We start from the raw sequence: 144,179 nt of genomic DNA, 5'->3' as shown, positions 1-144,179 counted from the left end.
TAAGCAATGCAGCGGAGATAGAAGCAGAGAGTCTGTGATGCACTCACCTCTCCCGCAGCCTCAATCAGCACTATGAATCCAGGACTTCTTCAGAGGGCGGTGATGCAAGAGGCTATAGTAACTGAAGTGTCGCCCCCTGATGCCGTCCTTTTCCAGGAGGGGAGACAGACACTGCAAGGAAATGAGTGCAGCCCCAGCCTTTTATGATGTCCTGTCTGATACTTCTCGCAATTGAAATGTAACGGGAAGGAAAGGAAATAAAAAACACATTTAGGCTATGTATCCACGTTGCAGAAATGCTCCAAAAACTTGCGCAACATTTCCGCACTCCCGCCGCGAGTAAAACACATGCGAATTTGCATGTGTTTTTCCTACGGAAAACAAGCGTTTTGCAAGCATTTTTCGCTTGTGGAATGCTTGCGCATTGCAAGCGATTAGCATTGCTTGGAAATGTGATATATAGGATGTTAAAATAATAATAATAAAAAAAAATTGTTATTCTCACCTTCCGACGGCCCCCGATCTGCTCTGTGGCTCTCCCGGCATCAAGATGCTGGGAGCGTGGTGAGAGGCGGTAAGTAGAGTTGAGCGAAACGGGTCGAAAAAATTCAAAAGTCGCCGACTTTTGGCAAAGTCGGGTTTCATGAAACGAAACCCGACCCTAGGATGAGGTCGGCCATGAGGTCGGCGACTTACGCGCCAAAGTCGCGTTTCAAAAGTTTGTTTTGCGCTCTTTTTCAGCCAATCAGGATCCACGGACACTGTGGGCAACGTGATGACATAGGCACGGGTCACCACCATCTTTCAGAAGGGCATGCAAGTGATTGGCTTGCTTTGGTGGGCGTCACAGGGGGTATAAAAGGGCGTGCACGCCGACCGCCATCTTACCTCTGCCGATCTTAGTATAGGGAGAGGTTGCTGCTGATTCTGTAGGGAGAGCGTTAGGCAGGGAAGAAGACAAAAAAACTGCTTCTGCTGCTAGCGATTTGGCCTGCACAACACACCAGTCACTGTGTGTGCAGTGCAAGGGGAGGCTATATAGTGGTGTATCAGTGGTGTTGGTTGTTGGGCTGCCTTTTAAGGCTTCCTGACAGGCTGGCATTGCTGTTTACCCACTGCTCCGCAAACTGCTTTTTTAAAAGCAATCCCAATTTTTTTTTTTTGTCCTGCTGAGAAGAAAAAAAAACTGCTTCTGCTGCTAGCAATTTGGCCTGCACAACACACCAGTCACTGTGTGTGCAGTGCAAGGGGAGGCTATATAGTGGTGTATCAGTGGTGTTGGTTGTTGGGCTGCCTTCTAAGGCTTCCTGACAGGCTGGCATTGCTGTTTACCCACTGCTCCGCAAACTGCTTTTTTAAAAGCAATCCAATCTCCCTTATCCTCTAGTCACTTTTGTCACAGCTGTGCCATCGAGCCTGTCACATAGCACTCAGATATTCATTGGGCCTCACACAATCCAAAAGTGTCCAGTGTCCAAAAGTGTGTGCAGAGATTCAAAATCTCCCTTATCCTCTAGTCACTTTTGTCACAGCTGTGCCATCGAGCCTGTCACATAGCGCTCAGATATCAGTGGGCCTCACACAATCCAAAAGTGTCCACTGTCCACAAGTGTGTGCAGAAATTCAAAATCTCCCTTATCCTCTAGTCACTTTTGTCACAGCAGTGCCATCGAGCCTGTCACATAGCGCTCAGATATCAGTGGGCCTCACACAATCCAAAAGTGTCCAGTGTCCAAAAGTGTGTGCAGATATTCAAAATCTCCCTTATCCTCTAGTCACTTTTGTCACAGCAGTGCCATCGAGCCTGTCACATAGCGCTCAGATATCAGTGGGCCTCACACAATCCAAAAGTGTCCAGTGTCCAAAAGTGTGTGCAGATATTCAAAATCTCCCTTATCCTCTAGTCACTTTTGTCACAGCAGTGCCATCGAGCCTGTCACATAGCGCTCAGATATCAGTGGGCCTCACACAATCCAAAAGTGTCCACTGTCCACATGTGTGTGCAGAAATTCAAAATCTCCCTTATCCTCTAGTCACTTTTGTCACAGCAGTGCCATCGAGCCTGTCACATAGCGCTCAGATATCAGTGGGCCTCACACAATCCAAAAGTGTCCAGTGTCCAAAAGTGTGTGCAGATATTCAAAATCTCCCTTATCCTCTAGTCACTTTTGTCACAGCAGTGCCATCGAGCCTGTCACATAGCGCTCAGATATCAGTGGGCCTCACACAATCCAAAAGTGTTCAGTGTCCAAAAGTGTGTGCAGATATTCAAAATCTCCCTTATCCTCTAGTCACTTTTGTCACAGCAGTGCCATCGAGCCTGTCACATAGCGCTCAGATATCAGTGGGCCTCACACAATCCAAAAGTGTCCAGTGTCCAAAAGTGTGTGCAGATATTCAAAATCTCCCTTATCCTCTAGTCACTTTTGTCACAGCAGTGCCATCGAGCCTGTCACATAGCGCTCAGATATCAGTGGGCCTCACACAATCCAAAAGTGTCCACTGTCCACAAGTGTGTGCAGAAATTCAAAATCTCCCTTATCCTCTAGTCACTTTTGTCACAGCAGTGCCATCGAGCCTGTCACATAGCGCTCAGATATCAGTGGGCCTCACACAATCCAAAAGTGTCCACTGTCCACAAGTGTGTGCAGAAATTCAAAATCTCCCTTATCCTCTAGTCACTTTTGTCACAGCAGTGCCATCGAGCCTGTCACATAGCGCTCAGATATCAGTGGGCCTCACACAATCCAAAAGTGTCCAGTGTCCACAAGTGTGTGCAGATATTCAAAATCTCCCTTATCCTCTAGTCACTTTTGTCACAGCAGTGCCATCGAGCCTGTCACATAGCGCTCAGATATCAGTGGGCCTCACACAATCCAAAAGTGTCCAGTGTCCAAAAGTGTGTGCAGATATTCAAAATCTCCCTTATCCTCTAGTCACTTTTGTCACAGCAGTGCCATCGAGCCTGTCACATAGCGCTCAGATATCAGTGGGCCTCACACAATCCAAAAGTGTCCAGTGTCCAAAAGTGTGTGCAGATATTCAAAATCTCCCTTATCCTCTAGTCACTTTTGTCACAGCAGTGCCATCGAGCCTGTCACATAGCGCTCAGATATCAGTGGGCCTCACACAATCCAAAAGTGTCCAGTGTCCAAAAGTGTGTGCAGATATTCAAAATCTCCCTTATCCTCTAGTCACTTTTGTCACAGCAGTGCCATCGAGCCTGTCACATAGCGCTCAGATATCAGTGGGCCTCACACAATCCAAAAGTGTCCAGTGTCCAAAAGTGTGTGCAGATATTCAAAATCTCCCTTATCCTCTAGTCACTTTTGTCACAGCAGTGCCATCGAGCCTGTCACATAGCGCTCAGATATCAGTGGGCCTCACACAATCCAAAAGTGTCCAGTGTCCAAAAGTGTGTGCAGATATTCAAAATCTCCCTTATCCTCTAGTCACTTTTGTCACAGCAGTGCCATCGAGCCTGTCACATAGCGCTCAGATATCAGTGGGCCTCACACAATCCAAAAGTGTCCACTGTCCACAAGTGTGTGCAGAAATTCAAAATCTCCCCTGTCCTATAGACACCTTGTACCTTGTTTTACATTACTATATAGTTTGTTGGATTTTATCTACATTTCTACCAAAAATGAGGAAGGCTGGTGGAAGAGGCCGTGGAATTGGGCGGGGGTTGGCAGCTGGTAATGATGGTGTTGGTGGTGGATCTGATGGTAGTGGCAAGAGCAAAATAGGACCGAATACAGGAGGTGCTGACCCTGCGTCATCGTCTGGCTACAAAAGGCCTCGAACGCTTAGTTTTCTAGGAGTTGGCAAACCGCTTTTAAAGCCAGAGCATCAGGAAAAAGTTTTGTCTTACATTGCTGACTCAGCCTCCAGCTCTATCGCCTCCTCTTCTTCAGTTGTAAAAAGTAAAAGCACTGAGTCGTCATTGGAGGCTCATCTTCATGAACCACACCTTTCCTTGTGTCCTTCACCCCAACCAAGATTGAAGGATGACGCAGGCCATACTACTGATTACTCCATGGAGCTGTTTTCACATACCATGCCTGGATTATCAAGTGAAATGGTGAATTACCCAGGCCAAGATGAATCTGACATGGAGTGCACTGATGCACAGCCGCTGATGGATGATTCTGCTGGTACATTCACTCAGAGCACTACATTGTCCTCGCAGTGTACAGAGCCAGATTCTGACCCTGATGAGACTCAGGTGCCCCTTCCCGCACACTATACCACCATACACGGTGACACAGAGGAAGGTGCACATGACATAGAAGAGGAGGTGATGGATGACCCAGTTGTTGACCCAGATTGGCATCCATTGGGGGAAGAGGGTGCTGCTTCCAATAGCTCAGATGAGGAGCATCCACAGCAGACATCGACATCGCAACAGCTGTTATCTGGCAGGCCCGGAGCACTCCAAAGACAGGTTCCAAACATCAAAAGAGTTGCTGGACAGCTTGTCCAGAGGGTCAAAAGATCACAGCGTGCTAGGCCGCAAAATGTCTGCCAAAGTAGGAAGAGTGCAGTGTGGCACTTTTTTGAACAAAATCCTCATGATCAGGCCAAGGTTATCTGTAAGAAGTGCGCAAAGACCTTTAGCCGAGGGAAAAATCTGAAAAATTTGAATACCAGTTGCATGCTTAGACATTTAACCAGCATACACTTGCAAGCGTGGACACAACACCAAACCTCAAGTGCCACATGTGCAACTGATGACAACGAAGGTAGTCAGCAACGCTACATTGTTTCCCCCACTGTAAGCCCACCGGTTAGCACAGCAGCAAATGTTGAGGTGTCGTTGCAAGACCACAGCAGTCAGGGAATCCCACTGTTTTATCAACGAAAGACTGATTCTAGGCCATCAGAAAGAACACCAACTCCATCACCATCATCAACCCTCTCTCTGTCCGCCCTGTCCACCGCTACTTCCACCATATGCAGCTCTCAAGTCCAGCTCACCCTCCCAGACACTATGAGTAGGTCAAGAAAGTACTCAGTCTCTCATCCGCGTACACTGGGTTTGAACGCCCACATTGCCAAACTAATCTCGTTTGAGATGATGCCCTTTCGGTTGGTGGAAAGCACAGCTTTCCGCGAACTCATGGCCTATGCAGTACCACGCTATGACCTACCCAGTCGCCACTTCTTCTCTCGCAAAGCCATCCCAGCCCTCCACCATCATGTGAAAGACCGCATTGTCCATGCACTCAAGCAGTCAGTGAGCGGAAAGGTGCACCTCACAACTGATGCATGGTCCAGTCGGCATGGCCAGGGCCGTTACGTGTCCATCACTGCGCACTGGGTTAATGTGGTGGATGCAGGGTCCACAGGGGACAGCGGTGGTGGGACAGTGCTGCCTAGCCCACGGTATAGGAAACAGTTGGCTGTAGGCGTTCGACCCTCCTCCTCCTCCACCTCCTCCAGAAGCGAAAGCTCGTCCACAGAGCGCAGTCGTACGAGCACTCCATCTGCAGCTGCCACTGTTGCACACGATGTGTCCCCCTATCGAGCAGCTAGTGGAAAGCGTCAGCAGGCTGTGTTGCAGATGATATGTTTGGGCGACAGACACACCGCCGAGGTGCTGGCCGAGTACTTGAAGCGACAAACTGAAAAAAAAAAAAAAAAAAAACCCTGGTGTGCTGACCCCAGCTGCCAAATTATCCTCAACCAGTTCCCACAATCCATCTCTTCAGACCCTGCAGTCTGGACTATAAATTTTGAACCATCCATAGGGGTGCACGCATGTGGGGGTGCACGCATCACAGAAGCAAAGCGTCACGAAGATAAGCGTCGGGATACAGCAGTTATTACATGGCAGTTAGTCAGGACAGGAGTCAGGTAACCCACACTCTGCTGTCCCATTTATCCATGTGCTTTATTCCTATCCTCCTATGTTCTCTTGCAATCCACTTTCACCGACCAATCCCCCCTCCATCACGACTCATATACATCAGCTCCTCTCTCTTTGCTTCTCCCATGTACAGCTCCCATGCACTTCTCACCTTCTTAAAAAGCCTCAGCCCATCTTGCCCAAACACACTGCACATAAAATCTTCATACAATTCCAAAAACTACTTGCTCTTTATCTTCCTTCTCCTACTGATTTCAGGGGACATCTCCCCCAACCCCGGTCCACCATCCCCCAACCTCAACCCCTACCCTACCTCACATCGAAACCTTAATAATCTTACTAATATCACTTGCACTCCTTCATCTCCTTCTTTCAATTGTGCCCTTTGGAATCCACGGTCTGTATGCAACAAGCTTCCTTTCCTACACAATTACTTTCTGAAAAACTCTCTGAATTTGTTGGCCCTCACGGAAACCTGGATTCAGGATTCTGACACTGTCTCTCCTGCTGCCATTTCCCATGGTGGCTTACAATTCTCCCATTCCCCGAGACCGACAAATAGACCTGGTGGTGGAGTCGGCATACTCCTGTCCCCACAATGCACTTTCCAGGTCATCCCCTCAGTTCCATCACTCTCATTCCCTTCTTTTGAAGTCCACACCATCAGGCTCTTTCGTCCCCTCTCCCTCAGAGTAGCGGTCATATACCGGCCCCCAGGCTCACCCACCCACTTCCTGGACCATTTCTCTGCCTGGCTGCCGCACTTCATGTCTTCAGAACTACCAACCCTTATCCTGGGAGACTTCAACATCCCCATTAACAGCCCCACTTCCACATCTGCATCCCAGCTTCTATCACTAACCACTTCTCTAGGCTTCTCTCAGCTCTCAACCTCTGAAACACACAAAGACGGTAACACCCTGGACCTGGTTTTCGCCCGGCTCTGCTCAATCTCCTACCTAGATAACTCACCGCTTCCCCTCTCTGACCACAACATTCTCTCCTTTACACTCACAAATCCTCGCTCACCCCAGCACCCTCCTACCTACCATTCAGTCAGAAATCTACAAGCCATTAACCCTCATACACTTTCAGACTCCCTACACTCATCATTGTCCCCAATCTCTTCTTTGTCCTGTCCTGATCTGGCTGTACATCACTTCAATGACACTCTTAGAAGCACCCTTGACCAAGTAGCTCCCCTCACCCTCAGAACCTCCAAACACAGAGTGAAACAGCCCTGGCTCACATCGCAAACCCGATTTCTCCAGCGATGCTCTAGGTGTGCTGAACGCTTATGGAGGAAAACACACACACCAGAAGACTTCATACACTTCAAATTTATGATAAGGACATATAACTCTGCCCTTCACCTCGCCAAACAGACCTACTTCACCACCCTGATCTCCTCACTATCCAACAACCCCAAGAAACTTTTTGACACCTTTCACTCCCTCCTCAGGCCAAAAGCACAAGCCCCTATCACAGACATTTGCGCTGATGACCTGGCCTCCCACTTTATAGAGAAAATAGACAATATCCGTCAGGAAATCCGCTCCCAATCACCAAGTTCAGTGACTCCCATCCCTCCCTGCATTTCCCCTGGCTCACTCTCCACATTTGCTCCCATCACAGAAGAAGAAGTCTCCAGGCTCCTCTCCTCTTCTCGTCCAACTACATGCACAACCGACCCCATTCCCTCACATCTCCTCCAGTCTCTCTCCCCAGTCGTCACAACTCACCTAACTACAATCTTTAATCTCTCCCTCTCCTCTGGCATTTTCCCCTCCTCCTTCAAACACTCTATCATTACTCCATTACTAAAGAAACCCACCCTTGACCCATCCTGCACAAACAACTACAGACCAGTCTCCAATCTCCCCTTCATCTCTAAACTCTTGGAGCGCCTGATATACTCACGCCTTACCCGTTACCTCTCCACTCACTCCCTCCTAGACCCTTCACAGTCCGGTTTCCGCCCCCTACATTCGACAGAAACTGCACTCATCAAAGTGACCAATGACCTTCTGACAGCAAAACGTAATGGTGACCATTCTCTGCTCATTCTTCTCGACCTTTCTGCAGCTTTCGACACTGTTGACCATCCTCTCCTACTCTCTAGGCTCCAGTCACTAGGCATTAAGGACACTGCTCTTTCCTGGTTCTCCTCCTATCTTTCCGACCGCTCCTTCAGTGTTCTGTTTTCTGGCTCCACTTCATCTCCTCTTCCTCTCACTGTTGGGGTACCTCAGGGCTCAGTCCTTGGCCCCCTTCTCTTCTCTCTCTATACAGCCCCAATTGGACAGACCATCAGCAGATTTGGCTTTCAGTACCATCTTTATGCTGATGACACACAACTGTACACATCATCCCCTGACCTTACCTCCGCTGTACTACAGAACGCCACTGACTGTCTGTCTGCAGTCTCCAACATCATGTCTGCTCTCTATCTGAAACTCAACCTCTCCAAAACTGAACTTCTTCTGCTCCCACCATCTACTAACCTCCCTAAATCTGACATTTCCCTCTCTGTGGGTGGCACCATAAAAACACCCCGACAGCAGGTGCGCTGTCTGGGTGTTATGTTCGACTCCGATCTCTCCTTCACCTCCCATATACAATCTCTTGCCCGCTCATGCCGCTTACACCTAAAGAACATCTCTAGAATCCGCCCTTTTCTCACCATGGAAACAACAAAAACTCTCACTGTCGCCCTGATCCACTCCCGCCTAGACTACTGTAATGCTCTATTAATTGGCCTCCCTCTCACTCGACTCTCCCCTCTCCAGTCTATCCTTAATGCAGCAGCCAGGGTTGTCCATCTGGCTAATCGTTTCTCAGACGCGTCCGCTCTTCGCCAGTCGTTACACTGGCTGCCAATTCATTACAGGGTACAATTCAAAGTACTTGTTCTCACCCACAAAGCTCTCCACAGTGCGGCACCCCCTTACATCTCCTCCCTCATTTCTGTCTATCGGCCTAACCGACCGCTGCGCTCTGCAAATGACTTTCGACTAACCTCTGCCCTAATCCGTACCTCCCACTCCCGACTCCAAGACTTCTCCCGTGCTGCGCCAATCCTCTGGAATGCTCTACCCCAAAATATTAGGACCATCCACAATTTGCATAGTTTTAGGCGCTCGCTCAAAACACATTTGTTCAGAGTGGCCTATCACATTCAGTAATCAAAGTTATGTTTGTGTGTGTGTAGCCCATTCACTATCTCCATCTAACCCCCACCCCCTGAAGATGGCTGGACCGTCATTGTAAATACATCATTGTAAATACAAACCTGTGCTTTGTATCCCCCCCACCTCATTGTAGATTGTAAGCTCCACGAGCAGGGTCGTCTTATTTCGCTTTAATTATTGTATTGTTAACGTTGTTACTTATGACTGTTGTGTTTGAAACTGTTCAACTGTAAAGCGCTGCGGAATATGTTGGCGCTATATAAATAAAGATTATTATTATTATTATTATTATGAGTCATGGCTGGGCAGTGTACATCTTGAGGCAGGCAAGGTAGTTAGTGATAACGGCCGTAACTTTGTGGCAGCCATAGCCCTTTCAAAACTCAGCCACATACCTTGCTTGGCTCACACCTTGAACCTGGTGGTGCAGTGCTTCCTCAAAAATTATCCGGAGTTAACAGCCCTGCTCCAGAAGGTGCGAAGACTGTGCGCGCACATCCACCGGTCGCCTGTACACTCCGTTCGTATGCAGAAGCTGCAGCGATTGCTCCACCTTCCCAACCACCGCCTCATTATCGACATTGCAACAAGGTGGAACTCACCCTGCACATGGTGGAGCGGCTGTGCGAGCAGAGGCAGGCCATAATGCATTTGTGGGAGGATACACGGCCAGGCACTTTGAGAGCAGACATGGAGTTGACAGATGTGCAGTGGTCGAAGCTGAAAGACCTTTGTAAAGTCCTTCAGTGTTTTGAGGAATGCACACGGCTGGTAAGCGCAGACGACGCCATCCTATGCATGCGCATCCCACTTATGCGTCTGCTCATGCAAACTTTGACGCACCTTAAGGAGCAGGCGTCTGCAGCCAATGTTGATGAGGAGGAAGAGGAGGAGGGAATCCTTGATGACATTCAGCCATTGTCTGCTCAGGGACCTCTCCTGGACGAGGTGGAGGAAGAAGAGGAGGAGGAGGAGGAGGATGATGGGGATGATTACTTAGGGGAGGAGGATGCATCTCGTGGGGCAAGTGAAAATGTTGGCGTGGCAAGGTCTGGTACAGGGTTTGTGCGTGACTGGAGGGATGTGGATTTGCCAGAAAGTGCTCCTCCACCCAGCACTCGCAGTGCATCATTGACACCGGGAACATTGGCCCACATGTCAGATTATGCCTTGCGGATCCTAAAAAGGGACCCCCGCATTGCCAAAATGATGAACGATGACGACTACTGGTTAGCCAGCATCCTGGATCCACGCTATAAAGGCAAATTACAAAACATCATGCCACAGGAGAACCTTGACCTAATATTGGCTAATAAACAAGCAACTCTGGTAAATCGGTTGCTTGAGGCATTCCCAGCACACAGCAGCAGTGATGGTTCTCACACGAGCCGTACGGGCCGGGGGCAGCTTGGCAGAGGTGTTCGTGGTGCACACAGCAGAAGTGGCGTTGGAGACAGGGGTTTCATGACAATGTTGTGGAATGATTTTTCAAATACAGCTCACACAACTGGTAATACTGCATCGATGGAAAGTGACAGGAGACAGCAGTTGTCAACTATGGTAACAAACTACTTTTCCTCCCATATCGATGTTCTCCCACACAGGTCATTCCCCTTTGACTATTGGGCCGCTAAACTGGACACCTGGCCTGAATTGGCCCAATATGCCTTACAGGAGCTCGCTTGCCCAGCTGCAAGTGTGCTATCGGAAAGAGTCTTCAGTGCAGCTGGATCAATCCTGACAGAAAAAAGGACCCGTCTGTCAACCCAAAATGTGGATGATCTAACCTTCATTAAAATGAACCACGCATGGGTTTCCAAGGATTTTGTCCCACCTTCCCCTGATGACACATAGGGTGACAGAAAAATGGCTTGCTTTGGTCCACCTCTTCCTGGTACTTCACCTATTTCGCCTTTTGCATCAGCTGAATGTCCAACATCAACATATGCCACTTTCTAAAACTCCCTAACTGTGCTGCCTCCCCCCCCATGGCCGGGGTCACCACCTACCGCACGACACCGTGCGAGTGCCGTTGCCCTGGACAGGTGGGTAGGCCGACTCTTGGGCGCGGGCACTGGCACAGGGTCCCTCATAGTGCAATCAAGTGTCTCTGACGGTGGTGGTGCACACCCGCCGTCAGACACACCGCTGTACTATGAGGGGCCCAGTGCCAGTACCGACGCCCACGAGTGGGCCCCCCTTGCTTGGGCAGGGCCACAGCATTTGCAATCTTTACCTCTCCCTGCTCCTCCGCTGTGTAATCTGGGCCGTCAAATCCATACTGTGCCTGACACCGTCTGAGCCTGCCTCCTGAGACATATATTTTGAATGTGTACGCTATCCATACATGTTATCCAGGGATACGGTACCCTTTCTAACCTTTGTGCAATCACGTGCAATCCATACTGGGCCTAACACCGTCTGAGCCTGCCTCATGCTGTATAGACATATATTTTGAATGTGTACGCTATCCATACATGTTATCCAGGGATACGGTACCCTTTCTAACCTTTGTGCAATCACGTGCAATCCATACTGGGCCTAACACCGTCTGAGCCTGCCTCATGCTGTATAGACATATATTTTGAATGTGTACGCTATCCATACATGTTATCCAGGGATACGGTACCCTTTCTAACCTTTGTGCAATCACGTGCAATCCATACTGGGCCTAACATCGTCTGAGCCTGCCTCATGCTGTATAGACATATATTTTGAATGTGTACGCTATCCATACATGTTATCCGGGGATACGGTACCCTTTCTAACCTTTGTGCAATCACGTGCAATCCATACTGGGCCTAACACCGTCTGAGCCTGCCTCATGCTGTATAGACATATATTTTGAATGTGTACGCTATCCATACATGTTATCCAGGGATACGGTACCCTTTCTAACCTTTGTGCAATCACGTGCAATCCATACTGGGCCTAACACCGTCTGAGCCTGCCTCATGCTGTATAGACATATATTTTGAATGTGTACGCTATCCATACATGTTATCTGGGGATGCGGTACCCCTTCTAACCTTTGTGCAATCACGTGCAATCCATACTGGGCCTAACACCGTCTGAGCCTGCCTCATGCTGTATAGACATATATTTTGAATGTGTACGCTATCCATACATGTTATCCAGGGATACGGTACCCTTTCTAACCTTTGTGCAATCACGTGCAATCCATACTGGGCCTAACACCGTCTGAGCCTGCCTCATGCTGTATAGACATATATTTTGAATGTGTACGCTATCCATACATGTTATCTGGGGATGCGGTACCCCTTCTAACCTTTGTGCAATCACGTGCAATCCATACTGGGCCTAACACCGTCTGAGCCTGCCTCATGCTGTATAGACATATATTTTGAATGTGTACGCTATCCATACATGTTATCCAGGGATACGGTACTCTTTCTAACCTTTGTGCAATCACGTGCAATCCATACTGGGCCTAACATCGTCTGAGCCTGCCTCATGCTGTATAGACATATATTTTGAATGTGTACGCTATCCATACATGTTATCCGGGGATACGGTACCCTTTCTAACCTTTGTGCAATCACGTGCAATCCATACTGGGCCTAACACCGTCTGAGCCTGCCTCATGCTGTATAGACATATATTTTGAATGTGTACGCTATCCATACATGTTATCCAGGGATACGGTACCCTTTCTCACCTTTGTGCAATCACGTGCAATCCATACTGGGCCTAACACCGTCTGAGCCTGCCTCATGCTGTATAGACATATATTTTGAATGTGTACGCTATCCATACATGTTATCTGGGGATACGGTACCCTTTCTCACCTTTGTGCAATCACGTGTAATCCATACTGGGCGTGAGAACGGCTGGCGAGCTGTTAAGCAAGCTACAGCACCTGTCCAGACTAGTACAGGGATTCCCTAGCGAGGAGACTTATTTGATTGTTTTCAATGTTGGGACAGCAATTTTTGGGGAGCACTATACTCTGGAGAATGATAGATGGGGCCCACCATACACTGGAACATTCCAAAGGTGGACATCAGACACTGGAGCAGCATTTACAGGGCCCATTATACACTAGAGCATTAGAAATGGGGCCCATTATGTTTGGAGCATTATTTGGGCCCATAAGACAGTGGAGCTTCATCCATGGGGACCAACATATACTGTAGCATTATGTGGAGCTCATCATATACTGTTTCAAACATTATATGGGACCAATGATTTTGTATGGAGAAATAGATGGGCCTCGTCATGAGATGTAAAAAGTGAGGTATTTTTCATTGTACTATACCGCTATTTCTCTGCCGTATCGGAGCATGATGAGTTGTGGTATGTGTTAAAGGGGCGCTCTTTCGCCCAGGGCACATGAAAACCTGGAGCCAGCCCTCCCCCCCCACAGTTTGTAGCCAAATAACCCCCATTTTTCAGTGCGTAACTTGTATTATGAAGTTAATTAAGGTTGACAAGCTTAAGAAAGAAGAATTGATGCTTTTGGCATTCAAATGGGCACTGTAGGTGTGTTTCCTGTCCTCCTCTCACTGCCGACTTTTATTCCCCATTGACTTACATTGGGTTTCGTGTTTCGGGACGACCCCGACTTTTCCCTATAATCGGACGATCTTGCTCGACCCGACTTTTGGAAAAGTCGCGTTTCACGAAACGAAACGTGACCCTAAAAAACCAAAAGTCGCTCAACTCTAGCGGTAAGGACTTCGAGGGCCTCCGGAGGGTGAGTATATCACTATTTTTTATTTTTATTCTATTTTTTACAGGATTATGGTACCCAGGGCCTGGAGGACAGTCTCCTCTCCTCCAGACCCTGGGCACCATCCGCACATGATCCACTTACTTTGCGCATGGTGTGCACAGCCACATGCGGAAAGTAAGCGAATCAATGTATTGCTATGGGTGCGGAATCGTTGCAATTCAACAAAAAGAATGGGCATGCTGCGGATTTTTCCGCTATGTGATTCCGCAGCGGAAAAATCCGCAGCATTATCACAGCATTGCGGAATCCCATAGGATTGGATGGGAAGCGTTTTCTTTGCGTTTTCACGGTGATTCTGCAGCGGAATAACGCTGCGAAAACACAAAAAAACGTAATGTGTGCACACAGCCTTAGCGATTAGCAGGATAGAGAGAAGTGTATGGCATTGTGTAATAAAGCAAATTAGAAAAGTGGTTGGTGTAAAAGGATAGATATTTAGAAAGGACATTGTAGATACTGGACCACCCGTTTAAGCGTCGGATATAGGAGTTGTATTTTCTACGAACTCTTTGCAATTTAACCGTCACCCATATTATCTTGTGTATCCACCTCACAGGGAACCTGTCAGCATGATGATTCCTCCCCCCACCAAACTATTCAAAAGGTAGCGCTGGGTGGGGAATAGAGCTGGAGTGACGGAGGCAGGTTTCAGATCTACCGTAGCTCTTCAGCATCATTTGCACATCAATTCAAACACTGATTTCTCAGGAATAGAGGATTGGACTGGCCATGTGAAGGCTTTGCTGGGCTTGTCTTTGAGTGAGCTGCATGCACAATCCTGCCGACAGATTCCTTTTAAGGTGCCATATATCTTGTCTTTTTGTCTTCATTTTTGTCTGGTAGATTACACGTTTCCCAATCTGATGATCCCCCGATGAATCATTCGCGCCCTCACTCCCACATAGGATAATTATCATTTGTAATGAACGATTGTTCGCAGCGAGTGCTGAATATACAGGGGACACGATCTGCCTCCTGCATTGAATGTAAAGATGCAGAATTCAGGATTTGGGAGGTTGTCGGCGTATATTTGTACTACTTTCTGCATAGAAAGCACTTATAGCTAAATCCATGGGTGTTAAATTTCCATTAAGGAACCACCCCTCCACCCCAAAGAATTCTCTGCTGCTGAAAATGTGGGGGTGGATTCGGTTTCTATACCAGCCGCTTAAATAATATCTGTCACTGAACGAAAGTGCCATCTAGTGGCTGAAAAGGATTTAACAGGCTAGACATTTAATAATGGTGTAAAATCTGCAGCAGTGATTCCAAACAATCCGCAAATCCCCCTTAGGCTATGTGCACACGCTGCGGATTGGTCTGCAGACTTTTCCATGTGGATTTAGCAAAATCTGCGGATTAGCCTGCGGTTTTGCCCTGCAGTTTGACACCTGTACAATAGAGCAGGAGTAAAACCGCTGCGGAATACGCAGAAAGAATTGACATGCTGCGGATTTGAAACCGCAGCAAATCCTCGCGGAAAAATCCGCAGCATGTGCACAGCGTTTTTTGTTTTGCATTGATTATAATGGTACTGTACACCGCAGGAGAATCTGCTGCGGATCCGCAGGGCCAAAACCGCTGCGGATCCGCAGCAGAATCCACAGCGTGTGCACACACCCTAAAAGGTGATGGTTACCCTGTAGAAAAAAATACCTGTTGATTTCCGAGACATTGATAATAATTAGATAAATGCGAAATACTAAGCAAAACAGCTTTAGAAGTGATGTTCATCTCTTCAACGACACGAGTTCTGTAAAGATTTTCAGCCTCTAGAAGACATATTGTATGTCCTTTATTTATTTTACTCACTTATATAATTCCACAGCGCTTTACAGACATTATCAGCGCTGTCCTACTCAGGGCTCACAATCTACATTCCCTATCAGCATGTCTTTGGAGTATGGGAAGAAATCAGAGAACACGGAGGAAATCCACACAAACATCATGAGAACATATAAACTCTTTGCAGATGTTGTCCTTGGTGGGATTTGAACCCAGGACCCCAGCACTGCAAAGCAATAATGTTAACCACTGAGCCACCATACAGTTCTAACCACTGAGCCACCATACAGTGCTAACCACTGAGCCTCCATACAGTGCTAACCACTGAGCCACCATACAGTGCTAACCACTGAGCCACCATGCAGTGCTAACCACTGAGCCACCATGCAGTGCTAACCACTGAGCCACCATGCAGTGCTAACCACTGAGCCACCATACAGTGCTAACCACTGAGTCACCATGCTGCCCTTTAGGCCTCATTCAGACACCAGTTTTTTACAGATACAACTCATTATAGCCTATGACGCAGATCACGTATCTGTTTTTTTTTCTTGTGGCCTGAATCTCTCGATAAATAATTTGTGTTGCGGATCAAATTGCCCATAGAGGGCAACAGGTCCATGAAAAAAATGGATAGCACACAGGTGTCATCCAAGTGCTAATCTCTATATATAAAAATGAATGTATGTGTGTGTGTATCACCAACCAATCACAAACCATCTCTCATTTCACCAGAGCTGTTCAAAAGAAGCTGAGCTGTGATTGGTTGCTATGATCAACAGTTTTCCTTGCAAGCAATCACTAAGCATCTCTCATTTCACCAGAGCTGGTTAAAACTAGCTGAGCTGTGATTAGTTGCTTTGACCAACAGTTTTCCCATTTGACAACACCTCAGCAGACACTGACACGGTGGGAGGAATCTAGCATCCCCGGGAACATAAGCTCCCAGCCATTGGCTGGCCCCCAGAAAGGAGCACAGAGCACATGACAAATGAATCCCCCCCCTCCCGTGGATTAATGGTATGCAAGTCAGAGCAAATCCACTCAGCGCTCTGGTTCTGACCCAAGGCCCCTCTTAAAGGGATCCCCGGTATGGAAGTGAGGGCAAATCCAATCTGCACTTTGGTACTGACCCCAGGCCTCTTTTAAAGGGATCTCCTGTACAGAAGTTAGGGTAAATCCCTCAGCGCTCTGATTCTGACCCCAAGGTTCTATTAAAGGGATCCCTGTTATGGAAGTCAGGGCAAATCCACTCAGTGCTCTGGTTCTGACCCCAGGCTGATGGGATGATGTGGGATATTATAGTGAATGTGGCTATGCGGAGTGGGCGGAGCTATAAACTCAGCTTTATATATATAGATAGATAGATAATCATTATATTTTGCTATAACTAACCGTAGTTAGTTACTATGCCCGGGCAGCGCCGGGCTCTTCAGCTGGTAATAACTGAAAATTATGCATTTTTTTAACACAAGAAAAATTGGTTAAACACTGATGGCAAAAATGGAGACACACAGGTCAATCACTGATATAAATGGGACCCAGCACACTGACAAACAGTGGTCCGGGTATTTTTACATATGAGAAAAATCATAAGTCTGAATAAAGCTTTAAAGGGGACCTGTCACCATTTTTTTCTGATATAACCTCTAGCCATCACCTTTCAGCCCCATGTGACTGCATTTTATAATGCTGAACACATGACTCCAATTCGCCCTGCAAGGCAAAAAAGACCTTTTATTACACTCACCTACAGGGAGGTCCGGTCCGATGGGCATCACCAGTCTTGATCCGGTGCCTCCTCTCTTCTTACTATGCTGTCCTCCTTCCCTGCTCCGTGTGGATGTGGGTCGCCCTCCCAGGGCTGTGGGGTACTCTGGGCCGGTCTCTCAGATGGGAATGTCACAGCAGCGGTGACCCGGTCCGTGGCCCTGGGCGTCCAAGTAAATGGGAGATTGAATGGTGAAAATGTAGTTGAAATGAATAGTTCGTGACGCCACCTGTGGTGTTCGGCAAGGGAGGTGTTAAGCCGACGCTGCATGCAGATGCTCTGGGACTGATGGTGTGGCGCAGCAAAGATGTTATAGCTCCCCACAGGTGGAGCTGTAGTCCCAGGGCAATGTAGATGTAGAGGCCAAGGGAAGGCGTAGGTGAGGCAATGTCGAGCACCATGATGTAGCGGTACCGGGTGTGTTGGCGCAGGAATGAGTGGAGGACACCAGAGCATGCAGTTCCAAAGCTTTACTCACAGTCTGTTGTACAAACAGGTGCCTGCGTTCGTGCCGTGTCCTCCGCGTCAGGGACTCAGTCAATCTCCAGGCCAGATGGAATACTCCTTTGCAACACTCTGCCAACATGTGCCTTTCTGAACGTCTCCTCTTATAGCACCTTTAAATGAAGTACCCCTAGTACTGAGTTACACTGGAGTTTCTCCTGTCAGATGTTCCTATGAACTCCACTTGTACGGCAGACAGCTGTAGCCTGCTTCGGGGACTCGTTGCTACTAAGTCCCGGCTCACTATCCAGTTGCTGTTGTGCCCCCAAGTCTTGTGTGGGAATAAAGTGGCCACTACTTCTATTCCTCCGGTGTCTGCTGCAGGACCATTAGTATCCATACAACCTCGGGGACCGGGCCCCGGCCTTGCTCTTGGAACTTCTAGGAAGCGTTCTCCTCTAACCCACGTCCTCTGTTCTCTTTCACTCCTCACGTTCCGTACTAATCCTTTCTTTCTATGGAGAATCAGGCTTTCAGTCTATGTCACTCTCTCTCTCTTCCTTTCCCGTGCCAGCAGACCCAGGTCACTGGGATCGGCTGCAGCACTTCCATCCATCTATCCCTCTCTCCGGGGGATCTTCTTCTCTCCAGCTCTCTAATCAACTGACTTCTCATCCTCAACTCTTCCCGCTCCTTGTAATGTAAACTAACTCCACCCACCTCCCAGCACCTTTCGTATTCCAAGCAGGGAGCCACCAAAGGTGCTTTGCTACACTACTTTGTGGTGTGGGGTGCAGGTGTTGGAGTGTGGTTGGGAGTCTCCACCTTACCTGGATGGTGGGATACCACACCTCAAGAGGAGGTGCAGTACCTCTGTGGCGACTGAGCCTCAGGGGCGCCACAGATGACGCGTTCTACGTCATCTATACAGGGTTCCCCTTCTCGCTTCTGCACAGTTGCGCTGTGGAGGGCAGAGCACAGAATTGCAGTGCGCATGCGCCGGAGATCTTTTGACCTTTCCTGGTGCATGCGCATTACAGCACTTTGCACTGCCCTCAGCAGGGTAGATAGAAGTGCGCCTGTGCAGAGGCGCGAGCACTATGCGGATGACATAGGATGCGTCATCCACATGAAAAACAGAAGGAGGTCGGCGAACGTAGGAGGAGAGTAGGCACCGGACGAAGACCAGCGGCGCCCATCGGACTGGACCGATCCGTAGGTGAGTATAATAAAAAGTCTTTTTTCTTGCCTTGGGGTGGATTAGAGTCATATGTGCAGCATTATAGAATAATGTCACATGGGTGGACGTAGATTATATCGGAAAAAACTGATGACAGGTTCCCTTTAAGTCTTCTTTGGCTTCTATTTTCCAGAAGCAGCATGCTCTAGGTGTAGAGTTGTTTTCAAGCATTTTTCTATACTCTTCTCTATAGGGTAGGGTCACACAAACGTATATAAAAATCGTTCAGAGTTTCATTCAGAAAAGTGGAATAATTATTTTTTTCTCACCTGTAATCCGAGTGCAGGCCGCTTTTGTATAGCAGGTATTAATCATTTACTGTTTCCTAAGATACAGAATTGCCATATATCCGAAAAAAACGGAATGTTTTACTGTGGCTCCGTACGGCATCTGATTTTTTTTCGGCACCCACTGACTCGAATGGCCGAGACTTATATTTACGGAAGAAACTAGTGCACGCCGTGATTTATTTCACACGCGGACTCGGTTAGTGAATAAAATTGGTTCCTCTGCATTGCCCCATTGGATAACATCTATCCGAGCGCTGTCCATTTTTTTCACTTACAGCACTTAGACCGAAAATATGGTCGTGTGAACACAGCCCACAGGAAAAGTGCAAATAAATGCAAATGCAAATGGTTTTTGTGGCAAAAAACATAGTAGCCATAGTATTCATATGTTGGGTGTAAGGTAGTAGGTACGATAAATATTGACCCCCCCCTTTAAAGGGTTATTTCCATCTCCATGATCTTATCACAATATGTAGGAGGTGTAATAATAATAATATTAGCAAGTATCTCCTATTAGAAATGTACTCGTAGTATAGTTCTTCTGATTCACTATGTTGCTTACCCCATTGCAGCAGTAGCGGTATCCATAGTTATGACCACTTATATAGTGACAGTCAGTTGTCAGTGGTCGTACCCCTAGATACCTAAGCTACTGCAATGACCTGCACATGGGGTAAGCGACATCGCGAACCAGAAGAACTACACTACATTTATAATTGGAGGTATTACTAATATTATTATTACACCTACTACATATTGGAATAGGATGATGGAGATGGAAATACAGTGGGGAAAAAAGTATTTAGTCAGCCACCAATTGTGCAAGTTCTCCCACTTAAAAAGATGAGAGAGGCCTGTAATTGACATCATAGGTAGACCACAACTATGAGAGACAAAATGAGAAAACAAATCCAGAAAATCACCTTGTCTGATTTGGCAAGATTTATTTTGCAAATTATGGTAGAAAATAAGTATTTGGTCACCTAAAAACATGTAAGATTTCTGACCTCACAGACCTGTAACTTAAGTGGGATAACCTGCACAATTGGTGGCTGACTAAATACTTTTTTTCCCCACTGTACCTCTTTAAGTACCAGGAATTTTTTTTATTTTACTCTCTTTTTTTTCTCTAGAGACATAACTTTTTATTTTTCCATCCACATAGCCATGTAAGGAAAAACCTAAAGAGATGAACTGGAATGCAATTTGGTGTGCATGCAGCGTATATTATTATTATTATTATTTATTGTTATAGCGCCATTTATTCCATGGCGCTTTACATGTAAGGAGGGGTTTACATAATAAAAACAAGTACAATAATGTTAAACAATACAAGTCATAACTGGTTCAGGAGGGGAGAGGACCCTGCCCATGAAGGCTCACAATCTACAAGGGATGGGTGAGAATACAGTAGGCGAGGGTAGAGCTGGTCGTGCAGCGGTTTGGTCGATCGGTGGTTACTGCAGGTTATAGGCTTGTCGGAAGAGGTGGGTCTTCAGGCTCTTTTTGAAGGTTTCGATGGTAGGTGAGAGTCTGATATGTTGTGGTAGAGAGTTCCAGAGTAGGGGTGATGCGCGAGAGAAATCTTGTATGCGATTGTGGGAAGAGGAGATAAGAGGGGAGTAGAGAAGGAGATCTTGTGAGGATCGGAGGTTGCGTGCAGGAAAGTACCGGGAGACGAGGTCACAGATGTATGGAGGAGACAGGTTGTGGATGGCTTTGTATGTCATGGTTAGGGTTTTGTACTGGAGTCTCTGGGCAATGTGGAGCCAGTGAAGAGATTGACAGAGGGGAGAAGCTGGGGAATAGCGGGGGGACAGGTGGATTAGTCGGGCAGCAGAGTTTAGAATAGATTAGAGGGGTGCGAGAGTGTTCGAGGGGAGGCCACAGAGCAGGAGGTTGCAGTAGTCAAGGCGAGAGATGATGAGGGCATGGACTAGGGTTTTTGCATATTTTTGGTTGAGGAATGAACGGATTTGTGAAATATTTTTGAGTTGAAGTCGGCAGGAAGTGGAAAGGGCTTGGATATGTGGTTTGAAGGAGAGATCAGCGTCAAGGATTACCCCGACGCAGCGAGCATGTGGGACTGGGGAGAGTGGGCAGCCATTTACTGTAATGGATAGGTTCGTTGGGGGGTCACGTGAGATGGGGGAAAGATGATGAATTCTGTTTTGTCCATGTTAAGTTTCAGAAATCTAGCAGAGTATAGAGTCTAATATAGGCGCATGTTCACACTGGCAACTAAAAAGACAAAAGCCAAGATAAAAATAAAATGAGCATATACCCTGCAGTAAATAAATAAATTGAAATAGTGCATGAAATTAACATAGGGTACTTAGCATAATTTTGATTAAAAAAACTTAAGCGCCATCCCACCGCGTCACGGTGACCCTATTCGGGACAATCCTAACCTCTAGTATTAAAATCTTACCATATGTCAAATGACATAAATGTAAATAAGGGCAGAGAAGGACACAGACCCGACTAGTGGGCACGTCCTCTAGACGTAGAGTTCTCATGTTTGTAAATTATACTTTTTTTCAGCTGCCTTTTGTGTGTAGGTGTAAGAGCCAGCATATAGCAGCAATCTGCTCTGGTTTCTGAGATTTTGTTGGTTTTTAATGTGTTTGCTCCTTTTTTTAATGTGCATTTTAGTGTAGAAGTTTCTGAACATTAAAACTCAATTGTGTTTTGCTTTTTTTTAATGCGTTTTTTAGAATCCCCATAGAAACCTAACAACGCACCAAAAACCACACAGTTCGACAACGTCTTTAAACCCACAGAGAGTAAGCGAGTTTTCATAAAAAGAAGGCTGCTTGGCTTGAACTGATAAACGCAAATAAAAAATAAATGCAGTGTTAACGCTACATGGGAACGTGGCCTAGCTGTAGGAGCCCGGGAGCTGTCTGTAGGCCTCCTGTTGCCATGGCAACCTTCGCCCCTCCACAATCACCCCCTGACGCAATGTTGGAGGGAGCCCTGAACCACTGAGTGGATGTAGCTGTGTGTCCCCTCCTCAGGGAAGATGGCGGCTGTGTTATACAGCCAGCACTCAGAGTTAGCGACAATCACTGCTTAAAGGGGTATTCCCATCTCCAAGCTCCTATCCCAATATGTAGTAAGTGTAATAATAATATTAGCAAATACCTCCAATTAGAAATGTAGTATAATTTTTTCCAATTCACTATGTCTCTTTCCTCATGTGCAGGCATTGCAGGACCTTAGGTATCCATGGTTACGACCATTAACAACTAGCTATCATTACTGTTATTATATCTGTGGTCGTAACCATGGATACCCAAGGTCCTGCAATGTCTGCACATGAGGAAAAAGATGTAGGCAATCAGAAAAACTATACTACTTTTCTAATTAGAGGCATGTGCTATTTTTATTATTACACCTACTACATATTGGGATAGGAGCTTGGAAATGGGAATACCCCTTTAAATGTCACCATCAATCTCTCGCAGCACTTAGTCTGAGTGATCCATCGGGGGCATTCAGTGAGGAGCTGATGAGTTGCCATGGCAGCCAGAGAGCTATTGAAGGCCTTGGTCACCACCATCTTGGTACTCCCATGTAGAACATCCACTACACTGTGTGCAGAATTATTAGGCAAATGAGTATTTTGATCACATCATCTTTTTTATACATGTTGTCCTACTCCAAGCTGTATAGGCTTGAAAGCCAACTGCCAATTATGTAAATCAGGTGATTTGCATCTCTGTAATGAGGAGGGGTGTGGTCTAATGACATCAATGTAGTGACCAGAAAAACCATTACTAATGTATCTTATTTGTCATATGGTAAGTGTGTTCTCTATCCCTTACATGATTGCAATTGTGACAACGGTTTCCTGTCTTGCCTTGGGAGGAGGTAAATTATTTAATATTATGCTGCCCTCTCCTGCCTTGTTTTGGTATTACAACTTGTAGTACTATGCTGCCCTCTTCTGCCTTAGTTTGGCATTGCAACTTGTTTTTCTGATTTTAAAATAAGTGGCAGTTGGAGGTGGTGAGGGAAATGGAAAAGGTCGTGTTACGTGCGGTTTTGGTGGTGCGAGGAGGTAGGAAATTGAGGCTCCTCGTCTAGGACAAGCGGGTAGTGCAAAGCACCTTTTTTGGAATGCCCCTCATTTACAGCAACAGAGTGCTGAGACAAGCGAAGGAGTCAAATGAAAAGTTACTGCCATCCTCCGAAGGCCGGGACCGAGAAAAGGCTTTGACTGACATAAAGTGTAAGGAAAAATGTATCTGCTATCCAAGACTGTTTTATTGAAAAACCTAAGAATTGTTACAAGTATTCAGTAAAGTTCATCTTTCCAGTCTCCACGGCACCCCCGGTGTATGCTTCTTTCGTCCGCGTCCTTATACCTTGCAGGCATGAACATAACTCTCAGACTCATATATCCGTCAACTCCCCCTTTATTAATTGCCACCTAACCTATGGATTGATAGAGCCATCGGAGTCACCGTGACTGAACCACCCTCCGAGGTACTAGGCCCTGCATCCCACAAGGTGGTGCAACATCAACACCCTATATAAGGTGTGCTTAATTATTAGGCAACTTCCTCTCCTTTGGCAAAATGGGTCAGAAGAAAGATTTGACGGACTCTGAAAAGTCAAAAATTGTGAGATGTCTTGCAGAGAGATGCAGCAGTCTTGAAATTGCCAAACTTTTGAAGCGTGATCACCGAACAATCAAGCGTTTCATGCCAAATATCCAACAGGGTCGCAAGAAGCGTGTTGATAAAAAAAAGGCGCAAAATAACTGCCCATGAATTGAGGAAAATGAAGCGTGAAGCTGCCAAGATGCCATTTGCCACCAGTTTTGCCATATTTCAGAGCTGCAACGTTACTGGAGTATCAAAAAGCACAAGGTGTGCCATACTCAGTGTTAGCGTGGGTGGTCAGGAGCGGGAGCTCCGAGAGTGGACCCTCTGGACCGTGGCACCGAGGGACCCCGGGCGAGCTGCCAGGTGGAACCGACCCCTATACAGGGACCGTTAGGAGCAGGCCCAGGGGTTCGAGTACCACGGTAGCCGGAACCGAGAGGGGCGGCTCAGGATGGACCGGAGTAAGACTGAGACTGGAGTAGGACGGCAGGAGCACTGAAGACAGGACTGGAGTAGGACGGCAGGAACACTGAAGGCAGGACTGGAGTAGGACGGCAGGAACACAAGGCAGGACTGGAGTAGGACGGCAGGAACACTGAAGGCAGGACTGGAAAGCTGCTGTGAGGAGCAGCCGAGACAGGAACTGCAGGAGCAGAGTGTGCACGATGGAGCGAGGCCAGAGTGTCAGGAAACACAACGATCAGGCGCCTCCCTCAGGGGGAAGCGGCCTGATATGGCTCCGTCTGGTCAGCCATTGGTCCAAATGTGCTTCCGGGTCAGGGCACAGCCGGAGCATAAGAAGCAGGAAGGAGGTGCGGCCGCGGCCTATGGCGCATGCGCATAGCATGCAGGGAAGGCATCGGTCGCGGGTCTGTCTCAGGTGACCGCCGCGGCCGTCGGGTGGAGAGAGGCTGCGGCGTGGGAGCGGAGGGCGACTGCGGCGTGGGAGCGGGGGCCGGGTGAGTATGGCGGAGCGGTGTAACAGTACCCCCTCCCCTAAGCCGCCCCCCCCGGAGATTAACAAGAAACCTCTTGAGGATACGGGGAGCATTAATATTCTCCCGAGGCTCCCAGGATCTCTCCTCAGGACCAAAGCCCTTCCAATCAACGAGAAAGAAAGTCCTACCTCTAACCCTTTTCACAGCGAGGATGTCCTGCACTTCAAAAACGTTGTCGGCACCCACCGGCTGAGGACCAAGATCAAGGGAGGAATGGAAACGATTCAGCACCACAGGCTTCAGGAGAGAGACGTGAAAGGTGTTCGGGATTCGGAGCGAAGCAGGCAGCCTCAATTTGCAGGCAACTTCGTTAATACGTCCCAGAATTTCAAACGGACCGATGTAGCGTGGACCCAACTTGTAGGAGGGCAGTTTTAGTCGGACGAATTTGGAGGAGAGCCAGACCTTGTCGCCAACACGATACGGAGGAGAATCCAACCTCTTTTTGTCTGCATAGTTCTTCATCTGATCAGCGGATCTCTTGAGTGATGTGTTGGTCTCAGCCCAAATCTTAGAAAATTCCGAGGACAAGGCATTGGCCGCGGGTACCTCAGAGGCAGGGGTTATCGGAAGAGGAACACCAGGATGTCTGCCAAAAACAATGAAAAACGGAGACTTGGCCGAAGACTCACCAGCATGGTTGTTATAAGCGAACTCTGCCCAGGGGAGTAAGTTGACCCAATCGTTCTGGTGGGCGTTAGAGAAGTGGCGTAAGTATCCCGTAAGCGTCTGGTTGGTACGCTCTACTTGTCCGTTGGACTGTGGATGGTAGGCCGAGGAGAAGTCGAGGGAAACGTTCATAAGCTTACAAAGCGAACGCCAGAACTTGGAGGTAAACTGAACCCCTCGGTCAGACACAATGCGTCGAGGTAGTCCATGAAGCCTGAAGACTTGATGAATGAAGATCTCGGCCAGCTCTGGCGCTGAGGGAAGACCGGGCAGAGGGATGAAGTGAGCCATCTTGGAAAAACGATCCACCACCACCAGAATGACTGAGCAGCCCGCAGAGCAGGGTAGGTCGGTGATGAAATCCATGGCGATGTTCTCCCAAGGAACCGTAGGGACAGGCAACGGAAGCAACAAGCCAGACGGAGATCTCCGTGGTACCTTGTTCTTTGCACAGGATGGACAAGAAGCCACAAAATCGAGTACATCTTGGCGAAGTGAGGGCCACCAGTAGTGACGTTTGATAAGATCAAGGGTCTTCTTAGTTCCGGCATGGCCGGCCAGTTTGGAGGAGTGCCCCCATAGAAGAACCTTTTGCTTGAGATTCTCTGGCACAAGCGTCTTGCCAGGCGGAGGAGTAAGCCAGTTCACTGGAGCCACGGTGATGATCCTAGTGGGATCAATGATATGTGACGGTTCCTCCGTGGATTCGTGTGGTTGGAAGACCCTGGACAGGGCGTCGGCTTTGGAATTCTTGTTGCCGGGACGGAATCGGAGCTCGAAATCAAATCGGGCAAAAAATAAAGACCATCTGGCCTGGCGAGGGTTTAGTCTCTGGGCAGACTGGAGATAGGCCAGATTCTTGTGGTCCGAGAAGATGACAAAAGGATGGACAGCTCCTTCCAGGAGGTGGCGCCATTCCTCCAAGGCCAACTTGATGGCCAAAAGTTCCCGGTCACCGATCGAGTAGTTACACTCGGATGGAGAAAAGGCCTTCGAGAAGAAGCCACAAGGGTGCAGGCGACCGGAGGCGGTTCTCTGGGACAGCACCGCCCCGGCACCAGTCGAGGAAGCGTCCACCTCGAGTACAAAAGGTCGATCGCTCTCAGGGCGATGCAGAACCGGAGCCGTGGAGAAAGCCCGTTTTAGGGACAGAAAGGCCTCCTCTGCCTCAGGAGACCAATCCTTGGAAGTAGACCCTTTACGGGTGAGCACAGAAATGGGTCTTGTGATCGCGGAGAAGTGGGAGACAAATTGCCGGTAATAGTTGGCGAACCCGAGGAATCGTTGTATCGCCTTTAATCCGACGGGGCGAGGCCATTTGAGGATGGCAGACAACTTCTCGGGATCCATCCTTAGACCAGCGTCGGAGATAATGTATCCCAGAAATGGCAGAGAGGTCTGTTCGAAGAGACATTTCTCGATCTTTGCATACAGACGGTTCTCCCGAAGACGCTGAAGCACCAGGCGGACACTCTTTCTGTGGGACGAGAGGTCCGGCGAGAAGACGAGGATGTCGTCTAAGTACACGACCACACAGGAGTACAAGAGATCCCGGAAGATCTCGTTGACGAACTCTTGAAAGACTGCAGGAGCATTGCAAAGACCGAAGGGCATGACCAGGTACTCGTAATGGCCATCTCGAGTGTTGAAAGCGGTCTTCCACTCGTCACCTGCACGGATACGGACCAGATTGTAGGCTCCTCTGAGGTCCAGCTTGGTAAAGACCCGAGCCCCTCTGAGACGGTCAAACAGTTCCGGAATGAGTGGAAGAGGGTACCTGTTCTTGATGGTAATCTCATTCAAGCCCCTATAGTCAATGCATGGCCGTAGAGTCCCGTCCTTCTTTTTGACAAAGAAGAACCCGGCTCCCGCGGGCGAAGAGGATTTCCGTGTAAAGCCTTTGGCGAGGTTCTCTCGGACGTACTCGGACATGGCGGTGGTCTCCGCGGGAGACAGAGGGTAGATTCTGCCCCTTGGGGGGGTTGAACCAGAAACAAGTTCAATTGGGCAGTCAAACGGCCGGTGTGGAGGGAGGACCTCCGCTTCCTTCTTATCAAAAACATCGGCGTAGGAGCTGTAAGCTGGAGGAAGACCCGGGAGGTCTGGAGGTGACCGTGGAGCGGCCGCCAGGCGGACAGGAGTCAGACAGCGAGCTTGGCACGGGTGCCCCCAGCGGAGTATCTCCCCAGAAGACCAGTCGAGAACAGGCTGATGAGTCCTTAACCATGGAAGACCGAGTAGAATGGCGTGAGAGAGCTTAGGTAAAACGTAAAAGGCTATCTTCTCTCAATGTAAGGCTCCGATTTGCAATTCCACCTCTTCAGTGACCAAGGTGACGGTCACCTGTAGCGGTTTGCCATCCACGGTGGCAATCTGAATTGGGTTAGATAGAGTGACTACAGGAATTTGGTATTTGTCTACCTCTTCCGGCCGAATGAAGTTACCCGCTGAGCCCGAATCCACGTAGGCCACCTCGGAACCACGCCTCCCTCCTGAAAGCAAAAGCACAGAAATCGTAAGGGGTTGAGAGGAATCATCATCATCACCTAGGAAGGCCTCTCTTACCTGACCTAGGTGGAGTCGTTTCCCTGTCTCTTAGGACAGGTGCGGATATAGTGTGACGAATGACCGCAATAGAGGCACAGACCTTGTGCCCGTCTCTCTCTCTGACGTAACTCGGCCAACCTGAGATGATCTATCTGCATGGGCTCACCCGAAGAGAGGGAAGAAGATCCGACTGAACGTGAGCTGGCCGACTGAGTGAAAGGAGAAACTGACCTGGAGGAGCGCCTGTCTCTCACTGACTCCCGAGCGCGCTCCAGGAAGCGCAGGTCAATGCGGGTAGCCAGCGAGATAAGGTCCTCTAAGGTGGACGGGGTATCTCGACCAGCGAGTTCATCCTTTATTTTACTAGAAAGACCGCGCCAGAATGCCCCCACCAAAGCTGCGTTATTCCAGCCAAGCTCAGAGGAAATAGTGCGAAAGCGAATAGCGTACTGTCCGACCGTGAGAGAGCCCTGGTGTAAGTTAAAGAGTGACTCAGTGAGAGAGGCTAACCGGCCCGGCTCATCGAAAACCTTACGAAACGTATCCAGGAAAACCGGGAGACTCGAAACGACCGGGTCGTCACGTTCCCAGAGCGGGTTTACCCAAGAAAGGGCCTCTCCCTCCAGATGGGACATGATGAAGGCCACTTTGGCCCGGTCCGAGGGATATTGCTGCGGCAGCCATTCAAAGTGGAGACTACACTGATTTAAGAACCCCCTACAGAGCTTGGGATCCCCGGTGAAACGAGGCGGCTTGGCGAGGCGGGGCGTCGGATGAGCAGCAGACGCAGGGGGAGGAGTCGGCACTGCAGCGGCAGCCTGGAGGGCCGACAAGCGACTATCAAAGGAGGCCATGTAGGACAAAATGTGGGTTTGAGTATCTTGCTGCTGACCCAGCTCCTGTTGGAGACTGGCCAGCTGAGTGGCATTTCCAGGATCGGCCACCTGTAAGGCCGACAAACAGGTGTCCATCGACTTCATGATTGACATAATGCGCCCCTGATTCTCCCGTAGGAATAGCAACTCTTTCTGGGTAGCAGCCGTAGTACCGGCGGAGTCCATGGCCTGATCGTACTGTTAGCGTGGGTGGTCAGGAGCGGGAGCTCCGAGAGTGGACCCTCTGGACCGTGGCACCGAGGGACCCCGGGCGAGCTGCCAGGTGGAACCGACCCCTATACAGGGACCGTTAGGAGCAGGCCCAGGGGTTCGAGTACCACGGTAGCCGGTACCGAGAGGGGCGGCTCAGGATGGACCGGAGTAAGACTGAGACTGGAGTAGGACGGCAGGAGCACTGAAGACAGGACTGGAGTAGGACGGCAGGAACACTGAAGGCAGGACTGGAGTAGGACGGCAGGAACACAAGGCAGGACTGGAGTAGGACGGCAGGAACACTGAAGGCAGGACTGGAAAGCTGCTGTGAGGAGCAGCCGAGACAGGAACTGCAGGAGCAGAGTGTGCACGATGGAGCGAGGCCAGAGTGTCAGGAAACACAACGATCAGGCGCCTCCCTCAGGGGGAAGCGGCCTGATATGGCTCCGTCTGGTCAGCCATTGGTCCAAATGTGCTTCCGGGTCAGGGCACAGCCGGAGCATAAGAAGCAGGAAGGAGGCACGGCCGCGGCCTATGGCGCATGCGCATAGCATGCAGGGAAGGCATCGGTCGCGGGTCTGTCTCAGGTGACTGCCGCGGCCGTCGGGTGGAGAGAGGCTGCGGCGTGGGAGCGGAGGGCGACTGCGGCGTGGGAGCGGGGGCCGGGTGAGTATGGCGGAGCGGTGTAACACTCAGGGACATGGCCAAGGTAAGGAAGGCTGGAAAACGACCACCTTTGAACAAGAAACATAAGATAAAACATCAAGATTGGGCCAAGAAATATCTTAAGACTGATTTTTCTGAGGTTTTATGGACTGATGAAATGAGACTGACTCTTGATGGGCCAGATGAATGGGGACAAGGCTGGATCAGTAAAAGGCAGAGAGCTCCACTCGGACTCAAACGCCAGCAAGCTGGAGGTGGGGTACTGGTATGGGCTGGTATCATCAAAGAAGAACTTGTGGGACCTTTTCGGGTTGAGGATGGAGTGAAGCTCAACTCCCAGACCTACTGCCAGTTTCTGGAAGACACCTTCTTCAAGCAGTGGTACAGGAAGAAGTTGGTATCGCTCAAGAAAAACATGATTTTCATGCAGGGCAATGCTTCATCACATGCATCCAAATACTCCTCAGCGTGGCTGGCCAGTAAAGGTCTAAAAGAAGAAAAAATAATGACATGGCCCCCTTGTTCACCTGATCTGATCCCCATAGAGAACCTGTGGTCCCTCCTAAAATGTGAGATGTACAGGGAGGGAAAACAGTACACCTCTCCGAACAGTGTCAGGGAGGCTGTGGTGACTACGGCACGCAATGTTGATCGCAAACAGATCAAGCAACTGACAGAATCTATGGATGGAAGGCTTTAGAGTGTCATCGTAAAGAATGGTGGCTATATTGGTCACTGATTTTTGTATTTTTGTTTTTGAATGTCAGAAATGTTTATTTCTAAATTTTGTGTTGTTATATTGGTTTACCTGGTGAAAATAAACAAGTGAGATGGGTATATATTTGGTTTTTATTAAGTTGCCTAATAATTCTGCACTGCAATTCTAAAAAAAAAACCCACGCCAACTTCCCAAAATATTAAGCTTTGATATTTATGAGTCTTTTGGGTTGATTGAGAACATAGTTGTTCAATAATAAAAAGAATCCTCTGAAATACAAGTTGCCTAATAATTCTGAACGCGGTGTAGCTGGGGGCTTCATAGGAGACCAATATACTGCGAGCCTGTGGTACGCGGGATCAGACCAAGTCCTCCAATGGAAAAGAAATCAGATGAGAGTAAATAGAGTAAAAATAAAAAATGGGATCAGCACCACTGTCGTTTTTCTGCTCACTGCACCTCCACAAAAAATGCAATAAAGAGCAATAAAAACGTCGTATCTATCCCAGAATTGTGTCAACAAGAAACGACAACTCACTGTGCGACAAATCAAGCCCCCACACAGCGCCCTCCGCTGGAAAACCAAAGAACTAAGGAACGGAGCCCGGAATATGAGGAGAAACTTTTTTTTTTTTTTTTTTTTTACAAAAGTTCAGAGATTTTTTTTTAAACCACTAAAATAATAATGAAAAAATACGTGTGCTCCGGCCGCAAGAGGAATTTCGTGTTCCTGGGTCACTTTTAGAGCTCAGGGAAAGTCGTGAAAAAAAATTGAAAAGCTTTCTAGAACAATGGTGGAATGTTTCTCACCAGATTTCACAGCACTTTAAGGTTATATATATATATATATATATATATTTTTTTTTTTTTTAAAAAGCCCCATTTGGAAAAAAGAAAGTGTAGAAATGAAAAATCCGTCGGCAGAAAGATGTGAAATGGTGAATAATTGCAGCGGAAAGTATCTAAGAAAGGTTTCTAGCTTTTCATGATTAAAGAAATGACATGAATTGCTAGTGTCAGATGTGAGGAGTATGAGGAGTCACAGTGCTCAGCAGCCATGACCGTGAGAACACTGCAGTCTGTCCGCAGCCGCCCACATCTCTCAGCTTAATCTGAATTCTCTGCCCACAATAAAAATGGCGGCAGCGACGAAGCCGATTGGACGAAAGTTTCTGGCGCCACAGTGGCATCTAGCGGTGGGAAAGTAAAACCGCAGTGGAATGCGGCCCGGATGGCGGCTGACGTCAGAGCGCGGCAGAGCAGGCGGGAGCCTCTCCCGTGAGCATCGTCTGGTCCCGGGTCAGTGGCGGCAAAGTGCCGGACTCCACGAAGACGGCCTGGGGTAAGGGAGGTTGTGTGTGTGCGTCCTCCGGGGGGCCAGCAGCGGTCGAGCCCCGCACTTTGTATCTGTAGTGTAACAGGTTTGGGGGCTCATCCTCTCAGCTTGGAAGTGGAAACCCCCGGATAATAGTGACCCCTGGTGGTCCTGTGGGGGCACGGGTATTAACCCCTTAATGACCGCCCGGTTTATTATAATATTTTTATTTTATGTTTTCCCTCCGTATTTATCAATTTTAGGTATATCCGCCAGCGAGGTTTTAGGCGAGAGACGTGTCATTAATTCTTGGTGATGTTTGGGGGTTCATGTAAGCTACTCTCACATTTATTTAATTTTTCTCTTTTGATGACCGTGTAATCCTTTTTTTTTTCCTGGTGTTTCACACTAAATTCCTGTCCCATTACTTCAGGTTCTTCTAGTGACACAGAGACCTGATGGGCGCAGCTTTTTGTTTTTAAGTAAGATTAATATAGAAGAAGAATAATGTATTCTAACTAAATATTCGTTTGTTTTTATTATTTGGTGGTATGTGAGTGTGTGTATATATATATATATATATATATGTGTGTGTATATAAAATATATAATTTTTTTTTTTTTTTTTCACTATTATATAACACCCCTAAAAGGTCTCTGGACAATTTTCCACTTTTTTATTGATGTTTTTCACTATCAGGCCACGGTCACACTATATCAGTATTTGGTCAGTATTTTACCTCAGTATTTATAAGCCAAAAGCAGGCGTGGAACAATCAGAGGAAAAGTCTAATAGAAACGCGTCACCACTTCTGGATTCATCACCCGCTCCTGGTTTTGGCTTACACATACTCGGGTAATAAACTCAACAAATACTCCCTGTGTGCATGTGGCCTAACTGGGGCATCCGTAGGAAAAGCATTTGCCTGTAAGGACACTGACAGCCGGAGACCTCACCTGATTGCAGCCCGGCCAAAAGACTTTGGGCAATAGGGAAAGAGTTGGCGTCAGTCAGTGTGGCTGGTTTTAGTAGTTAGTGCACTGCGTCATACCCCTTTGTAGCCCCCCAGTAACTCTCCTGTGGGTATGTCAGTGTATTGATTAGGCGCATCCCCGTCCTATCGGGGCTGAGCTGCTGATGGGATGAGGGTCCTTATTTAAAGGGGCTATATCAGAAGAGTTTAATAGATGCTAATGTTTCTTCATCGTGTATTACGTTACATCAGACATAAACCTCATTTATTAATACTGACGAGTGTTAAAAGAAAGTAAATTAACCCAGGATGGATGTAAATCAAAACTTGCTAATTCTTTTTCTGGGGGTGTTTCCTTTTTACCCCCTCTATGACGCGGCCCAATTATAAGAGTGCAACGATATACAGGGGAGAAAAAAAAAAAGTTCCTATTGAAGGTTGAACAGGTTTTTGCAGTGTGATCTACTAGTGAGACTTTGATTTGTCCCTTGGGCACACTGAGCACTACTCGCTCTCACCGAGGAGAGAGCCGAAGCCATGGAGATCATGGTGTAGTATCTGTAGTAGGTCCAGCTCCAATGATCTGCGCTCCCCGGAGGCAGCAGTGACTGGAAGCAGCGGGAGTGCGGAGATCTCAGCGTGGTCGAGCGACACATCCTGTTGCTCCAGATCACAGTGAAAATGATTATCTTTGACCATCTGGTGGTTCTCTGGTGGCTTTTTTTTTTTTTTCTACTACCCCCCCCCCCCAACCCAACCCTGACACTGCCCTATGATAGACCAGCATGATACGGGGAAAAAGTTATTGCCCTCAGAAGAGAACCTGTTTCTGCCTCCCCCTGGTTGAAGGTGAAATTTGCTTATTATGCACCATCAACTTCATGTCGGTAGTGACGGCCTGTCGACAGCAGAACAGAAAGAACTGCTCTATTACGTGAGGACAAATGAAGCCGGAGAATCGCTTCCTGAGCCGGAACACACTGTCCCCATGCAGAACGGGCAGGTAGTTAGCAACTACCTGACCTCAAGTTCTTGGGCCCCATAGCGAAAAAACAAACCCTTTTAATTGTCCTTATCCAGAGGCATTATCTTGTGAGCAACCACATACGGTATATGATCAGTGCAAGCCCCATGTGACTGGAGGTCTATGTATGGCCACCGCTCCCGTAGACAATGGAGCAGTGTGTGCACTATGGTTTCATTCTTGTGGTTGGGTTGGTGTACCTGCAGCGATGACACCCTCGCCCATCCTACATTCATCGCCTGAATGTGGGTTGACCCCTGACTGTTCTTACTTGTTATGCATTACTCTGTTGAACGGCAGCTGCCGGGAACTTGAGATTGCACAGCTGCACCTACAACAGTCCAGGGTGGGTGCCGCCATCACTCTGCAGTGGGTGCAGCTCTGCGCTTGTGACCTCGGCTGTGTCCTGTGCAGATCATGTCTTTCCTTTTTATGCTGTGACCGTGTACAGATTACACGGGAGGGCCCAAACCTCAGCTCATTCTTTCCGTTGTCAGATTATCATATCACTCCTCCTTTACTAAGAAGACCCAATATGTATCGGGACTCCCAACACATTACATTGTAGTCCTCCTCCACAGAAATTAATATGGAGTTGCTCCTCACTTTGCCGATATAACAGCACTCACTCTTCTGGGAAGGTTTTCTACAAGATTTGGGAGGCGTCTGTGGGAATTTTTACCCCCATTAATCCAGAAGAGCATTTATGAGGTCAGATACTGATGGAAGGGAGTCCAGGCTCAAAATCTTCTATATAGTTCATCCCAAAGTTGTTGGATGGAGTGGAGGTCAGATCTCCATGGTCATGTTCATACACCAAATTCCCCCCCCCCAACCATGGCCTAATGGACCTTGCTTTGTGCACTGGTCAAAGTCATGGGGAACAGAAAAAAGACCTTCCCCAAACTGTTCATACAAAGCTGGAAGCCACAATTGTCCAAATGTCTTCTATGCTGAAGTATTAAGATTTCCTGTCAGTGGGACTTCGAGACCCCTGAAAAATATCCCCATAGTATATCCCTCCTCCACCAAACTGCACAGAGGGCACAATGTAGTCAGGCGGGTAACGTTCTCCAAACCCAGATTTGTCCATCAGATGTCAGATGCCAGATAGGAAAGTGTGATTCGTCACTGCATGGAACATGTTTCCTCCAGAGTCCAGTGGTGGAGGCTTTTCCCCACTCCATCTGACGCTCAGCCTTGTGCTTGGTGATGTAAGGCTTGCCTGGAGCTACCATAAAAACGCGTCATAAAGCTCGCGGTGCACTTTTTTTTTTTTTCTAAGACCCATGGACAATGTGCATTTGCTGCCATCATCCCATTCCAATGGAGCATTTTAGAACTTCAATCTCAAAGTCGATGGGGTTGAATGAATGTGGGTAGGTATTAACTTGTTGGGATGAGACAACCCCTTTAGAAATCCAGTGATCAGAAAGTTCCCCTTCTTCCTGTTCTGCCAGCGAGTAATATCCCGGATTTATGAATGTGTCTACCTTAAATCAAAATGCTGGCTGTCTACAGACTTGGAGGAGAAGCGTCCGTCAGGCTGCAGATCTCTAAGAAACGTCTCGTTTGGCTTCTGCTTGGAAAAGTCTGTGTTTATCAGTGATGACGCATGAAAATCAATGAACCTGCACACAAACTAACCTTTCCAATAGGTTTGTGAGAAGTAGCCTGACAACAAACACTGAGGAGAAAGACATCGGGGCTCTTGGGTGACCTTTTTAAATCCCTGAGCCTGTTTCTGGCCTGCTGGAACCAAACACACAACGTTGGCTGACGTGAGATCATTGTATTTCACCGACAAGACCAGACATGGATCTATGCAAAAAAAAACCCCACTCCCCTCTTCTTCTGTCCTCCTCCGATTCAGCACTGACGCTCTGGCCACCCTCCCCGGCTTTGTTTCCAAGCAGCCAGCGTGTGACCGCAGAAATCCGAGCTGAATCCTCGGTGACCAGAGCTGTGGATTTCACATTTGTCACTTTAGGATGTGGATTTTCACTGCAGATTAAGACAATGAACACTGCCATCATTAATGTAACAAAAATCTGTGGTTTTATCCTCGGTGGATGATTCTCCAGGGGCCAAGTCCATGTGGTCATACCCTTAAGATGCTCAGACACTTGGGGTAGGTTGACATCACGTTTCAGCCACACGTTTGTGACTCTATCGGGGAGTTGCATTCCAAACCTTAAAAAACTGCATTATTTTTTTCTGACTTCATAGATGCATACCTCCTAAAAAAAAAAAAAAAAAAGCTCAACCGGCGACCAAAACTGCATATTGTAGACTCCGATTGAAGTCTACGACTCTGCTGAGGGTATGTTCGGACCCCCGGAAATCACAAATCTGAGTCCAAAACGTGATTTGAACTTTCGTCTAAACTCTGGTTTGGTTGACTATCTCTACTCACCACCCCGTATGAGAAGGCTCTGTCTGGCCGAGCAGTTTCAGAAGCTCCCAGACATCATTGGCGATAGTTTTGTACTCCTGGGGGACAAGTCATCAAGAGATGAAACGCTTTTCACCGTATGGGATAAATATTTTGATATTTTATTATTTTGGATAATTCTCCACATGGTGATACCAAATATGTTAAAGGGGTTTTATGCTAAAGCGGACCCCAAACGCTCTAAAACAATATGTGGAGCAGGTACTGACTCTGAGTCACGTCGACAATATGCATCACCGCTGCAGCTAATCACGGACAGCTAGATAATTTGAGGTCCACTTTTCCACAAGTGTAAAATCCATTTAATTTCCTTTTTAAATATTGCTATTTCTGTTTTAGGAAATGGGGGCAATTTTAAACTTTTTATCCTCTGGCTGTTCCAGTCCGACCCAAGGACCGAGACACCTAAAGAGCTAAAAAGTGTCCCACGGGCCACATCATGCCCTCTGACGCCCGTCTGCCGCTGGTTACATTGGTGGAGGACGAAGTGTCCAGCTTCTTCCACCAATCGGCGCATGAGCCAGCAGACACTATTACGTCACTTCATCACGCTGCTGCACAGAGGCAGAGCATTGGGGAGACTGGAACGAGGTGAGTGTGGGTTTTTTGTTTTTGTGTAAGGGATGTTTACATGTATATAGGGGGCTGTGTGGGGGCTCACCCTATGTGTATAGGGGGCTGTGTGGGGACTCACCCTATGTGTATAGGGGGCTGTGTGTGTATAGCGGGCTGTGTGGGGGCTCGGGCTGTGTGGGGGCTCGCGCTGTGTGTCCATAGGGGGCTGTGTGGGGGCTCGTGCTGTGTGTGTATAGCGGGCTGTGTGTCTATAGGGGGCTGTGTGGGGGCTCGCGCTGTGTGTGTCTATAGGGGGCTGTGTGGGGGCTCGCGCTGTGTGTGTCTATAGGGGGCTGTGTGGGGGCTCGCGCTGTGTGTGTCTATAGGGGGCTGTGTGGGGGCTCGCGCTGTGTGTGTCTATAGGGGGCTGTGTGGGGGCTCGCGCTGTGTGTGTCTATAGGGGGCTGTGTGGGGGCTCGCGCTGTGTGTGTCTATAGGGGGCTGTGGGGGCTCGCGCTGTGTGTGTCTATAGGGGACTGTGTGGGGGCTCGTGCTGTGTGTGTGTGTGTATAGCGGGCTGTGTAGGGGCTCACACTGTGTGTCTATAGGGGGCTGTGTGGGGGCTCGCGCTGTGTGTGTGTGTGTATAGGGAGCTGTGTGGGGGCTCGCGCTGTGTGTGTGGGGGCTCGCGCTGCGTGTGTATAGGGGGCTGTGACTGTGAGGGCTTGTGCTGCGTGTGTATAGGGGGCTGTGTGGGAGCTCGCGCTGCGTGTGTATAGGGGGCTCGCGCTGCGTGCGTATAGGGGACTTTGTGGGGGCTCGCGCTGCGTGTGTATAGAGAGCTCGCGCTGCGTGTATAGCAGGCTGTGGGGTGGCTCGCGCTGCGTGTATAGAAGGCTGTGGGGTGGCTCGCGCTGTGTGTATAGGGGGCTGTGTGGGGGCTCGCGCTGTGTGTATAGGGGGCTGTGTGGGGGCTCGCGCTGTGTATAGGGGGCTGTGGGGGCTCGCGCTGTGTGTATAGCGGGCTGTGTGGGGGCTCGGGCTGTGTGGGGGCTCGCGCTGTGTGTCCATAGGGGGCTGTGTGGGGGCTCGTGCTGTGTGTGTATAGCGGGCTGTGTGTCTATAGGGGGCTGTGTGGGGGCTCGCGCTGTGTGTCTATAGGGGGCTGTGTGGGGGCTCGCGCTGTGTGTGTCTATAGGGGGCTGTGTGTGTCTATAGGGGGCTGTGTGGGGGCTCGTGCTGTGTGTGTATAGGGGGCTGTGTGGGGGCTCGTGCTGTGTGTGTGTGTGTATAGGGGGCTGTGTGGGGGCTCGCGCTGTGTGTGTGTGTGTGTGTGTGGGGGCTCGCGCTGTGTGTGTGTGTGGGGGCTCGCGCTGTGTGTGTGTGTGGGGGCTCGCGCTGCGTGTGTATAGCGGGCTGTGTGGGGGCTCGCGCTGCGTGTGTATAGCGGGCTGTGTGGGGGCTCGCGCTGCGTGTGTATAGGGGGCTGTGTGAGGGCTCGTGCTGCGTGTGTATAGGGGGCTGTGTGGGAGCTCGCGCTGCGTGTGTATAGGGGGCTCGCGCTGCGTGTGTATAGGGGACTTTGTGGGGGCTCGCGCTGCGTGTGTATAGAGAGCTCGCGCTGCGTGTATAGCAGGCTGTGGGGTGGCTCGCGCTGCATGTATAGGAGGCTGTGGGGTGGCTCGCGCTGCGTGTATAGAAGGCTGTGGGGTGGCTCGCGCTGTGTGTATAGGGGGCTGTGTGGGGGCTCGCGCTGTGTGTATAGGGGGCTGTGTGGGGGCTCGCGCTGTGTATAGGGGGCTGTGTGGGGGCTCACGCTGTGTGGGGGCTCGCGCTGCGTGTATAGAAGGCTGTGGGGTGGCTCGTGCTGTGTGTGTATAGGGGGCTGTGTGGGGGCTCACGCTGTGTGGGGGCTCGCGCTGCGTGTATAGAAGGCTGTGGGGTGGCTCGTGCTGTGTGTGTATAGGGGGCTGTGTGGGGGCTCACGCTGTGTGGGGGCTCGCGCTGCGTGTATAGAAGGCTGTGGGGTGGCTCGTGCTGTGTGTGTATAGGGGGCTGTGTGGGGGCTCGCGCTGTGTGTATAGGGGGCTGTGTGGGGGCTCGCGCTGTGTGTATAGGGGGCTGTGTGGGGGCTCGCGCTGTGTGTATAGGGGGCTGTGTGGGGGCTCGCGCTGTGTGTATAGGGGACTTTGTGGGGGGCTCACGCTGTGTGTATAGGGGGCTGTGGGGGGGGCTCGTACTGCTTGTGTATAGAGGGCTCGGCTGTGTGTATAGGGGGCTGTGTGGGGGCTCGTGCTGTGTGTGTATAGCGGGCTGTGTGTCTATAGGGGGCTGTGTGGGGGCTCGCGCTGTGTGTCTATAGGGGGCTGTGTGGGTGCTCGCGCTGTGTCTATAGGGGGCTGTGTGGGGGCTCGTGCTGTGTGTGTATAGGGGGCTGTGTGGGGTTCGTGCTGTGTGTGTGTGTATAGCGGGCTGTGTGGGGGCTCACGCTGTGTGTCTATAGGGGGCTGTGTGGGGGCTCGCGCTGTGTCTATAGGGGGCTGTGTGGGGGCTCGCGCTGTGTCTATAGGGGGCTGTGTGGGGGCTCGCGCTGTGTGTGTGTGTGTATAGGGAGCTGTGTGGGGGCTTGCGCTGTGTGTGTGTGTGTGTGTGTGTATATATAAGCATCAGGGTAATTGTTAACATTGAATCTAGAGTCAATCTGCACCTGCAGGTCCCACATGACGGCGTAAGGTCTCTGCAGACCCGTCTGACTCGGGGTCAGAGAATTTCCATGTTGTGAAGCTAAATTATGTATGTGATAAAAACCACGAGAAGAATGCGGTGATGGAGAGACGGCGGCTTCATTCACTGATGGTCTCACGATGGCTCAGAGATTACGGAGGATCCCAAAGTGAACTTGCTCTTTGTTTAATAAAAAAAAAATAAAATCTGTTTCCAGGCAGGTGTTTTATTACGGACCCTTTGTGCCCCCGTATTACAGATGCAATGTAGGCGTAAGCCCCATAAATGGTTTATGAAGTGGTCTGGTTGGAGGCTTAGACTTAAATGATTCAGTAATACTTTCTTGGAATTGGTCTTATGTCATCCATCTTTTCCAGATAAGAAATGTGTTTCCATTACATCCCCCGGGGAGTTATAGTAACTCCGCTTTTCCATGCCTGACACATTCCCTGCCAGCCATTTTGGCAACTTTCAAGTAGTACAGCAGTCTCTCTGGACTATGTGAATGATGTGTGATGACCCGCGGTACTCCCAATGACGGATGCAGTCTTCATTTTGGGCACCCCTTTTTAGCATAGGATGAGGAAAGAGGTTTTACTCGTTTCTGCTGAAGGGCTATGACTGAGGCTGGCAACACACTTGGCTTTATTTTTCGATAGGCCGGAATGTAGCCGATCAGTCTTGTATCCGGATCATTCTTCTATCCATACATTTATGAAAGTAGTCTGACCACAGCAAGATGCCAGCTTTGACTCCTGGATCAAACACTTGCCTATATAAAAGGCCGTGAAGCGATAAAATGGAGCGACGCCGACTCCTAAAATATATAATAAATGGAGTACAGTACTACAATGCAGGATGTGATGTAAATGTTTTCATAATAATTTGGGAAAGTTATTAAATGTCCTGTTCATGATATAAGGATCTCTGGTTTTAGTTGAGATGAATCTGTGCTGCACTTTATGCACATGCTCAGTAATGACCAGTGCTGTGGGGTCGTAGATGAGATGAATCTGTGCTGCACTTTATGTCCATGCTCAGTAGTGACCAGTGCTGTGGGGTCATAGATGAGATGAATCTGTGCAGCACTTTATGCACATGCTCAGTAGTGACCAGTGCTGTGGGGTCATAGATGAGATGAATCCGTGCTGCACTTTATGCACATGCTCAGTAGTGACCAGTGCTGTGGGGTTGTAGATGAGATGAATCTGTGCTGCACTTTATGTCCATGCTCAGTAGTGACCAGTGCTGTGGGGTCATAGATGAGATGAATCTGTGCAGCACTTTATGCACATGCTCAGTAGTGACCAGTGCTGTGGGGTCATAGATGAGATGAATCCGTGCTGCACTTTATGCACATGCTCAGTAGTGACCGGTGCTGTGGGGTCATAGATGAGATGAATCTGTGCTGCACTTTATGCACATGCTCAGTAGTGACCAGTGCTGTGGGGTCATAGATGAGATGAATCTGTGCTGCACTTTATGTCCATGCTCAGTAGTGACCAGTGCTGTGGGGTCATAGATGAGCTGAATCTGTGCTGCACTTTATGTACATGCTCAGTAGTGATCAGTGCTGTGGGGTCATAGATGAGAGGAATCTGTGCTGCACTTTATGTCCATGCTCAGTAGTGACCGGTGCTGTGGGGTCATAGATGAGATGAATCTGTGCTGCACTTTATGTCCATGCTCAGTAGTGACCAGTGCTGTGGGGTCATAGATGTGATGAATCTGTGCTGCACTTTTTGTCCATGCTCAGTACTGACCAGTGCTGAGGAGATGAATCTGTGCTGCACTTTATGTCCATGCTCAGTACTGACCAGTGCTGAGATGTAGAGGAGATGAATCTGTGCTGCACTTTATGTACACGCTCAGTAGTGACCAGTGCTGTGGGGTCATAGATGAGATGAATCTGTGCCGCACTTTATGTCCATGCTCAGTAGTGACCAGTGCTGTGGGGTCATAGATGAGATGAATCTGTGCTGCACTTTATGTCCATGCTCAGTACTGACCAGTGCTGAGATTTAGAGGAGATGAATCTGTGCTGCACTTTATGTACACGCTCAGTAGTGACCAGTGCTGTGGGGTCATAGATGAGATGAATCTGTGCTGCACTTTGTTTCATGCTCAGTAGTGACCAGTGCTGTGGGGTCATAGATGAGATGAATCTGTGCTGCACTTTATGTACATGCTCAGTAGTGACCAGTGCTGTGGGGTCATAGATGAGAGGAATCTGTGCTGCACTTTATGTACATGCTCAGTAGTGACCAGTGCTGTGGGGTCATAGATGAGAGGAATCTGTGCTGCACTTTATGTACATGCTCAGTAGTGATCAGTGCTGTGGGGTCATAGATGAGAGGAATCTGTGCTGCACTTTATGTACATGCTCAGTAGTGATCAGTGCTGTGGGGTCATAGATGAGAGGAATCTGTGCTGCACTTTATGTACATGCTCAGTAGTGATCAGTGCTGTGGGGTCATAGATGAGAGGAATCTGTGCTGCACTTTTTGTCCATGCTCAGTACTGACCAGTGCTGAGGAGATGTAGAGGAGATGAATCTGTGCTGCACTTTATGTCCATGCTCAGTACTGACCAGTGCTGAGATGTAGAGGAGATGAATCTGTGCTGCACTTTATGTACACGCTCAGTAGTGACCAGTGCTGTGGGGTCATAGATGAGATGAATCTGTGCCGCACTTTATGTCCATGCTCAGTAGTGACCAGTGCTGTGGGGTCATAGATGAGATGAATCTGTGCTGCACTTTATGTCCATGCTCAGTACTGACCAGTGCTGAGATGTAGAGGAGATGAATCTGTGCTGCACTTTATGTCCATGCTCAGAAGTCACCAGTGCTGTGGGGTCATAGTGCAGCACAGATTCATCTCATCTATGTAGATGCTCAGTAGTGACAGGTGCTGTGGGGTCGGGAGTCAGAGAAATTGAGGAGTCGGAGGTTTGGCTTGCTGATGCCACAGCCCTGGTAGAAAGTGGAAATCGATCAGCCCTATTTGGTTGATCATGCCATACAAAATTCTTATGTTGACAAAGGGAGATGTTCATCACAGAGGAGTCTGTTTCCAGGCCACACTAAAAGCCTCTATCGCACCACCGATAACTAAATCCTGATAATGTACAATAGGCGCATTGTCAGGATTCCACTCTGTTGCTTACTTGAGCTACTGTCACGTGACCGCTCATATTCAATATTTAGGCTATGTGCACACGTTATGAATACATATGGGATAAATCGGATTGTTAAATACATATTCCAATTCAAAGGATACTCTCAATATACAATATGAAGCATGAAAAACCAGAGAGCTTTTTTGATCCTATTAGAAGAAATCAAGAAAAAAGCCCAAATGACTATATTCCAAGACAATTTAAAGGTATACATAAATTGTCTTTATTTCAAATTGACATACGTGTGAATACATACAAAATTAGTGCTAGTAATGACCGATATACAAAAGAGCAGGCGGGCAGTGTATAACCTAGAAGCATCAGAGGGTATCAAGCATGAGACAAAAGATATCATTTTAATCATTACATAGTAAAGTGCATAATGCAGATACTAGAAATCAATATATCATGTGCAAAAATTTGGGGAAAAGCAGGGGTAAAATGAAGGGTTAAGTACCCATGTTATATGGAATAAATAGCACTAAAAGGGCTATAAAATTTGGCAGCCAACACATCAAATAGATAATCATGTGAACAGCAAAAATAATAATGGCAGCAATCATGAGCCCCTGTACTCAAATGAAACCCCATAACCTACCCATATCCAGACCACTCCAGCGCACGAAAGCCCCGATGCGCGTTTCGCTGTTGCTTCCTCGGGGGGCAGATGTTGCGGATTTTATGCGTTTTTGCTGTGTTTTTTTGCTGTTTTTTCGCCGTTCCTAGCGATGCCTTGCGACGAAGATGTAGCGGTCTCGCTTGATGCCACGTCATCTGGGGTCATTGTCGCAAGGCATCGCTGGGAACGGAACTTGCCGGGAGCATCGTGAGGATCTGGAAGGCTGCGGTGGCCGCCGGAAGGTGAGAATATCACAATTTTTTATTTGATTTTTTTTTTTTTTTAAATTATTTTTAACAGTTTATTTTTTACTACTGATGCTGTATAGGCAGCCTTAATAGTAAAAAGTTGGTCCCACTCGTCAAACACTGTTTGCCGAGTGTGATCGACCTGTCAATCAGTTTTCCAGGCAATGCTACAGATCACTTGGAAAACGCTAGCATTCTGCAAGCTAATTACACTTGCAAAACGCTAGTTTTTCGCGGGAATTCCGCACGTGTGCACATAACCTACTGGTTGTGGTTTCATGCCAACTTGCTTTCCATCCACTTCCTCAATAGGACATTGAGAGAAACAGGAAAAGTTGCTGGTTGGCTTGTGACCACAATTATGCACATCGCTTATGAGCAGTCACGTGACAACAGCCTGACTAAGCAACGCAGTGCAATCCTGACAGTGCGCATATTGTACAGTGTCAAGATCCGGCTATCCGCAGTGCAATGGAGGCCATGAAGAGATTTAGTCTTGGCCTGGAAAAGCCCAGATGATCATTTGCATAAAATTTGCAGACAATGGTTGAGCAAGGTGGTCAAAATTAGCCATTTCTGCTGACTTATGTATGGGCACAGTATAGCTGGTAGGTTTAAGAGTTGGATGTTCAGTGTATTTGTACGTTTTTCACTTGTTGGAAAATATTGCTTATTTTTTTTAATACCATAATTTTTCATGTTGCACTTTAAGGGGTTGTCCTATAAACACAAATTGCCTTATTTCTAGAGGTCTGATCATTGGGACCCCCACCAAGTAAGGGAATAGTAGTACCAAAGTCTCTTGTGTGAGTGAAGTGGTTCTGGGCATGTGCGACCACGACTCCTACCGGTCTATAAGGACTGAAGTCGCTCCATTCACAGAGGGTGTGCTTGGGGTCATTGGTGAATCCATTTCTTACTACTAGTTAAGCCATTTCCCTCCTCCTGTGCAATGTGTATGCCCTCCCTTACGATGGATCATTACATAGGCTGCCGGCATGGTGGTGGCGAGTTTCACTGACTGCGTTACTCAGTTTTCTGGAGACTTGTATGTCACGGTGTCAACTCGTTTTCATTAAGTTCCAATGTAGTATTGCTCTACCAAAGTCACCATGCAGCCCCAGCCCAGGGTTGTGGCTACACACAGCAGATTTCCGATTTATCGCTTTTTTTTTTTTGGTTTGTAGACCCCCAAACAGATGAATGGGACAGTTGAAAAAAAATCTATATTCAGATAGTTGCATCAAAAGCTCTGCACATCCCCACTGAGCCCTCTGGCCGCTGTTCATGCCCAGGAGCATTTCTCGGCGCTCACCTCTAATGAAAAGCTTCAATGTATTCCACTTTAAAGATGTGGATCCATTACATTGCCCATAGGCGCCCACATTAAAAACCATACACTGCATAGTATTCTTCTTGTAGCTTTTCTTTGCAGAGATGTCCCACGATATTCACAATAGCCAGCCGGAAGAAGGCAAAAAATGATATTTTACCTTTCTCTCTTAGTATGGGCATCTGTGGATGTTTGATGGCCGCTCGTTAATCTTAGAATAGCGCACTCTCCTCTCTGCCTCCAGACTCGTTTTGTGCCCTACCAGCATCTTGTTCAGGGTTCTTGTCTTGCACCATAAACAAGTTGCCCATCAGTCATTTATTGTAATTGATATATAGCACAAACCTGTATCGCAAGCTCTTTGCAAAGACGGTTATCACTGTCCCCATTAGGGCTCACAACCTAAACTCCCTATCAGTATGTCTTTGGAGTGTGGGAGAAAACCCACGGGGAGAACATGTAAACTCTTTGCAGATGTTGTGATGGGATTTGAACCCAGGATTGCAGCGCTGCAAAGGAGCAGTGCTAACCACTGGGCCACCGCGTCCTGTAGTCTCAGGACAGGTATGCTCTCTGTAATGTATTTCTGCAATAGTAAAGAAACAAAACATGATTTGGTGCAGAAACCAAGTTTGCTTTTGCTACTTGGGCTATCTGGAATTGCTCCTTATATTTAAGGTGGAAATTGCAATACCAGTAACAGACTGTTGATGTGAGTGATTCTGTTTCTGTTAGCGCAAAGATGTCAAACTGAAATGCACAAAAGGTCAAAATTAAAAGCTTGGAAAAAGTCGCTGCCAACATTGATAAAAATCTTGAATAATACAGATAATAAAGTATGATGCAAACAAACTGCCGAAACGTGCGTCGGGTCTTAGGTGTGTGCTGTATCCTACACTACAGGGATTTCTTCATGTGTGATACATTTGTATACTGCTGCTGAAGTGGAACAGGGCCTTTTGTTTCACATTAGGTGCGAGTTTATCAGAGTGGTAAGTAGTGTTTGGCCACGTATGGTCCTTGGCTAACATCTAACTATAGGGACTGCCTCCTTTATTTGTATGCAGATCCCCACAACAGGTATCTGTTTATTTGCTCTATTTTCACTCGCAATTCAACAATCACTCTGTAAGCTTCATGTTTGGAGGTTTTTAGTATTTTTGCATCACCTTGTGGTTTCCCACTTTAATACACTTAGTTAATATATGTAAAATAAATTTTCAGTATTTAATAAAAAATTATATGTTTGTAATTGATTCTAGTATAGATTATTTCATTATGATATAGTGCTCCATACAGTATAATGGGCCCCACATAGCCCTCCATACACTATATACTGGGCCCCACATAGCCCTCCATACAGTATAATGGGCCCCACATAGCCCTCCATACAGTATAATGGGCCCCACATAGCCCTCCATGCAGTATGATGGGCCCCACATAGCCCTCCATGCAGTATGATGGGCCCCACATGGCCCTCCATGCAGTATGATGGGCCCCACATGGCCCTCCATGCAGTATGATGGGCCCCACATGGCCCTCCATGCAGTATGATGGGCCCCACATGGCCCTCCATGCAGTATGATGGGCCCCACATGGCCCTCCATACGCTGTGTATGATGGGCCCCACATGGCCCTCCATACGCTGTGTATGATGGGCCCCACATGGCCCTCCATACGCTGTGTATGATGGGCCCCACATGGCCCTCCATACGCTGTGTATGATGGGCCCCACATGGCCCTCCATACGCTGTGTATGATGGGCCCCACATGGCCCTCCATACGCTGTGTATGATGGGCCCCACATGGCCCTCCATACGCTGTGTATGATGGGCCCCACATGGCCCTCCATACGCTGTGTATGATGGGCCCCACATGGCCCTCCATACGCTGTGTATGATGGGCCCCACATGGCCCTCCATACACATTAAAAACAAAAAAATCCTCTACCGGTTCCCCTGCTGCTCCGGTCTCTTCATGGTGTCTTCAGATCCTCTGCAAGTCTTGTTACAGGAGGTGTCTTGTAATTCTGTCCTCAGGCCTGCTGCGCTGACACGTCAGACACCGAGGGGGAATGATGAGACAGGGAGCGTCAGCTGATGCTCTCTCCTCCATCAATGCCTTCAACTGTATAAGCATCCATGATGCCGATATAGTCGAAAGTGCGACGCCGGGTGTGAGATCTGCCCAGCATTGTGGGTCAAATATACCAAAAGGGAACCGTCTGGTGTCGCTGGCCACATTTGGCTCCCGTCACACAGTTCAATGAGTATTAGAGGGTATGACATTATTATGCAAATATGTCATCTAACAGAGAAAAAGACTCCTACAAGGTCTGTGGCTTCATGTACAAAACAAAGGCCTTTATGGTAATAACATGTTCTAAAAATAATGCAAAAATGTGTATAGGTTTGGTTCTAGTGGAAGATGAGATTATAGTTTTCCTGCGTTAAACGCCTCATACTGTAATAAAGGGATTAGCGTGGGGGGAAATGGACAGGAATGATTTCACAGCGACGCACTGTAATGTGATAGCATCCTGGGACGTCACAGGAGAGCGTGCGGCAGACGGCAGGAAAGTCCCGTGACTTATGAGGCGTCTGTTACTGTTACCATGGACGGTGGTCACTAGATACAGTGATGCTCCTTATAGTTTGCAGCTAGAAGTTTATAAAAGTATAGCAGTAACTGCCCTTACCTGCCTGCAAGCTTCACTTGGTAACTAACAAATTAAAGCTGCACTCTGTATGTATGTTATAGTATGCAAATATGGAATATGTGGCATTGCATTGCTGCTCTAAAGAAAATAAAAAGTTAAAATGAAGATGCTTTACACATAAATTAGCCAATTCTTGTGTGCCCAACAACCATCGACAAGGCGACCTTCTTTGCTGGGAACCTAACCCAATATGAAACCTCTCGTGGGCAGCCAGCCTAAAAATATATGGGGAGGTGGGATCAAGCTGTGATTAAAGCTGCCTAGGCTGATGGGTGCAGGGCTCAGAGAGAATATGTATACAAATGTCAAAGATTGACCGTCGCTTCCAAACAGAAAAACAGGTGTGAACAGGCGCAAGAGACGGAAGTGACAGTCAGTCTATATTTGCAAATATCATTAGGAACTTTGCTTGAATTGACTGCACCACAGAAGGACGTTGGCATTAACACCCTAATTGGGGACAAACACAGAGGTTAAATAACCTGTCACATCTCCAGTGCTCAGTGTGTCTCAAATTATCCAAGCATTCATGCTGGTCTGGTTATTTGAACACCAAGGAAAGCCCTAAGATGGCAAGAGGATGTTCATCGAAACAGAGTTACTGGGAGGATTAATTCTATTTTTTTTCAAAGGGAACCTGTCAGTAGGATTGTGCTCAGTAACCACCAGGCAGTTTCAGGTCGGCGCCGTTATACTGATTGCAATGATACCTTGGTTGGTGAAATCCGTCTTGTGGTTTAACTGAAAACTACACCTAAGGGTACCGTTACACCTAGCGACTCACCAGCGATCCCGACCAGCGATATGACGCAGGCAGATCTCACCAGCGACATCGCTGGGGACGGGGATCGCTACTTACCTGTCAGACGGGGCGATCCTGCGTCCTCCCGCCCGGCTCCACGCGTCGCTCATCGTCACAGCAGGAAGCGCCGCAGGAAGTGACCGACGAGGAATGGTCCAGCAGCTTCTCGCGCGATCAGCGATAACCAGCAGGGGAGCCGGTCGGAGGTAAGTATCGCACGCAGCGATATCGCTAGCAATATCGCTGCAACGTCACAAAATCGGTGACTTTACAGCGATATCGCAGTGTGTAACGGGGGCTTAAGGCTACGTTCACACGTAGCGGAACTCTCGCAGAAATTACCGCGAGAATTCCGAATTCCATTCCGCGGAAAAATCGCATTTTAAATTCCCACGATTTTCCTGCAGAAAAACTAGCATTTTGCAAGCGTTATTAGCTTGCATAATTGCTCACTTGGAGAACTGATTGACAGGTTGGTCACACTCGTCAAACTTAGTGTTTGACGAGTGTGACCAACTTTTTACTACTGAGGCCGCCTATGCAGCATCAATAGTAAAAGATAGAATGTTTAACATAATAAAATAAAAAAAAATTATTATTCTTACCTTCCGACGTCCCGCGCAGCCTTCCCGCCTCGCTCCACGCTCCTGGTCCCAGTAATCCTTTGCGAGAATTACCGCGATGACGTCCTTTCTCATGGGATCGCGACGTCTCGCGAATGACCGAGACTTCGCGATACCGCGAGAATGGACGTCATCACTCGTAAAGGCTTACTGGGACCGGGAGCGTGGAGAGAGGCGGGAAGGCTGCGCGGGACGTTGGAAGGTGAGAATAGCAATATTTTTTATTTTAAATTCTATTTTTTACAGGGATATGGTCCCCAGAGCCCGGAGCACAGTCTCCTCTCCTCCGGACCGTGGGTACCATCCGCAAATGTTCTGCTTGCTTTTCGCATGGTGTGCACAGCCACAAGCGGAAAGTAAGCAGAACAATGCATTGCTATGGGTGCGGGATCGCCGCGATTCCGCTAAATTAATGAGCATGCTGCATTTTTTACCGCAAAGCGATTCCGCCGTGGTAAAAACCGCAGCATTAGCACAGCATTGCGGAATCCCATAGGAATGCATGGGATGCTTATTTTTCGCGGAAACCGCAGTGAAAATGCGAAAAAACCGCCACGTGTGAACATAGCCTAAAGATTAATGCGATTCTCGTGCTTCAGGGCGGCCTGTGGGCACGGCTGTGGGTGGGTTTGAAAAAATAAAAATTACTTTCATCATGTCGGCGCTGTAGCATGATATGATCTATAATATCCATATTTTCGTTTCATTTTGTCATATAACTTTTTTTTTTTCCTCAAGAAATTTATCTTAAAATGGTGCCGGCAGCCACACCTGTGCAATAGCATAATTCGGAGCGCGATAGCTGCTACTGTGCCGGTGCCATTTTGTTGCGCCATGTTGGTGGAGGCAATTTTTTTTTTTTTCTCTAGCAAAATGGCGCCAGCGGCGCCTATCGTGTTAGGAATGTTACTGCTTGCAAGGTGTTTTATTTCCATTCTTTTCATCTGATCCTTTGTATAACCCCTCCTTGTCCAATAATAACAAAATTTGCACGAGCCGGACTCATCGCCAGCTCATGCAGGCGCCACGGTCAATCCAGCAGTGTCACTGCGTCTCTGCAGCCGGGTGTACCCTTCATATTAATTTTTTTTTTTTTTTTTTTTTTAAACAGATAAATTATGTCTCCTAAAAACAAATAAGTGAACAACTCCTTTAATAAATATTTGTGCCAATTGTTACTTAAGAATATTATACCACAAAACTAGAATTATACATTTATAGGAGAAAATCACTGAAGAAACACTGATGGTGAAAACTGACACACTGACCAAGCACTGATGAAAAACAATGACACAGCCCACCCCCTGACGCTGTTCATATTCACTTTCTGCGCAAAAAGTGGCAAACTCATTTATCAGCCATTATGCACCTTTTACATCAGGTGTTCCCCCTTCTTTATCCAAACAAAGCTGAAAAAGACTGACCTAAAGGGGTTGTCGAGGCTTATTATGAAAGAATCTGCCTGTAACGCGTACTGTGAGGATTTTCTGGCTGGCGGTGGTCATGAGACCACAAGGATGCGATATGCATATTCCTGGTCACACGCCAACTAGACGTGAGCGAGGCAGGACACGTCTAGTCTGAATGTGGCCGGAAGTATGCATATTTTATACTTTGTCACATGACCTCTTGTTTTACTGCCGACACGGGAGAACTTCACAGCGTGTGTTGCATGCAATGTGGGGAATGACAAGTCTACAGTCATAGTTAATGCAGAACGTTGTAATAAATAGTGATGAGCCAACGTGCTCGGATAAGGTGTAATCTGAGCATGCTCGTGTCCTGGATATCAGTGCCTAGCAATGCCCCTGCACCTGGTCATAAAAAATTCATGCATGAGGGGAAGATGCTCCTGTCTTAAGGTAGGAGTCCCATAACATAGTCCAGAAGCCCACTCTAAAAACAAAACCTGATCCAGACTATGGCCCTGACTCGTAAGACCGCCGATGTTTCATGCCCTTGATGAGGGGGTGTGATGGTGTCAGACTCTCCATGTTCACAAAGAGGTGCGCGCTTCTTACTGAATTAGGCGTGTGATAAGTTATGTGCACCTCATAACAGATCTTACTCCAGTCTTGGACTGGAGAGAGGGTTCTGGCATAAGGACCGCCACCGCTCGTCATTAAGTAGATGAGCTGTTTCTCTCAGCTCAGACAGACTGGGCAGAGCTGGGGTGGTGGAGGGGAAGTGGTGTGACAATGCCAAAAGCTGCAACGTTCTTCTGAAACCGTTCAAAGCTTTTTACGCCTGAATTCTGGCAAAATTGCTTTGATGAATCCGTGCCTTTATGTGGATCTAAAGGGGGTCGGGGCTGACTGACTGTGCCATGGGGGTCTCTACCCCTCAGTAATAGTGACGCAGGTAGAGTTCTTATTCTTCACATCAGTAATGTCTTGCCTCTTCTTTTCTTTGCAGATCCTTATCCCAGTCCTAAATTTCCCTTTTTTTAACCCTTTATGCATGTGGTAGAAGATGAAGAACGAAATTTCCGCGGTTGTGTTATTTCTTTCCAAGCTATTGAAAAATAATAATAAGTTAAGGAAGGAGGAGATTGAGATCTTTTCTGAAGAACTGAGCCGGATTCTCCACGACAAGTATGTCAATCACTGGTACCCCGAAACCCCAGCAAAGGGACAAGCGTACAGGTAATGTAGCTGAAGGGTACAAACTGACCCTCTCCACACAACCCCTTATCCCTGTCATACCCAGCATTGTAGTAAATGAAACAATGCAACTTGGAAACTGTCAGCAAGCTGCTGTCTGCTAGGTTATGTAGGTTGGGCTTTCTTATGTGGCCTGTGGGTTTCCTTGTCTTAGGCTGAGTTCACACGTGGCGTTTTTTTCGCGTTTCCGCGGCGGTTTTAACCGCGCGATTTTGCCGCGAAAACGCTAAAAATAAGCATCCCATGCATTCCTATGGGATTCCGCAATGCTGTGCTAATGCTGCGGTTTTTACAGCGGCGGAATAGCTTTGCGGTAAAAACCGCAGCATGCTCATTAATTTGCGGAATCGCGGCGATCTCGCACCCATAGGAATGCATTGTTCCGCTTACTTCCCGCATGTGGCTGTGCACACCATGCGGAAAGTAAGCAGAACAATTGCGGATGGTACCCACGGTCCGGAGGAGAGGAGACTATCCTCCGGGCTTTGGGTACCATATCCCTGTAAAAAATAGAATTTAAAATAAAAAATATTGTTATTCTTACCTTCCGGCGTCCCATGCAGCCTTCCCGCCTCTCTCTCCTCGCTCCCGATCCCAGTAAGCCTTTGCGAAAATGCCCGCGATGACGTCCGTTCTCGCGGGATCGTGAAGTCTCGCAGTAATTCGCGTGATGTCATCGAATTACTGCGAGACGTTGCGATCCTGCGAGAACGGACGTCATCGCGGGCATTTTCGCAAAGGATTACTGGGAACGGCTGCGCGGGACATCGGAAGGTAAGAATAAACTATTTTTTATTTTTTTTTACATTTTATCTTTTACTATTGATGCTGCATAGGCGGCCTCAGTAGTAAAAAGTTGGTCACACTCGTCAAACACTATGTTTGACGAGTGTGACCAACCTGTCAATCAGTTCTCCAAGCGATGCTACAGATCGCTTGGAAAACGCTAGTATTTTGCAAGCTAATTACGCTTGCAAAATGCTAGTTTTTCCGTGGGAAAATCGCGGGAATTTAAAATGCGATTTTCCCGCAGAATGGAATTCCAGAATTCTCGCAGTAATTTCCGCGAGAGTTCCGGTACGTGTGCACTTAGAGGTGGTCTGGAAAGTTAAATGACAAAATAAAAATGCTGTCCATTTCCCTCTTCTGGCCCACTGCTGACCCTAAGAGGTCACCTGCTGTGTTGAGTCTGAAGACTGTCTCCTTGGGTCATCCCAGGAGCAGAGACTGGCGGACAATGGCAGCAGTGCTGAGGAATGGTATGTGAGTAAACATGTTTAAGATGACCATGCACCAGTTTTACATTTCCAAAATACCATCTGGCAGGTGAAGTTAGCCTGCTTATTGACTGTTTCCAAGTGGCGTAATTTTTTTTTCCCCTAACGTGCAGTTGACAGGATCATTTCGTTGCATGGTGCCTGGTTTTAGGGACATCCCAGGGTAGTCGTGCAGATGGAACTTCACATCATGACCATCACATCTGGATACGGTGTCCAGACCTGGAGTAAAGTCCCAGGAGAACCCCGGGGAAGCAGTCAGCAGTACTCCGATTTACCAATAACGCCTCACTGTCTGATCTTGTTTCAGATGTATCCGTGTAAACAGATTTCAAGGTGTCGATCCCGACCTCCAGAAAGCTTGTTTCAACAGCGGGCTCGAGTATAAAGATTTGGGGCTGCCTTGGGAAATGACGCTGTGGGTAGACCCTTGTGAGGTGTGTTGTAGGTAAGTGATGGCAGGGAGTGATTGCCGCCTGCAGTACGCGCACATCAGTCAGCCCCTTTCCCCTCACACTGCAGACGGGTTTTCAACTTTCTATTACAAATGTGCAGGAAGCGGCCATTTAAGCCTTGTATTACCGGGAAAGTGCCACCCCCTCGTTGAGGGCATGCTAATTCACTGACCGTATGGTGCTCCTGGCCAGTGCATGGACGGTCTTGTCACATGCCCCTCCATCACGGCCATATTCCAGAACGGTGCACCAGTCACACGGTAAGCGGATCAGACTTTACTCCATGACAGGCGGCACTTTACAAGTGAGGATAGTTGTTCTGCACTGGTCATAAGATTCCGGTGGCCTGTGGATTCAGAGGCGCTGTCCTGCACATTTGTAATTAGAAAGTGTGCAACCTCTTTAAAGGGAACGTGTCATCAGAAAATTACCCATTGCTTAATCGGTGGGGCTTAATGTGGTGTTCTGCTTACATATGCATCTGTTGGCGCTATTTTTCTGTAGTTACAATTTTTTTCGAAGCCATAGGAGGCAGGTCACTGAAGGGCCAGAGACCTATCATAAGGCAGTACAGTAGATAACACAGGATCCACCCCTCGCAATAGGCGATGACACAGGATCCACCCCTCGCAATAGGCGATGACACAGGATCCACCCCTCGCAATAGGCGATGACACAGGATCCACCCCTCGCAATAGGCGATGACACAGGATCCACCCCTCGCAATAGGCGATGACACAGGATCCACCCCTCGCAATAGGCGATGACACAGGATCCACCCCTCGCAATAGGCGATGACACAGGATCCACCCCTCGCAATAGGCGATGACACAGGATCCACCCCTCGCAATAGGCGATGACACAGGATCCACCCCTCGCAATAGGCGATGACACAGGATCCACCCCTCGCAATAGGCGATGACACAGGATCCACCCCTCGCAATAGGCGATGACACAGGATCCACCCCTCGCAATAGGCGATGACACAGGATCCACCCCTCGCAATAGGCGATGACACAGGATCCACCCCTCGCAATAGGCGATGACACAGGATCCACCCCTCGCAATAGGCGATGACACAGGATCCACCCCTCGCAATAGGCGATGACACAGGATCCACCCCTCGCAATAGGCGATGACACAGGATCCACCCCTCGCAATAGGCGATGACACAGGATCCACCCCTCGCAATAGGCGATGACACAGGATCCACCCCTCGCAATAGGCGATGACACAGGATCCACCCCTCGCAATAGGCGATGACACAGGATCCACCCCTCGCAATAGGCGATGACACAGGATCCACCCCTCGCAATAGGCGATGACACAGGATCCACCCCTCGCAATAGGCGATGACACAGGATCCACCCCTCGCAATAGGCGATGACACAGGATCCACCCCTCGCAATAGGCGATGACACAGGATCCACCCCTCGCAATAGGCGATGACACAGGATCCACCCCTCGCAATAGGCGATGACACAGGATCCACCCCTCGCAATAGGCGATGACACAGGATCCACCCCTCGCAATAGGCGATGACACAGGATCCACCCCTCGCAATAGGCGATGACACAGGATCCACCCCTCGCAATAGGCGATGACACAGGATCCACCCCTCGCAATAGGCGATGACACAGGATCCACCCCTCGCAATAGGCGATGACACAGGATCCACCCCTCGCAATAGGCGATGACACAGGATCCACCCCTCGCAATAGGCGATGACACAGGATCCACCCCTCGCAATAGGCGATGACACAGGATCCACCCCTCGCAATAGGCGATGACACAGGATCCACCCCTCGCAATAGGCGATGACACAGGATCCACCCCTCGCAATAGGCGATGACACAGGATCCACCCCTCGCAATAGGCGATGACACATAAAACTCAGTGTACCCACAAGAGAAATTGTAATGTTGCGGACTTGAAACGCGTACACACAATGTAAAAAAACAAAAAAAAATAAAAAAAACAGTGGGCCTCGATTTTTGGAAGTCCCATCTACTTTGCCTGAACTGTAGGACGCCTCAATTATTTTTTTTTTGTGCAGTGTCAGTGTGCACTTAGCCTAACTTGTGGTGAGCCTTTTTACAACCATAGCAGGACACATTTCTCCCCTTTCACATTGAAATTTGCAGCAAAATCTGCTGGTAATTGTTTTTTTTATCCTCTGTGTGGACATACTTGTCTTTTGCCGCTGATTTCTGAGGCTCCTGTAAATACTGTGATGATCACCTAGAGGGGGCCGGCATGGCGCCTCCTCTCCAAGATCCCGTCTGCCAGGCCTTTGGTGTTCAGATGGGGCAGCTGCATCCGTAGACGCACCTGTGAGAGCGACGTTGGCGGCCGCGGCCTTTATTAATGCTCTGGCTGTTTGTCACCAGATCCGTGAGGACTGGGCTCTCCATCTGGAGGGTGGCATCGAGCAGCGGGCACTCGGTTGCCAGGTGCTGATGAATAGCCGAGAGCTATTTAAATACATTTACAACATAGACGCGGAGAACACCCTGCAATCCGGAGATAACGTGCAGAGCGGAGATCCCCAGCCGCCTCCCGCTCGGCACCGGAGACAAAACCTTTGGGAAAATGTCACCAGGACGAGACTCTCCTCTCCCGGTCCTGATAGCGGAGCAGACAGTGCGGACGTGCCATGTGTGCCCTTTCTGCATCAGATTACTATCCGGCCGTCTGTCTTTTCCCTTCTGTAGTGAAGGGTAATTATTTTCGTGCTGTCCGTAGCCCTGTCAGATATGGCGCAGGCTCCGCTCTGCAATCCCCCCGACTTCTCTACTTTTATGGAAAATTCTGTAATCTGCCAATGACAAAGTCTAATAATTGCAGGATTAGCGCCCAGCAAACAAGTAAGACCAGCACAGACAGGCCATAAAGTCATGTAAACCCGGGCACAGTCCTTTGGGATGACCACAGATGTTTAACTAGTTAATAACCTTGCATCCTAAAATGACCGCATGCTGCAAACCTGGGTCTTGCATTCAGAATGAAGTGTGAAGTGTCTCTGGGTGCACAAATCCCATGTGTCTGCACCCAAATACCTGTGTTGAATCCCACATACATATTTATACCAATATCTTACAAAAATAAACATTAACCAGCACCTCCTAATGGAATCGAGCATATCCAAAGTGGTGCAAGCTGCTGTGACTGCATTACACACATAACAAGGCGCGGAGTCAGACATTGCATCGGACATGTGAATTCTGAACTGATTACTGCCATATACTGTAGACTAAAATTACAAAATTGAGGTACCTCATGTACAAGTAGGCCAATTCATGTGTGCCCACCAGCCACAACAAGGCATAAGTTTTATTGATGGGAACTTACTGTCAGACTTGCCTCTTACTGGCCAAAAAAGGGCAAGTAGCATCCAGCTCTAATTTTATTACAGTAGGTTCCCATTGGAGGGAAGCACAGAATGACTGTGCAAACTAAGCCTCGGTGCTTAATGGCGGGGCGAGTCATTTATGTACATTTTCACACCTGCTTCTTTCTCCGTTTTCCACCCGCTCCCCTTATTTGATTGACAGCTCTGGCCTCATAGAGCCAGAAGGGGTCAGAGAAACCTGGAACCAAGCAGGTGGGAAGGAGTATTTACGTGGCCACAGCAAAGGTGCACCGAGTGCCTGTGCTTGGTTTGAACAGTCATACTATGCTCACAGTCCCTTTTAATAGTAGGTACACATTGACATGGCTGGTGGGAACAGATACATTTGCCAATTTGTGAGGGGAGCACCTCAATTTTAGAAGTATAGTCTGTACAGCACTCATGTAGATCAAAATGTGTGTGTATATATATATATATATATATATATATATATATATATATATATATATATATATATATATATATATTCAGTGTTTTTTCATGTGTGGTGGTGCTGATAACCCATGATGATCTTAGGCAGTTACTTATTTATATATTATTGCAGCTCCTTTCTGGTGCTCATCCTCTTCTTCCTGGTTCATTAATAAAATTAAAAATAATGAAGGAATGACTGACAGAGCAGTAGAGGTGAGGTGGAGTGCTACAGAGTGGAGGGGTCCCCAACCCATTACATTTTCAGCAGCGGTCAGAGAAAAAAAGCACGTTTTTAATTATAAGGCAAAAAGAAAAAATCATGAAAGTGAGAACATTTGCAGACCCTTCAATGTGAAATGAAACACCCCGATATTATACCATCCAAATTTAGTTTGGGGATTAGGATATGACTGCAATTACTGGGAGTCATGAGCCACTGGCTGGGGACATTCTTTTTTTTTTTTTTTTTTTTTTTTTTTTTTTTGGGGGGGGGGGGGGGGTGGGTTAAAAAAAATCACATTTTAAAAACTTGATTTCTTGAAGAAAGTGTAGCCAAGGACTGTGCATGGTATTGTATTGTCAGCCAGCAGAGATCATTGTAATTCTAGGTTGTGTAGTGCGGTCAGTTAATCAGCAGGTGGCGATGTTGGCTGTAAAATAAAGATTGGCATTGTGTGTTCTGCACAATGTACACAGGAAAATGGATGGTAACGGAGACGGCGCCGGGAGAAGAACGTGCTTTTTATTTTTTTATTTTTTTTTTTCATTGATTACTTTTAATTATAGATATGGAGAGAAGAACCCCTCATTTGTGGTGGCAAGCTTTGCAAGTAACAGCGAGAAGATGGAGATATCTCAGAAAGTGAAGAGCGCCATGGAGAAAGTGACTTCAGATTATCACTCCGGCTCCTCCTCGGATGATGAGGTCTATATAAATAAGAAGATCCCGCCGCCGCCTCCTCCTCACATGATGCTCACCCCACGGTCGTCATTCTATAGTAATATAGATATGACACATCTAGGTGATCAGGTATCTGCAGAATGAATACTGCCTGTCCTCTATAGATTTGCCTCATTTATGGGGTGTCGCACTTCTGGCTGCTGGGCCATCACTTACGGCAATTTTCAGGAACTAATGTTACATCATAGGACACTTTTACAGGTTCTTCTTTGTCTCCTGTTATCTCAGGTGCCTGAATTCAGACCTCAACCAACTCCATCCTGGAACAAGAATCCAAAGAAAAGGCAAAGTGCCCATTACCAGTACCAGCCTCGTTACGCTTCCAGTTACCAGCCGGGAAGAAACAAGACTTGTGGCCGCGTCCGATGGCTGCCGCCGGTCCTGCAAAGCGAACAGAACCACTGGCACAGTGTGCACATGATGGGCGCCGGGCACCAGTGCTTGGTCTAAGTCGTCAGGATCTCCGGAATCTTCTGTGTGCAAAACTAATGCTGGACCAAATCATAGGAGCAGCTTTTTTCAATTTAATTTTTTTTTTTTTTTTTTTTATGATTATTTAACTCCAACTTTGTTGCACTTTTGTACATTTACTAGTCGTTTCAGAAACACTTATTGTGGATAGGGTGAAGAGTTAAGTGCCTAAGTAACTTTTAATATTTATATACGACTTGCACAGAATCATGTTAATCTATTGCAATTCTGGACGTTTCAGTACCAAATGTATTTATTACAAATCTCAATTTGATATTTTATGTATTAGACTAATAAATGATCTTTTATTAATATGATAATAAACATAATGTATTATCGCAGGTTACTTGGTAATAATGCTACGAAATGTTACTAAATAATTATAATAATGCACATTCTGGTCCTGGTTATTTATATGGGATAGTGACTGCAGCGGCCGCACTTCTCAGAGGTCCACTATTATTTATATGGGATAGTGACTGCAGCGGCCGCACCTCTCAGTGGTCCACTATTATTTATATGGGATAATGACTGCAGCGGCCACACTTCTCAGAGGTCCACTATTATTTATATGGGATAGTGACTGCAGCGGCCGCACTTCTCAGAGGTCCACTATTATTTATATGGGATAGTGACTGCAGCGGCCGCACTTCTCAGAGGTCCACTATTATTTATATGGGATAGTGACTGCAGCGGCCGCACCTCTCAGTGGTCCACTATTATTTATATGGGATAATGACTGCAGCGGCCACACTTCTCAGAGGTCCACTATTATTTATATGGGATAGTGACTGCAGTGGCCGCACTTCTCAGAGGTCCACTATTATTTATATGGGATAATGACTGCAGCGGCCACACTTCTCAGAGGTCCACTATTATTTATATGGGATAGTGACTGCAGCGGCCGCACTTCTCAGAGGTCCACTATTATTTATATGGGATAGTGACTGCAGCGGCCGCACTTCTCAGAGGTCCACTATTATTTATATGGGATAGTGACTGCAGTGGCCGCACTTCTCAGAGGTCCACTATTATTTATATGGGATAGTGACTGCAGCGGCCGCACTTCTCAGAGGTCCACTATTATTTATATGGGATAGTGACTGCAGCGGCCGCACCTCTCAGAGGTCCACTATTATTTATATGGGATAGTGACTGCAGCGGCCGCACTTCTCAGAGGTCCACTATTATTTATATGGGATAGTGACTGCAGCGGCCGCACCTCTCAGTGGTCTACTATTATTTATATGGGATAGTGACTGCAGCGGCCGCACCTCTGAGGTTCACTATTATTTATATGGGATAGTGACTGCATCGGCCGCACCTCTCAGTGGTCCACAATTATTTGTATAGGATAGTGACTACAGCGGCCGCACTTCTCAGTGGTCCACTATTATTTATATGGGATAGTGACTGCAGCGGCCGCACTTCTCAGAGGTCCACAATTATTTGTATAGGATAGTGACTGCAGCGGCCGCACTTCTCAGAGGTTCACTATTGATTCCCCACATGGGAATTTTGTTTATTTTGAGCCTCCTTTATTATGTACTACATAATGAAAAGTATCTTCCTCACAGTAGTGGATTCTTGCATCTGTGATTCACAGTCAGAGGAGTCATGTGTGACGCTATCTATTTTGCTTCAAAAACTGACCGTCACATCCAAGCATAAACATTGTGTGAACAGGTGCTTAACCTAGAGTCACCAACTCATACACATTCAAACAAAAAAGGAAGCACACTGTAGCGCCATAACATGCAAATATGAAAAATGAATTGCATTACTGCATTAGAAATATGAAAAATTGAGAGTTTAGCGCATAAAATGGCCACGTTATGTGTACCTGGAAGCCACGTTAAGGCATTTCTCGTTTTCTAGGTTCCTGTCCCTGCTATCTATTTTGTGACGCTATCTATACGGACTGGTCACGGAGGTACAAGACTCTCCGTATGGTGTGTGACACAGTCTTGGGGCCAGAGTCGCACATCAACCATTCATGATCAGAGTCTGGACAGTGATGCACAGACTTGGTCATGGGTCTCCTGATCTGAAATCGCCAGCCTCAGGTGCATATGCCAGGCTGTCTCATTAAGGCCAGACTGGGATATCGTGGTTTGTATTCCGCTCGTAAAATTCTTGTCTAAATTCTGTTTTACAACTAAAGAGCCCAAAACTCCATTTGTAATTTTTGCTTTAAACACTCAGGCTATGTGCCCACGTTAGCGTTTTTAAACGCTCAGAAAACCGGACTCCTTCCCAGAAACCGCGTGTTTTATTTCCGCGTGATTTTTGCACAAAAATGCATTAAATTGAATGGGAAGCTTATTTTATGCGTTTCTGAAGCGTCTGATCCGGCAAAAATGCTTAAACGCAACGTGGACACACAGCCTAAAGGTAAGGTTAGTCAGACAATTTTTTTTTTGTCCCTCGCAGATGCCCACAAAAAAAACAAAAGGAATTCTTAAGTATTACTTTCTTTGTTTTTCTTAAGGAACGATCTGGGATTTTTCTCCTACTATGTGGCTAAGCATTTCTGCTGTGTGCTAATCTCTCCCGGCTCACAGCGATCACAAAACCACTCCTGGCAGCGATTTTCCTACTTCATGTGATGCCATGTTGATGGAGCAGGTCTTTTTCCTTTGCTCTGTTGACAGGATTTCACGGTTGGTCATGTTGATTGACAGACAGCTGCTCGCTACCTATTTGAGTGGAGGCGCTTTCCACAGCATGAGCTATGGCGTATGAGCAATGCAAAGAACTCTTGCAAGTGACATATTTCCAGCACCCACGCCGGACATCAGTGTCATTAGCAGACTAAGGCTTAGTGCAGACGGACTTTTTAGCCCTGCGGATTTTTCCTTGCAGAATGGAAGAAATCCGCAGGTCAAATGACCTACATTTTTCCTGTGGATTTCTTCCATTTTTCCTGCGGTTTCCTTGCAGTTTTTGTGCGGTTTCCCCCTGCGGATTTGGTGACAGGGGAGATGGAAAACCGCACAAAAGGAGTAACATGCTGCGGATTTTGTACCGCAGGAAAACCGCGCGGAAAAATACGCAGCGTCTGCACAGCGGTTTTTTTTCCATTGATTTTAAGGCTACTGTACATCACAATGCGGATATGCAACGTTTCTGCGCGGTAAAATCCGCTGCGGATCCGCTGCAAATCTGCATCGTGTGCACACAGCCTAAGCGCGCCACACTGTTCATTCAATGTAAATCACACTGAGGCCATGTGCACACGATGCAGATTTCCAGCGGATCCGCAGCGGATTTTACCGCACATAAACGCTGCATATCCGCATTGTGATGTACAGTAGCATGTTAGTCAATAGAAAAAAAAACCGCTGCGGATTTTTCTGCGCGGATTTCTTGTGGTTCAAAATATGCAGCATGTCACTACTTTTGTGCTGTTTTCCACCTGCTCCATTCTCCAAATCCGCACAAAAACCGGAAGAAATCCGCAGGAAAAATGCAGGTCATTTGACTTGCGGATTTCTTCAATTCTGCAGGGCAAAAAAGTACGTGTGCACTTAGCCTAACTCGGCCCGCCTGCGCCAAGTTAGGCAACAAGGAGCCGGTTGTCAATCAACCTGACGTCTGCAGTGACGCCCCGGCAGTAGAGCAGAAGCAAACAAACTGCTGTCAACTGGTGATGAGTGAGTGTGCTTGTATATCGAAGCATGCTCTGGTGCGAATGGAGTGTTTTCAGCGTGCTCGAAAAACGTTTGATTCCCCGCGCCTGTGGTCTGATAAACAGAGCCGCAATACATACAGGGATGGCCTAAGAAACCAGTAATTCCTACCTGAGTTGCGGCTGTAACAGCCACCAGACATACAGCCGCTGGGACTCCAACATATTTTTCGTGTGCCGAAGACACTGTGTTAGTATCTGAGCATGCTCGCTCATCACTACTGTCAACGTGACGTCACGGGAAGTAAAATTTCCACCGGGAGCCATTCTGTGACCGGCTGTTCACCGATTTCTCCTGGCGCAAAGTGAATCGGCAGGCAGGTAGCAGCTACTTGCTAAGCGCATAGCCCCAGAGGAAAAAAATCTCCGGTAACACCTCTGTAATAGAGCATTATGAGCTGCATAAACTGGTGGACCATATGCAGATATCTAGTTCTATTGTAGGGAGAAAAAAATTAATAGTTCTAATAATTTAGATGGGTCCAGGATACGATCATGTGACTATGCCCCAGGAGAAATACTTTGCATTGATGGCACACTCACATTTTACAGTTAATAAAGGGGGAACAGACAATATTCGCTATGTGATGTTAGGCTCATATACAGATCTCCAGGCGCGTCCATGTGTTACGTGCTCAGGAGTAAGCCCTGTTCATACTGACTTTTTATATAATTCTGTCTGACCATTAACCTTTCCCACACTGATAAGGTTTGGCACATTCATCCGACATCCGGAATCAGACACTCCTTCATGATGTTGTTCTACTGGGGCTGTGAAGTCTGAGTACCTGCAGGCTTTATTTTTTCTGCATGGGGGGGGAAGGGGTTATATATGGGTTTTAAGAAACCCCAAAGCACATGATGAACATCACAAAAAAATGGTCTTTAAACCACCCCACCCCCTCATTGTGGCGTTTGACTCTAAGGATTTTGACAGCTGTAGCGGCTTAGTTGTTTTTCCACGGCTGTATCTGTTAGTCTTTATGGTCAGGAGAATGTGAAAGTCTTCAGCTTGGTTATTACAGGACAGAGCAGGTATGGCTCTGAAATGTGAAGAATCAGGAGAAGGGATGGGCAACTGATGGAATTTCAGGTTCTGGTACCTGACCCAAACTTTTCAGAAAGTTTGGTTTGGGTTTTAGAGCAGCACCTGAACTTCCACTGAAAATAATGGATACCCGAAACTGCTAAGAGAAAAAAAATGTGCTCTCTAACCATGGACTTACCCCAAACACTGAACCAGACTTCAGCAGAAAGTCCGTGTTTGTCGTTCAGGCCTGAAAAGTGACTGTCCGATATGAACACTGAACATTTCCATTTTGGTTTGAAGGCTCTTATGGTAAGCCAGGGGCAATGCAGGAAGGGATGGGAGTCACAGCACTTGGTGGTTGGGAGCAGATTTCCTGATGGATATTATCTATTTTTTCTGTAAAGTGGGTGGCCAGGTCATCGGCACAAATGTCTGTGATAGGGGCTTGTGCTTTTGGCCCGAGGAGGGAGTGAAAAGTGTCAAAAAGTTTCTTGGGATTGTTGGCTAGTGAGGAGATCAGGGTGGTGAAGTAGGTCTGTTTGGCGAAGGGCAGTGTTATAGGTTCTTAACATAAATTTGAAGTGGATGAAGTCTTCTGGTGTGCGGGTTTTTCTCCATAGGCGTTCAACACTCCTAGAGCATCGCTGGAGAAGTCGACTTTGCAATGTGAGCCAGGGCTGTTTTACTCTGTGCTTGGAGATTCTGAGGGTGAGGGGAGCTACTTGGTCAAGGGTGCTTCAAAGAGTGTCATTGTAGTGATGAACAGCCAGATCAGGACAGGAAAAAGAGGAAATTGGGGACCGTGATGAGTGTAGGGAGTCTGAAAGTGTCTGAGGGTTAATGGCTTGTAGATTTCTGACTGTGTGGTAGGTAGGAGTGAGCTGGGGTGGGTGAGGATTTGTGAGCGTGGAGAGAATGTTGTGCTCAAAGTGGAAGCGGTGAGTTATTTAGGTGGGAGATTGAACAGAGCCGGACAAAGACCAGATCAATGGTGTTACCATCCTTGTGTGTCTCAGAGATTGAAAGCTGCAAGAGGCCTAGAGAGGTGGTTAGTGATAGAAGCTGTGATGTAGATGTGGAAGTCTCCCAGGATAAGAGTTGGTAGTTCTGAGGACATGAAGTGCGGCAGCCAGGCTGAAAAGCGGTGAAGGAAGTGGGTGGCTGAGCCTGGGGGCCGGTAAATGACTGCTACTCTGAGAGAGAGGGGACAGAAGAGCCTGATGGTGTGGACCTCAAAAGAAGGGAATGAGAGTGATGGAACTGGGGGGATGACGTGTATATTGGGGACAGGAGTATGCCGACTCCGCCACCATGTCTGTTTGTGGGTCTCAGGGAATGAGAGAATTGTAAGCCACCATAGGAAATGGCAGCAGGAGGACAGTGTCAGAATCCTGAATCCAGGTTTCAGTGAGGGCCAACAGGTTATGGTTCCTCTGAAGACATCGCTTGGGATGCTCCATCACATGTTTGTAGCAGTAGTACAGGGATCCATTCATTGTATAGAAAAGCGGCGGCCATGCATGTTAATGATCCCACTGAAGCTAATGGAACACTGGTCATATGAAACGTTAAGGCCCCTGTTCAAGGATCTTTATTGGGGGCTCAACCACTAGCATAAGCTTTTTGTGAGACAATCCCTTTATTAATTACATTGGACTTTTTTTTTCTCCTGATTCTGTGACCATCTTGCAGTATAAAATGAACCATCAAGCATGGCCTAGAACCTGCAGGTCCAGACAAACTTTACAATTAGTTTTGTTGTAGATTTAATCAGTAAGAGAAGTGTGGAAACTGAAATAAAACACCTTTATTCATATTTACATTGCGTACACAGGCCAACATGACAATCCCATACAAACATGGAAGAACACGTCCAATATAATGTTTGGGGGTCTCCTGCTGGTGTGACGTCAGACCTGAAAGACTGCGGCAGTGCATCACATTTGCTGAGAAGGCAGAAGCTGATCTGAACGTGTAATCTCAGCCATGAATTAAGACATTGAATACCGATCTTCTGTGATCACTGCGCTCACAATATACTTACAGGAACTTGTTCTGTAATGCCCTTTACAGTAATAAACTAGACCGCCCCATGCTCTTTATTTTCATCAGTATGGGGATTGCTATAAGAATGTGTGCCCAATGCAGCCTGGATAGACAGCAACACTCATAAATTGGGGAGCAGGTTCTCACCAACCACCATTGGTAAAGTATTGCATAGCAGGAGATTTCTCCTAATTGAGATGTTGCTTGTTGAGTCGACATTGGCTCTAGAGATGGAATAGGACTCCTCTACATGTATGGAAAAAGAAAAAAATATATATAATAGCTGCCCATCTGTGGAAGATGTGATAAAACCAGACTCATGAGCCCAATACAAAAAAAAAAAAAAAATCATGGACTGCAGTGTCTACCTTTCCTCAAAGTTTAAGGTGTTTTCTCAACATGACGCTTCAGCGTACAGCTCCGGACTGTCTACTCCGATGGTCCAAACATTGCAGAATTAAGGCAATCTCTTCTAGAAGCCGCAGAGAGCAATATGGGTGAAGTGAAGGGCCATGGAAGCTGGTCAGGTACCTGGAGCCAACAAGCTTCTGAGCAGGTTGTAAAGAATAAGAGCCTGCATGTGCCACGTGCTCCTTACTACGGGAACTGGCCCAGCTGCTCCTGGAAGGTATCCGGTAACCTAGACATCAAGTTGTAAACTAACAAATTAAAAATCCCTTCATTCCTGAGAACAAAGAGCATTTTTAGTAAAGGAATAAGTTGCATGTTTTCTTTACAAGCACTTTGCAATTTTGCCCATTTAACAACTTGAAATGACCCCTTTCAGGACGCCAATATCTAAAAATGTTAAACAATATCCCAAAATACTAGTAATATCCAACAAGCTGCACATTACAGGCACCAGAAGACTACCTGTAGGATAAGCAACTCCTGATAGAGTATCACAAAATCTAGGTCAAGTAACAAATGGAGGCGGAACACCAAGCAATATAGCACCAAAAACGGTGGTTTATTAAGCAAGAGCGGCAGTAACAACATTTTCAAAAGGTTCATATCTCAAAACCGAAATGTTGTCACTGTCACTATGGAGTAATAAACCACTGTGTTTTTGTTTTTTTTGCGATATTGCTTGGTGTGCTGCCTTCATTTATTTTTAATCTGGATTGTTTGGTCTTTGCTAGGGAGACTCTGCATCCACCTTACCCTGGGGCTGCCCCTGCTTTTCTAATAATATACAGCATATATATATATATATATATATTTTTTTTTAATTCTAAATTGGTTGCCTCCTGCCACTTATCACAGGAAATATTGAAGTGAGTGAAAAGATGAGACAGGACATAAATGTCAAGGAAAATTAGGTCACTATTAGGCCGGTGTCCTACTTGCGCAAGTCTCTTGCATCAATACCTGGCACTGGCGCCGGCACTCGGGACCGGAGTGTGCGGCTGCATGTATTTCTATGCAGCGGCAGTGCCGGGTATTGATGTGCGAGTTTCTCACAAGTCTGACCCGGCCATAGGAAGGATCTGCAGATGGACAATCATATGATGTTAGCACTATGCCGAGTGTTTTTAGAGGCAACGATGCATTTTAAACATTTTTTTTTTTACATCTTTTCTCCAATTTATTTTTTGTTGGTGGTGATAGGGGATTGCAATTCAGCAAATGACAATGATCTGGGTAACATACACACACGTTGATCATGTATGCATATACAACAGCTAAAGGATTATTATTGTTTGGTTTTTTTTTTTTTTACAGAGAGGCTTTGAGTCATTAGAGGTAAAAACTGAGATTACACAGCAAATACAAAGTTGTTCATAATGGCGGCTGCGGAAAGGTAATCAGAGTCCAATATTGTCCAGAGACGAAGGACCACATCCAAGTCCCTGCTCCAAGAAGCTTACAATCTAACTTCTCTTTGCTGTAGAGTTATAACTCCGTCCATGGAAGCAGCAGAAAGCGCCGGTCACGAGACCGTCCAGCACGCCGTCACGAGACCGTCCAGCACGCCGCCACAGCCAGTCACTTCTGTTCACTTTTCTCCACCAAAACGACACTGTTTTAGGAAGCAATTGTCTCTCAAGGCCCCATTCTTCAGCATAAACGTAGTGTAAATTTGTTCTCTAAAAAGGCACCATCCATAACAGGCAAAATCATAGACATAAAACCAACATTTTACATACAATTGTTCATATAATACACTAGAATTCCTTTAATCTGCCATCTAATAGTCCAGAGATAAACAACGAGCCTCCTTGGTGACCCGTAGCATCAGAAACGTAGACATTGTACTGTTCTGAATGGCGTGCGAGCAGCTGAATATACTATATATATATATATATTTTTTTTTTTTTTTTTCCTAGCTCTATCTGCTCATTCAGAATTACCCATTTGAAAATACAGAACTATAATCTTATTAATGCCATGCTTCTATTGAGAGACAATGGGGCAAATTTAGTGGCTAAAAAAAAAATTAAACTGCTCTAAAAATACTTTATTAAAAGAAAAAAAAAAAAAAACTTTTTTTTTTTTTTTTTTTATAAATGAGGCCACAGATTTAGATTAAAGGCTCATGACAAAACTCCTCACCCCAAGAAATATGTATTATAAATGTATTTTCCAGTTAGTAGGACAAACTATAAAAAGGGACTGAAATGGCCAATTCCCAGATATTACAGTCAGATAGACTACTGGTAGTAAATGAGCAAAAACAACCAAACACTGCAAAGCCAGACTAGGCCTCATTATTAACACTAGCTGTGGTGTTGCCCATAGCAACCAACCAGAGCTCAGCTGTCATTTCCTCAACTGCTTTGTTAAAATTAAAACTGTGCTGTGATTGGTTGTTGCAAGAAACATTGGTTTCCAGCCGTTTTCAGAAATCTCAAATCATACAAATGCTTTCTGTAAGGAAGTGTTCAGACGACCTGATGAAAATTCAAGCCACTTATGTCCACAAATCAAGGATGTGACTGGTTCCTGTGTGCTTGTCTGCCTGGAAGAAAAGTGCTGGAGCAGTCTGCCATTTACATGCACTAATCTGGTCCTTAAAGGGGTACTCCCATCTCCAAGGTCCTATCCCAACATGTAGTAGGTGTAATAATCATTAATACTAAACTTGGCAAATACCTCCTGTTAGAATTGTAGTATAGTTCTTCTGATTGTCTATGTCGCTTACCCCATGTGAAGGGCATTGCAGCAGCTTCGGCATCCATGGTTACGATCACGCACACAAAGTGACATCTGCCAGCAGTCGTAACTAATGGGGGGGGCTAAACGAATGTCTTTAACCCCTTAATGAGCAGAGCTTTTCCGGTTTTGCGTCTCCGTTTTTCACTCCTCTTCTTCCCAGAGCCATAACTTTTTTTATTTTTCTGTCAATATGGACAGGTGAGGGCTTATTTTTTTGCAGGACGAGTTGTGCTTTTGAACATAACATCATCATTTTTTAGCATGTTGTGTCCTGGAAGTGGGAAAAAAAATTCCAAGTGCGGTGAAATTGCAAAAAAAAAAAAAAAGTGCAATCCCACACTTGTTTTTTGCTAGGCTCACTAAAGGCTAAAACTGCCCTGCCATTATGATTCTCCAGGTCATTACAAGTTCATAGACACCAAACATGTCTAGGTTCTCTTTTATCTAAGTGGTGAAAAAAAATTCCAAAATTTGCTTAAAAAGATTGCGCCATTTTCCGATACTCGCAGCGTCTCCACTTTTCGTGATCTGGGCTTATTTTTTGCGCACTGACCTGACGATTTTAAGGATAGCATTTATGTGCAGATACGATCTTTTGATCACCCATTATTGCATTTTAATGCAATGTCGTGGCGACCAAAAAAAAAAAAACCCCATAATTCTGGCGTTTCGATTTTTTATCCAGCTACGATCTGGTTAATCCTTTTTATTAATACATCGGGCGATACCTAATGTGTATGTGTACGTGTGATTTTTTTTTTAATTTTTATTTTGAATGAGGCGAAAGGGGGGAAATTTAGCGTGTGTGCAGCATTTTTCCGCTGTGGAATCGCCGCAAAAATCGAATCCCATGCAATCCTATGGGATTCCGCACATGCTGTGCTAATGCTGCGGATTTTTCCGCTGCGGAATTGCAGCATGCCCATTCTTTCTGCGGAATTGTGGCGATTCCGCACCCATAGGAATGCATTGATCCGCTTACTTTTCGCATGTGGCTATGACCACCATGCGCAAAGTAAGTGGATCATGTGCGGATGGTACCCAGGGCCTGGAGCCACCACTAGGTGGCGCTCATAGCAATGCCTCATCAACAACCATAGAGATCTCTAGGAGACCTCAGGTTGTTATGACAACGCATCGCTGACCCCCTGATCAAGTGACGGGTCGGCGATGCATGTATTTCCGGTCCGGCGGCCGGAAGCGTTGGTTAAATCCCGCTGTCAGTGGCAATTAACCAATTAATCGGCGCAGGTGGATTGCGATTCCACCTGCACCTATTCTCACCGCCGGAGCCCTCATCAAAGCTGGGGTACTGCCATTGGACGTACTATTGCGTCCAATGGCAGTAAAGGGTTAACAAGCTTGAAAAATATGCTAAGTCCCCGCGGCTGCATGTCTCACGGCTGTTAGACACATGCAGGGATTGCCCAAGAAACAGACATGCAGCCCCGGGGACGCGAACATATTATTGGAGCATGCTGAAGACCCCCGGTTAGCACATCAGCATGCTCAGATAACATCTAATCCAAGCACGCTCGTTCAACACTAGTCGTAACCACTAATGGACACCTAAGTTTAACAATGCCCTGCACATGGGAAGAGTGACATAGCTAATCAGAAGAACTATACATTTCTAATTGAAGGTGTTTGCTAATATTATTATACCTACTACACAGTGGGGTAAGATCTTGGAGATGGGAATACGCCTTAAAAGTCAGCAGTGACTATGACTTCAGAATCCTCATAGAACTTGCAAAGCAGTGCATGCTGCAGATCTTTTTCACACACAATGGCTATAATGGATGCGTGTGCTCTCTGTGTGCAGGCAATGGTGCACACAGAGAGCACATACATGTCCGTATGTCACGCTCGTCTGAACAAGCCCTTAGCCGGAATTACACAATGCCCAGACTAGGCGCAGGTCTCCTGCCCCCAAGTTACAGATTCATAGGCAATTGTGTTGCTGTAAATTCGGGTCAGCAGACCCAACTGTCAGTCCAGGTATTGTCTGTGCCATCTGAACATGGCCTTAGGGTCAGCAGTGATCAAAACGGGTAAAGGTTGGAGCTTTGCGGCCAAAATGCAGACATTACGCTCATCTAAAAAAAGGCATTATTTTATGGAACCCAATATGTTCTTCACTTACCAATGTAAAATTAGAACCCCTTTATCGGCCTGTTCACACATTGCGTATTGGATGCGCTTTTTCAACATTTCCGCATGTAAAAATGCAGCGTTTTATAGCATTAAAAAAATGAATTTTTTTAAAATGTATTCCCCATATTACATACTTTATTCCCTGAGTTTTCAGCCTGCAGTGCATTTTTTTTTTCATGATACAGCATGTGATTTCTTTCGGTTTATTTGTTTTATTACCCATTGAAATTAAGGTTTGTTTTTTTTTAAAAAGAAAACGCAGTTGAAAGTTTACATGCTTTTTTTTTGTTACATTTTTAAGATCAGATATTTCATCTTCCAAATGCAGAAAGAGCGAGACACCGACACTTCAAAATACGCAACAAAAAACGCAGTAAAATTTGAGATTTAAAAAGGTCGGAATGTATACTATAATTATTTCATGCAGGGTAAAAAAAAACGCTGCAAAAACGCTAGATATGAATAATACCATGAGGACAATCAGCGATCAGCAGGTTTTCTCTACTTCATCACTACAGGGACAATTGCACACAGCTCTTATAAAGAGGGAAAAAGACGACACGGCCCACCGGCTCTCAGCATCCTAAACGAGTGTGCCGGGGCAGAACGGACAGCGGTTGGGTTCGGCTTCATGTATCAGATCTCTTTGAAATATCTATAGGACGATGATGGGGGAAGCGCCCCACAAACTGTAGGTTGGGATATGTCTCCGAGGTACAGTCATTCCTTCACTTATTTTTTAGGACTCCTCAGGGCGAGCAGGAGGCCACATAAACCAGACGAGAAGTCCGTGCGTGGCGCAAACCTTAATGTACATAAAAGTGCGTCATGTCCCAGTCGCTGCTCATACTGGAGGCGAGGTCCGCTTTACACCACGGTTAAGCCATGATACTTGAATGAAGGAAACAAAATGGATGACATTAGATGGCAGCATGCAAATCACATTTTTTCCCCCCCACATACAGTAAAAGAATGTGAGGAAATTATTAACAGGGATGGATTTACCATCAGGCGTAGTCTTGTGTCCACAGGCACTTAAAAAAAAATGAGAATGTCAGATAAAACCTGCAGTTAGTCTGTAGTGGCTCCATGAACCCGCCCGCCATGAACCCGACCTCCATGAACCCAACCCGCCCTCCATGAACCCGCATTGACATTTTTGCCATTTTGATGAAAGAATATGAGGATCCATTGACGTATACGACAAATCAGAAACTTTACTCCCATGTCAAGAGCTAAATATTAAACTTTAAGGCCACCTTACTGAGATTCCGATGACACTTCCTCTATATGGATTTCGGTCAGGTAATCTGTGATCATGGAGACCTTGTGTGCTATCACCGAACACCTCAATGTTCCCCGATATTTACACATACGGTAATCTATCTCGTTTAAGCCGAGTGCTAGGTATAGTTCTATATGGCAATTTCAATCTGCACGCGATTTCTGAGGACACAGAATCCGACAGAAAACAGGGTCTTCGGAATCTCTCAGTGGTGCAGCCTCAGGCTTCGGCCGGTAATTTCGAGTGATTATATTATTAAAGAGTTTCCTCTTAAAAGGAGTTTGCCTTCCAATAACATTCCTGACCCATCCAGAGGATACAACTAAATGTATGGGCAGAAGGAGCCTGACCACTAGGAACCCCACCAGTCAGGAGAATGGGGCCCAATGTGACTGGAGTGGTAGTGTTGCCACTCTGATCACCGCTTCCATAGTGAACAAACACGTGCACGCTCGCTACCATAACGTGAAAGTAGTCAGTGCTTGTGACTATTGCACCACTCAGAGATGGGATTTTGTGACCCGGATGGGTAGGGGGACATGCAGCCAGGGTTCCACCAATCGTACAACTTCACTTCGTATGCATGCAAAACATAGGAGAACGTTCACGTTGGGCATTAAACAGACAAAACCTAAGATACAAGCAAGACGACCAAATACCTGCTGGAAGTAAACGCAATAGTGTATAGACACAACACAGTGCCTAGTAAACGCCAGCGTCAAGGTGCACCCACATCGGGATGGCCCTGACCTCTAGCATTAAATCCTTACCATGTGTCGAAGCAATAATTTTATTTCTATAGCGCCAACATATTCTGCAGCACTTTACATTATACATACGATACATTATCGAAGTGACGTGAAGGCGGCACCATCTGGTCGGGGTACACCTTGACGCTGGTGGGATGGCTTTTACGGTTTTGATCCACAGCAGTGTTTCCCATTTACACGCACTATTGCTTTTACTTCTTTACAGCACGGTATATACTCATTTTGTTACTATCTTCGTACATTTTGTCTGTGGTTGCCAACATCTTCTCAAAAGATTATTAAAGGGGTTTTGCAAGAACACAACACACATAAAAGTGCCATGTCTGGGAATGTGACATATCCTTCCAAGAAAATTGCTGCCATTTCTGCCCACAAACACTTTCACGTTATCATCAGGTATCTTTTCTGAAAAACCACCCTCCAGGTAAGTAATCGGGCTCCACTCCTGCATTAGGAGGTGGTGAGCGGGACCGGTGTCATCACTTTTATAGACTTCTTCAGGCTAGCGCAGGCAGGTCAGGAGCCATCAGTAGACTTGATGTCACCGGCCCCGCTTACCTCCAGATGCAAGTGGTGCTGGGTTACCCCCTTTAATGTACCTGTTAATGCTGATGATCCAGTAGGATGCTGGCCACAAACATGTTCAACTACCAGAATTGTGCTACCATAGTAGTGTCGTCATATCAGGATAGGCCATCGCTTACTGGCAGTACCCCTTTATTTCCACTAGATGGCAGCAACGTTCTCATGTCACATAAAGGAATGTCCTAAGTTTGCAAATGATTCATGGTAAAGTCCTTGACCCAAAAAGCTGCATCATCCGGAGAACTCCAGTCCCAATAGGAGCAGTTTTCAAGGAAAGGACTTATGTGGACACCGGTCCCGCTCACCTCCTCCTAATGCAGGAGTGGAGTCCGATTACTTACCTGGAGGGTGGTTTTTATATTTTATCCATATCCTCTGCTTAGCAGATGTATAAAAACCTTCCTATTCAGCTACCATTACTTCTACAGTGTGTACAGTGCTGCTCTATGGCCGCCAGAATGACAGCGCAGGTCAGTCTTACCAGTCACTAACTAAACACAGAGCAAATATAACTAATCTATAATGATAACCCATCAGCTGCTTACCCCTATAATAACCTGAAACTAAGAGGTGTCTATAGATCTCATCTTGTGACCAGTTATCTATTCATACAAATCAAATTAATAAATCCTTCATATTCTTTCATTTACAGTATAGTTCATCAGTTCAGAATACACGTTCCCCTGACCAACGGCTCGGAGCCTGCGTCATATGACCTAGAGGAAGTGGACCCCCTGAGAAATTACAGATCGGCTGTGTCTGCGGTCCCAGAAAATGGACCCACTCCATTCAAGAGCTCAATCACATGGTGCTTCAGACACATTTTCAGGATCACTTGGGGTCCCACTGGTCAGACGCCCAGGGAATAGCAGGTTATCCCAATATATATCCTGCAGATGGAGGTTACCTACACTGGGAAATAGCTTCTAATAGGTAAGGTGCACATGAGCATATGAAGTACAACGCTCCACGCCCGCCCTCCCCGAGTGTGCAGGAGAATGTGCTGCCAATGGACTACGTTTATCTGATCTAACACAAGAGATGCCAGGGGTGCTGAGGCAAGAAGAGGCTGCTCACACTGCTATCCTCCCACCTGACTCTGTGATCCAATACTAGAGATACCAGGGGTGCTGAGGTATGAACTTGCTGTTCACACTGCTGTCTACCATCTGCTCTAACAGAGATACCAGGGGTGCTGAGGTAAGAAGAGGTTGCTCACACTGCTATCCTCCCTGACTCTCTGATCTAAAAGAGATACCAGGAGTGCTGAGGTAAGAAGAGGCTGCTTGCACCGCTATCCCTCCAATCTGAATTAATGGATATACCAAGAGTGCTGAAGTAAGAAGAAACTGCTCACACTGCTGTCCACACTGTCTCTCTGATCTAATAGAGATGCCAGGGGTGCTGAGGTAATAAGAGGCTGCTCACACTGCTATCCTCCCTGACTCTCTGATCTAATGCTGGAGATACTAGGAGTGCTGAGGTAAGAAACTGCTCACACTGCTATCCACCCAGTCTCTCTGATCTAATGGAAATACCAGGAGTGCTGACGGAAGAGGCTGCTCGCACTGCTATCCACCCTGTCTCTCTGATCTAATACTGGAGATGCCAGGGGTGCTCAGGATAAAAACAAGGGTTCTCACACTGCTGTTCACATTTACATCTGATCTAATACTGGACATACCAAGAGAGCCGAGGTAAGAAGAAGCTGCGCACACTGCTATCCACCCAGTCTCTCTGATCTAATACTGGATATGCCAGGGGTGCTCAGGCTCAAAACGAGGGTTCTCACACTGCTGTTCACTTTTCCATCTGATCTAATACTGGACATACAGACTGACATTTATTGAATCTCTGAAGATTCCCTTTAAAGTGTCCATGCACCTTAGATCACCAATAACAAACAGCTCTCTCCTGACTTCTCCCATATGCATGGCTACTGGGCTCTGACACTATCAGTCGCCTGTCAGTGACTTCGCTCCTGGAAGAACCAAAGAATAAGGGAACAAAATCTGAATTCTTGATCGCTTTTGCCCCCATATACATTAGATGGTTGACTGCTTAAACTGGAGCTACAAGATAGTCACATCTTTAAATGGCATTCCCAAAAAACAGATTGACTGTGGTGTATCACACAGATCCTGGTAAGGTACAATAAGGCGCTGTTCACGTCTGTCACAAAGAGAAACCACATCACAATGCCCGACTATCTGGCCCGGGGCTTTATTTGCATATACTATGTGGCTATTACACTGACATATGCGGAGTACCTGGTATTTGCATGCTACATAGCATTACATGGACGCAGAGAAACACAGTATAACAAACGTATAAAAAAACTCAGCGGCTTAGTATACATGTTATGCAAAAAAGAAAGGTATTAATCAAGTACCCTGTTTTGTTATCTTTTTACTAGCACTTGCTGTTTACTGTTTAAGTTTTTTACAGCAGAGTATTTTTATACATTTGTTATACTGTGTTACAGTCTTTTGGTGGTGTGAACACTGTCCTACCGACTTGTTCACTGTGCATGGCCCATGTGTTTGTATTCAATTGGTTTCTTGTTTTTGCAAGATTAGGGAGGTCTCCACCCCTCCCTTGTGGGCCATGTACATATAAGCCGTCTTCCACAGCGAGTCCACATCGGATATTACCTTTCTGAATCCTGCTCAAATAGGTACTATACACATGGTCAGATTTTAAATACATCGGTTAGGGACTGCTCTGATATGGGTATATCTTGACGTTTGGTAGAGCAGCTTAGTATACATTTTTTGCAAAAAACGTATCAACCAAATACCCTGTTTTGTTATCTTTTTACTAGCACTTGCGGTTTACTGTTACTTTTTTTACAGCAGAGTATTTTTATACATTTGTTATACTGTGTTTTTCTGTGTTTCAGTCTTTTGTGTTCACTGTGTGCATGGCCCATGTGTTTATATTCAATAGCATTACTTGGCACAAGGGCTCGGCCTTGTATGGCAGTTACTTGCTGTCTTTTTGACATTATTTCTACATTATCTCTTCCTGTCATTTACACTATACCATAGTAGGCTGTTCTTTTTAAAGTCCATACATTATTGACTGATTGGTTGAGTGCTGCATCATCCTTTAAGTATCATATTGCTGGGAAACAAGTGATTGTGCTAGTAATCCATTAATGAGGCCTGACTCTCGTGCAGAGGGGAGGGCATCCACAGCTGAGGCTTTATAGCAGCGAAGATGACACATCACAGGATGGGGCCCATTAAATATTCGTCAATGTCAGAAGAAGTTTACGATCCCCGTAAAGGATGATGAGGGAAGTGCCTGCACTCGTAAAGACAGAGCATTGACTTAAAATGGTGCTCAAGTAAGAAAGTTAAACCAATGGACTGGTTCAGTTAAAGGGATGCTCCATTTTTTTGAACAGTTCAGTTTAAAACAAAGTGTCAGATTGCTGTGGATTACAGGAGAGCAGCGCATTCTCGTTTTGGGGGATAATTCATAAGTTAAAGGGGCTTGAACAGTTTCCAGATATTGATTTATCCTTAGGACAGGTCATTGTTATAAGCTCCGGCAGAACAAATAGGCCAAAATTTAGTTCATCCACTGGTTTAAAAGGACAGCCTGGCTATTCAAGGTAATCCCTGTAATGCTTAAATCTTCCTCTAGAGGCACTGCAGGAGAACTGAACACATGCTGCCAAGGTCACAGATTGCAGCTAATTGTTGTGGGATCCAGTAGTGACCATGCGGGGAGAGGTAGGCAGTTAAAATGTTCAGAATAAGAAGTCACATGTACACGAACACCACTATTCCTGGTCATTATATAACTTTGCTTCTGCAGTTTTTGCCTCCTCAGGCTCCATCTCTAATTTTCAGTTGTCTCAGAGCTAGTGGGTGGAAACCAGCTTCTATGTTATCATCTCAGACACACGGCTCCCTCCTGACACCTGCTCTCCAGTCTTTTTTGTAGCAAACATTCAGAAGCTGCAGCATGGCAGACATTATACACAGGTATAGAGCAGTCTAGCTGTAATTCCAGCTCCATGAGATGAAACCCTTACTTGAAAGCTGTAGAACCAATTTGTCTTTGACTTGGCCTATGTATTTTCACTCGGCTGAGCACATTTTTCTCTCCACTTCAATAGATCACTTTGTGATCAGTGAGCAGACCCTGCATCTTGCTTTTAAGACGGATTTTAGCCATTTTCCTCCCAGAGTGAATGTGTTTAGGAAACAAGAGGCGGAGAAGTGGCTCATAGATGGGAGAAAGAAGAGGAATTCTCCGGTAAGAGAAAGTTTTTCTTTCATATTTATTGAATAGCTTGTTGATAGATTTAAAGAGGTTGTCCACTACTTTTTCATTGAAAACTTATCCTTAGGATAGGTCAACAATGTCTGATTATTCAGGTTCCGACACTCAACATCCCCGCCGATCAGCTATTATCGGTATCAGCGGTGGCAGCCAGAAAGAAGTCCTCACTTGGGGAGCTGGCAGTCTTCTGGTAGTGGTGGAGGCTCAGTACCGCACATCCGCCTCCTATTCAGTACCCAGGCCGCGGCCACTACGAGAAGACGGCCAGCTCCGCAAGTGAGTACTTCCGGCCAGCGCCACAGATAACAGCTGATAGGTGGGGTGCCAAGTGTCACACCCTCGCTCATCAGAAATTGATAGCTTATTCTAAGGATGGGTCATAAGCGAAGAAGTAGCGGACAGCCTCTAAAAATATATGAATATTTTAAAAATAATGCAACCCCTCCTTCAGTCAGAACTACTATACTAAAAATCAGAAATCAAATTCCCTTCTGAGTCACCTCCACCGCAGCCACAGTTCTACCAGAAACACAATAGGAACAAAGCCACATGAGTGGTGCGATGGCTTACACGCCTCACCTACCAATCATGCCGACCAATATGACCCACAGGAAGAACCATGATTTATAGAGAGGTAAAACATAAGGCAGAAATGAAGACCCTGGTTAGTGTTCTCAGCCCCCCAGAAAGTGTGAAATCAGACAATGCTGAAGAGACATCTGGATTATACCAATTTTTATTTTAAAAAGTACAATAAATTCACAAAAACTATGAAAAAAAAACTTTACACATTTGAAAGCCCTTAGTGTACAGAAAATAAAATAAAAAGCAACACAAAGGTGTTGCTCAAACTCATTAGGAAAGCTGTATAAAAAAAGGAGACGTAATCGTCAGGAGCTGGAAACGGGCCTTAAGGGGAACCTCCACCTTGAACCATCATCTCGTTTTTAGGTTTAAGCTACAAAACCCCCTGCACAGACTTAAAGGAGTCTTCTGGCCTCTACACATTTACACTCGGCATTGATGGTGTTAATATAGTAAATGCACACATCAGCTCTAACCCCTATGGACCCAGCACTAGCGGTGCCAGCGGTCTGTGCCAGGAAGCAATGATGTACCATTCTTCGGTCCCCTAAGGCTATGTGCACACGATGCAGATTTGCTGCGGATCCGCAGCTGATTTTTCCGCGCAGAAACGCTGCAGATCCGCACTGTGATTTACAGTACAATGTAAATCAATGGAAAAAAAAGCTGTGAGATGGTGCAGAAAAATCAGTGCGGAATTGCTGCGGATTTAAAAGAAGTCCATGTGCGGTTCTGCAGCATTTCTGGACCCCTCCATGATAGAAATCCGCAGTGACAAAAACTCCGGGGGCTGCGGATTCTGCCAGGAGATGCGGATTTTGTGCAGAAAATTCTGCACCACTTTTCCTACGTGTGCACATAGCCTAACTGTAATTGGCTGCAGCAGGCAGGTGCCGTTTCAGGCTTCTGACCACTGCAGCCAATCATAGGGCTCAATGGTCAGGTGACCAAAGACAGTTGTTGCTTCCTGTCACAGACCAATGGAGGGGCCTGGTTCCCTGGGGGTTAATGCTTGGATCCTTGGGGGTTAGTGCAGGTGATGATGCTCAATCACGAGACTGCCATCTTAAAATTTTGCAGAGAGCAACCCCTTTACGCAGGTTCTATCCACAGCAATCGTATAATTTACCAATATGAAATTATTTGGGATCGGACCAATCAACTGATTAAAGGGCTGCGGTATGCAAGAAGTGATAGTGCCGCGGACTGTCTAGTGGCCATGTACGGTACTGCAGCACTCACCCATTAAAATTAAACTAGAGAACCCGTACTGTCCGGGGCCACAACATACAGAGATGCCCAATCTCTGGCACACCCCATACAGTCTTTTCAAGCAGCTGAACGGTGAAGGTGCTGGGACCAAAGCCCCATCTAATTGGATATTGTTTACCCATCACAAGGCAAGTCGTGGAACACCCCTTTAATTGATAAAATTATGTTAACCTGGAGCGACTACTAGGGGTGATGGCGAAAGCTACTGCAATACACCCAACTATAATAATAACAATAATAACAATAATAATAATATGCAGCAAGTTACAAATCTACGTCTCGTCACATCTACAAGCAAAGTTATCATCAACTGTTTCTGTGCAGGGGATCTGGCACTATGTATCAGACAATGATTTCATTTTTAATGGTGGACATTCGCTTTAAGGTGAGGTCCACAAACAGCATTGTGGGTCACATTTCACACTTTGTTTTAAAGATAAAACTGGGATACAGAACCCTCTAAAGAGAGAAAGATGAGGTTTTCCCATTAGTTAAAAAAAAAGATATACGAATCTGTGACCCCGCTGCGATGTGTGGACCCGGCCGTCATGGCGGAAACAATAAGCCGATTATTAGAGCTGCCGCTCGCAATATGATCATTTCATATTTACACATTTACTTTGTGAATTTAGCGATCAGGTCTTGAAGATAAAAATCAGACAAGCTTCAATTTCACTTCATTTTTTTTTCGTTTAAATATCTGAACAAATATACAAGTAGAGAAATATTTGTAACAGAGAATTGTTAAAACGGAACAACAGCGGAATCAGAAAACATTTACCCCAATTACACTTCAGAAAAGTTTTGGCACAGCCCATCAGACGGGATTTACAGAATCAATTCATTGTACAGCGGATCTGACCGGTACTTATAGTGGCGCCATTATGTGGAATGTGTGATAGCCAATGACCTGACAATGTATGGCTTCAAAGGGGAGGGCAACCTAAAATCCTACTGCAATGGGGAATTGTTTGGTGGGGGACAGAGGCCACCTAGTCCCCACCATGTCAAGGGCGGGGGACAGAGGCCACCTAGTCCCCACCATGTCAAGGGCGGGGGACAGAGGCCACCTAGTCCCCGCCATGTCAAGGGCAGGGGACAGAGGCCACCTAATCCTCGCCATGTCAAGGGCAGGGGACAGAGGCCACCTAGTCCCCACCATGTCAAGGGCGGGGGACAGAGGCCACCTAGTCCCCGCCATGTCAAGGGCGGGGGACAGAGGCCACCTAGTCCCCACCATGTCAAGGGCAGGGGACAGAGGCCACCAATCCCCACCATGTCAAGGGCAGGGGACAGAGGCCACCAATCCCCACCATGTCAAGGGCGGGGGACAGAGGCCACCAATCCCCACCATGTCAAGGGCGGGGGACAGAGGCCACATAGTCCCCGCCATGTCAGGGGCGACGGACAGAGACCATGCCTGTAATTGTGGTCCACCTCCAAAAATTCCTTTCATGACCCATATAGCACTGAGTAATGTAAGAATACTTCCCCTTATTGATCCGTCACATTTCCCCTTGTATGCAGCTAGTCTCTGTGCTTCCTCATTCCTTAGCTGCAGCTAATCACTGGTCGCAGTAGTCATTTCTTTAGAGCCATAACAAGATGTAGAGACAAGGGTATCCTGTTCCAGGTACGGACATGTGACATGTTGGTGATCATGGTGGTCAGTGATCACTGGTCCATCCCAGCTGGAAGAGGAAGGACAGAGACCAGAGGGGTAAGGCTGTGTGCACACGCTGCGGATTAGGTGCGGATAAATCCGCAGGTGAAAACGCAGGTCAAAATACCTGCGGTTTTACCTGCGGATTGCTCTGCGGTTTTGCCCTGCGGTTTTTCATCTCATCAATGGAGGAGATGGCAAACCGCAGCAGAATCCGCAGAAAGAATTGACATGTCAATTCTTTCTGCGGATTGAAAACCGCAGATAATCCGCGCGGAAAATTCCGCACCGTCTGCATTGCGGTTTTTGATTCCCATAGGGAATCATGGTACTGTATACCGCAGCAAAATCCGCAGCGTGTGCACACAGCCTTACACTGGCAGCGTTTAAAAGAGGAGCAACGTGGCTTGGCAAAAAATAAGAATGTTGGTCTGCACTTTTTTTTTTTTTTTAACTTTTTTATTATTTTACCCCATGTTATTTCATTATTTCAGCTAAGGACCACTCCTTTATAGAAGTCTTTTCTTTACAAAAAACAATCCCACTCTTGTCCTTGGGTCATATGTTTAAGTTTACATTACCTCTCCTGTGTCAGAAATTGACAAAATTTAAGATGTCTTGCCACTCCTCGCAAAAAACAAAGACCCATTTTCTTATCGTAGAAGGTCATCACACCTAACAGTAAATGCTAGGATCTTAACATGGCCGTCACAAGCTGTGTAAGAAGATTTTATCATTTAAATGATGAACTGTGCCAAAAGGAGCAGGAAAATAAACTCAAGCCGTCGTCATACTCAAGATCACGCAATGGTTTGTAGCCAATTAAAGGTCCTATTATACAAACTGCCTGGTGCAGACATTAACATTAATTTCTTGGTATGACAACGGCTTTAAATAATAGAGACAAGTAAATCAGAGAGGTGGGCTCCGTCTTGAAGACCGTGCCTTCACTTCATATAAAGCACCTTTAGAAAAGTCAAAATGTAGGCACGAGTGTGGTCAAGAGTTACATTCCTGCATAAGGGTCATAATGATAAAGGCACCATCCTTAAGAAGCAAATCTGGAGCCGACGTATGACTGGGTATATATACACCTATCCCACCATTTATAGTGGAGCTTCCTAAAATATCTGTGGTGGTAGTGGGACAACCCCGACTGACGGCACTATTTACATATCCATGTACAAGTTTAGGTGTGCAATGGGATCTAACAGCCTTCACTACTTAGCAGAATGAATGTAAAATTTTGTAGTCACAAGGAAAATGGTCCATTCAGACCATGACTGGCACTAATGGAGGAAGAGACCACCATTGATAAACTGTATAAATCTGCCTGAACTTGGCCAACAACATATCAACAGTACAACATTATTGGTGGTCTCCAAGCCATCAGGGCTTCCCCTCACCCATCAACATATACAAAATTACCAGGCTACATTGCCTGGTACAATTTAGACGAACAGACCAGAAATTACCTAAATAGCCAAAAACATTATTTCCAACTAAGGTCAGCTTCACACCGTCATCATTCACAGTCTCACAACAGACCACGATGACAGTACTGGTAGCGAGTCTCCTGACCTGGGCTTATATAGACGGTCAAATTCAGGCCAGACCATGAGACACGTGTGTGATGCCGACCTAAGAAAGGCCCACAAAGAACGAGTTTCATGACATGACATCTTACGACACCAGAGAGGACCTTACTGACCACTTACTAAGTGTCAGCAACGAAGCTAAATAAATAAGAACGCAACACACATCGTCCCTGCACCCGACTCAGATACATTTCCATGCTACAGACAAAGGCTTTTCTAGAAAAAAAAAAATTGTGTTTTATACACTACAAAGGCAAAATTATACACATTATACAGAAAAATGCTAATACTCGACTGGTAACTCCCGTGAGAGAAATCAGAAATCTAGGACAAAACTGGCCGGCTTCTCAGCTCTACCCCCCGACCCTCATTAGACCTGAACTCGATTGAGTGAATTTCCTAACTGCAAAAAGAAAAAAAAAAAAAAAAAAAAACATTAACTCCATGTGATATAAAAGTGAATAATAAATGTGCAGAACCAGCCTTGTGACTGCAGAGGAAGAGCGGACATGTCTCTTCATAACAGTCCAGCAAGAGGCGTCCATCTGGAATGGAGGGGAAGAAACGCCACCGACAAAAAGTCTGAGGGACGCCCTGACAACCAATGATTCACGAGATCGAGAGACTTAAACTATCGAGCCATCCTTGCTTTGTGCTGGGATCATGACAGGGATGGCTCCCATTCTGCTAAGATTAGGACCAGCTACCTTGGGCGGTACGTAGTTTGGTGATTGGCTTGGTGGCTTCTCCATCTCTTCGCTGGGGACATGGTTGTATCGAGCCTTGGAGTAACCATCCATATTCGATGGGGACAAAGAACCTAGCGATGAGTGGTTGCTTCCTATGTTGCTTCCTATGTAGCTACGTGCTGTTGAAGTGCGACTCTTGGGTGGCGCCACGTCTTCTCTGTAAGGACAAGTTATTTCCAAATTACAATCAGCGGTGCAATTTATTTTTACATTAGCAGCTCGCTCATTCTTTTGGCTATGTGCACATGTTGCGGAATTTCCACGGAAATTCCGGAATTCCATTCCAAGGGAAATATGCGAGAAAACCGCATTTTAAATTCCTGCCTATTTCCCGCGGAAAAACTAGCGTTTTGCAAGTGTAATTAGCTTGCAGAATGCTAGCGTTTTCCAAGCGATCTGTAGCATCGCTTGGCAAACTGATTGACAGGTTGTCACACTCGTAAAACAGTGTTTGACAAGTGTGACCAACTTTTACTATGAGGCTGTCTATGCAGCAGTGGTAAAAAGATCTAATGTTAAAAATAATTTTTTTAAAAATTGTGTTTTTTTCCCACCTTCCGGCGTCCCACGCAGCCTTCCCGATCATCACTATGCTCCCGGCAGGTCCCGTTCCCAGTGATGCCTTGCGACAATTACCTTTGATGACGTCGCAAGACCGCTACGGTGTAGCGAGACCGCGACGTCAAAGGTCATTGTCGCAATGCATCACTGGGAACGGGACCTGCCGGGAGCATCGCTGAGGCCTGGGGATGCTGTGAGGGACATCGGAAGGTGAGAATATGACGATTTTTTTATTTTAATTCTATTTTTTACAGGGATATGGTACCCAGAGCCTGGAGGAGAATCTCCTCTCCAGACCGTGGGTACCATCCACAAATGTTCTGCTTACTTTTCGCATGGTGGGCACCGTCATATGCGAAAAGTAAGCAGAACAATGCATCCCTATGTGGGCGGATTTTCCCGTGATTCCGCACAAAGAATGAGCATGCTGCGTATTTTTCCACGATGCAATTCCGCCGCAGAAAAATCTGCAACATTAGCACAGCATGTGAAGAATGCCATAGGATTGCATGGGAAGCTTTTTTTTGCGTTTTCGCGGCAAAATCGCACATTTAAAATCGCCGCGGAAACTCAAAAAAAGCAACGAGTGAACACAGCCTTAAGAGCTTTCCCATATAATAGAATATAGGTTAAAGGGGTTTTCGGCTTGAGAAATCCTATGCAAATACCCCATTAAAAGTTCAGTACCCTCCTCTATTAGCCAGGATGGAGAAGTCCTCCCTCAAGAATAAGCAATGCATTATATGGGCGGTAGTGATGAGCTAACGTTCTCGGAGAAGGTGTTATCCGGCATGCTCGTGTGCCAACCAAGTGTCTTCAGGGTGCTCGAAAAATACGTTCGAGTCCCCACGGCTGGAAGTCTTGCGGCTGTTCGACACGTTCGCTCATCACTAACATACAGTGAAACAAATCTGCACCCATGTCTGAACAGAGACAAAAGAGGTAGACAAACTTGGGGTAAACTCCCCACAGGGACCTCATTCATTTCCTATGATTTCTAGTCAAAACAATTGATTTGTTGCCCCCATAGCCAACATCAGATTGTGGGATCTCCCAGGTTACGTCACGCAGTTACCTGATTTCATGCTGTATTTCTTTCTCATACTTTTTCTCCTTTTGTTTTCTGCAGCAGAAAAAGATCAAAATTCCCAACACAATCAGGAATAACAACGTCCCGATGATGGCTCCGGCGATGATCCCTGCTGTATTGGAAGCTGGGAAAAGCAGAGCAGACAGACCATGAAACGTTGGATTTATCACCTCGTGTCTCACACCCATGTAATCCTCCATTTACACGCTATAGGGGTAAACCTCTTTCCTGGAGGGGAGAGGAATAGATGCATTTCATGTCGACATATGGTGGTCCTCAGCCAAATCCGCTTAATATCGGAGACAAAGCTCCTAGGAGGCGACACATGAAGTGAAATAACGAATGAAGTCCCCATCCCAGCACCTAATTCTGGTGGATGGGTGAACAGCTACATTATAAAGGATATCTCAAAGCCAATAGAAAAGTTTAATACTCACGTGGCACAACTTTCAGGATTGCAAGGCATTCGTCGGAGCCAACCCTGTTCTTGGATATGCATCTGTATGTTCCGCTATACTCCTGGGAAGCATTTTTTATACGGAGAACACCTCCGGTAACATCTAAATGAAGCAAAAATGAAGAAAGTCAGGAACATCTTTCTATACAACGCTCCGTCCAATAGTTATTTCTGTATTAGGATCATAAAATCTGAAATAAAAATGGTGCAGTACAAGACCTCATTCTGAATTGGAACAAGAAGTGTAATAAAATATCTTAAATTTGCCTCCTTTGTCAGAAAATAAAACAAAATAAAACAGCAGCTAGATTTTTTTTTAAGCATTGCACATGTCCAGAACTCTAGAGGGACTTAAAAGACACGTCTAGGAAAACGGGATCAGTTACAAATTGAACAAAAAATATGAAAAACAAACTAAAGTGATAGTAAGCGATTAGTAAGAGCAAGGAAATTAGCCAAATGAAAACTTTGATCATAAAATAAAAGGTTCTTCTAAATGGCAGGACTTACCGAATGTCGCTGTTGCCGGCAGCTTCTCATCACCGCTGATTTTTTGCCAAATGTACGTGAGTGGTGAAGACCCTTCAACGGCATTACACTTTAGGTCAAGGTCCTTCCCGATCTCCTGCTTTCCATCAATTTGGCAGTGCGTCTTTGCAGGTTTGACTGTCAAAATACAGTAAGGATAATGACACCATTAAGTCCGCAACCTGACGATCCATCAACTCTTATGAAGTAAACATTCAGACACATAAAAATGTCCCCAATGCACCAAATCTGAAGGTTACACCCACAGACGTCTAGTTCAGTCCTGCAGACTAACGGGAAGGTCCTGCATGTTGCTACACACTGGAGATGGATCAGTTTTGATAAAACTTGCACTAACGTTCTTCCCCACATTCTGTGGTCCCATCAAGACTTTTTCTGGACCACCCCGGCAAAACCGGTTTTGTGCGTATGTGCCAACAGGACAGTCTACTACGTCTGGGTGTCCACCCGAAAACGATGCTCGACAGAGCGCACAGTGACCTCATCTGCATCATTACAGTCAATGGCCCCATCAGCGTATATGCTCGAAACCAGTTTTGTGGCTTTTGGACATAAGCCTGATGGCAACACACTGAACGTGGTGAAGAACGCAGTGTAAAAAAAAGGGGGCTTAAGAGAATCCGGTGGATCCTGTAGATTATAAACCCGGTGGGCAGGTCGCCGCTCCCCTTCGCCACATGATGTTGAATTGCTCTGTACGGCATTACGTATTGCTAAATTATATGCGCTGGAAACCACATTTTTTTTTCTTTATTAATAATGATCTCAATTAAAAGAGTTTTCTTGCGGTTAATTGTACATTGCGGTAATGCCACAACTTTTTTCTTTTTTACAACTTTATGTGGATTTGCAACAGACTAAAATGTCACGGCCAGGTACTTACCTGAAGAGATCAGTCCAGTCGGCTCAGTGCATGCGTAATGGGTAATCAGGCTCCACTCCAGCATCAAGAGGGGGACGGGGCAGGTGACATCACATCTACAGACACCTGCTGTGTGCGTGAGCAGCAGTTAATCGTGCACATGTCCCATCATGTACATATCTGTAGTGACCTCACCGGCCCCGCGCATCTTCTGCTGCAGGAGTGAGCAAAATCCTTCCTATTTAATAGTGATGAGCGCGTGTGCTGGGATACCACCATGGTTACTTACCGGTGGCCGGTTTTTCCGGAACCCATGACAGCACACCTGAGAGAGGGATCTGCCCCGCCAGGACAGGAACCTACTGAGACATAAGGGGCGGCACCTCTCCCCCGCTTTAGTTGGGTTACAGAGCATTGAGAGGACTTCCCGGTTAGTTACATGTTTAATCCAACACCACATCACTTAAAAGCACCCTACTAATTGTGCACACCCATACAGTGAAAAGGGGGGGGGGGGGGGGAAATATACGGATGCTGTCATGGGTTCCGGAAAAACCGGCTACCGGTAAGTAACCATAGTGATTTTCCCTTCACACATGACAGCACACCTGAGAGATTTTTGGAGACTTCGAAACACCTTAGGGAGGGACCACTGCTTGCAGCACCCTTCTACCAAAGGTTAAGTCAGCAGAGGAGGATAGATTTAGTCTATAGTGCTTAAAGAAGGTTGAAGGTGAGGCCCAGGTAGCGGCCTTAGAAATCTGTTCAAGAAAAATGAAGCAAAACTTCTTTCCTGCATGCTGACCAACACAAGAAGCCTGGCCAATAAGATTGAAGATCTGGAGTTGGTAATGTATGAGGAAAAATACGACATAGTAGGAATAACTGAGACATGGTTAGACGACAGCTATGACTGGGCGGCTAACTTGCAAGGATATGATTTGTTTAGGAGGGATCGTAAAAAAAAGGAAAGGGGGTGGAGTCTGTCTATATATAAAGCCCACACTAAGAGAAGATATACAAGAGGGAAATGAAGAGGTGGAGTCTCTATGGGTGGAGATACAAGGAGAGAAAAGTAATAAAATCCGCATAGGGGTTTGTTATAAGCCAACAAATATAACAGAAACCACTGAAAATGTATTATTGAAACAAATAGACAAAGCAGCAAATCCCAATGAGGTGATTATTATGGGGGACTTCAACTACCCCGACAGACTGGGAAACTGAAATCTGCGGATCTCAGAAAGGAAACCAATTTCTGTCAGTGACCAAGGATAATTATCTGTCACAACTTGTGCGGGGCCCAACTAGAGGGACAGCCCTTCTGGACTTAATTTTAAGCAACAGGCCAGATAGAATAACAGAAGTCCGAGTCGATGGGCACCTAGGGAACAGTGACCACAATATAATACAATTCCACTTGTCCTTCAGTAAGGTGCCCTGGAAGGGGGTTACGAAAACGCTGAATTTCAGGAAAGCAAAGTGTGAGCAGCTTAGAGAGGACCTTCGCCGAATTGATTGGGACAATTTCCTCAAAAATAGGAGCACAGAAAATAAATGGGAAATATTTAAATCAGTTTTACACACCCACTGCGAGCTAGCCATACCGTACAGAAATAAAAGGGCTACGAACAAGAGAAAACCAATGTGGCTAAATAAGGATGTAAAAAGGGCAATAAATAACAAGAACAAGGCATTTAGGAAGCTAAAACAAGAAGGCATTGAAGAAGCATTAAAAAGTTAGAGAAAAAAATAAAATGTGTAAAAAAAATTTAGCAAAAGTGGAAACTGAGAGACTCATTGCTAAGGAAAGTAAAACAAACCCCAAACTATTCTTTAATTATATAAACAGTAAAAAAGATTAAAATTGATGGTGTCGGCCCTTTAAAGAACAATGAGAGTGAAATCAGAGAGTGATGTGGGAAAAGCAAATGTTTTAAATACTTTTTTCTCAACAGTGTTCACACAGGAAAAGGATTTGCCAGGGGAAATGCAGAGTGATAATGTAAACTCCCCATTAAGTGTTACCTGCCTAACCCAGGAAGAAGTGCAGAACCGCCTTAGTAAGATTAAGATTGACAAGTCACCAGGCCCTGATGGCATTCACCCTCGGGTATTAAGGGAGTTAAGTAATGTGATAGACAGGCCTCTATTCCTTACATTTAAAGACTCTATAGAAACGGGGTCTGTTCCTTTTGATTGGCGGCAAGCAAATGTGGTACCAATATTCAAAAAGGGGTGTAAAAGGGAACCTGGAAACTATAGGCCGGTAAGCTTAACATCTGTTGTGGGTAAAATTTTTGAAGGGTTTCTAAGGGATACCATTATGGAATATCTCAATGTTAATAAATGTTTAACTCCATATCAACATGGATTTATGAAGGATCGCTGCTGTCAAACTAACCTGATCAGCTTCTATGAGGATGTAAGCTCTCAAATGGACCAAGGAGAATCATTGGATGTCATTTATCTCAACTTCTCTAAAGCATTTGACACTGTCCCACATAAAAGATTGGTAAGTAAGATGAGAAAGCTTGGGCTAGGGGAAAATGTGTGTAGATGGGTAGGTAGCTGGCTTAGTGATAGAAAACAAAGAGTGGTTATTAATGGGGCATACTCAGACTGGGCCAGGGTTACTAGTGGGGCACCACAGGGGTCTGTATTGGGCCCCCTACTATTTAATATATTTATTAATGATCTAGTGGATGGCTTACACAGTAAAATATCAGTATTTGCAGATGATACAAAACTAAGGTAGTTAACACAAAGGAGGACAGTTTGCAACTACAGACAGATTTGAGTAAATTGGGGAATTGGGCTGAAAAATGGCAAATGAGGTTTAACACAGATAAGTGTAATATTATGCACATGGGAAGGAGAAACAGGTGCTACAATTACTTACTAAATGGGACACTGCTGGGGAAATCAGACATGGAAAAAGACTTAGGAATCTTAGTCAATAAGAAGCTAAATTGGAGTGCCCAGTGTCAGGCAGCTGCCACCAAAGCAAATAGGGTCATGGGATGCATTAGAAGAGGTCTGGGGACACGAGATGAAAACATAATTCTCCCTCTGTACAAATCACTCGTCAGACCACACTTGTGAGTATTGTGTGCAATTTTGGACGCCGGCGCTCAAGAAAGACATTACTGAACTTGAAAGGGTTCATAGGCGGGCTACTAAAATGATAAATGGAGTTGGTTCACTACAATACCCAGAAAGGTTATCAAAATTAGGTCTATTTACTCTAGAAAAGAGAAGACTTAGGGGAGACCTAATATATATGTACAAGTATATCAGAGGGCAATACAGAGATCTCTCCAATGAACAGTTTGTACCAAGGACTGTTACAAGAACAAGAGGGCATTCTCTTCGTTTGGAGGAAAGACAATTTCTGCACCAGCATAGAAGAGGGTTCTTCACGGTAAGAGCAGTGAGGCTCTGGAATTCTCTTCCTGAGGAAGTGGTGATGGCCAACTCACTGAATGAATTTAAGAAAGGAATGGATGCTTTACTTGTAACAGTATAGAAAGTTACGAATAACAGATTATAGGTAGATGGTTGACCCAGTTTAAGGGAAGGAATTTTTTTTCCCTATGGAGAAAATTGGCTTCTACTCTGTGGGTTTTTTGCCTTCCCCAGGATCAACAATGCAGAACAGCTGCACTAAAAATAGGCTGAACTAGATGGACATAAGGTCTTCCTTCAGCCTTCAAAACTATGTTACTATGTTACTATGTAACTATGTTAATCGATACCTCTGCCTTTTCAGCCCAGGAGGTCGCCACGGCTCTGGTGGAATGAGCCTTGATGCCGTCAGGAATCGGGATACCACTAGCTGAGTAGGCTACACTAATCGCCTTCCTAATCCATCTAGCAATAGTCCCTTTCGAAACCCCATAGCCTTTCCTGGCACCCTGAAAAGCTACGAATAGGGACTGGGACCTCCTCCACTGGCTAGTGACATAAGTATTCTAAGAGCTCTCTTAACATCCAAACTACGGAATTTTTCCTCCCCCAAATTTTATTTTGATTCTCGCAGAAGGATGGGAGGACAATCTCCTGACCCCAATGGAAATCTGATGCTACCTTAGGTAGATAAGCGGGGTCTGTTCTTAACACCACCCTATCCTGAAAAACTTGTGTATAAGGTGGATTTACCGAGAGAGCCTGTAAGTCGCTTATTCTGCGGGCCGACGTAAGGGCCACTAAAATGATCGTCTTTAGGGTCAGAAACTTTAGGGGTAGCTGGTGTAACGGCTCATACGGTTCCTTTGTAAGGGCTTCTAGCACTAGGTTTAAATCCCAGGGGGCTATTCTGGGTATTGGGATAGACCTAGCTCTATGGCAGGATTTAATGAATCTGGCTACCCATCTATTTGATGCCAAGTTGCAGTTGTAGAGCGCCCCCAGTGCAGACACCTGAACTTTAAGCGTGTTTACCGCTAACCCCAGCTGCAACCCTGATTGTAAAAACTCCAAGATGGCACTAATCGGGGGTTCTTTTTATAACGGCTTACCTAGGAACTGTAGGAATCTGCTTCACGTCACTTGTCTTATCTATTGCATTTTTTCTAGGCTGTATTGTGCATAAATATGTGACTTCAGATTTTGTATTAGTCTAGCCTGATGAAGAGACCTGAGTAGTCTCGAAAGCTTGCAATGTGTTACCATCTTTTCAGTTAGCCATTAAAAGGTATCAACTACTGAGGACTCTCAATCCTGAATATTTTTCTAGGAACTGTAGGAACTTATTCCATGTTCTGCCGTAGATGTTAGTCGTCACCGGTTTCCTACTCTTTAGCAGGGTGGCCACCAATCCGGGAGAGAACCATCTATCCATTAAAAGCGACCTTTCAAATTCCATGCCGTCAGATGGAATCCTTTGACCTGCACGTGGAATATTGGGCCTTGAGCTAGTAGGTCCAGGATTTCTGGCAGAACCCATGGATCGGAGAGGGACATTCTTTGTAGTAGAGAAAACCAGGGCCTTTTCGGCCAAAGTGGGGCTATTAGAATCACCCTGGCTTGATCGCTTCTGATCTTCTTGACAACTGTTGGGATCAGAGCCACTGGGGGGGGGACACATAAGCTAGCCTGAAGTTCCACTGAATGTGCAATGAGTCCACTGCCCATGGCTTTTCCCTCGGGTTTAGAGAGCAAAACCTTTCTGTTTGCCTGTTGCACTTGTTGGCAAAGAGGTCTATTACTGGTTTCCCCCAAAGCTGCGTTATTTTTTGAAAAATGGATCGATTTATCGCCCATTCTCCTTGCCTCAGGGCATTGCGGCTCAGAAAATCCGCTTCTATGTTTTCTGCCCCTTTTATGTGTAAGGCTGTCAAGGAGTGTAGGTGTTGCTCTGCTCTGCTCAGAATGTCGCTCGCCGCTTTCATTAGGGAGTGTGATCTTGTCCCTCCTTGGTGGTTGATGTACGTCACTGTTACCTTGTTGTCCGACATGATGCGTACATTGCGACCCTTGAGTAGCGGAAAGAAGTGGCTTAGGGCCTTGTTCACTGCCCACAGTTCTCTTAGGTTGGAAGATGCCTCCCTTTCTTGAGGTGTCCAGGAGCCCTGGCTCACGAGGCCCCTTAGGTGTGCTCCCCACCCCGAGGAGCTTGCATCTGTTAAAATCACATCTGTCGTCTGTCTGTCCCAAGGTATTCCTGAGGTCAGATTTGTACCGTCCAGCCACCAGTTGATAAGAGTCTCTGGTTTTTAAGGAAAGCTCCAGCTTTCCTTCTAAACGCCCTTTTAGCGATCTTTGTGCTGATAATATCTCCCCCTGGAGTTGTCGGGTGTGAAATTGAGCCCACCTGACCGCCGGAATACAGGACGTTAGGGTACCTAGTAGGGACATCGCCTTTCTCAATGTCATACATGGTTGATTTCGGGCCGCCAAGGCCAGATTCTGTACCTTCTCTATTTTGGTCTCTGGGAGCAGACACGCCTGCCGTTCCAAATCTAGTATAAATCCCAGGAAGGTCTGTTTTTTTTAGGGGTTGTAGTTTTGATTTTTTGAAATTGATTATCCACCCTAATTCTTGCAAGGCGTCGGTCACCCGGCTCAACTGTGCCGTGCAGTGGTCCTCTGAGCTGCCCACTATAAGGAAATCGTCCAAGTATGGTATTATGACCGTATCATGAATCCGGAGAAAGGCTGCCACCTCCGCTATGACCTTGGTGAAAATCCTCGGGGCTACGGATATGCCAAATGGAAGAGCTCTGAATTGGAAATGCCTCAGTACGCCTTGGATATAAAGCGCTACCCTCAAGTATTTTTGGTACTATGGATGGATAGGGATGAGATAATATGCATCCTTTAAATCGACTACGGCCATAAAACAATCTTGATGTAGTAGCTTAACGGCCGTAGCCACTGACTCCATCTTGAAGGTCTGGTTTCTTACCCACCGATTGAGCCATCTGAGGTTTATAATCGTCCTGAATGATTGATCCGTTTTTTTTTTTTAATCAGAAAAAGGGGTGAATAGAACCCCCTTCCTTCCTGTGTGTGTGGGACTTCGTAAAGTACCCGCTGGTCTATCAGGCTCAAGAGCGCCGCTTCTAAGGCCTACTGTTCTTCGGTCACTTTCCTGATGGGTGTAATGACGACCACGGGTTTTGGCTGGCGCACAAAGGGGATTCTCAGGCCTTCTCTTAAGATGCCCAGGATCCAGGTATTGGAGATCTCCCCCCCACTGGAATACTGGCGTCATTGTGGCGATTTCTTTGAGGTGGAGGTGCCTCCACCAAACATAAATCCCGACTCTTTTTTCCTTTTATCCTCCCATCTTCTCCTGTCGGCTGGAGGATGCCCTCTATTGAATCTTCCCCTCCGAAAGAGCTGTCTTCTTTGTTCCGTCGGGAACCTGGGGAAGCCTTTTTTCTTATCGCTTGCCTTCTCCAGAATATTGTCCAAGTTCTTGCCGAATAAGAACCGACCATCGCAGGGGAGAGAGCACAATTTTGCTTTAGACTACAGGTCACCCGGGCAGCCCTTAAGCCATAACGCGCATCTGGCAGCATTTGATAGTCCCGCTGCCCTAGCTGTCAACCTCATAGAGTCCGCCGAGGTATCTGCCAAAAAAGCTGCTGCCCCGTGCAAGAGATACATATCTGCTAATATCTTCTCTCTTGGGACCTTTCATGCTAGCTTGTCTTCTAACTGCTGCAGCCAGATCATGAGGGAGCGTGCCGTGCAGGTGCCTGCTATCGCCGGCTTTAGTCCTCCTGCTGTCGCTTCCCACGCGTGCCTCAAATATGTCCGCCTTTTTGTCCAGCGGGTCTCTAAGAACCCCTGAGTCTTCCAAGGGCAGGGCCGACTTTTTAGAAGACCTGGATACTGCTGCGTCTATTTTTGGGACTTTGTCCCATATCTCCGCATCCTTGTGCTCAAAGGGGTATCGTCTCTTAGAGGTGGACGGAAGGGCCCCTGATTTTTCGGGTTTCCTCCACTCTCTCAATAAGCGCTTGGACCTTCTCGTTCACTGGAAAGGTCCGTTTTCCCCCTCTCTTGAAGCCCCCCAAACATGACATCCTCTAGGGTTTTAGCCGCCTTCTCTTCCTGTAGGCCCATACAGTCATGGCCAAAAGTTTAGAGAATGACACAAATATTATATTTTCACATGATCTGCTGCCCTCTGGTTTTTATGTGTGTTTGTCAGATGTTTTTATCACATACAGAAATATAATTGCAATCATATTATGAGTAACAAAAGGTTATATTGACAGTTAGAATGAGTTAATGCAGCAAGTCAATATTTGCAGTGTTGACCCTTCTTCTTCAGGACCTCAGCAATTCTCCCTGGCATGCTCTCAATCAACTTCTGGATCAAATCCTGACTGATAGCAGTCCATTCTTGCAAAATCAATGCTTTTATTTTGTCTGAATTTGAAGGTTTTTGTTTGTCCACCCGTCTCTTGATGATTAACCACAAGTTCTCAATGGGATTAAGATCTGGGGAGTTTCCAAGCCATGGTCCCAAAATCTCTGTTTTGTTCCCTGAGCCATTTAGTTATCACCTTTGCTTTATGGCAAGGTGCTCCATCATGTTGAAAAAGGCATTGTTGATCGCCAAACTGCTCTTGGACGGTTGGGAGAAGTTGCTCTTGGAGGACAGTCTGGTACCTTTTTTTATTCATGGCTGTGTTTTTAGGCAAGACTGAGAGAGAGCCCATTCCCTTGGCTGAGAAGCAACCCCACACATGAATGGTTTCAGGATGCTTGACAGTTGGCATGAGACAAGACTGGTGGTAGCACTCACCTGGTCTTCTCCGAATAAGCAGTTTTCCAGATGTCCCAAACAATCGAAAAGGGGATTCATCAGAGAAAATGACTTTACCCCAGTCCTCAGCAGTCCACTCCCTGTACCTCTTGCAGAATATCAGACTGTCCATGATGTTTTTTCTGTAGAGAAGTGGCTTCTTTGCTGCCCTCCTTGAGACCAGGCCTTGCTCCAAGAGTCTCCGCCTCACAGTGCGTGCAGATGCACTCACACCTGCCTGCTGCCATTCCTGAGCAAGCTCTGCACTGCTGGTAGCCCGATCCCGCAGCTGAAACACTTTTAAGAGACGGTCCTGGCGCTTGCTGGTCTTTCTTGGCCGCCCTGGAGCCTTTTTGGCAACAAGGGAACCTCTCTCCTTGAAGCTCTTGATGATGCGATAGATTGTTGACTGAGGTGCAATCTTTCTAGCTGCGATACTCTTCCCTGTTAGGCCATTTTTGTGCAGTGCAATGATGACTGCACGTGTTTCTTTAGAGATAACCATGGTTAACAGAAGAGAAACAATGATGCCAAGCACCAGCCTCCTTTTAAAGTGTCCAGTGGTGTCATTCTTACTTAATCATGACATTGATTTCCAGCCCTGTCCTCATCAACACCCACACCTGTGTTAATGGAGCAATCACTGAAACAATGTTAGCTGGTCCTTTTAAGGCAGGGCTGCAATGATGTTGAAATGTGTTTTGGGGGATAAAGTTCATTTTCTAGGCAAATATTGACTTTGCAAGTAATTGCTGTTAAGCTGATCACTCTTTATAACATTCTGGAGTATATACAAATTGCCATTAGAAAAAATGAAGCAGTAGACTTTGTAAAAATTAATATTTGTGCCATTCTCTAAACTTTTGGCCATGACTGTAGTGGTTCTAATGGCCTTTAGGAGAGCATCTGTGTCTTCTAAAGGGAAACATGGCTTACCCTGTGTCACTGTCTGAGGAGGATGCCTGTATGAGACGAGGCTGATTAGGAATCTGAGGGAGAACAAGGGGGGGGGGGGGTTTCTTCCTACTTTTCTTCCCTTTTTTCAATAGGGTCTTAATTGAACCCTCAATTTCTGACCTGAGGGCGGATATCAAATTGGCTGCGAAACTAGGCGCGTCCTCCGCCATGGTTCGCTGAATGCAAGAGGCGCAGAGATGTTTCTGCCAGTCTCTTGCTAGGGGAGTTTTACATATAGCTCAGTCCCTATTATTCTTCTTGCTTCCTGCTTTTTTGGGCCTTTCCTACAGGGTAAAGCATACAACAGAGAATCTCCATTAACATAAATGCTAGCATTCACGAAGATCACTCACCACCCGTAATCAAAGGTACCGGACTCGGAGGTTGCATCGGAGCACGTGACCTGTGCTCTCTGGACCTTGAGGATTCTCCCGATCTGCGGCTGGGGTGGCTGCTGCTTGAGCGGCTTCCATGTTTGCCTGAGGGTTGTGAGGGAGGCAGAGACAGCGATCTCTCATGCTCCGACTCAATTTTCCACCGTCTCCCCCGCCGCTGGTCCTTGATTATATGCAGCCTCTACCGGTGGTGTCTCCTCCCCTCCCCCCTGCGACCGCTGACCGACCGCTTCAGAAAAGCCAGCCGGCGTCGCACCCGGCGCCATGACACCGTCGCCCTGTGATGACGTCAACCGCCGCACCCAGAATCCATAGCGCCGCTGTCAGCGGCCGGAAGAAGCCTGCGTCTCTCCCCTGCCACGGGGATCGAGATGCGGCGCGCGCGAGGGGAGGGCGGCGCGGTGGGGGCTCCCCGGAGCCACCAGGATCCCACCCGCGCCCACACGAACCTGGAGCCCAGAGGAACACCGGGGACTGTGCTTCCAGGACCCGACGGCCGATGCTACAGGTAAGTTACCTGTTCTTCCCGCCCCAGGACGGGCCCGAGTCTCTTTCTTTTCTTTCTATTTTATTTTTTATTTTTTTTCTCTCTTCGCCCATGACAGGCACCGCCACAGTGGGATTCCTTCCAGGACAGGAACCCAACTGAAGCGGGGGAGAGGTGCCGCCCCTTATGTCTCAGTAGGTTCCTGTCCTGGCGGGGGCAGATCCCTCTCTCAGGTGTGCTATCATGGGTGAAGGGAAAAAGGTGTTATCGGAGCATGCTCGGGCACTAATGGAGTATCTTCAGTGTGCTCGGATAATATAGACTCCCCGCGCCTGCATGTCGCGCGGCTGTTCGACAGCTGCAACACATGCAGGGATATTAATCAGCCGCGAGACATGCAGCCGCGGGGACTTGAACATATTAGGCTAGTTGCGAGCGTGCTCGGATAAGGCGCCGACCTGCGCCAAACGCATCGTGTTGCATTTTGGTGCGGCCGGCGCACTGTCAAAAAGACGCATGCGCCTGCGTACCAAATGCTAAAGATAGGGTACGCAGGTCGCATGCAGCGTCATGCGCCCATAGGCAGAGCTGACCAGAGGAGGTGCGGCAGGGGGCGAAGCTTCACGGCGAACGTCCGCTGCGCCTCAAAACGCTAGTGGGAAACTAGCCTTAATCGAGCACGCCGAAGATGTTCTATTAGCACATGAGCATGCACAATTAAAGCCTTATCCGAGCACGCTCGCTCATCGCTCAGACCATATTGATGATCACTTTACGGCTGTGTTTCCATGTTCAGTTTTGTTTATGCAGCTTTTGAAAAGGAGAGGATCATGGCGAATTGGAAAGAAAAAAAACAAAACAAAAAAAAAACAAACAAACAAACAAACAAACCGCATCTCATCGGGTAACTCATCTGGTCCTGAACAAAGTAGTACGACGAACATCCTGAGCAAACCACCTTCAATGAATTTGTTGTAGCAGTCAGAAAAAGTGCTCCAACCATGGACTAGAATTCAAATCTGCAGTGATTTACACCACATTCTTGTAAATTATGTGTCAGGAGAAGTTAATCTCCCCTTACTTTTCAGAAATGTTCGCATTGTGAGCAAAATTGCCAAAAATTACTAAATTTCTGTGTTTCTGTGTAACTAGGTTATGTGCAAACATTTGCGGCTTTTATACACCAGTTGCCTGACAAACAGATGGATTCCCTTTATGTCTTTTCTTTAGAGCCATCTTCTGTTAGAAGGAACCAGTCATGTAAAATAATACTGTAAACCTGCTGATATGGGGTTAATCTGCAGGTTAATAGTGTCCCGACACGCCTGCTGTTGGGAGGAAATGATCTTTATTCCCTTTCGTCAGTCTCGCTCACGGCGTCGGCGAGGTTTCAGTCAACGTTGTGTATAGAGGTGACTGTTATGCGTTCCCAGCAATGACTGACAGCTGACTGTGCATTAGAGCCGGCTGTCGTCAGTCAGTGCGGAGGGACAGGTACAGAAGCCACTTTCTAGTCACAGAACGGTGACTGAAAACAAGCCGGAGCCAACCCTTACGACGGGAATAGTCAGACTCCCTTCCTCCTGGCAGCGGGGCTCTCCGTGAACGCGCAACACTGTCAGAACGCTATTCACCTGCAGATTAACCCATATCTGTAGGTTAATAGCGTTATTTTACATACAGGTTTCTTTAAAGAGCCATTCCAAAGTATTGCAGCAAAAAACTTCCTTTAGAAAAAAAAAAAAAAAAAAAACTGCACATGGACACATACCCCCATACATATTGGAAGGGATGACATCTGCAGCCTAAATTGACAGGCTGCAAAAAGTGCACATCATGGTCACTTTTGCTGGTACTGCAATACGCCATGGACGTTCCGTATCCTTCCCGTGTGAACAGACACAATACAACTACTACCATCAACACTGTTGGACGCCCCTTTGCCGAGCTTCTCAATATTTTATTTCCATCATGATTAGTAGAGCCGGCGATGACTTACTGTAGACGTTCAGCGTCACTTTCTTGTTCTGGGAACCTGGCATCTTCTTCACCTTGCACTGATAAGTACCGGTGTCCGATTCCTTTAGGTTAGAGATGACTATGGAGGCGTCACCATCTTCAGGAGTAGAAGACACAAAATCCACTCTGCCCTTCAGCGGCCCGTCCTGAGGATATGGTTTCCCATTGAAAGCAATTATCTAACGTTAAAAGAAAAAAAATGAAAGTTAAAAAAAATATTATACAGAGATTGAGACAATTGCAAGGACTCACCGAGCCAAGTGACCCACAACCATTCGATACGAGCCTGTTCAGACTCTGCAATGACATTTTCTCATCTCTACCACTCATTTCGAGCAAATTCCGGCGAGGGCCGACAGGTTATGTGATTTCAATCGCAGGGGCCCATTGGATAAAGAGGACTTTTTACCAGTTTTTTGCATGTTAAATTAGCCACATCAAGGAATAGTGGCTGCAGAGCCAAGGAAAACTTAGCTTTTATTTCTCATCTCAGTTGAAGAGACAGATATTAACTTAAAGGGGTATTCCCATTTCCAATTTCCTATCCTAATATATAGTAGGTGCAATAAATATTCGCAAATACCTCCAATTAGAAATGTAGTACAGTTCTTATAAGCTAGGTTGCTTACCCCATGTACAGGGCAATGCAGTAGTCTATATATCCGTGGCTGCGGCCGCTAACTGCTGTCACTTTGGTCGTAACCATGGATATGTAAGCAACTGCAATCACCTGCACATGGAATAAGTAGCATAGCTTATCAGAAGAACTATACAACATTTCTATTTGGAGGCATTTGCTATAATTATACGGTACCTACCAGATATTGGGATAGAATCTTTGAGATGGAAATACTCCTTTAAGTTTAGATTCTAATTTGTGCCAAAAACTAAGGGTGCGATAGAGATTCATCTCTGAGGAACTTTTTCTTTTGCTTGATTCTGACAAACAAGCAGGAAGCGTCACTTTAAGAAAAAAAAAAAAAAAAAAAAAAAGAAGAAGAAGAAGAATAAAATAACCCATGCGCCCCAGAGAAGTTAAAGCTGGCTTTCCCTGTAAGACATTTAATGCCTACTGTGTAGAATAGAGCAGAGCTATGCGTCATTACAAACACCTTGAGGCTTTCATCTCCGGGCACTGTCCACTCTGCTATACTCCCCCCACACTGACTGCAGGGAGATGAAAGCTACAAGGTGTTTGTAATGACACTCAACTCTGCTCTACTCCACACACACAGTAGATTACAGGGGAGAGCACAGCTGTGTCTCATTACATCTCTCACACAAAAATAAAGCCGGATCTGACCTTCTCTGGAGGCATGTGGTTCTCTTTTCCCAATGCATGAGGGCCCTTGCTTATGGATCAACGTCTTCCCCGAGAAAAAGTAACGGCCCTCAGACAAATCTCTGCTAATGAACCTTTGGTGTTTGCAGAAATTAAAAAATATGCTTTGCAGCCACTATTCCATGATGTCACCAGTTTTACATCCTAAAAGTGGTTAAAAATCCCTTCCTTATAGGCACCCATATACATTAGATAGCTGTCTACCAAACAATTGTAAGGTGAATAACTAAAACAGACACCAACGTACAGTAAGGTTCAGTCCGGCCGATCACTCCTGTGTTCACTATGGGAAAGCTGAGGTCAGCCATCTACCTGCAGCGGGTTTGCTATGACTACTAAAGCACATTCACACGGGTAGCATCCATATTAGGGGAACAAACACCTTAACCTGAAAAGATCACTGTTCAGAATAGGAAAAGCCCTCCTCTGACCATGGTCTGTCCCTGCCTGACCGCAGAGGTTCGCACCCTAAAATAACGCAATGGCATCCCCATTCGATGGCGGCTAACCCTAAATGTCCCTAGCAGCTGCTAGTATCACTAGAGTAGCAATTTCCTAAGGAGAAAAGGAATCACATTTGAACCAGCTGCAAGCAACATAAACCGCAAAATGAATGAATGCAACAAAGTATCACCAGCAGGAAAGGGTACATAAAGCTGCACCCGAAAGGTGATAGGACACACAGAGTAAAAGAAAAACAGCTGTTACCCAAAACCAACAGAAATAAAAGTAACTGCTCAGCAAAAAGACGCCAACCACAGATCACAGGATCAAGGGTTCTAATCCAGACATGTGGCAAGATTGTCTCCAGGAAAAAGGCTGGAACCTAGTATAAAAGGAACAAAACACTCATGTTTTAACTTTGGAGATCCTCGGTAGGAGCCTAGGCTTGGGGCCAATAAACCACCAGTATGTCATTATGCAAATGTCCACACCGACCTTCCTGGCCCCAAATAAGCAAGATTTGTTCTATCTTCTGCATAATACACATGTACCTACTCGTTCTGCCATTTTCAACTCCGGTGGTAGCTGATGTAAACCGGGAGCGCAGCTTCCATGGATGCTGGCAAGTACTACAGTTCAGCTCCTCTTATTCTATATAAGATGATCTACAGTACCCGGTAATAATACAAGAGAAAGCACCAAAAAGAAGAGGACACAGCGCCGAGGCGCGCGTTGGGGTGGGTGGAACCGCGGAGTCTCAGGTAATAACTCAGGCAATTTCTGTACCACTGCTTACATATTTCTTAGCTCTGCACTCAACATCCTTGATTTGGTATACAGCCTTTTTTGGACTTCTGTTTTATCTTGATCTGGATATACCGTATTTATTTTCCAGGCCATATTGTTCTATAATATTGCACTTTTGCACTTGCACTTTAGAGCGAAATGTTTTACTTGTTACATGCCTGTATTTTTGCCTGACTCTTACTGTGGTTCCACCTTTTTTGGTTCACCGTTGTCACGTCCCTATTAATTTTCAGCTATATGGTTTTAATATCTTTTGGTTTCAATAAAGCTTTACATTTTACTACTTGGTTCTATTCAGTGCTTTCCTTTGTATGATTTCCATGATTTAGGTACTGAACTATTTTTTTTTTTTTTGCACCATTTTCACTGATTAATCAGTCCTTTATTGCGGGTGCTGGCCTTGTTATAGGGTTCAGTACCTGGGAATAGCAGTGCTCCTCTCTGTACATTGTGCACAATCGGCTGCCACCGGAGCTATACCAGCTGATTGGTAGACGGGCTGAAGCCATAACAATCCTTTTATTGATGACTGATCGCAAGGATTATTCATTCATATAAAAAGTAGTGAACAAGCACTATAAAGATGCTGTGTACAAGCCCCGTCACACACAGCGATCTCGCTAGCGAGATCACTGATTTTGTGACGCCACAACGATCTCTACAGCGAGATCGCTGTGTGCGATGGCGACCAGCCCCCCTGCCGGGTATCACTGATCGTGCACTATGATCCCGGGCCATTTTTTGATCGTTGCTTTCCCGCTTGCCAGCGCGCATCGCTGCGTGTGGCAGCGGGAGCCAATAATCAGGGAAGCTCCCAGCGCTCTAAGCAGGCGCTAGGAGCTGGTATCTAAGGTAAATATCAGGTTACTAAGCGGCACGGGTCACTTAGTTACCTGATGGTACTTAAGAAACCTGCATGCTGGCAGCTCCCAGCGCAAGCACACAGGTTTCTAAGGTACACATCAGGTAACTAAGTGACGCGAACCACTTAGTAACCCGATATTTACCTTAGATACCAGCGTCCTTGCTGGTGCTGATCGCTGGTGCCAGTTTGGTAGCTCACCAGTGATCCTGATAAGGTCGTATCATTGACGGGATCGCTGGTGCATCTTTAAGTGTAACGGTACCCTAACAAATCCTCCTATTGCCCACAGAGCTCACCCTCTGCCCTTATCTATATGGCGTCTATGTACTCCTATAGGTCACCAGCAGCCCCCGCTGAAGAGGGGAGATTAGCAGCAAGACTAAATCCACCAGCATATCCAACTGTTGGTGGGGGTCTGAACGGTACGGAGATTAAAAGGGTCATCAACAGGGAGACAACTCTTAACGCTTGGTATTTTTTTCCAGTGATTCTGGGGAACGCTCGCTACATCAGCCTGTACGCGGAAAATAAACCTCCACATAATGGAAATATCGAATGTCATCACCCCAGCTGAATATGAACTACTTCATACTGTAACATGAACACAATATGTGCAAATAACGTAAGTAAGGATGCCACATACACACAAAATGGCTGCCAGCCACACGAGAAGATCCATCTTCAACAAAGATCAACGTGGTTGGATTGGAGGATGAGCAGCACTAGGACCCCTTTCTGGGTGAAATGACCAATGTGAAAGCTTGTTTACCACAAATGGGGTATCACAGCTCCTCCATGGAAGGCAATTACTGTGGGGTGACCACGACGCAGCCAGTGCTTCATATACGTACCATCTGATCGGCTTGTTGGGCATCAGGAGCCACCAAGAACCATTCAATATCCAATGTTCCTGTATCTTCTGCTGCCAAGGTGAACTTGCAATCCAGAACCATTTTCTCCCCTTGAATCCCTTCATATCTCTTTTCTGATTGAAGCAGCTCCAGAGCGTTCAGCAAGGCTGAAAACAAGACACAAAAGAAACCTCAGATGGAACATTAAAGACAACACGGACGGACTTTTGTTTTTTGATGCACCCATTCCCACTATGGACAATTTTTGCTTAGGCTACGTGCACACGCTGCGGAATGGGGTGCAGATTTGGCAGCGCGGATTTTGTCAAATCCGCAGGTAAATCCACAGGTCAAAAGACCTGCGGTTTATCTGCGGATTATCCTGCGGTTTGGCCCTGCGGTTTCACCATCTCCACAATGGTGGAGATTGGAAACCGCTGCGGAATCCGCAGAAAGAATTCACATGTCAATTCTTTCTGCGGTTTCAAAACCGTGGAAAAATCCGCACCGTCTGCACTGCGTTTTTTTATTCCCATAGGGAATAATGGTACTGTACACCGCAGCAAAAACGGCTGCGGACCCGCAGCGGCCAAATCCACTGTGGAACCGCAGCAGAATCCGCAGCATGTGCACACACCCTTAATGCCAGAGCTTTCGTTAATAACAGCGAAAGCACACTGAAAAAAGTATATATAAAAAAAGCAATTCCAACAATGTTTTTAGGGTTTTTCCTTTTTAAGATTTGACACTAAATGACCTGTCCAGGTCCGTACAAATACAACGATTGTAAACTTGTATTTTGTTTTTGTTTTTTTAAATCAAATTTAGTTTGTGTTATCATTTTCCCAAGAAACACTTTAAAAACACTTTATAGATACCAATTTGTGGTACATACGTTTTGATCTCATTGTTTATTGCATCTTAATTCTACAGCTTTGATTTTGGCTTGCAGCGTTTACCACACACGTTAATATAATTTTGATAAATCAGACTTTTATATAAGTGACCATACCAAAAAGGTTTATTTTTTTATTTATTTATTTTTTTTTTAAGGGGAAAAAAAATAGGATTTTTTTAAACTTTATTAGCCTTCCTTAGAAGAAACTGTTACTGACATGTAAAACTAGTTGAACACCAGCGATTGGAGCTGGCTCAAGTCACTGCTGTTGCAGGCAGATGCCCGCTGTGTAACGCACAGGTGACACTTGCTGGGAACGATGCAGGCTCAGCTCCTGAGCCCACTCTATACACTGAGACCCGATGTGTGGTGTACATTTACATCACACGTCAGGAAGGGATTAAATAGGTTAACCAGACTGAACAATCCTTACTTTATAAAATATGCCCACCAGAGATCAACTGCAATGTGAAGGGAACCCTGGAAGAACTGCATTTCCAAGCAGCACATATGTCTAATACAAGGTCGCCTATGAGCTCAGAATTTATCATCAGAGTATATAACAAAATGGGTTTTCAAAACTACTAAACCACTGATCTTAATGGTGTATCAGCAAAATATTTCATAAATGTCTCACATCATTGGGATTCCCACCTCCTAGACTCCAACTATGGAGATTCTGTAGGTGAGACAAGGAAAGGCGGAGTGTTGTGATTAGGCCACTGAGGAGGATAGCCGGGGAATAAGCTAGGCAACCAGATGACCAGAAAGGTTGGTAACTTAGCAGATTGCAGACCCCTAAAACTAACAACACAATTAGAAATAGCCGTGGGACGTACCTACGATGCCCTAGACGCCTCGACACAGCCAAAGAATTAAGCCTAAAGCAAGAAAGGGGAAAGCTAAACTGCCCCGAAGTAGAACCCCAAAGGAATAGATAGCCCCCAAACATATATTGCCGGTGAGACAAGATGAGGCACAAACACAGGAAGAAAATAGAGTAAGCAAATGATGGGGTCCAAACTGACTAGGTAGAACAGGTCAGGAAAGACTCTGCAATCACACACAAAACCCTAAGAAAAATACAACACGTCTAGACCAGCATTCTGGTATGAACTGGAAGCAAAACAAAAGATACTGATATAACAGGGGACTAACAATACTGAACAGACTGACAGATGCTGTGACATATGGAACGGGATCCAGCAACGGTCCCAGCAGGGAACAATGCTGAACCCACACAGAAAGCAGAGAAAGGCAAAAGTGGATCAAATACAAACAGATTCAGGCAAACAACTTATCTGAAAGATGCAGGACCAAGCAGGGGGAAAGCGGACTTCAAAATGCACAGGAAGAAAACCAAATCACCAGCAGCAACTGAGGGATGCCTGCTTACTTAAATCTTTACAGTCTGCAACACCTGACGTCCACTCATCCACTTCAGGTGATTGACTTCTGTCAACTTGACCAGCTCCATTACCTGCAGCAAACTCAGAAGTCAGGTCAAAAGTGTTCACAACAGCGGAGAAAACAAGGAGGAAACCCACTGCTGCTCCTCATGTTTAAGGAGGGCTGGGACCCCCCAGCATAACGAAGACTGAGGCTCTGATTGAATGGAGAGGCGGTCGATCATCAGTAACTCCACTCATTTGTCTATGGGATTGCCGAAGAAAGCCAAGTACGTCGCTCTGCCATTTCCATAGACAATGAATGGTGGGGAGCATGATTGACCTCCACTCCAATTAGATAGAGCTCTGCTGGAGAAAACGCTTATGGCACTAGAGTACCGTAACTAATGGAGAATTCATTTGTACTACTGGGCGCATAGGATCCTATAACAGACAGATGTCTTCAAAAGGAAAAAAATACCCTGAATTTTTAAACATTTTTGAAGCTCCCATAAAAATAAAGAGAACCGTACATGCAGTCAGATCTTCATTCCAGACAACATGCAAAAGGCAGAGCAACAAGAGCTCATGAGATGTGACCACCATTAACCAGACACTCATGGCATATCCTTATCACTATGCCATAAATGCCCCACCGTTAAAAAAAAAAAAATAAACGCATAAGCTAAAATCCCAAAAAATACTATTACAACAATGAATGTTACTGTTTTTTCCTTTCGCCTTTGTCTCGCAAACCTATGTGAAGGCAGATGCAGCAATAAGCTGTGCCCGCAACCATGACTGAACTCCCACAAGATCTTGAACTCTATTACCCAGACACTAGGGTTTAGGAGAAGGTACAGTCACCCTATATAGGGGGGGGTGTCGATCTGAATTCACAAATATTTCTAGGATCGCCCATTTAGATTTCATTGTGTGTGTGGATTCTATAGACTTTCAGTTGATGTCCTCTTCCTAACACAGGCCATCAAAGTTTGACTGGTGGTGACCACATTCTCATCATGTGGTCTCTTTGACAGCGCACCATGTGCCGACATGGTGTCACCTGATTGACTACAACTAATAGCTAAATATCCTATTGATAAGACAGCTTACTAATGATTAACAGGGGAACAGCCCTCAGGTCAGCAGAAAAACAGGACTATACGAGTGACTATTGCTCGGTCTTTGAACGGTTTTTCCTCATTGGGATCTGAGTGGTACTCGTATGTACAGCACTGTGCCAGTGCAAATTGTCTGTGCCCTTAACATCACACCTCCATGCATCATACATTAGTGAACTATATTGAGAACAGGTCATTCGCTGTAAGTTGTAGTCAACCCATTTACAGTTTCAGTACATGGCCATATTCCAGCTCCATTTTTTCCCACAGAGGTCCATTAGGCCCTCCACTGTATAGAAATACAAACCAGCAGGCATTTGCTCCATCAGACTCCTTAAGGGCCCGTTACACATAGCGATATCGCTAGCAATATCGCTATAACGTCACTGGTTTTGTGACGCAGCAGCGATATCGCTGCATGTGATACTTACCTCCGACTGGCTCCCCCGCTGATCATCGCTGATCGCGCGAGAACGTCCTGGACCCTTTCTCGTTGGGCACTTCCTGTGGCACCGACGAGCGACATGTGGATGCAGGCGGGAGGACGTCAGGATGGCCGCGTCTGACTGGTAAGTAGGGACCCCCGACCCCTACTATGTCGCTGGTGAGATCTGCCTGTTTGGCAGCTCACTAGCGACCACTTAGTGATGCACCAGCGATCCATATCGTTGTTGGGATCGCTGGTGCATCGCTAAGTGTAAGGGTACCCTTATAGACACATTGTTCCCTCCACTAATTGCCAAAAACAAATTACTGTGTTGGAGACTGTATGGTAATGCAAAGAGATTGGGTTGCCACAGTCATTAACAATGCAGCAGTTTTAGGCAGCTGTGGGGGAAAATGCTGCAAAGTAACAATGCTTTCAAAAATAGAAGTGTTAGTTTACTTTGACCAACAAAATGCAAAGTGAATGAACAAAAGAGAAATCTAAAACATCAATACTTGGTGTGACCGCCCCTTGACTTCAAAACCTCTAAGCTTTAATTCCTCTAGATACACTTGTACACCGTTTATTAAGTACCGAAACTCGGAAGTGAAGTCGCTCCAAAAATCTTTGAGAACTAACCACAGATGTTCTATGGATGTAGGCTTGTGCAAATCCTCTCTCTTCAATCCCACAGAAACTTGAGGATGAGGAGATCAGGCGTCTATGGAGGCCATATCATCACTATGTGGACTCCTTGCTCTTCATGCTGGTTATACTTCTTAATGACCTTCGCGTAATGTTTGGGGCCGTTGGCTTGCTGCACAATAAATTTGAAGTCAGACACCCCTTGATTGTATTTTCATGATGGATAAGTATCTGCCTAAATTTCTCAGCATTGAGGAAATCATAAAATTCTGATCAAATCTCCAAACCTATTTGTTGAAATGCAGCCGCAGATTCGCACAAAACCTTTCCCATTCTTTATGGTTTCCTGTAGATACTCATTATTGTACTGCATAGTTGGGTCACTTGGCCTTGTTACCATGTTGAAGGTATGGTTTTGAGGCCCAAATTTTTCTATGAAGACAGATTCTCTCACTAGACTAATCCGAACAGTAGATGGATGTTGCTGGATCCCACTAGTTACTGCCGGTTTTGAGTTGATGTCACTACTGTGTATCTTCCAATTTTGAAAAGAAACATGGTGTCCTTCATCTCCTGCATTTCACTGGCTGAAACAGGCCATGACTAAGTACATGTCAGTATGGAATGTACAGGCCGGCTATACGGGCTTTGGACTTTTAATAATGTTTTAGTTGTTTTATAAGGATATCTTTTTTCTACTTGAATTTCATTTTTTATATGAAAGTTTGGTCCATTTGAGTCTTAGATGTCTATTCAGGAGTTCCTGTTGAACAGAGACTAAGCAGTAAGCCAACTGTTTTGGTTTCTTGTATATTTAAAATTTCCTTGGTCTTTGGTCTTCAACTTTGCATATTTCTTGACACTTCTTCAAAAGAGCTTGAATATCACATCTCGAAAACCAGGTCTGCTTTGAAATCTTTCCCTAGGAGTGACCCTGCTAATGCAGTATAACTACCTTGTGTCTTGTTGCAGAGTTCAGTCTTGCCATAGTGTATGAACTGTGAGATGAAACGGTTTTTCACAATCTCAGCTTTGTAGCATAGGTTGGCTGTTCCTCTCCCAGGTTTAAACTATCAATAGTTGTATCTGATTGTATGACTGTTTTTCAACCTACGATACATATCAGCGTTCATCAATATCACTTGTTTTGGTATGAAGGGTTATTCACACAACTGACTAGAGTCCTACAACTTTCTCTCATTTTGTGTAAGTGTACTTAGAAGAACTTATCCTGTTCTGAAGGCAAAGTGTGGCCACATCAAATATTAATTTTAGTGATGCGCGAACGTGTTCAGATAAGGTGTTATACGAGCATGCTCAGGCGCTAACCAAGTGACTTGAAAGTGCTCAAATAATGTTTGAGTGCTCTCGTCAGCATGTCTCGCGGCTATCGAACAAACAGACTATCGCTGCATGTGCTGCAGCTGTCGAACAGCCACGAGACATGCAGGCGCGGGGTCTCGAATATTTTATTCAAGAACGCCGAGGACACTTGGTTAGCATCAGAGCATGCTAGGATAACTCCTTATCCGAACACATTCGCTCATAACTAATTTGATTTAGATTTTTTTTTGTTCATTCACTATGCATTATGTTAATTGCGTCTGAATTTACTATTAACACTTATTTTTCAAAGCATTTTATTTGGCTCTTTATGGATATAAAATCTAGACAGTAAAGAATAAGAAGGTAGAACTCGGTGATCAAGACGATTCTTGAATAGATCTAGTATACATTAGTGTTTAAAAAACTTTTTTTTTCTTATTAAGGACATATCTTAGAGACAACTCGGTTCTGAAGAACAAGAAACGAGTGACCACCCAGACTGATGATGGCGACAAACTAAAGGAATCATCGAATCTGAAGACCCAAAGCAATCTCAACTTTACATTCAAGTGCACGGATATATGCCATCATCTTATGTGTATACCAGACCTGCCATTCTGGCTAACAACTAGGAAGCCATATTGATTGTCACCTAGCTTTTACTGATACAAAATAGATAAGATTGCAAAAAGAGAAAAGCTTCAAAGCAGAAATGACAGGGTTCCAGGTTATGTACACAGTGGTAGTGAATGAGAGCAGATAACCTGGAAAATACACAAAGCACCCGAGGCAAAGTACAAGAGACTGCAGGGGCAGCAGCCCAGAGTATGGAGAAGACTTGGAACTGGAGAACAGGAAAAACACCAAATAATTTTTTTTTTGATTGTGCGAGTCACCAGATAAATCCAGATATTGAAGACCTGTGGGTGATAGCATTCCCCACAGCACTGTGGCTTTTCAAAGACTAAAGTTTAGGATCTTCTTGTAATTTTTTTTTTATCAGGATTAACTTTTCTTAATGAAAACAAAAAGATCATTTTCAAAGAGTTAAAGAGTTACAGTTAGAAAACTATGGGAAAATAATGCCAGACGAGAATCAAGGACTTTATACAAATGGCCGAGTTGTCCCTCCTGTACAGACCGATAGTCATAAGTCAGTACACAGGGCTTTTACAGTTAAGGACCCCATAGAAGAAAGTCATCTGATCCCACTGATTTTGACTGGAGCCAAAATTAGTATGTAGGCTACTGACCGATGTTGCAAGAGAAGAGGGTGGATTAAGCTGGAATTTCAAAGGCCGATCTTTTTGTTTTAAGGGGACAACAGAGAAAAGTTGCCGCCAGGAGTCTGGGAAAGATTTCTCCTCTATCTAGGAAACCAATAAGCGCTCAACTCGTATGGGGTGCAAGGAGGTAGTTAGCTGTAGGCAGAACTTCCATCTTGTATATAGCCAGCCCAAGGACCCACATATACATTTGAAAACTGACTGCCAAACTATTGCTTACACTTGTCCAATTCCACCAATTTCGACAACTTCAGAACATTTTGGTCCAACGAGTAAGGGGGGCTTAAGAGCTCCAATATCTCAAGACTGTAGGCACCACGTTTGTGGAAAACCAGGACATGCTGCAAACGCCTTGTCTGGAAGTTTAGACCCAACATCTGTCCAGAATCAGATCATTTACAAAAAATCTTTTCTGCCCGTGTGGCATTTTATTACTTTAGAATTATTCCCGGAGATCGGTCCTCTTTAACGCACTACTATAGCGCTGGAGTAGAGCCACTAATTCAAGTTCACTGCCCCTAGTCTTATACTTACCAGCCGCCATCTTCAGCTGTTCCTGACACTGCTCCTGTTGCTCTCCATTGGTTTGTGACCTGCTGGATCGTTTCTGTGATCCGTGCAAGTCAAATCTCGCGTAGACTTGCATTGAGAGTCTGTGACCGTTACCTGTGACCTCCGGTCAGTCAGGGGAAGTTTTACAAGCCCGATCCTTCTGTTCCCCAGGGATCTTCCACTGGAGGAAAGTCAGTCTTGTCCCACACTGATTGGTGAGCACCGACAGGTTCAGATGATTCATCTCATGCTTAGGGGCACTTTCACTTACAAGCCGACATATCTGTCATGGTGACTAGACCAGAAGTGTTTAATCCTGTGAACCACCAAGGGACATGCCATATACTTGCAGAAGGCGGATCTGACCGATCACAGACTCTTGTATGTAAAACTGCTTTATGTAATGATTCACATTCATATTAAATTCATAAAAATAATTACAATGTCATCATCTCCTGTAAACAGACTCTAGAGTGCAGTCATAAGAAAGAGCCGGGCACGACGCACGCCGAACACCGCAGGAACCACATGGCAATTACTGAAGCGAGCGGTAAACACATTTGTGCGGCTCGTTCCCCGATCCCAGCATCAGAGGTAATTGGAGCAGGAATAGTTTTAGCAATGAATCACATTAATCCGTATTAAGGCAGAGCCTCAAAATTTTACAAGCACGGCTAAAGCTTAACTCATTCTCCTCCGGACAGAGGCAAAACCTGCTGCAGGCACAATCTTTTCAGATGTAAGGAACAGATTTTCATTTGCAGGAATTCCAACAAACCCAGCGGGTGTAAATATATGGATTTCCAATACACGCCAGGGACGCAGTGGAAGCTGACCGCTGCTGTGACCGGCATTTTATGCTGCGGATTTTAATGCAAAAGGTAAAATCATTGGTAAACGGGCAACATCAGGATCCACGTTATGGGTCAGATTTTGGCACTGCAGAAATGTCCACACTAAATATCCCCTTTGGTTATGCCCACCGGCAACGACATCGCTGCAGATAAAATCTGCACTACATTCTACGGCATTTTCTGATGCGAAGATGCCACAGACTTCAGGAATCCCTGCCGAATAACCACAATGCACATCCGTGTGCCGAAAAGGTGAAAGCTGCAGCGCTGGTCGAGTTACGGTGTAGATTTTCTCCACAGCGTGAATGAGATCTCATCCACAATGCTGGTACTGTAATGCGCAGCAGATTTTATGTTGGAAAAATCCAGTGTATGTGACCTGTGTGAATCAGACTCAATAGGTACTTTTTAGGGTAGGTTCACATATGGAAAAAAAAAAAAAGTTTCCAATACGGTCAAGGATTTTTTTTGCAGATTTGCTGCGGATCTCCATCCAACTGTAAATAATCGTATATTCACACTTTGCGTCTTTTGCAGTTTTTTTATATGCTCAGGGGAAGAAAAAAAAAAAAAAGGCTGCAAGCCGGATTCAAGCACTAGGTGAGCTGGCTTTTTCATGCACATTAAAAGCTGCTTTTTACAGTACCAGCAGAAGCCATTAGATTTCAGAAATCTAACGCACACGCTTTGTTTATTTATTTTACTCATTTATATAGCACCATTAATTCCACAGCGCTTTACAGACATTATTGCTTCCCCCCCCCCCCGACCGAATTTAGAAAACTGCAGCGTAACTATTCTTTCAGTTTTTTTCCTCACCATAGAAAGCAATGAAACAGTGCAAGAACTGGAAAAAAAAAGAGCCAAAAAATAAAAAACATTTCCGGTTTTTGTAAGCAGCAGCGGTATGTAATCCTCTGCAGACTTTTTTTTTGTCCATAAATCCAGAGTGAGAATCCATAGCAATGTGTGAACAAACCCTAATGGTGCATATAGTCGGCATAGTTAACGTGTCCTTACGACGTTGATTTGTGTTTATTGCACACAGGTATATTAAAAAAAAAAAAAAAAAAAGTATAATGACCCATGGTCCTCCTAGTGCCTGGGGGTGATGTAATATCAGCCGGGCATCACAGGAGCCAGGATCTGTGTACACAGCACCCGCTGTTTAGCCGCTCTCCGGGTTCCTAAGCAACCAAGTGGAAGGATGACCGGGATTACAGCAAACAACTCATCCAGCACAATAGCAGCTCTGACACCAGGAAAACAAGAGCCTGAAACCCAGGGACGATACTGTATGCGGGGCATCAAGTGTGTCTACACTGAATATAGTCCCTGCAGCACCACACCTGTGCAAGGAGTTACATAATATAAAGTCAACTGGAAACTAGTGTATCAAAGCATCTCCCCACCCACTGCCCTGGAGAGTCAGGTCTCCCCCCATCCATGCACATATATAGGAAGAAACCGGTCACTCCAGGGTAGAAGTTGGGAGAAGTCTCTGGGAACCTCTATGTCTGACTAGTCTCCCGGCGGATATCAACCCATGCAGTTCCCAGGAGTGCCACAGCGCTTCAGAGCTCTGCGTATACGGCTGAAATCATGCAGCTGACGTCCGGTACATGCTATCCGCGGATCAGGCAGTGATGATCAGCGGTCAGGTTACGGTATGCCTTATCTTGGTCTTTGCTCCCCTGGATATTCAACTAAGATGTGGCCTGTAGTGACAATTCAGAGGAGAGAAGCTCAGAAGATGACAGATAACAGAGTTACAAACTGCAGCCTGACTGACAGATTCTCAGGTAACTCATTGAGCAGCCAGCAATAGTGCAACTGAGGCTACAATAGGAAACCGTGCAAAATGTTTCATGAAAATTACAAAAACAATTTTTAGTCCCAAATACAAGCAAAAAAGTAAAATAGGCTATAAAGAGGCTCAGTAGTGTCCTTGAACGGGGGGATACAAAGCCCCATGTGCAGACAAGACGCTGCGCCTGGGGAAACATAACAGATCCCCGTTTGCTCCTGGTCAATGGGGGTCCTTTTTCTCTTAAAGAGGTTGTCCAATACTATATCTCGCCTTACAAATGGGCCCAAGGGACTCCCCGGCCAGATCCCCCCTTTACTCTTCACTAATCAGCTGTGATGATTTTCCAGCTAAGCGATATAGAAAGCTGGTACACCGTCTCTTCTGGCTCAGATAGAAGGTTACTGCCACCGCCAATTGGGCCACTGACTAACTGCAGCAGGGGTCCAGCAGACTAATAGCTCTTATTTTTCTCCATTTTAAGACCACCATGAGCCCTTGGTAACAAAATATAATGATGGGTAATGATTAGATTCAGTTACCAGGCCTACAGTGATACCCCCAGAACCCCTCCATATAACCCAAGCACGGCCAGGCTGTAGGCGGACTCTTCCTACAGATCTGCTCCTAAACAGTCAGCAGTAACCTGAGCTCCCACAGGTGCAGTCACCGGAGTCCATTCTGCATTCGGAGCTCATTCAGACGTCATTGATGTTTATCAGTGTTTTGGATCAGTATACTGTCCTCATACACGTTAGCAGGGTGTGCAATGAGACATGTAGCTAAACCCAGTGTCTTCTTTAAGAAAAGAGGCTGTTAAATTGTAACCTTCTTTTATTGATAGCAGATGTGACAGGAAAGGGTGAAACTATAGGATGCAATAACAGGAGCATTTCAGAATATATAGCTGCACAGAGCATAAAGTACAGATAGTCTGCAATACATAGGTACCGTGAGGTAACGCACAGGTACCGTGAGGTAACGCACAGGTACCGTGAGGTAACGCACAGGTACCGTGAGGTAACGCACAGGTACCGTGAGGTAACGCACAGGTACCGTGAGGTAACGCACAGGTACCGTGAGGTAACGCACAGGTACCGTGAGGTAACGCACAGGTACCGTGAGGTAACGCACAGGTACCGTGAGGTAACGCACAGGTACCGTGAGGTAACGCACAGGTACCGTGAGGTAACGCACAGGTACCGTGAGGTAACGCACAGGTACCGTGAGGTAACGCACAGGTACCGTGAGGTAACGCACAGGTACCGTGAGGTAACGCACAGGTACCGTGAGGTAACGCACAGGTACCGTGAGGTAACGCACAGGTACCGTGAGGTAACGCACAGGTACCGTGAGGTAACGCACAGGTACCGTGAGGTAACGCATAGATGATTATTACCTATTTAATACAACAACGTTATAAACACAGGATTATAACACCTAGATAGTGCTTACCAACTATGCTTAGAGCAGGCTGTTTAAGCAGCATGAAGAACACGAATGGTGTAGTTTCTCCTAAGACACGTGGAGGAATAAAGGCTGCTGTTCCCCTCTCAGTGTCACATCATAGTCTTGTTTAGAACAGGAACAATCCCACAATACATTGCAAATTAAACTAGAATCTATGCATTAAACGGCCAGCAGGTGGTGCTGTTACCTTACAGTATGAAATATATGAAGGATTAATACACACAAAAATGACTTTCTAGACAGCAATTATATGGCTGGACAGAACAATCAGGTTTTCATTAAAGTCAGTTTTTACCAATCGTCAGACGTTTCATCGGTTTTCCCGTTTGCCTACGAGAGGTTCTCAAGCTTTTAGCAAACAAAAATGAAAATTTGACATCACATGCGCCATCAGATTTTTTTTTCAGGGACCCACAGACGGGTACGTTTGAGCTGCAATGGTATTCAAATTGGGACAGGTCTCTAATATGGTGTGGACCTCTTGTTCTGGAAGAAACAAGGACATGTGAACGGCCCCACAGCCTATAATCGGAATGGAGTCGATCTTTGAGTGACATCTGAATGAGCCCTAACGAGGCAAGATTAACGAGCAAGAGGTTTTAAAAGCAAATGATCCATCTTTTTCAGAAATCATCGGTAACAAAGAACGCTGGGTGCATCCTGAAAATGGCATAGCAGTTTAAGGATTTAGTTGAGGAACGCGCAAAGGGCGGGGCCCCGGCACAGAGCGCGCGAAGGGCGAGCGAAGGATGCCGCACCCAGGTGTGACATTCCCCTGCACAGATATAAGTCGGTAAACTATCCTGAACATCAGTTTCATTCCACAGCATCATGTTGCGATAACGCGCTGTCATGCCTCAGGGAATGCTTCCCTTAAAGTGACATACTTTGCTCAGAATAACATGCGGCACGAATAGTCCGTAACTGATGAAGGTCAAAGCGACCGAAACGTTTTGATGTTTGTACTACAAATCTGGCCTTCATTAAAATTCACTTCTTGCATCCATAAGTTGAGTTGATATTGGTTTATATTATACATATACATCTACTGGAGGCAGACATCAAGATATAGTAGACTGCGTCTGAGTCTGTGCCTCCAGTAGGGGTATACACCTGAAAATGATGCACGTCAGAGCCCGTGCACGTTTGCTCTGCCGGCACCATTATAGTCTAGGAACCCGTTGGCGCATAGGTCCGAATCCAGTTTTGAAGGAGTGTTCAGACACAAAGGTGTAACTAAACACAATGTGAAAGCACCTTAACAGAAAGGCAAGTCATAAGGTGACAGACAATGCAAACTGAGAAAGGAGGTTCCAGCTCCTATAGTGCTGCAGAATACAGTAGACTAGGAACTGTCCATGCAAGTTGGATGACAAGTTACAGAGCACGACAATGTGGACTATTTAATCTGCTACGTACCCCAAAAGCAGTTCTAACTTGTGGGGAATGAGGGCTGTAGCACATTTAGCACATTATTTCTTGTATTTGAATGCTGAATATTGAAGGACGCTGGCGCCACATCCGGCCTTAATTGGAAATTACATAAGTAAATGATACTCTGGAATAAGCAGCACACACATTACAGCCAATGATACTTGTGCTCCCTAATAATTAGTGACAATTTAGGAAAATGAGAAGGAATCAGGGCCCAGAAAACACAGAAAGTTGAAATCACACATGTCCAGTAAACATCTGTCTTGGCCAGAACACGTGCAGGAAGCCGAGGCCGGCGGGGTCCTCTTCTATCACAGCCGATGATGAACATTTCCCCAGTAGTCCAGGTGCCGCCTAACCTCCTGTACAGACGCAACCTACAGTCACCGGCTGAAAACACAGCTTTCCTGCTGAAACATGGATCTCTGCTCTTGTTTTCTCTTTTCAATGATGCATTAGGTTTGTGTCCTCTCCGCGCCTCGCTCAATGCTCTGCAGCAGCTTTTGCTCCAGCGGACTCGAGGCATCCATGTAATTCATGCCATTGATGTAATATTACATCGCTGCTGTAGAGGAAATGTCAGGCCGGCAGCGACTTCTCTAGGTGGAAATAAGGCTCAACGCTGGGTGGCTTGAGAGACATACATGGCTTCCATGTTAGGGGGAATGTCCGCAAGGATTGACTGTACAAACCAAGCACAGGGGCTCAGCGCACCCTTGGCGCAGCCAAATAATCTCTCTCTGCCTTCCTGTGACTCTAAAGCCAGAGCCGTCCATCAAAGAGGTGGTGGTGAAGATAGCGGGAAAACAAGTGGTGCACGTAAATATTTGGTCACCGAGCGCCTGACATTGGTTTTAACCGTCATTCTGCGCTGGTGATAGGTCCTCGTTAAGGGGCTAATCTAGGGTGCAACAATCCCTTTAAATGGCTAACACACAGCAAGGCCATGTGAGCCTAGCACAAGGGGGAAACACACGGGCAGTAATCTGTTCCTTTTAGTAACTGGCACTGATCAATGACATAAGGAATTGGTGTTTGGTTACAATGTCATAACGATGATTGTGAGTGGGTTCTTACCAGCGATCATTCAGAATTGTCTGCCCCCCTCACTTGTCGGTGACAAATCTCTCTGACCAATGATGATCTTGTTCATCACAATAGAATTACTAATCAATGACTAGCGCTTGGATGATCATCAGCTCGTGTAGAAGGGCCTTTCTTAGTTTTTGCCGCGGATTGCCGTTATTAGACCTTACCGGCATTGTCCTGCGCCTCGCCCGCAGTAATTTTTTGCTGCAGTTTGTCAAAGAATATTACTACATTTGTGAGGAGTATCAGTCAGTGCAATATCACATGCATAAGTCTGGGCGCACAGGCCACATCAATCCTTATCCAGAAGTAAATCTAATTATTTCCAGCAATCGTGTAACAAGCCGGGAAGCGGCAAGAGGCAGAGCATGAAATTGCAGCAAGCGCCTCACATGATAGGATCTAATCAGCGCTGTTCCAGCAAACTATAGGAAATCAGCAGAGCAGCGCTCATCTCCTTACAGCGGATGACTAATGAAAGAGTCCAGAGGACAATGCTGTGACTAACAGGTCCACACTGGTGGTAATGTAGAGAAGAAAATCCATAGCACCCAGACAGCCCGAGGCACTCATTCATCCAAGGGCAAATGCCGTAGGCCAGCGATCTCCAACTCATGGCTCCGAACCTGTTGGAAGTCAGTCTACTAGGCTACGGATACTGCTAGATATTGGCCCAAATGAGCCAAATCAAACAAACTCTTGCAACCCTAAGAACACATTGTCCAGAAGCCTTCCAGCAAGACGCTTTTTCATTGAGCGAAATGACCTATTATGCAGCATAAAAGATGATCATTCTCGACAGCACTGCTGAGAATAGAAGTCTAAGATCACCCTTTACCTTGGTCTGCCTGGGTAAATCAGCACTAGTAAAATTTTACTGATCGGAGGTCGGACCATGTAAACAGACTCTTGGGGTTTGGTTAACGCCCAAAGGCAATTCAAATGAAGATGGCCAAATCCTGCAAAGTTGAAGGACTGAATGGAGTCATGCAATTCTTTCCCAACACATAACATCAGGGTAGATAAAGGTACAGCAGTCCAAATTTGAACTCTTAATCCTCCTAAACAAATTAGACTAATGTCGGCTGAACTCGCCAATTTCTACACGTTCGATTGATCGTCCAATGTGTAGGCCACCTGATGGTTAGAAGAGATGTCAATGTCCAATTTCAGACTGCCAATCTCCTTGCCCTACATGAGATAAGATGTTGGCTGAAGTGTCAGTCTGTGGCTTTCTCATTGAGAACAAAGGAGCGCTCAGACCATCGAGCGCTCGTCTATGGGAGAGTTGGCTGAGCATTGTACAACCGAATAATATATGTGGCCAGCCTTAAAAACCTTTGTCCTCTGCGAGATGAGCCGCAGTCAGGGTTGAACTCTTTGAAAACACATTTGACCAAGCGCCCCTTACTATACGGAATTTGGGAGGAAGCGCTATCTCGTGCAGCTGGCGTTTCTTTGTGGCACCATCTTCTCGTGAAGCATACAGCTCTATAATAGGAGATGCCACAGAATTCTTATTGAGGACGCCTCCACTCACCCCTATGTAAAATCATGGAAATGCTAAGGGTCAACTGTGTTCATCTACAGTTGTGGCCAAAAGTATTGACACCCCTGCAATTCTGTCAGATAATACTCAGTTTCTTCCTGAAAATGATTGCAATCACAAATTCTTTGGTATTATTATCTTCATTTAATTTGTCTTAAATGAAAAAAAACACAAAAGAGAATGACGCAAAAAGCAAAACATTGATCATTTCACACAAAACTCCAAAAATGGGCCAGACAAAAGTATTGGCACCCTCAGCCTAATACTTGGTTGCACAACCTTTAGCCAAAATAACTGCGACCAACCGCTTCCGGTAACCATCAATGAGTTTCTTACAATGCTCTGCTGGAATTTTAGACCATTCTTCTTTGGCAAACTGCTCCAGGTCCCTGATATTTGAAGGGTGCCTTCTCCAAACTGCCATTTTTAGATCTCTCCACAGATGTTTTATGGGATTCGGGTCTGGACTAATTGCTGGCCACCTTAGAAGTCTCCAGTGCTTTCTCTCAAACCATTTTCTAGTGCTTTTTGAAGTGTGTTTTGGGTCATTGTCCTGCTGGAAGACCCATGACCTCTGAGGGAGACCCAGCTTTCTCACACTGGGCCCTATATTATGCTGCAAAATTTGTTGGTAGTCTTCAGACTTCATAATGCCATGCACACGGTCAAGCAGTCCAGTGCCAGAGGCAGCAAAGCAACCCCAAAACATCAGGGAACCTCCGCCATGTTTGACTGTAGGAACCGTGATCTTTTCTTTGAATGCCTCTTTTTTCTCCTGTAAACTCTATGTTGATGCCTTTGCCCAAAAAGCTCTACTTTTGTCTCATCTGACCAGAGAACATTCAAACTCCAGCCTGGCTTTTGTGTGTCTCAGGGTAAGAAGTGGGGTCTTTCTGGGTCTCCTACCATACAGTCCCTTTTCATTCAGACGCCGACGGATAGTACGGGTTGACACTGTTGTACCCTCGGACTGCAGGGCAGCTTGAACTTGTTTGGATGTTAGTCGAGGTTCTTTATCCAACTTCCGCACAATCTTGTGCTGAAATCTCTTGTCAATTTTTCTTTTCCGTCCACATCTAGGGAGGTTAGCCCCAGTGCCATGGGCTTTAAACTTCTTGATGACACTGCGCACGGTAGACACAGGAACATTCAGGTCTTTGGAGATGGACTTGTAGCCTTGAGATTGCTCATACTTCCTCACAATTTGGTTTCTCAAGTCCTCAGACAGTTCTTTGGTCTACTTTCTTTTCTCCATGCTCAATGTGGTACATGCAAGGACACAGGACAGAGGTTGAGTCAACTTTAATCCATGTCACCTGGCTGCAAGTGTGATTTAGTTAGGTGCCACAGGTAAGTTACAGGTGCTGTTAAGTACACAAATTAGAGAAGCATCACATGATTTTTCGAACAGTGCCACTACTTTTGTCCACCCTCTTTTTTATGTTTGGTGTGGAATTCTATCCAATTTGGCTTTAGGACAATTCTTTTTGTGTTTTTTCATTTAAGACAAATTAAATGAAGAGAATACTACCAAAGAATTTGTGTTTGCAATCATTTTCAGGAAGAATCTGAGTATTATCTGACAGAATTGCAGGGGTGTCAATACTTTTGGCCACAACTGTACGAACAACAGAATTTAGACAGGAAATTTTAAGAACCTTTATGAATCAAACTCCAGAACACTGGAAGGGTCAGTCTTAACACCTGCTTCGGCTGGACAAAGGACTCTGTAGGGTGCTGCCATGCACTGCCCACAGCCACCACAGAAGAAAAGCCTCCACAGATACTCATTGTGTAAGGTCTTGCATTGTATGGACTGCTCACTGATAGTTTCACTGTCCTCGGCCATAAAATGAGCGAGATCCTGAGCATTCAGCAGCGGGATGGGATAATAAAGCTGGAAAAAAGGACCAGCATTTCCATCTGAAGATGCTAGAAGTTTCCTACACGTCGTCCACATTTTTGGCAGGTACCTTCAAAGTGGGACGTGCAGATATGAATTTCCAGACGACACGTACGTCTTTCGGTTAACATCAGCAGAGTACAGATAAGAAGCGTGAGCTGGGGTTTGTCAGCACATAACTCCGAGCTGAAGACTGAAAATCCACAGATGCCCACTCGGTGGAAGATAAGCGGAGCTCCAGGAGGACAAAGGGCGCTCGCTGGTATGACGGAGGGAGGGAGCGCAGCCTCCACAGAAACTATTTCACAATACAAACATGCGGTGCGCACAAATAACACATGGGATCAGACGCTGCGCCTGTGTGACGAGTATTACTCCCCCAAACCCAACTGCTGTTACCTAAACAGCAGAGAAAACCAGATGGCACCCCATGGGCAGCATGCCAACCGCTGCCATACTGCTCACCTTTAGCTGTGGGATTTGGTAAACTGGAGGAGAAATTTGTAATCAAACAATTCAGAAAAACACCAAATTTTCAGAGAAAACCGTCTCGCTCATTGAGCAGTTACGATGAGTCAGAGGATGGTAGACTTCTCCGATGCAGGACATAGCGTTACTTTTTGCCTTTTACGCACCAAATCTATGTTCCACATTTAGAGCGGAGGCCTCCTTTACCCCAGAAACAAGACACCAGTACAAGAACGTGTAAGAAAACCGGTTTACAGCCACCTGTAGGATATATCCCTGCTGTACATGACTCGTATACTCCAGCCACTGCCTGCAGCAAACAATAGGAACCTGACTGCACGGAACAAGGAACAGAGAAGAAAAGCAAAATGTATGCCCTGATATACGCCCCCGGGTGCCATGATTGCAGTACGGAGACTCCACACTACATACATGGGAGACAGACCGTTATACTTAAAGGGACACTTCTGGGAGAAAATCATCTCCAAAAGGAAAATAAGATAATCATCAGCCATGTCAGGCACAAGGAGGAAATGAGATGTGGATTTACAGTCATACAGGTTTTCCCCTTTAAGTGGCACTCCACTAACCTACTTAAGGGGACCGAATCATGGACCATTGAAATCTCACATGGATGCAGCGGCCATCTCATCTCCGGGGGTCCCGAGTATAACTCGGTGATGGAAACATGCCTTTAATAGCTATAGAAGAAGCTTCATCATCCAGGAGGAAACAATTGAGTCAGCCAACCAGACTTTCTCTACCAAACCCCTGGGTACAGGAGAGGGGACTTTCACAGCCCCAATAACGGCTGGACATATAGCAGATATGATAAAAATGCCTGGAACTGCTGGTAGGAGTACAATTTTAAGGGCAGTGGTCTCGATCTCGTGACTTCAGCTGATGGAAAGCATGTAGTCAAGGATGCTAGGAGTTATGGTGTAGCTGGAGAAGCACAGGATGCAGATAACATGACTAACAGGTGGATGATAAAAAACTGAAATAATTCTGTCCTGCGCACAATGGAGGCTGAAAGGACAAGATAAACAGTGATGAGCACAGGGAATAATTAGACGTGTACAAGGGAGATAAACGCCAACGCCTGAGCTGAATAAATAATTCACTGTGCCAGCTGCGAGAATCCACCCTGCACGGGTCAACAAGCGGTGGATAGAAACATATATACGCAGCAAGAGATCACACAGCCAGGGATCTGTCACATTGGTAACGGTTGGTTCAGCGTCTTACAGATGTTTCACAAGTGGTGGCAGCAGACACGTCGGCCCTGAACAGATCCATCTTTCCTGGAGTCCTGAATGGAACGCCATAACACTTTCCTTTAACCTTCCAACCACTGCTGAAGATACACCGGTGTCACAGTTTTTTGTGAAGTTTTTTTTTCCGCTTCAAATGCCAGACATTGACATTTAGTTAGAGCTGAGCAAAAAAAAAAAAAAAAAATAGTTTACAGGACCCTGGTCCATTAGCCATATTGGTAATGCAAGGTCCTGCAAACCTCTTACGATACGCTGATCTCACGGCGGATAGTCTGACTACTAGACTCAGATGCCATTACGCAGCGCAACGCACGAGTGACGTAAAGCTTGGTCTAGTAATCAGAAGAGGCGCTGGGGATGCCGGCAGATAGGAGGCTCACAGGGCTCTGATCCATCGACCACATGATACCCAAGGTGGCCGCCATTGGACCGGGGTCCTGAGAATTGTTTGCTCAATTCTGCATGAATCCCTAAACTTGGATTCCATAAATATGTCTATATGTATGGGATCATGCAAAATTTAGCAAAACAATCAGGAGATAATCCAATCCATAAGAGGTCCCCCTCTTCTGCAATGATATGGGCCCATACAGTTGTTCTGTGTGGCTCACATTTTTCTATTGCATGTGGTATTACAAGATTACCTTCCTTTAGAAGCAGTGCACTATATGACACACACACAATGCCTTATGGATGAATTTGGATCATCTCACACACTCCATTTCGTTCCCTTCTGTCCTTTTTCATAGGTTGATTGATAGAGATATGATACACCATAGGTGGACACAATGGCCTCTTCATACACCAGGACCACCTGTTGGGAGCCCAGTCCTGTACAATGGGATGCATGTAACGGCGCTGGTACCGGTATCACAAGGCTCAGACACCCCGCTTCCAGGCCACATTCTCACTCTTTCCTCCTCTATTTACAGTTGGGTCAATGTTGCTACAAATAGGTAAATAATAGATACATTCTGACACCTAATGAATGTGTCATCAAAGGAAATGAGAAGGGGCAGACAGCAGAGCAGACTGTCAGGCAGCCCCCTCCTCTCACCTCCTGCTAAGACCCCTCTTATTTATTGTTTAATAGGATCAGGTCACCATCCCCCAATGTAAAAACCCCCCAATGACCATGATGGGAAGAAGAAAGCAGTGGAGGAGGGAAGAAGGGGGGAATCTGGTAACTTTCAGCTAAGAAAACAAACAGGACCACAGGGCAGAGCAACAGATAGAAGAGCAGGATCGGAGCCCCTCTAGTACAGAAGCCCCTCTAGTACAGCGGGGACATGTGCTGCAATCTGCTGTACACAAGTAATAAAGAGCATGGTGTCAGTCATTCCAGAGGTCTTGGTTCAATAGCTGCAACATACAAGTGGTAGGATGCAATGCCAGGAGACAACATACCGCTAAGGGTCACCAGAAGCCATAGACATAAGGGGGTGTCCACCCCATAAAACCCACTGGATCAAATAAAACTTCAATTTGAGAGTGAGGGGCGAGCGGCTACCTGGTGTTTTGCTCTCATCTAAGTGGCACATATATCACAAGATACATGGAAATATGTTGTGCTTATGTGGCAGCCCTGCCTATCTAAGCTGGTACAGAAAGCAGACCGACCTCACCAACGTCTCAAGAGGTTGTCATCACGGTTATGTATCCAAGCTGTGCACCCACAGCCATATAATCAGATCACAAGCACCCGCGAGACACAGGGCAGACTGCCAGGGGGGCAGCACAAGCTGGAATTCTAATTATTAACCTATTGATGTAGTAATGCAACATAAGCGCCACCCCCCTCCTCCGATAGAGATAGTCACTGTATTATACTGTTGGTGATCACAAAACTTTTCCGGATATCACCTGCCCCATATCCAGGATCTCACAGACAACGCAAGAAAGAATATAACAGTCAGGTGTAGCGATATAAGAGATCACTATAATAAAGGATATAATGCAGCGATAACACCATGGCCACTGTCATAGGGATGCATTATATCAGCATACCCCTTTTATAGCGCGGCAGCCACCCACCTCCAACCCCATTACCAGCGCCCCAGCCACCCGCCTCCACCCCATTCCTAACGATGGCCCTACGGCACGTTTCCCCCCTAGTCCCGACGATGGCCCTACGGCACGTTTCCCCCCTAGTCCCGACGATGGCCCTACGGCACGTTTCCCCCCTAGTCCCGACGATGGCCCTACGGCACGTTTCCCCCCTAGTCCCGACGATGGCCCTACGGCACGTTTCCCCCCTAGTCCCGACGATGGCCCTACGGCACGTTTCCCCCCTAGTCCCGACGATGGCCCTACGGCACGTTTCCCCCCTAGTCCCGACGATGGCCCTACGGCACGTTTCCCCCCTAGTCCCGACGATGGCCCTACGGCACGTTTCCCCCCTAGTCCCGACGATGGCCCTACGGCACGTTTCCCCCCTAGTCCCGACGATGGCCCTACGGCACGTTTCCCCCCTAGTCCCGACGATGGCCCTACGGCACGTTTCCCCCCTAGTCCAGACGATGGCCCTACGGCACGTTTCCCCCCTAGTCCAGACGATGGCCCTACGGCACGTTTCCCCCCTAGTCCAGACGATGGCCCTACGGCACGTTTCCCCCCTAGTCCAGACGATGGCCCTACGGCACGTTTCCCCCCTAGTCCAGACGATGGCCCTACGGCACGTTTCCCCCCTAGTCCAGACGATGGCCCTACGGCACGTTTCCCCCCTAGTCCAGACGATGGCCCTACGGCACGTTTCCCCCCTAGTCCAGACGATGGCCCTACGGCACGTTTCCCCCCTAGTCCCGACGATGGCCCTACGGCACGCTTCCCCCCTAGTCCCGACGATGGCCCTACGGCACGCTTCCCCCCTAGTCCCGACGATGACCCTACGGCACGCTTCCCCTAGTCCTGACGATGACCCTACAGCACGCTTCCCCTAGTCCTGACGATGACCATACAGCACGCTTCCCCTAGTCCTGACGATGACCCTACAGCACGCTTCCCCCCTAGTCCCGACGATGACCCTACAGCACGCTTCCCCCCTAGTCCCGACGATGGCCCTACAGCACGCTTCCCCCCTAGTCCCGACGATGACCCTACGGCACACTTCCCCTAGTCCTGACGATGACCCTACAGCACGCTTCCCCTAGTCCTGACGATGACCATACAGCACGCTTCCCCTAGTCCTGACGATGACCCTACAGCACGCTTCCCCCCTAGTCCCGACGATGACCCTACAGCACGCTTCCCCCCTAGTCCCGACGATGACCCTACGGCACACTTCCCCTAGTCCTGACGATGACCCTACAGCACGCTTCCCCTAGTCCTGACGATGACCATACAGCACGCTTCCCCTAGTCCTGACGATGACCATACAGCACGCTTCCCCTAGTCCTGACGATGACCCTACAGCACGCTTCCCCCCTAGTCCCGACGATGACCCTACAGCACGCTTCCCCCCTAGTCCCGACGATGGCCCTACGGCACATTGCCTATATCTGTGTCCCTGACAGACACAATGTCCCTAATGTAAAGGTAATTGGAGATTTATTGTTCTCTAGCTGAAACCAGAAAGCCCTGGAGGAAAAAAATCGCAGCCGGCTGCGCCAAGTTCATCGCACAACCTGCCGTCTGGGGACTTGGTTTATCGGTCGGCGCACAGCAGCGGACAGCTCCGACCTGCGCCGATCTCAGGATAGGTAACAGTCTATGAGCGGCGCCTGCTGAAGACACAGGATGGAGCCGGCGGGCACTTACCGCAGCTCAGGCTGAGGAGAAACAGCCGCACAAGTAGCGCCATCCCGCCGCCTAGTCCACAAGGTGAGCCCGGTAGTAATGTCCGGTCCCGGCAGGCGCTGATCCGTGGTGAGGGGAGAGGTGCAGGAGCCCCGTGTGCAGCGCCGTCTCCTCCGCTCTCTCAGCGCTGCCTCCCGGCTCTGCCCAGGCAGCTGCAGGTGAACGGTGACGTCACTTCCGGCCGGACACTCCCTGCCCCCCCTCCACCGTACCACAGGGAGATGATTGGCAGGGGACCGGGCAGCACCTGGCACGTGACCTCTGGGCTGCGCACCTGTCCTGCTGAACTACAAGTCCCAGCATCCCTTCTGCTCGCTCAGGAGGAAAGAGGGAGAAGCAACATAACGGAGCATCAAGCGCTCATACCACAGGTGTCAGGAGAAGCTTTGTGACTGGCAGGGAACTCTGGGAGTTGTAGTTCATCGAGTCTCCTGGCCTTATTATTATAAACCTGATAATTCTAAGTGTTATTCCTGAAGAGAATAGTATTGGAAGAAAGTGGCCATGATGGTGGCTCTGTACTATCTCCCAATCATGAGGGAGACTACTACCCTCAATATTGGGAGTGTCTGCTCTGCTGCGATATGTTGCTATTATGTATCACACGGTGAGCACCGCTTACAGAAACTTCCAAAACTCGAGCCCCCTGCAGAGCAGGAGCCAAAGACAACACTCGAGCTCCCTACAGAGCAGGAGCCAACACCTGAGCCCACAGGGAGCCGAAGACAACACTCAAGACCCCGCGGAGCCAACATCCGAGCCCCCCGCGGAGCAGGAGCCAACACCCGAGCCCCCTGCAGAGCAGGAGCCAACAACCGAGCCCCCCGCGGAGCAGGAGCCAACACCCGAGCCCCCTGCAGAGCAGGAGCCAAAGACAACACTCAAACCCCCTGCAGAGCAGGAGCCAACACCCGAGCCCCCAGGGAGCTGAAGACAACACTCAAGACCCCGCGGAGCCGGAGCCAACACCCGAGCCCCCTGCAGAGCAGGAGCCAACACCCGAGGCCCCTGCAGAGCAGGAGCCAAAGACAACACTCGAGCCCCCTGCAGAGCAGGAGCCAACACCCGAGCCCCCAGGGAGCTGAAGACAACACTCAAGACCCCGCGGAGCCGGAGCCAATACCCGAGCCCCCTGCAGAGCAGAAGCCAACACCCGAGCCCCCTGCAGAGCAGGAGCCAACACCCGAGCCCCCTGCAGAGCAGGAGCCAACAACCCAGCCCCCTGCAGAGCAGGAGCCAACAACCGAGCCCCCTACAGAGCAGGAGCCAACACCCGAGCCCCCTGCAGAGCAGGAGCCAACAACCGAGCCCCCTACAGAGCAGGAGCCAACACCCGAGCACCCTGTTGAGCCAAAGCCAAAACTCGAGCCCCGTGCGGAGCCGAAACCCAAAACTAAGCCCCTTGCAGAGCAGGAGCCAACACCCGAGCCCCCTACAGAGCAGGAGCCAAAGACAACACTCGAGCCCCCTGCAGAGCAGGAGCCAACACCCAAGCCCCCAGGGAGCTGAAGACAACACTCAAGACCCCGCGGAGCCGGAGCCAACATCCGAGCCCCCCTGCAGAGCAGGAGCCAACACCCGAGCCCCCTGCAGAGCAGGAGCCAACACCCGAGCCCCCTGCAGAGCAGGAGCCAACAACCGAGCCCCCTGCAGAGCAGGAGCCAACACCCGAGCCCCCTGCAGAGCAGGAGCCAACAACCGAGCCCCCTGCAGAGCAGGAGCCAACACCCGAGCACCCTGTTGAGCCAAAGCCAAAACTCGAGCCCCGTGCGGAGCCGAAACCCAAAACTAAGCCCCTTGCAGAGCAGGAGCCAACACCCGACCCCCCTGCAGAGCAGGAGCCAACACCCGACCCCCCTGCAGAGCCAAAGACAACACCCGAGCCCCCACAAAGCAAAAGACAACACTCGAGCCCCCGCAAAGCCAACATGAGAGCCCCTACGGAGCCAATGCCAACACTCAAGCCCCCCGCGGAGCAGGAGCCAACACCTAAGCACCCTGCGGAGCCGGAGCCAAAACTAGAGCCCTTTGCAGAGCCGAAGCCAAAAACCGAACCCCCTGCAGAGCAGGAGCCAACACCTGAGCACCCTGCGGAGCTGGAGCCAACACCCAAGCCCACTGCAGAGCAGGAGCCAAAACCCGAGCTCCCTGCAAAGTTGGAGCCAAAACCCAAGCCCCCTCACAAAGCCAGAGTCAAAACCTGAGCTCCCTGCAGAGCTGGAGCCAACATCAGAGTCCCCTTCAGAGCCGGAGCCAAAACTCGAGCCCCCCGCAGAGCCAGAGTCAAAACCTGAGCTCCCTGCAGAGCCAAGCCAAAACCCTAGCCGCCCCGCAGAGCCGGAGCCAAAGCCCGTGCCCCCCCCCCCCCTTGCAGAGCCTGAGACAAAACCCAAGCCCCCACAGAGCCAGGCTTTTTTCATCTGGGGTGAAAAAAATAAATATTTTGCACCAGTCTTCTATCACATAGCCTGGACAGGCCTAGGGGTCATGTCAGTGCCCCCCGGCATTACCCTGCGCACAGGCACCTTTAGAGCATGTTCACACTACGTCTCTTTCCAGCATTATTAAGGTGACTGCACTAAAAAAAATGGTGGAAAAAGCACGAACAAAGGAACGTTAATGCTCATTTCCGTGTAGAGACGACTCGCTGTTCACATCTTTAGGCTTTCAAGGATCCCAAGAGGTTACAAGAAGTGGACATCATTCTGTTGTTTTCACCCAAAATGTTACCATATAAGTAATTGGGGTGGGCCGGTTGTATTTTGGAGCAATTTGACCGCATATTTTGCTTTACAAAAAAAATGTCCAGAAAGCACAAGCAAAAAAAAAAACACACCCAAAGAAGGCTGATAAAACAAAGTAAAATAGTGCTCAGGAAATGACCAAAAATCCCTTAAGGGGTTGTCTGGTCAAAACCGATAAGGGGCCAGACGTAAAAGTGAATGACTCCATAATGTGACTCCATGTATAACTGTACTGAGATCAGTTGTATGTTCTACCACTGTAGCGTCACCATATGGCGGTAATATCAGTGTTGGTTTTAGTGAGTTATTTCCAGTAACAGCCTGGTCATCTTCTGAAGTTCCCATATTCTCACAATTAGGGTGCACCACCATAGTTGTAATCAGGCTTGGACTGGCCCACCGGAGAACACGAGAATCCTCCGCTGATCAACAAAAAAAGAAAAAAGCACTGTTGCAAAATTGCGCACACTAACCCAAGAATAGAATAATATGAATAAACTTTATTAGTACACAGAAAGGACATTTTTCTAATTTTGGTTCTAGACATTACCACAATGAATTTTATACAAAACAATTCACATGCAGTTGAAGTTCAGACTTTCAGCTTTCATTTGAGGGTATTCACATTAAAATTGGATGAAGGGATTAGGAGTTTCAGCTCCTTAACATGTGCCACCCTGTTTTTACAGGGACCAAAAGTAATTGGACAGATTAAATAATTGTAAATAAAATGTTCATTTCTAGTACTTGGTTGAAAACCCTTTGTTGGCAATGACTGCCTGAAGTCTTGAACTCATGGACATCACCAGACGCTGTGTTTCCTCCTTTTTGATGCTCTGCCAGGCCTTCACTGCGGTGGTTTTCAGTTGCTGTTTGTGTGTGGGCCTTTCTGTCTGAAGTTTAGTCTTTAACAAGTGAAATGCATGCTCAATTGGGTTGAGATCAGGTGACTGACTGGGACATTCAAGAATATTCCACTTCTTTGCTTTAATAAACTCCTGGGTTGCTTTGGCTTTATGTTTTGGGTCATTGTCCATCTGTAGTATGAAACGACGACCAATCAGTTTGGCTGCATTTGGCTGGATCTGAGCACACAGTATGGCTCTGAATACCTCAGAATTCATTTGGCTGCTTCTGTCCTGTGTCACATCATCAATAAACACTAGTGACCCAGTGCCACTGGCAGCCATGCATGCCCAAGCCATCACACTGCCTCCCCCGTGTTTTACAGATGATGTGGTATGCTTTGGATCATGAGCTGTACCACGCCTTCGCCATACTTTTCTCTTTCCATCATTCTGGTAGAGGTTGATCTTGGTTTCATCTGTCCAAAGAATGTTCTTCCAGAACTGTGCTGGCTTTTTTAGATGTTTTTTTAGCAAAGTCCAGTCTAGCCTTTTGATTCTTGATGCTTATGAGTGGCTTGCACCGTGCAGTGAACCCTCTGTATTTACTTTCATGCAGTCTTCTCTTTATGGTAGATTTGGATATTGATACGCCTACCTCCTGGAGAGTGTTGGTCACTTGGTTGGCTGTTGTGAAGGGGTTTCTCTTCACCATGGAGAGTATTCTGTGATCATCCACCACTGTTGTCTTCCGTGGGTGCCCAGGTCTTTTTGCATTGATGAGTTCACCAGTGCTTTCTTTCTTTCTCAGGATGTACCAAACTGTAGATTTTGCCACTCCTAATGTTGTAGCAATTTCTCGGATGGGTTTTTTCTGTTTTTGCAGCTTAAGGATGGCTTGTTTCACCTGCATGGAGAGCTCCTTTGACCGCATGTTTCCTTCACAGCAAAACCTTCCAAATGCAAGCACCACACCTCAAATCAACTCCAGGCCTTTTATCTGCTTAATTGAGAATGACATAACGAAGGGATTGCCCACACCTGTCCATGAAATAGCCTTAGAGTCAATTGTCCAATTACTTTTGGTCCCTTTAAAAACAGGGTGGCACATGTTAAGGAGCTGAAACTCCTAAACCCTTCATCCAATTTTAATGTGGATACCCTCAAATGAAAACTGAAAGTCTGAACTTCAACTGCATCTGAATTGTTTGGTTTAAATTTCATTGTGGTAATGTCTAGAACCAAAATTAGAAAAATGTTGTCTCTGTCCAAATATATATGGACCTAACTGTACATACCCGGCAACATATATAAATACATCTATATATATAAAACTGAATGTATGTATGTGTGTATCACCAACCAATCACAAAGCATCTTTCATTTCACCAGAGCTGTTCAAAGGAAGCTGAGCTGTGATTGGTTGCTATGAGCAAGTTTTCCCACTTGACAACACCTCAGCAGACACTGACATGGTGGGAGAAATCTAGCATCCCTGGGAACATAAGTTGCTAGCCATTGTCTGCCCCCAGAAAGAAGCAGAGACCACATGACAGAAATGAATCCCCTCTCCTGCCTATATACCCATCACACATCCTCCATACCAAACCGTCAGTGTGAAAAAACGGATCCGTTGCAGATTTGCAAAAAACATGCACCGGATCCGGTTTTTGGACGGATCCGTCGCAGCAGCCAGTGTATGAAATTTAAAGGAACAGAACTCTGGAAAAGGGGAGAGAGAGACCCCAGGGTCTCTTAAAGGGATCATTGGTATGGAAGTTAGGGCAACTCCACTCTGCGCTTTGGTACTGACCCCAGGCCTTTCTTAAAGGGATCCCCAATATGGAAGTCAGGGCAATTGCCTTCAAATGCTCTGGTACTGACCCCAGGCTCTCTTAAAGGGATCTCCTGTATGGAAGATATGGCAAATCCCTCAGCGCTCTGATTCTGACCCCAGATTTCTATTAAAGGGATCATTGGTATGCAAGTAAGGGCAAATCCACTCAGCACTCTGGTTCTGATCCCAGGCTCTCTTAAGGGATCCCCTGTCTGGAAGTTGTGGCAAATCCACTCAGCGCTCTGGTTCTGACCCCAGGCCTCTCTTAAAGGGATCCCTGGTATGGAAGTTAGGACCGTTCCACTCAGCGCTCTGGTTCTGATCCCAGACTGACGGGATGATGCGTGATATTAGGGGTAGTTGTCCAGTGGCTCTGGCTGATGGGATGATGTGTAATATTAGGGGTAGTTGTCCGGTGGCTCTGGCTGATGGGATGATGTGGGATATTAGGGGTAGTTGTCCGGTGGCTCTGGCTGATGGGATGATGTGGGATATTAGGGGTAGTAGTCCGGCGGCTGTGACGGGATGATGTGGGATATTAGGGGTAGTAGTCCGGTGGCTCTGGCTGATGGGATGATGTGGGATATTAGGGGTAGTAGTCCGGCGGCTGTTATGGGATGATGTGGGATATTAGTGGTAGTTGTCCGGTGGCTCTGGCTGATGGGATGATGTGGGATATTAGGGGTAGTAGTCTGGTGGCTCTGTCTGATGAGATGATGCGGGATATTAGGGGGAGTTGTCCGGCGGCTTTGACGGGATGATGTGGGATATTAGGGGTAGTAGTCCGGTGGCTCTGGCTGACGGGATGATGTGGGATATTAGGGGTAGTTGTCCGGCGGCTTTGACGGGATGATGTGGGATATTAGGGGTAGTAGTCTGGTGGCTCTGGCTGATGAGATGATGCAGGATATTAGGGGTAGTAGTCCAGTAGCTCTGGCTGATGGGATGATGCGGGATATTAGGGGTAGTTGTCCGGCGGCTTTGACGAGATGATGTGGGATATTAGGGGTAGTTGTCCGGCGGCTTTGACGGGATGATGTGGGATATTAGGGGTAGTTGTCCGGCGGCTTTGACGGGATGATGTGGGATAATAGGGGTAGTAGTCCGGTGGCTCTGGCTGACGGGATGATGTGGGATATTAGGGGTAGTTGTCCGGCGGCTTTGACGGGATGATGTGGGATATTAGGGGTAGTAGTCTGGTGGCTGACGGGATGATGTGGGATATTAGGGGTAGTAGTCTGGTGGCTCTGGCTGATGAGATGATGCAGGATATTAGGGGTAGTAGTCCGGTAGCTCTGGCTGATGGGATGATGCGGGATATTAGGGGTAGTTGTCCGGCGGCTTTGACGGGATGATGTGGGATATTAGGGGTAGTTGTCCGGCGGCTTTGACGGGATGATGTGGGATATTAGGGGTAGTTGTCCGGCGGCTTTGACGGGATGATGTGGGATATTAGGGGTAGTTGTCTGGTGGCTCTGGCTGATGGGATGATGCGGGATATTAGGGGTAGTAGTCCAGTGACTCTGGCTGATGGGATGATGTGGGATATTAGGGGTAGTAGTCCGGCGGCTTTGACGGGATGATGTGGGATATTAGTGGCAGTTGTCCGGTGGCTCTGGCTGATGGGATGATGCGAGATATTAGGGGTAGTAGTCCGGCGGCTTTGACGGGATGATGTGGGATATTAGTGGCAGTTGTCCGGTGGCTCTGGCTGATGTGATGATGCGCTTTGGCACTGACCCCAGGCCTCCCTTAAAGGGATCCCCGGTATGGAAGTTAGGACCGCTCCACTCAGCGCTCTGGTTCTGATCCCAGACTGACGGGATGATGTGGGATATTAGGGGTAGTAGTCCGGTGGCTCTGGCTGACAGGACGATGTGGGATATTAGGGGTAGTAGTCTGGTAGTTCTGGCTGATGGGATGATGTGGGATATTAGGGGTAGTAGTCTGGTAGTTCTGGCTGACGGGATGATGTGGGATATTATAGTGAATGTGGCTATGCGGAGTGGGCGTGGCTATACACTCAGCTTTATATATATAGATATAATCATTATAATTTGTTATAACTAACCGTAGTTAGAATCATAGAATCATAGAATTGTAGAGTTGGAAGGGACCTCCTGGGCCATCTCGTCCAACCCCCTGCTCAAAGCAGGATTCGCTAAATCATCCCAGTCAGATGTCTGTCCAGCCTCTGTTTGAAGACTTCCATTGAAGGAGAACTCACCACTTCTCGTGGCAGCCTGTTCCACTCATTGATCACTCTAACTGTCAAAAAGTTTTTTCTAATATCTAATCTGTGTCTCCTCCCATTCAGTTTCATCTCCTCCCATTCAGTTTGTTACTATGCAGCTAGTATAATTATAAACCCCACCTATCAAAAATGTCTCTTGAGGACATAATAGAACCTATAAGGAGCTGATGAAAAAAATTATAGAATCATGAAACATAGTACAATAAATAAGGCCATAAAGCCAAAAGGTAACATACAAATTCCTCAAAATGAAGACCAAAACTGGGGATATAATAAACCCTAGTCAAAAGATAACAAACGCCGAGCCTGTGCGATGTGTATGGCCCGGCATACAAGAAACCACGGTGGGCAAAGAATGAAAAGAATTTACTGGGATGAGGTCATATGGCGCAGATAGAGTGCAGAATCATGGGTACCAACCCAAAAACATGGCCCCACGCATATCACCGTAACCCGTACGGCTTCGTCAGGGGAAGTGCCATTATAGCAAAGAACAAGGCTTAAATACCTTACAGCGTAATCATCAAAAGTACTCCGTTGTGCAGGAAGCCGCCATTAGAATTAGGATAAACCAGCGTTCCGGTCACAATTATAGAGCGCCTGCGCCATATGAAACACAGAAGCAAATGCTGGAACGCATCACCATCGCGCATGCGCCGAGAAAGGCTCACGTAAAGCCTATAGATAATAAATGAAAAGTGCACGAGCAGCTCCCGGGAGACAGTGACATGCTGACTAGACACAGACAAGGGGAGACAAACATAAGGACACACCACAAACAACAATAATATATTATTTATTTTATTACACATAGCCAAATAATAAGAACGTTTTAATGATAAGTACGATATTGCACCATATTTATTGTGAATAAAATATGGAATGTAGAGAACGCATATAAGGAAAAAGCGATATTTCTCAAGGAATCCTTTTTGCTGCAAAGAGAATAGAAAAATCCTCCGTTGGGCCCCTGTGCAAGAGAAGTCCACCACCCTCTTATATGAGCAGTACCTGGCACTATATACTTGAAACACTATGTACAAAGGCGGCGTCTTATTCATTGACAATCTGCCCAGTTCAATGTATATAACTTTGTGATTGAAGATAATGTCACATTTGCATGTACACATGGTCAAAATTGATGGTACCCCTCGATTAATGACAGAAAACTCCACAATGGTCACAGAAATAACTTGAATCTGATAAAAGTAATAATAAATAAAATATCTATGAAAATGAACAAATGAAAGTCAGACATTGCATTTCAACCATGCGTCCACAGATTTTTTATTTAAATGAAACCCATGAAATAGGCCTGGACAGAAATGATGGTACCCCTGAAATTAATGTGACAAAAGGGGCAAGGTGTGTCCAGTAATTAGCATCACAGGTGTCTACAATCTTGGAATCAGTGAGTGGCCTGTATAGAGGCTACAGATACTCACTGTGCTATTTGGTGATATGGTGTGTACCACACTCAACGTGGACCAGAGGAAGCGAAGGAAAGAGTTCTGTCACGTCACTGTCAGACTCAGGGCCTGCTGTTCCGGCTTCGGCCACTAGGAGGGGCCGGACTGACACGTCGCCGCCAGAATCGGGGCCTGCTGGTCCAGCTTCAGCCACTAGGAGGCGCCGGACTGACACGTCGCCGCCAAACTCGGGGCCTGCTGTTCCGGGCTCAGCCACTAGGAGGCGCCGGACCGTCGCGTCGCCGTCGGACTCGGGGACGGCTGTTCCTGCCTCGGCCAATGGGAGGCACCGTGGTTCGCCCCTGGGTGAGGGTGGTGACAGAGAAGTGACTCCTGCGCAGGCTCCGGCCCTCTGTCAGTCATGTAGGGCTTACTGCATCACCATCTGGCCTGGTCCTGGGGGCGGTCCTAATTACATCATCAGTCCGGGAACCTGTGAGGGATGACCTGATCACTCAAATACCTTGGGACTGGTCTTGCAAGCCGCCGGATATATTCTTGGTTCCCCTGCATGCTACTGTGTGAATTGCTATAGTTAACTCTCACCTCAGCCTGGATTTCTGACCGTTCTATTGCCTGCCGTTTTTGTACCTCTGCCTCTCTTCTGATTTTTTGATGCTGACCTTCGCTTGGATTCCTGACCCTTCTGCTGCCTGCTGATTCTGTACCTTTGCTGCCCTTCTGGTTTTACTGACCTTGGCCTGGACTTTTGACTCTTCTTCTGCCTGCTGATTTTGCACCTCTGCTGCCCTCCGGCCTCCGACTCCCCCCTCCTGACCACGATTACGGGTTTTAGTTTTAACCCCTTGGCGGCCGTCCTGCTCTGGTCCACTGCTCCACCAGACAGCTACCCCCTGGGCCTTGCTACAATTCCAGTTAAGGGTCTCGGGGTTACTCAGGGTGCTGTTCCTACTGCAGCCCTGATTCGCAGACAGCCATCAGAAGTTATCTCAGGAGATTAGAAAGAAAATTATAGACAAAAGTTAAAGGTAAAAGTTATAAGACCATCGCCAAGCAGCTTGATGTTCCTGTGACTACAGTTGCACATATTATTCAGAAATTTAAGCTCCATGGGACTATAGCCGACCTCCCTGGACGTGGCCGCAGGAGGAAAATTGATGATGACAAATCAAAGAAACGGATAATATGAATGGTAACAGAAGAGCCCAGAAAAACATCTAAAGAGATTAAAGGTGAACTCCAAGCTCAAGAATCATCAGTGTCAGATCGCACCATCTGTCGTTGTATGAGCCAAAGTGAACTTCATGCGAGACAACCAAGGAGGACACCATTGTTGAAAAAATATAATGAAAATGTTAAACTGGAATTTGCCAAATTACATGTTGACAAACCACAAAGCTTCTGAGAGAATATCCTATGGACAGATGAGACAAAAATTGAACTTTTTGGCAAGGCACATCAGCTCTATGTTCACAAATAAAAAATGTAAAAATGAAGCATATCAAGAAAAGAACACTGTCCCTACTGTGAAACATGGAGGAGGCTCTGTTATGTTCTGGGGCTGCTTTACTGCATCTGGCACAGGGTGTCTAGAATCTGTGCAGGGTACAATGAAATCTCAAGACTATCAAGGGATTCTAGTGAGAAATGTGCTGCCCAGTGTCAGAAAGCTTGGTCTCAGTCGCAGGTCATGGGTCTTGCAACAGGATAATGACCCAAAACACACAGCTAAAAACACCCAAGAATGGCTAAAAGGAAAACATTGGACTATTCTGAAGTGGCCTTCTATGAGCCCTGACCTAAATCTTATTGAGCATCTTTGGAAAAAGCTGAAACATGCTGTCTGGAAAAGGCAACCTTCAAACACGAGACAACTGGAGCAGTTTGCTCTTGAGGAGTGGGCCAAAATACCTGTCGAGAGGTGCAGAAGTCTCATTGACAGTTACAGGAATCGTTTGATTACAGTGATTGCCTCAAAAGGTTGTGCAACAAAATATTAAGTTAAGGGTACCATCATTTCTGTCCAGGCCTATTTCATGAGTTTTATTTTTCTTTTAATTCTGTGGAAGCATGGTTGAAAAACAATGTCGGACTTTCACTTGTTCATTATCATAGATTTTTTATTATTACTTTTGTCAAATTCAAGTTGTTTCTGTCACCATTGTGGGTTTTTCTGTCATTAAACGAGGGGTACCAACAATTTTGACTACGTGTATAGCTGAAAAATGGGGCCCTGGAGGTGATTACTGGTGGTGGGCCCTCGGCACCCCAGTCTGACGCTGCTTGTAATTATCATGTGCATTGAGAGCGCCGGCTGTAACCGCACTCCCAGCACTGACTGACAGCAGGATCAGCATTAGAGCTGGCTGTCAGTCAGTGCAGGTAATGCTGGGATCACACATGCGGACGAGTCTCGCATCTTAATACCCGGCACTGCCGCCAGCACTCGGGACCGGAATGTGAGGCTCCATGTATTTCTATGCAGCTGCACGCTCCGCTCCTGAGTGCCGGCGGCAGTGCCGGGTATTAAGATGCGAGACTCGTCCGAGTTTCTCGCATGTGTGATCCCGGCCTTAACAGCGTTATTTTACATGACAGGTTCCCTTTAAGATGTTTTGATTGAAAAAGCTTCTGATTTCAGTAAATATGACCTCTTAATGCTACAAATGCCACAAATGACTATTTTCAGTTCTTTACAACCTATACAATGTTTGGAAACTCTTCTGTGCATAATAATTTGGTGCATTTTGAGTTTTTTTTACTTTTGAAAAAAAAAAATCCTGTTATTATTGGGAGCTTTATCCAGTAAAATGTGATTTATCCTCTAACTGTGGATGACATGAACATTGTACTGAATCAATTGCATTGACTATTTAGGAAAATCGGAGAAAAATGGCATTTGCGTAATAATTTGGAATGCGGTGTATCTAATGTACAGATTTATAGGGGATAAATAATCTAACTTCTTTTTCTGGTTTGAATCTAAAAACATCTGAATTCTCTGCTGACAGCGCACATACAGTCTGTGAATCACCCTGGATGTGCAGAGCGGGGTAATTAGCCGGCGTGCAGCTCATAGCTTGTTTCCTGCCGTATAAATTATAGCACAAAATAAGAACCAGAACAGAAAAGCTGGAGGCTATAGAATAGAAACCATGATTTAGGCAGCGGCTGTATCTGTAAACTTTCCTAATAAATCGCTGCTCACATGTTACTTCTCCGTCCCACGCAGCGGCGCAGGTAGCAGCCGACACCAAGGTAAAGCTGGATCATTACCAATATGGAGCGAAACATAAACTGTGCAAAAGGCAAACACGGCAGAGATCACTCGTGTCATCGACCTATGCACATAGCAAGTCACAGTAAGCATAATAGAAAACCAACACTGTAATATTTAAAGAGCCTCGCCCCAAGTAAGAAATAGTCCCCATTAGGCCTCATGCAGACGTCAGAGATTTTTCTCATATGCAAAAAATCAGCCTTCGCTTCACAAGTTATTAAACGTGAAAATCGGATGGCCCACGGAGGGCATCCCAATGATGTCTGATTTTTTTGCAGACCCATAGATTTGCACTTGCAAATTTGATGAAAGTTGATCATGTCTCCTTGATTTAGCGCCCGTTCCCCCTGTGTCCCCTCTGCCCCATTCCCCCACCGGTAGCTACGCTACCGCTCAGATGCATGATTTGCAGCATGAGATGTTGCATTGTCAGCATGAAGTTGATTTTGCTATGGATGGCACGGTTCTTCTTTTTGTACCATGGATGAAAGTAATTAGTCAGCTATATAAAGGGACAGGGAATAGGAGAGTCAGCTCACAGTATATTGCTTCTTCAGATGAAGATGAAGTCCACGCAGGGAGTCGCTTTGGCTTTGGGCGTGCAAAAGCAAACAATGTGAAAGAGGTTTTCCAGCGTGGTCAGGAAATCAAACTTCACGTTTATTGTAGAAACATTAAAAGGACATGTCGTGGATACACTTGGAAGCCCAGGATGGCTAGCGACCGACGCGTTTCAACTGTGAGCTCTTACTCATGGTCTAATTAGTCAGAAACTCTATATAAGGGGTCTGACGCTTTGAATGTCTATAAGCATAGGGTAGTATTGTGCGGCACATTGCATATTGATTGCTTCTCACATACTGAACCTTGGACTAATTATCCCAGTCACTAGAACAAGGTGTCCTCAGCTGTAGGAAGCCTTCATGGCAGGGGCCTACATAGAAATCCAGGCGCCCTATAGCGAAGTTTGGAAATGTGCTCCGCTAAGGATCCTTGGCTGCCATTAAACAACTCATCGGGGCCCAATGGGAGCGTCAGAAAGCCCTATACTTGTCTAACTACGTCCTTCTTACGGAACTATCATGGTCGCTACTCACCTCAGCGTCTTAGGGGTTAAACTGCTATAATCAGAGCTTGGTCCAAAATAAAAATCATCCCGACTTCTGCCATACATATAGATCTCAGGAGCAGTGGGGTGGCTGTTTGGAACGAGCCCGTCACCACCCCATGGGCCCCACAGCAGTCACGGGGCCTGTGACCACTGGCACTATGCCACTGCTTCATGTCCCCGCGCCTCTTATTAGCTACTCTTGTTTTTTTCAGAGGCTGCACGATTAACCCTATATTTTTACTAAAACCCAGCTGCTGATATTTTTTCTGATTATTTCACACCACGTTTTTGTAATCTTTAAAACCGCAATGTCTTTTTACCGTTAAAAAAAACTGATCTGTTGTTGAAAGCTCTGTTCACACATTGCTTTTTGCTGCGTTTTTTTCCTGCTCTACTGGCTTTTTAAAAAAAACTGCTTTAAAAAAACAGATTTCGTTGTGTTTTTGTTTCAAATTATATGTGTCATTTGTCTACAGGACACAGGACATGTTTAATTCACCAAAAATGCACGGTGACTTTTTTTTTTTTGCACTTTCTCATTGCTTTCTATGGTGAAAAACACTGCAAAACACTGAAAGTATTTAAAAAAAAGCGGCACTTTTACCATTCTGTCAGATAAAAAAAAGAGCAAACCGTGTGCATGAGATTTCTGAAATCAGGTAGGTTTTGCTGATACTGTAAAAAGCAGTAAAAAAAAAGTTGCAAAACTGCAAAGTGTGAACGTGCCCAAACCGATGCAAATGGACGCATTGGAAAAAAACGGATGCAAACTTAAACAACACGTTTGCATCCATCTTCTGTAGGGTGCAATGTTATAAAAGAAAACTGATCTGTTTTTCATTTGTTTGTTTTTTTAAGAATTTTTTAATTCTTTTTAATTTTAATTAAAACTTAAAATTTTTTGATTTTTTTAATTATAGTAAGGAGAACCATAGCCTGCTGTGTTTTTTAGCAAAGCAGGCTACGGTTCTCCTTATTATAATTAAAAATACAAACGGATGCCAATTTCACGTATGTTTTTTTCCCATAATTGCATATGTATCTCTTAAATACTTTTTTTTTTAACCGTACCAACGGATGCGTCATGTACATCACAGAGTTGTGGGGTGAAACGCGCCATGCTCATGCAGTCCCTATAATTACCTATTTTCTGTATACAACCAATGTTTTTCTTTTTTCTATTAAGTTTCCACTAATCTTTGTACAAATCTTAGAGTTTGATTACTTCCTAATTTGATTTGGTCAATGATTCGCTAATGGTCGGCGCTCGCTGGGATCCCGGCGCTTTACATCTTGTATTTTGTAACTTTCTAAACTCTGGACATTCTCTCCAGCCAGTAAATCTCTGAACTTTGGGCATGATGAGTGTTCATGTTCTGTGACAGATTGCGTAGTCATGTATTTTCGGCTAACACAATGATGAGCTGCGACGGATTAGCGCTAAGAGCAAATCTTTGTTGCTTCAAACCCCTTAGTCAGCTGGATGATTGTAATGGGAAATAATGCTCCCTTGTTACAGGACGGCTAAAGTCTTCCCTCCTGTCTGTCAGGATAATATCCTCTAATTGGATAAGACATATCTAATTGAGGTACCGATACATTTCTTTGTTTGCAGGTCAAATGTTGAAGGATTCCCGGGAAAGAAATGTGAAATGCATTACATAGTAGCATGGGATAGGAAATACTTGTAAAGTAGAGATCGCGGTTCGCTAATCACGTGGGTTGTACAGAGGTAGGAAGTATCGAGGGTTTCTGTAATGTTTTCAGGAAACAAGCTTTCCGCAGGGTAAATATTTAATTTGTTTCTCTTGTACAAAGCTGGCATTAAAGGGATTGTCTCGAGTTCTTAAAAGGGGTTATCCAGGGCTATAATTTTTTTTTACAATGAGCCAAAAAGTTATCAGGCAGGTAGTTGCTATCTGGCAGCGTCTCCGAGCGATCACCGACTGTTCCTGCCGGTGATTCAGCTGCTCCCTGTCAACAGAGCAGTTCTCCTTCTGCTCCGTTGATGGGGCGCGATTGCCGATGTTATGCTGATTGACAGCCAACCTTTCTGCAGTTAGCGGGGAACTAATCAGTCAATCAGCATGACATCCGCAGTCACACCCCGTCAAAAGAGGAGAGCAGAAGAGAAGCCGCTACTCTATCGAGGTGATGTCAGCAGAAGGCGTAGAGGTGGCGGCAGAAGCCGTCTGTGACTGTCAAGTAGACCTGTCCTGTGTGACACGACCTGAAGGTCGGTAACTGAAACAACAAGACAAAAGGAGAACACCGGGGAAACAGTTACAATGGTGGACTCTGCAATAGGGAACGGGGACTTGGAGACCTCCTGCACTCCCCTGAGGCAGTGTCCCTGAACACTACTAGCGTTCCCTATACAGGCTCTTCACCTGTCGCCAACCAGGATACCTGAATCCCTCACTAGCCCTGCACCTATCCCTTACTAGGGAACTGGCTAGTGCGGACACTGGTCCCACCGCTGCACTAATACACACGAAGGAAAATACACCAAACCGGGGGAAACAACAAAACACTTATCTTTCTCTGCTGCAGACCCCGGCAGCAGAGATCATCACCGGATTAACTTTCAGCAGTGGCTCGAACCCTCAGAGCAAGCTGCTACCTTCATCATCTTTCCCTGCTGGAGACACCGGGCAGCAGAGTTCAGCACCAGATCAGCTTTCAGCAGTGGCTAAACACCTCAGAGCCAGCTGCTAAGTTCGCCGTGGTTGGAATCCACCAAGGACCTGCTATAACCAACACCAGCTGATACACCAGGTAACCTTATATAGCAAAGGAGGAGTGGTCACCATCAGACATGTAATAACCCCAGTGACCACCGGGGGCAAAAGATAAAGCAAAGAAAACTATCAGGCATGTAATAACACCTGTGGCCACCAGGGACAAAAACCAATATTAAGCCCCCAAAGGCCTAAAAGGAAAAAAAAGGTTTAAATGAGGGAATCCAGAATCTGACACAGATCCAAGAATTGGACTGTGACAGTGACCACTCTGAGCCAGCAGAGATATGCACTGGGCTGGACAGGCAGGTAGTTAGCAACTATCTGCCTGTAAGTTCTTAGGCCCATAGGAAAAATATCATATAGTCTTGGATGACCCTTTTAACTGGATAACGACGCATCTTCTCTACACAGCGCATCTTCTCAACACGGCACGTCTTCTCAACACGGCACATCTCAGCACGGCACATCTCAGCACGGCACATCTTGTCAATGTGGCGCATCTTCTCAACACGGTGCATCTTCTCAACACGGCACATCTCAATGTGGCGCATATTCTCAACACGGTGCATCATCTCCACACGGCTCATCTTCTCAACACAGCGCATATTCTCAACACAGCGCATATTCTCAACACAGCGCATCATCTCAACACTGCACATCTCAGCACGGCACATCTCAATGTGGCGCATATTCCTAACACAGCACATCTTCTCAACACGGCGCATCTTCTCAACATGGCACATCATCTCCACACGGCTCATCTTCTCAACACAGCGCATATTCTCAACACAGCACATATTCTCAACACACCGCATCTTCTCAATACGACGCATCATCTCAACACTGCACATCTCAGCACGGCACATCTTCTCAACGTGGCGCATATTCTCAACACAGCGCATCTTCTCAACCCAGCGCATCTTCTCA

The 144,179-nt window shown here is 46.5% G+C and overlaps 2 protein-coding genes across 3 annotated transcripts; one reads left to right on the top strand and one right to left on the bottom strand.

Annotated features, from left to right (window-relative positions):
• The first annotated feature begins 31,815 nt into the window (after positions 1 to 31,815).
• BTG3 (BTG anti-proliferation factor 3) lies at positions 31,816 to 59,267 on the top strand. The gene is made up of 5 exons (XM_073584486.1): positions 31,816 to 31,993; positions 51,637 to 51,866; positions 53,472 to 53,609; positions 58,229 to 58,472; positions 58,632 to 59,267. Exons 2-5 carry the CDS (start codon positions 51,694 to 51,696, stop codon positions 58,851 to 58,853), a joined length of 777 nt encoding a protein of 258 aa, XP_073440587.1. The 5' UTR covers positions 31,816 to 31,993; positions 51,637 to 51,693; the 3' UTR covers positions 58,854 to 59,267.
• Positions 59,268 to 65,382: 6,115 nt separating this feature from the next.
• On the bottom strand, positions 65,383 to 127,196 carry CXADR (CXADR cell adhesion molecule). 2 transcript variants are annotated; one of them, XM_073584485.1, is made up of 8 exons: positions 126,969 to 127,196; positions 103,716 to 103,882; positions 99,387 to 99,585; positions 86,382 to 86,537; positions 85,852 to 85,974; positions 85,400 to 85,538; positions 83,722 to 83,920; positions 65,383 to 71,848 (listed from the first exon to the last, which is right to left on the bottom strand). In XM_073584485.1, the coding sequence occupies exons 1-8, from the start codon at positions 127,009 to 127,011 to the stop codon at positions 71,825 to 71,827; spliced, it is 1,050 nt and encodes a 349-aa protein (XP_073440586.1). In that variant the 5' UTR covers positions 127,012 to 127,196; the 3' UTR covers positions 65,383 to 71,824. The 2 variants fall into 2 exon arrangements, with proteins under 2 accessions (XP_073440586.1, XP_073440585.1); XM_073584484.1 differs by lacking the exon at positions 65,383 to 71,848 and having other exon boundaries at positions 78,617 to 83,920.
• Between the last annotated feature and the right edge of the window lie 16,983 nt (positions 127,197 to 144,179).

This window comes from Dendrobates tinctorius, unplaced genomic scaffold (genome assembly GCF_039654945.1).
Source record: "Dendrobates tinctorius isolate UK_male_01 unplaced genomic scaffold, ASM3965494v1 ptg000084l, whole genome shotgun sequence".
Classification (NCBI taxonomy): Eukaryota; Metazoa; Chordata; class Amphibia; order Anura; family Dendrobatidae; genus Dendrobates; species Dendrobates tinctorius.
The sequence above is the reverse complement of the archived record's forward strand: the minus strand, read 5'-3'. Positions and strand labels throughout refer to the sequence as shown.

Excerpts from the sequence above, each read along its gene's own strand:
- CXADR (XM_073584484.1), bottom strand. The coding sequence starts at position 127,011 with ATGGCGCTACTTGTGCGGCTGTTTCTCCTCAGCCTGAGCTGCG. Across the intron at positions 103,883-126,968 it reads TCTCCTCAGCCTGAGCTGCG|CCTTGCTGAACGCTCTGGAG; the intron begins GTAAGTGCCCGC and ends TCTTGTTTTCAG. Across the intron at positions 99,586-103,715 it reads CCCAACAAGCCGATCAGATG|ATAATTGCTTTCAATGGGAA; the intron begins GTACGTATATGA and ends TTTTAACGTTAG.
- BTG3 (XM_073584486.1), top strand. The coding sequence starts at position 51,694 with ATGAAGAACGAAATTTCCGCGGTTGTGTTATTTCTTTCCAAGCTATTG. Across the intron at positions 53,610-58,228 it reads CCTTGTGAGGTGTGTTGTAG|ATATGGAGAGAAGAACCCCT; the intron begins GTAAGTGATGGC and ends TTTTAATTATAG. Across the intron at positions 58,473-58,631 it reads TGACACATCTAGGTGATCAG|GTGCCTGAATTCAGACCTCA; the intron begins GTATCTGCAGAA and ends CTGTTATCTCAG.